This window comes from Struthio camelus, chromosome 3 (genome assembly GCF_040807025.1).
Source record: "Struthio camelus isolate bStrCam1 chromosome 3, bStrCam1.hap1, whole genome shotgun sequence".
NCBI lineage: Eukaryota > Metazoa > Chordata > Aves > Struthioniformes > Struthionidae > Struthio > Struthio camelus.
In genome coordinates, this window is record NC_090944.1 from 66,315,435 (window position 1) to 66,459,613 (window position 144,179).

General features: G+C 36.8%; 1 protein-coding gene across 7 annotated transcripts; it reads right to left on the reverse strand.

Moving 5' to 3' along the window:
• Positions 1–15,853: 15,853 nt before the first annotated feature.
• On the reverse strand, positions 15,854–104,490 carry TBC1D32 (TBC1 domain family member 32). Of its 7 annotated transcripts, none has more exons than XR_011140184.1 (35): positions 104,356–104,490; positions 102,066–102,220; positions 98,310–98,471; positions 92,902–93,079; positions 92,183–92,254; positions 90,844–90,969; positions 89,831–89,909; positions 89,591–89,691; positions 89,433–89,494; positions 88,574–88,718; positions 87,780–87,839; positions 86,277–86,376; positions 85,852–85,989; positions 84,369–84,461; positions 83,969–84,111; positions 79,796–79,920; positions 78,506–78,707; positions 75,625–75,707; positions 74,813–74,951; positions 74,004–74,091; positions 72,445–72,563; positions 71,606–71,722; positions 67,653–67,741; positions 59,265–59,387; positions 57,953–58,061; positions 57,036–57,129; positions 46,529–46,654; positions 40,006–40,089; positions 29,427–29,496; positions 28,467–28,582; positions 27,315–27,469; positions 25,526–25,666; positions 24,781–24,903; positions 23,401–23,589; positions 15,854–17,429 (listed from the first exon to the last, which is right to left on the reverse strand). XR_011140184.1 is itself a non-coding variant. In XM_068938159.1 (34 exons), the coding sequence occupies exons 2-34, from the start codon at positions 102,218–102,220 to the stop codon at positions 17,310–17,312; spliced, it is 3,903 nt and encodes a 1,300-aa protein (XP_068794260.1). In that variant the 5' UTR covers positions 104,356–104,490; the 3' UTR covers positions 15,854–17,309. The 7 variants fall into 7 exon arrangements, 5 of the variants coding, with proteins under 5 accessions (XP_068794260.1, XP_068794261.1, XP_068794259.1 ...); XR_011140183.1 differs by having other exon boundaries at positions 74,004–74,094; XM_068938159.1 differs by lacking the exon at positions 24,781–24,903.
• Positions 104,491–144,179: the final 39,689 nt, after the last annotated feature.

Genomic DNA, 144,179 nt, shown 5'->3' on the forward strand with positions numbered 1-144,179 from the left:
ATGTCAAATGAAAAACCTGGGATGATAATAAAAACAGAGGCCTTGAGACTATAAATACAGATAAATACTTATTGATCCTTCTGAATGCAACCTGGAGAGGGACTGGTTTTAGAGCATAACAAAAATATACTTGGCTTATTTGTGCTAATGAAGGCTAGTAATTAGTGATACTGAGGTGTGTATCCTGAGGAGAGTGTTAGCCTCCTGCTGCAGGAAACTATATATTGTGAAAAATGGTAAAGGAAAACAGCAACCTTCTGTTAAATCCTTTGCCAAGCACTGTATGAAGGGTTAACATAATATAATCATTAATAGAATTGTATGTCAGACTATAAAAACTGACTATAACTCATTATATAGGTGGAGGTGTCTTTAGATTCTGTTTGTACATCTGCAAACCAAATCATGACGTTCGCTGGTACAATACTTCAGAAATGAGTATCCAGAACTGATCACTGATCTCCTGTACTTTACTGCTACGTGCAAGTATCATTTTATCATTTTATTTAATGTATCTTGACATTTGGTTAAGATTTTGTTTATTGAGTTTTGACTGGTATTTACCTGCCCTTGAGGATTCGGTATTAAATCTGAATGCAATGGGACTTTAGGAACCTCTTCAAGGTTTAATATTTCAGCATTTGTCAAGCAGTCTGTATACACTATCATAGCTATATTTTTTTCTCTATAGCTTTGGAAACAATACCTTCTTAATACAGGCACTGTGGTAAATCCTGATAGCTACCTGTTCAGCTGACCGCATATTACAATTTGGTTTATCTTTTCAAATGGAATAGAAAAAATGAAATTTCCACTGTTGAATTCTTAGATTGTCTTAAGCTGAATATGGCTACAGATTGTCCTTTGATGATGCTGTATTGATGGTGAAAGTTGCATCACGCTACTCATCAGTATACCAGGAAAGTGACTATCTAAAAGAATGGGAATGAGGTAAATATTACTTGTGGAAAAAAATAAATAAATTCTTTACTCCAGTGTTAGGTAAATTGAGAAAAAATGCTAGAAATAGTTGCTTATTTCCCCGGTGGAAGAAGAGCAAAGAAGCTGTAACACTTGAAGAGGAAGTCAGTATTTGATTTCTTCCTGAAGTATGGAAAAAAGATGACTAGCAATATCAGAAAAAACACATAAAAGGGATGTTAGAAGTAAAAAACAAGTAGAAGTAACAACTTTTAGCAGGTGCTGCAGAAGAGAAGAGGAAAAAATAAGCTGAAAGAAACTAATATTTATTTATACAGATATCTGGAAGGGATTTCCAAAATATTGTCACTAATTCGTTCTTGGCGTGATTTGCATAGGAGGTTGTCGGAGTAGCCCTCGTAGAACTGGTCTCGTTCTACCTGTTAAATCCTCAGTTGTAGCTTTCCTCTGAGGAGACATGAATCTTTCCTAGCTGCTTTTGAATTTTTAAAATCTTCATTTGAATGCAATACCACTTTAGTTTTGGCAAAAGTACAAAAAAGTACAAAATTTTTTTATGGAAAAGCTAAGGCCTTTTATGTGTTAAATAATCTATTGGAAATTTGGCAGAATTGAGCCCATATTGGAAGCTGCATATGCCATCGTGGAGCCCCTGACAAATTAGGGCCTCACACAGCCTATACCACCACACATAGGGCTGCCCAGCTCCTAGAAACTAAGCAGAAAATGCGAATTGAATAAGTATTTACTTAAGTGCTAATATAGTTTTGGGTGGGTCACTAGGTGTAAAGTTTGTGTGGGAGATCTCTGTGGTGTAATGAATGAATTTCTATTGCTTAAACCAGTTATTCCTGAGCCTGCTGCAGCCCTTATGTTACTGACCTTGAGAGAAACTGAAGCAATATAAAACAGGCTCAGTGTGATGCGCACAGGTAATATGAAAACAGAGGTAAAGTTGTGAGATTAACCATCATAAAAAACAAGGAGAGTGCTATCAGTGATCCTAGAGAAGTCGCAAAAAACAGACCCTTCCTTAGAGTTTCTTTAAAAATATTATATGGGTAGCAATAGTAGGTGGCATAAATTTCTTTAATGACTGCTGTTGTCCACAGGGAGGCAGACTGAGATTATACCCAGAATTTAGGGTGTAATGTGGTATAGGTTTAGGAGTTATGGGAGAACCAAGTATAACTTTTAGAATTTTAATAAGGTCTTGACTGCAGCTTGCATCTCTTGGCTTGAACAAGGATTCAAAATTGGGTGGGATTCAGCTTGGGCATCCCTTTACCAGAAATTTAGGAAACTGAGGTGTTTCCCTAGTCAGATCAGAGGTCAGCAGTGATTCTGAAGATACTAGAAGCAGACTGACCAAAAGGTTCATAGATAGCTGCGTCCTAATTCCTTAGGTATTGTGGGAAACTGCTTCTATTTTATATTATCACAGTTAGAAAGCATAAACAGCTTTTTCTTAATGTCATTAGAATGAGGTGTGGAACAGACACTCAAACATCCTTATCCAAAAGGAATGAGGAAAACGTTACTATCCATCCCCCAAATACTCATGGCACCCATATGTGTTGTCAGTGGATTGTACAAATAACAGTTTTAAAGTCTTAGGACCTTCTGAAGGTGTGAAAAACCTCAAGTGTGTATGGCAGTTTAAGTACCTGCATAGAGAACTGGATGTGGAGTTATTAGGTGACTAAACTTTGGTATGTTTCTTTAAGCTGGTTTCCAGGATTCATTTTCTGTTGTAGTGCTGCTGGAATACCTTTACCTATAGAGATTTATAGACCTGGGACTTCTGGTTGATTTTTTTTTAATTGTTTTTTCTCATTCCAACACCAGGAATTATGTAAGCGCTTACAGAATATAAGAAGGTGTTCAGAGCCTGCCGTTTCTCAGTCAGACTGATACCAGCTCAGTTGACATGGTGATATGCAATTATCCGCTAGCTGAAAGCTGCTCAGTTTTGTCTGGAAGTGGCATGGGCATGGCACGTGCATATGTGCACTCACGTGTCTACAAGGCTTCCTGAGCTGGGCTGAGTCATGCCTGGCTGGCTTACAGCCTTGGGCAACACTGATGTTATTAGATGCATCTTTCCTTACCTGCTCTTGATGAGATTGCCAGCACTTCCACAGCAGCCAGGGAGGGAGGTTGGAAAGAGCTTAATCTCAGGCACATGAAGGAGGCTTTTTTAATACCTGCCTTGGGCTTGTGGAAGACTCTTCAACTGTGAGAGATCTCAAAAGGGGTGCCTGAGGCTTAACATACCGGTAGTTTTAACGAAATGATGTTCGGTCAGCAAATTGTCAGCTGCATAAACATAGGACAACATTGCACAGAAGATACTATTCTACAGTAGGGTGAGAGCACTGCTGATTTCATATACCCCTTGGGGTTGATTTCTGTTGCAAGCGGACAATACTTTCATATCCATTGGAACTGCAAATTTAAATTCTGACTGTCTCTGCTGTGCTCTGATTATTTTATGATGGGCCTTGCTTTCCAACTCCATGCTGGCATACTAATTTGATAGTTATTTCTTTTCTAATTTCCTAGCCGCAGACCTAATGTTTACACTCCCTCTAACTGTTTTTTTATTATTACATTGTCTGTTTTAAATTCTGGTTTCTCTCTGTACCTTAAGTAGCTTGCTGCCAGTGCAGCATCTTTGCTACACCACTGTGCGCACAGTGTTCACTGTCTCTATTTGCATAATGAGCTAATCTTTGTTGGCTGATTACTTTATGGAAAGAATTGAACATTTAACTGGTAATAATTGCAGTCTATCAAACTACATATTCACCTCACAAGCGATCACAGTATGTTTGCTAAAACCTTTGCCGAATTTTATGAGCTCTCCCTCTCCACGTTGACACCTGACTGGAAACTTTACCTAACGTTCAGTGCTCTCAGAAGAAAGCCTGGGATCTTAAGAGATCAGTTACTCTGGATTTAATAAAAGTAAGATATTTCTCCTGTGAATCAGGATTTCTCCTGATTTCACCTCTCAAAATGTTTGCCTTTGCATAGAAATATGTGTAATTCTATTCTGCATCTTCATTCAAAGTATTGATGTATCTTAATAAAATGTCAGTTTGAGGCCAACAGAGAACAGTATGTATTTTTCCAAGCTACTGTTTTAAATCATCTGTCCTGCCTTGTTGTTCATCAGGCTCATAATTTGAAGATTTTCTTTGCAAGCAGAACAGCTGAAGCTTAATTTTTTTGGCTAGATTAAATAATTCTAAAGTTAAGTATTGACTTAAGTACCATATCTATTCCTCAATCTACCTTTTTGTAGTCAAGACTCAGCAGGTTTTTATCACGATGTTTTGTATTCACTGATGATACTTTTGAAGCTGAGTTTGCAAAAACTATAATCTATAACTAGTGAAATTGTTACAAAGATTAAACAAACAGGTGTCTCTACTTTTGTCTGCAGTTAGATGGCAAAGTGGCATGTTTTTCTGAAGTGTTAAAGTGCAGCTAGGTCCCTTGGCCTTCACGAGCAGCATATTATTTTTGTGACTGTAACTTTTTCATAAACACAAGCCATGAAACATCTACTGTAATTTAAGGAATTCTTCACACCTTCCTGTCCCTGTCCTTAAATATTTTGTAACTGTAATAGGCATTGCTAGAGTCAGTGTGACGCAAGTGGTGAGAGCACTTAACATGGGAGCAGGGGGAGTATGGGAGGGAGCAAGTTATTAGGTTGTCTTAGCATGTAAGAATGTGTCTTTGGAGGTCTTTGCTATTGTCTTGCTCCAAGGAGTGCATTTTGAATCTCCTTTGAATCAGACTAGAAGATAGTATCAGAGTGCAGAAATGAGCAATATGAAAGAAGCTCCATGATATGAAAGATATCCCACTATCTTTTAAAAAATACCTTGTTATTTTGTTGGGGTGGGGTTATGGGGAGTGGTTTTTTTTTTTTTTTGTGTGAGACATGTAAGAGGTTTTCCCTGACTGAAAGCAATCACTGAGCTTTTGGAAAACAATTGGTGAAAATCTGATGTCCAAAACTTGTTGCAGCAAACAGTGCTACTATCATTCACAATGGAGTGTGGGATAGCAGCTTGCAGGAGAAAGATGATATCGTTTTCTTTAGCATGGCATGTTAATGTTGCATTACATTGTCAACAGCTATTTGAAACTCTGAGCTAAGAGATGAAAAGCAGCTGGCCTGAAGAATAACCATAGTGGTAATCTGTGGCAGGTTTGCATGTTTAAGCTCTCTATTTGCATTTGTTCAGCTATTTACAGGAAACTCCATTTAAGCTTAAGAAAACATTTTTTTTTTTTTTTTACTGGGAAGGTGCTCAAGTATATGTTCAAAATAGTATTCATTCAAGATAAAACATAATCCAATCTACATGTACTATTTTGCAGCACCTGTAGTATGCGATTTTCTGTCTTACAGAACAACAGAACACTTTGACCTTGGTCATGTTTTCAGTAGAGCTGAGCCTCTGGTGCTATTTTTCCCATGACAATATTTTGTCATTGTTTCCTCGTAGAGTAGTCTATAGATTCTGCTTTTTAAAAGAATGCGATAAAAGATATTTCAGTAAAGTTGGAATTGCTTTTAAAGGATAAGCTAGCATGGGAGACTGAAGATTTGGATGTGTACCTCAAATGCACTGTGGGTAAACAAATTGCAAACTTTTGCTTATTTTTGTCAAATACTCTATTCTTAGCTAAATATTTAACTGTTGCTGGCTATTGTATAAGACCTGTGGCAAATCCCCTAAGATGCAGGAAGTTACCCAGACGCTTTCAACTACTACCTTGTGGAGTCTTGGGGTGATTGTTTTGCTTGTTTGCTTGTTTTAGATAAGTTTTTCCAATGGAGTATGTAAGGTCATGGAGATCATTGTTATGAGCAGTTTGGAGAAGTTGGTTCTCTGGCTCCAAGATGAGATTGTTCTTTGAATTGTCTTCTGTGTCACAGGATGCTAAATGTAGTAGGGCCTTTCTGAAGTGAACGCATTTGGAGTATTTATCCCATATTTTCAGCAAAAAAAACTGGAAGGAGATTGCCTTATGTGGGGAAGGAGAAAAATTAACAGCCAGGAACTACAACTCATAAGATTATGTGAGGTAGTAAATCAGTAAAGGACCAGCAGAACAGAGAAATTGTCATTACCAGCTTGGAAACTATTTGATGAGACTTTTGGTAATATCTCCTCTTCAACATCCCCATAACAGCTAAAGAGAGCATTTTAACATCTGGTCCTTCTGAAAAAGGAAGAGTAAGTAAGTGAAAGTTCTATTAATTTTGGACAAAGTAATAATGTAGCCTGTTTTTACAGAACAGTAGATTCCAGTAGATTCTCTGTAGATTCCAGTTCTGAAATGAAATTGTTTCTATCACTTGATTCATTTATATTTTGACTTAGAAATTCCCAGTGAACTTTTAAAAGACTAAGCAACAGTAGCCTGCTGTTCTACACAGGGGAATAAATCCAAATTGTGGTTGTCGAGTGCTGTGCTGAGATTCCACCACTCCTGCAGTGCAAGATGTTTTGGAAGCTTCAAGTCTACTGCATGATGAAGGTGAAGATAATTACTCAGTATATAAGGTTAATTTCTCTAAGGGAGAAATTTTTTTAGCTCCTAGTGATCTGGCTGAAGCTTCATTAAATTTAATTTTCTTGGGAATCTGAAAAGGTTTGGGTATCTAGAGGCCGTGGTTTCCCCTCACCTTCATAGTCTGCACAAAATGAATTTCCTAACAGTAATTGAATGACTCTGAAGTGATTTAGACAGATGGTCTCTCTAACTTGTTTCATGGGTGCATAATTTCCTTTGGAAGGAATTCCTCGCCAAAATTGTTGTACTGGTTCCAAACTTTGGTTTCCTATTTTCTAGTAGGATGCTTTTCTTCATTTAGAGAAGGACAAAAATAATATTTAGCTAAACATCAGCCTGAATCAAAATGGGGAATAGTTTCTTCTCGACCTGAAGGAGCTGTATCTAAAAGGCCCATGCTGATAATATTCTGGGTTGTTCACAACACTGGACTTCAGGGTAATATGCCTTCTAAGTGAAAACTGTGCTGCAGGAGGTAGTCTTGTCAACTCTAGAAAAGGTACCTTATCTAAAACATCCAGAATTTTGAGGAGAAAGAAGTCCAAATAAGATGCAAATATGACAAAAATGAGCACAATTAGTTAAAGATTACATTCTCAACGGATTTTTTTCATCACTTATACTGCTTTACTGGAAAATCTCATATTCTACTCTTGAAAGCAGTTGACAAATGGGTTTTGTTACAAGGCTTCTTCCCCTTTCAATTAACCTTCATTTTATCAGCGTGGTAAGACCCTCTGTCTCCTGGTTTTAATATCAATATTGCTTCTCTTCAGCAATGACCTCAACTGCAGCTGTGGTGCACAGGAATGCTGTAATGTAAACACATTGTTGGGTTGACTTATTAATATCTGTGTTAATTTAAAGCACAAATTTCTAAAGCAGAATATATTTTAAAAGCAGGTAATTCCAACATCATGGATTAATTTGACATTATGATAGGCTTTGAGTTAGAGCACAGGAAACACCAAGAGCAGATGAAATCTTATGAGTAAACACCAGTTTCTCTCAAATGATTGACTTACCTTGGAGTTTTAGGTTTTGTTGTGTTTATTTCTTTAAAAATCCACCAGAAGTGCCTGCTTTCACCATTCATCATTCTAAGTGAATTTCATGTACACTCCTTGTCTCATTCTATTTCTGAATAGGAAAATAACCTGATGAATTATTAGTCAAATGTCAACTCCAAATTTAACCCCATCTAAACTCATTTTTCAAACCATGGTAATACCTGCCTATGCATCGATGCATTTGTACATTAAGCTTTAAGATAGCTTTTTTTGATTCTGTTTCAGTACAAACAGCATTATGCTCTGGTGCTGTTGGGCTTTTTTAATTTATTGGTTGTTTGGGATCAGAGTAACAGGGAAGCAGGGTTTTTTTTTTTTTTTTTTTTTCTGACAGTCTGCTGAACCAAAATATCTTAAGCTTATGAAACTTTTTGAACCAGCTCTTGTTAGCTGAAGCTATAAAAGCAGTACCTTACTCATGGTCTGAAATTAAAAAGCTCTTTCTATGTTAGCTTAGAATTTGAATAAAAGTGCAGTCTGAAAGGACATGGTCTATATGTCTGGAAACAGCATTTTAAATCTTTTGGAACTAAGTTGAATAATACAGCTTTGAAGTTAGAACCATACCTCTGTCTATTTATGAGTAATTAGTTAATAAATAAAAGGCCAGTAGGGGTGTCATGAATACGCTCCACACATTTGCAGAAACAAGACAAATATTGAAGCTCTCCAAATGACTTCATTACAAGAAATAAATGCTAGTTACTCCTTATGACACTAATATAATGATGTTATGTTTCAAGCAAGTTTTGATTTTTCTATCTGCTCAGACTGGTTACAATTGTGTCTGCAGTATTATAACACAAAATGGAAAATATGTGCTGTCATTATCACCTACTGTAAATTCTTTACATAATCTTTTCATGTTCTACCTCAGATTAGTCCTAGTCTAACACTTACATTTTTTATGATTTGATTAAAATGCATCAAAGAGTACTGGAAATGATCATATCCCGTTAATACAAACTAATTTTTTTTTAAATGTGCTTTAAGGATAGAAAGATCAGGTATCACAGAGTTAACCCTAACCTGGGCTGTGAAACTTTATACTAGAATAAATTATATATTTTAGAATGGTATGTATTCTAGAATTATTCTTTAAATATAAAACCTTGACTGAAAATACTGATTTGACAAAGTATCCACTATCTTAGCAGTTAACTTTGCACAATCGGGTAGTCATCTTCACAGTAAAAACGAGCTTTCAGTCTGTTTTCATAGCTTCTTATTGCTAGATCTCATGCATTCTTGGTGCCAATGTGTTTTTGTTGTGTTTGGGAATTTTTTGGGGGGTAGATTAGTGATGTTGTCAGAAATCTCTTACCTACATAAACAGTTACAGACCATGACCAAATAATCTTTTAACCTTCTCTTGAATGGACTAAATAGATCATGCTTCATAGGTCCCTAACTATATGACAGGTTTACCCTTATTTAATCCATCTTGTAACTCCTTTCTCAACTTGATTTTTCACACGTGCTTCCTGGAAGTGTGAGGACTGGAACAGGACATTGTAGAGCAATGGGCAAGCAGGAAAGGATAATATTCATGCTAGAGGTGGTGAAACGCACAGGGATTGGAAATGAACGCTTGAGTCACCAGTTTGCATTATAACACACCACAGCATTGCCTGTAGTCCGGCATATTCCTTCTGAACGTCAGCTCAGCTCTGCCTCTGCTTTTATTCTCAGTTGTAATCTCTTCTCATTAATGATAACATAACATAATGAAATCCAGCCTATTTAGAAATATCCTGGAATCTTTGCTGATCCTAACTTAGCTCCTTTTGAAATCAATAGAATGTGAAGAGAAGCTGAGATTGTTCATCTGTTGACCTAGTGGCTGTTTGAGTTGTACATCTTAAACACACCAAGTTTAGAATTTAACTATCTAACCCTGATCTATTTTTTCCCTACCAAAACTAAGAGGTTTCTTCAATCTTCTTGTTGCTTCCGCTTTCAATATTTCTCTCATCATATGAACAGAATATACGGTAAGGAGGAAACAGTGTTAATTTAACTGCTTCCACGTGCAGATCTATCATTTTACAAAAGCAAGTAAGGATTACTTGAATTTTTTAGATAGGTACTCAAAGTTATCAGAAATAAAATAAATAGGCAGAAGATGACAGGGCAAATATTAACAGGTGAAAATAATTTTTGCATATTACTGATTTTATCCCAAACAGTTGAGTCATGCTGCAGAGGTGGAGAAAGAGGTGACCTGGAAAATACATGTCTCTTAGGCGTAACACAGATGTTTCTATTCAGCTTGGCATCCAAGCTGATGGTTATTGGGATGTGCTAGAGGCAGTGGTAGTTAGCCCCCTACAGTAGGAGATAGGGTCAGGACCACTGACAGCTTGTTTGGGGGGTGGTGTCTCCCTACAGTTGACTACTCAATTTTTCCATGTTGGTATTTTATTTTGTCTTTTTTTTCCCCACCCATAATATTTATTTTAAATCATGTTTAGTTACACCTGCTAGTCACAAGCAAGGAAACACTTCTTATCTTTTAGTGCTTAGATTTGGGGACTGTGGACAATGAGAAATAGATGGAAATAAGAGGGAGAGAAATCCTGAGGGAGGAAGAAAGAGTAAACATGAGAATCAAAATGAAAAACAGGGAAAAAGCAGTACGAAGAGGTAACTAAAAAAGTACATATAGCTTCAGATAGAAAACTTCTAGAGCTCAGCAGAGGGACTTAGGCTTAGTTTTCATAAGTTTAATTATTTCCCTCAAAGAGGGAAGTTGAGTGAAGGGAGAAATTTATTTATAAGCCAGCAAGGCTGGATGAGGGAGTCCTCAAACCAGAGGTAACATGGCATGTCAGCATGCCTTCAGGTACCTGTTGCTAAGCTGGTGGTTTGTTTTCAGGCTGTCCTTGACCTAAAGGAGTTACTATTGGTTTCTCTTGCTACCATCACTTCGAGCTCTGTTTCAGTCTACCTGTGATGTGCGTGCTGATATTCTATTTCTGTCATAGGGAACAATGGGATTTTATATTAATATCAGTTATTAATACATAGCATTTACATAGAATTTTCATACACTAAATGCTTTACAAATATTATCTAATCAATCATCCCAGCACCTTCACCGACTCTATTTTACTGTAGCTGTTTTGCAGATGAGGAAACTGCAGCGGGCAGAATTGCTGGAGGCAATGGAAAAGTAGCCTTTGTCAGTGGCAGCGTTTGGTACTCAGGCTATTGCCTCTATATTTGTATTTGGCTCATCTCTCTGATTACTGTGCACTGTACCTCTTCGCATTGATTTGATATAATATTGGTGGAAGTCGTTGGTATTAAGGGTCATCTCTGCAGCGCCTATCTCTTTTTTTGTTAAAGGATGACGAATACAAAGTGCCAGCTATTTAGCTGGTAAGAGTCCCTGGTTTACCCAAATACCTAGCATAAGAGCTAGTTTTCCCGCTGCTGATAAAGGAATTGATGGCTTTATAACTGGGAGCTTAAATGCCATCCACCATAGTCTCTCTCAAAATCTATAGGTTTTTGAAAAACACATATATAAGCTTTCTAGTGTTTATTAACCATCTGGATGTTTGTCATTTGGGTATGTTTTGAGAAATATCTCCCCCAAAAGTTATGATACTCAAAAAAAGAGTGCTATTACAGTTCAAAATACAGATTTTATGAGAGTCTTAACTTTCTTTGACCCTGGTTTCAGGCAAACACTCGGTTCCATCAACTGTTGTCATAATTCTTTCCTTGTACTTGCTAGCCTCTTTTACCAATGTAGGTAAGCCAACACAGTTCACAGAAGTCCAGAAATATTTAAACCATTTCTTTTCTCAACAGTAAACTATACCCATGAACTTTTGAAACTCAGAGTCAGGAAAATAGAAATCAATGGTAAAACCTCTGTCAGTACTGCTTGCTCTTAGGTTACATATAATTACAAAAAATTTAGTGCAGGTACTTTATAATTTGAATATGTGTATGTGTTCACACTTCATTTTATCTAGTGGAGTTATTTTTCAAGAACTCTGCAGTAATGTTTAGTTTTTTTCACAGCAAAGTGTGGCAATGATACTGGATACATTTAAATTCAACATCTGTGGGTTTTGTTGAATTTATTTAAATGCTTGTTTTGTTGTATCAAAAATTCTAATTAAAATATTTTGAGAATCCAAACATTTTGTAAAGATATTATTATTGCAGGTGTTGATAAGATCACATATTTTTCCTAATTCTTTAACCAAATAAATTGCTTAATGCTTAACTTTTCCTATGTAATATTGCCTAGTAATGTTGCCTACATAACTGGGATCTGTTTTGGGAATTTATACTGCTTAGTTATTAAACTATCTACAGAAGGCACTTGAACAATTATGCTGGCTACTTACACTTTACAGAATAAAGACCTACAAGAAACAGACGATAAGTAACCTTTTTGGTAGAGCAACTGAATCTTGTATCACTTGATTTAAGAAGCAATAATGTCATCAGAAACGTCAAGGTACTGAAAGTCTGATAGTACAAGGTACAGGACAATTTACCAACTTTCTGTGTTACCAAGATGAAAAATCTCTTCAAAGAGACTTACAGAGTAGGGTATTTGGTTTTTAAATTGAAACAGTGCAACTATTACTTTGGGTGAAACTAAACTGAAGTCCATAGAACGACAGATCTCCTAATAAAACAACAGATTCAGTATTTACCTTTTAGGTACTCCATGGCTGTGGAGGAGGAAGGGGCAAGAATTTCAAGAAACTTCAGAATGGTTGATGCAAATGTACACAGGAAAAATGAGTATCTCAGAGTGGGAACAAGTTTATTGCCAAAGATTAAATCAAAAAGAGTTTTGCATTTTGAAAAGCTATTTAGGCACTTAATACTGATGATACTAAAGAATCTTTTATACCTTCATATGTAGCAATAACCTAACACTTTCTGTTGTTTATGGAGTAGCACTTTTACTTCATTCAATTGCAACGTCTTTTTAGATGCCAGCCACTGAACATGCTGCTAGATAGAGAGTGACCACAAGTTGTAATGCAGGAACTTAAGATCTTAAATGAAAGTTAAGGCATTTTTCTTGGAAAGACTTTGTAAACTCAAGTACAGGATTAGCCTTGATCAAGGCAAGGCTAGATGAGAGCATGCTTCTGTTATGTTTGAATTTCTGAATGACTATTTTAAAGCATGCATTGCAGAAATGCATTAAAAAAGTCTGTGCATGGGCGTGAGGAGTCTAGAGATGACATTATAGTACAAGTCTCTATGCATAATCTCCACAAAAGCCAACACTTGCTTTATTCCATTAACTCAACTTTCAGCTAACATATCCCTACTCATTGTGATACTTCTGGAAGCAGACTGCTTCTCACCTCTAATACACAAAGAGAAAATGATAGTCATTGAACAACTAGCTGCTAGCAAGCCAGCTGACCACATGAGAGTAGAATTCCTTAGTGACTTTCTTCACAACTCCCAAGAGTCTGGAACCTATCCAGATTACCTCTGAGCCTTTTTAGGTCCTGCTCTAGCTCCTGATATAAAATTGTTAATAGATAATCTGGAAAATGTTATCCAGTTGTAGTCCAGGACACCTAACTACTCTTCCACTAGTTTTACTGGCTAAGTCTGCTGCAAGAGCTTTACACATGATGGGCGCAAACAAATTTTTTGCAAAATAATTTTAAAACATGCTAAAATGAACATAGCATTTAAAACCAACTCTACATCTACTACAACACATTCTGAATCCCCCTGTGTGACTCCTTTGAACAACATTTGGTTTGTTGACAGCTCGCTTTAGTATGACAGTTCTCACCTATTTCTTCCTTCATCTCCCTCAATATTTCAGATGTGAGATTTGGGTACTCCAGAAACCATTATAGCAGAAATTTCCTCACAGAGCAACCTCTGTACCTGCTTCTTCCCATTTGCCACCAGCATGAAGATGATCCCCTGAATCGGATGTTACCTTTGAACAACCCCAGAAAGAAGAAAATGACCAGGTAAGAAGTGGCACTGCATGAAAACTTTAGAGAAATGTTGAGTAGTAAAATATGCTGGTATTTATAGAGCATAATGACTAAAGCAGAGCAAATTGTCAGAAGACCAGCTCTGTCAAATAATTACAAAAGAAAAACCCAGCCTTCAGACCAAAGTCAGAGATGACCAGCCAAAGCTACCTGTAGGGATGAATGAGTATTTTCAGCACATCATTACTGCTGCTCTGAGGGAAAGGCTGTGAGCACCAGCACGCAACACACGCCACTTCTGCACCCAGCGCAGTCCAGGATGTCTGGTTCAAAATATCTATTTGTATTTCTGTCTTAGACAGCTCTGCTCTATAGAATTTAAACACTAAAATCCTCAGTAAAATGGTACAGGAATATAACATTTTTTTAGATTGTTAAAAATGCTGCAGGATAAACTACAAACTTGTAATTTTAATGTTACCTGTTACTCCTGGATGCTGCAGATTGGAGATTAGAGAGGCAGAACAGGTGAGTGTGTCTTAATCATGAATGGACAATATTGCTTTGTGATGCTCCTAAAAGTTTCTAAGCCAATGTCCTAGCCTTGTAGACTGAGCTAATCCCTCTAACATGGACATGAAGAGAGTCTAAACTTTTTTCTGTAGCCTGATCCATGTGTAGGAACAAGCTTTGCCAGTGAATGTGGGAAAGTGAATATGGTATGCTTGTAAGGCAGAGCTTGAAATCAGAAGATTCTACTGTGCAAAAAGCAGATGAAAGTCCGCATCACCATAATGCCTCTTTTAATACAGAAGAAACAATATTGTAGAATGGAGGTTGTGAGAAATGGAAATTAGCTTGTCTACTGAGCGAATACCTGGAAGCATAGATGAAAAGTCCTGAATAGAAAAGAGGCCAAAACTAGGCTACAAAATGTAGCAGAAATGAGCAGATTTAAAAAAAAAAAAAAAAAAAAGGAAAGTAAAGAAAATATGCAGTCTACAAACACTGAGGGGAGGAGAGGGGGAGAGGCAGCTTCAACTTGGTTGGCAATGGATAGGAAGTGCTTTACCCACTTTTGCTCTGGTGGAGGCAGTATGAAGAGAAGGGGGACATGAAAGAATGTCCATAGTGAATGCTAAGATAAAAGACCTCTGGCTTAAGTACTTGCAAAGAAAACTTGCTCCGTCTTATACACATTTTCTCTTTACTGGAGAAGAAATCCATTATCAGAGCTATATACCAAACAGACCACACTGTCCCTCCCTCCCTCCCCCCCAGCCCCACCCTCTTTCAAGATATTATTATAACAAATTTGAGGAATAAATTTAAACTACTGTTCTACTTTCAGGCTATTTTAAATGCAATTATGAAGTTCTGCAGTTAGTTAATAAACTATTATCTTAAATGTCTACCTTTCATCTAAACTCATCCAGTCACTGTAAAGGTTAGATTTCTACTTGGCATTTTCTTTTTGAAATTCTGACATAGATCTGATGGACTGTATGAAAAATGTTGAAAGATTTCAGGAATGATACCTTGTTGTTGTCCACCTACATACAGCCTTTGATTACTTTGAAATGCTGAAGGAAGCCCTCCTGCTTGCTAATAACTACCATTTTACAGGCCATCATTTCAATCAATCAAATGCAATCCTACTAATTCCTATCATGTCAACCATAGTATTTATTTTAGGAAAATAATATAACTAAATTGAGTATAACTTACTTATTGACCCAACATCTTGGTTGGTGTTTTGAAACTGGATCCAGGAAGACAACTATAAATTTGTGCACAAATGTATTATTAATTTTTAAAATAATATTCATTTTAGTGAAATTTATTTTTATTCTTTTAGGGAAATTTTGGTGTGGAAATTTTACCTACACTGCAATGGTGTTAGAATATATCTAGCAGCCTTAACTCTTGCATTTCATTGATGATGAAAGGCAAGCACAGAAAGAGCTTCTTATCCGCTTCCCTGTCTGCTATGAAGGAAAACAGACTCTTTAAAAAGCATCATTTTTTTCTGAGATATAAAACAATAAAAATAACTGTGAATATGAGAGGTGGAGATGGAAGTCTTCACAACTTTTTTTTCCCCACTGTCCAACTGCTCTCAAGAACAAGGAATTTTATTTTGTTTTTATTAATTTAAAGATCTAATATTTTGGGGTGGGGGGGAGGAGAATGTTCTAAACAGCTACAAAATGTATTTTCTCATTCATAACGCTTTAGCTTAGAAAAAAGTGACTCAAGTACATAATTATTACTGACTACTAGTAGTTTTAGGGATATCTTTAATGAAAAAGAAAAAAACGGCAAGTATTAAAAATTACAGTGCACAAATAAATAGTTAAGGCCGAAATCCCAAATGTCTTCAGTCTTCTCTGTAAGGAAGGAAGGAATTTTCAGTGTTAGCAGTAAGTTTAAAGAGGAAAAAATGACATGATCTCAAACCAGAAAACTAACAGCTGCTCTAGAAAGAAGAAAACACAAACAAGATACAAATAACTGAAAGTGCAAAGTAAATTCAAATTACTTTAGAAATGTAAATGATATAAAAATTGTACTAATATTTGGAAGTAATATTTTTCTTCATCTGTTAATTAATTTACTTATCTATCTTCTCTATATGCAAATGAATGTGTACATACTTGCGTAGCCTCTGAGCAGGCAACATGCATGCTGCTAGACCAGTTTGCAAGTATAGAGAGAATCTTTTTGTAGTTACCTTAATGAGAGAAAACCCAAACCAGCTACCCACGTTGCAGCCCATATAAACACATACAGTGAAAATAAGATTTCAGTTAGACCCAGTCTTGTCTCAGAGTGTTAGGGAAAAAAAAAAAAAAAACACCTAACTTTGTCTTTCAAATGTGCCAGTGCAGAACAGAAGGAAAAACAGGAGATGAATCTCAGGCAAACTAGGAATACAAGCTCCTCCGAGTAGGTTTGCACAGCAAACCAAAGGTGATGATAATTATCCTAACTTTAATCAAGCACAGGTAAGTAAAAAGCATGAACAGTAACAGCTTTTGTTATTTTACAGTCATAGACCCATGTAGGATGAACAGCAGCTCCATAGGTCTTCTAGTCCAACCTCCTGCTCAAAGCAGGTCTAGTTAGACCAGGCTGCTCAGGGCCTTGTCTTTCACTTCCACATATTGAGAGCGTAAGTTACAAATAGCTGCTTACGACAAACTGATTTATTTAAAAAAAGGAGTGGGGACATTTCATTACATGTAGCTGGTCACCTCATTTTCTCAACTTTATCCACAAATCAGAACTGCTGCATACAGGGTGTTTGTTTTGCATTTGTTCACTTCTCCTGCACAAACCTAGAGTTGCTTCTAAGAAAAAAATCACTTTGTCAGGTTTTTACAAAATATGAAGGAAGACTGTGCTCCAAGCACATGAAAATAATGCACTGCTTTGGAAGCAGGCTCCAGCCATAATAAACAAGACACTTTAGCAATCTACAGCTAAGTTCTGAAGCTGTTTTCTGCCAAATGAAAACAAGGCTGTGGATACAGAGTATCTGGGAGAATATGCTGTTTCAGGTCATCCAATTTAGATGAAGTCCTCTTGCAGAACATATATTTTTGACAGTATGTATTTATTTTACAGTAGTAGAACATAGCTGGACTTATTTTTATGAAGCTCAATATATCAAACAATCAGCATCCTTTTAAAGAAAGTAACCAAAACTGGAAAGTAACATGCTTGTTTGCTTTATCTATGCATTCTGTACTCTGATGTTCCTCATGTCTGTCAGCAGCACTGGCCTGTAGATTGGCTCCAAGCTTTTCATGTATTCTAAATAATCACTCACTCGAAATCCATGGAGGGCTTCTTCCTGCACAAATACACACAGAAAACATTTCTTAGCTAGGAAAAAAAGATGCATGACTCAAACTTAATGAATTCCAGGCTGCTGAAGATAGTTCATTTTGTTTTGCTTGTCACTGCCTGAGTGTTTAAAATATACACATATTACTACATTCCATTTCGAAATAAAGAATTGGTATACCTACTTCCAGACAGTTCTTCCTATTTACACTCTGGGTAACAAATAGCCTTTTCAGATGGAATTTGTTCATCTCCTTTTTGGAGAATATGCCATATGAAGATTTTTTAAGGAAAACAAAGTAAGCTTTAAAAAGGCAAACTCAGATATTAAGATAAAGGGTTTTTTTTATACTAGCACATGGCCTTTTAAAGTTCGCTAGTGTGGCTTTTATATCCAATTAGTTTCTCAATAAAACCAGGACAGCAGCAGTAGATATTTATTTTTAAAACCTGTGGTGAAGAAAGACCTCTACAAAGTGCTTAGAGACAAACATGATAAACACTTCTGCATCATCACAAAAGAGTAATTCTTACTGATTCCAAAACCTTGAGTAGAAGAAGGTGGTCCAGGGCACAAAATGGACAGGATACTTTCTTCCTTGTGGCTGATATATCAGAGGATGGAAGAAGGGATTCTGGTGGATGCACAACAGAAAGCAGAATCCTGAAAAGAGCCTAGCTAAAACTGTGGTGTATTTAGTTGCTGCTTTGAACAGGAAAAATGTGTGTGCCCACCATCTACTAAGCGGCATTACCACTGCTGGTCGCATGTGCTGCAAAAAGCCCCTAAGAGGGAGAAACTCCTTGTTGGCACAGTGTATGTGCTGCTGTATGAGCTGTGCCATCTCTCTAAGTAGCATTCTCTTAAGAACATCAGTTTCCTCTTGGAAGCCTGCACCTCAGTTTCTGAACAGGAATTTGAGAATGGCTTTATATTTTTCCTGCTTTACGCACAAGTGCAAGCAAGGGCATGATTTTACTTTCTAAGTTGCACTGTGGGCACTGTGAGACAGATGACAGCACTGGAGAAGAACACTGACTGAGGATTGCAGTAGATTTGTGTGGGTGTGTGGCAGTCAATTCCTGTATTAAGCATGTGCATAGATTATATCATCGGTCAACAATTTAGTTGGTAATAATATGGCCTATATCCACAGAAAGTAAAGTGAAAAGTAGTTAAATTATTCCCAGGGGAGACTGATATACTGTGGTGGCACGTGCTATTACAAATAGTCTCTTTTGTCCAAACCAGCAACAGTAAACCAAAGAAGTCAAGACAGTCAAGATGGGTTTACTTAGGCAGTAGGTTACAGTATTCCTGGTTTCTATGTGGCAATGCTAAAGCTTTATCCTTCCATAGAAGGATCAATAAAAGACCTCAGCAATAAAGTAGCACTCAGTTAATACTGAAATGTCAAGATATCTCAAAGGGATCAGAACTGATGCTATCCCATCCTGGCTCCTAGAAAGAGCCTGACAAAGGGAGGAAACGAAAAAATTCATTGACAATTCATTACTTCTACTTTCCTCTTGATATATAGGAAAGGCAAATTATAGAGTAATACAAAATCTCTTTTACTGTTTGTTTTCTAATTTTTGCCTCTAGGAGGACAGGATGAAAGGGTGACTGTTTTACCCATTTTAAGTGTTAGGCATAATATCATCTGAATTTAAAGTAAAGTTGTCTCCAGCTTCTTTTTTCATGTGCAAATGACATGATACTTACATTTTAAGAGGAAAATATTTCTTTTTAAATTTTAATAGCTATCTATAACTACTCATTATAGAACAGCATTAAAGATGAAATGCTGTCAAATCATCACTTTTTCATGAAGGATATAATACGTGTTGGGATCTTTTAAATAGAAACAATCATCAGTGCTTGGAAAGAAAATAGGGAGCAGGACTTTTGTTCATTCAGCAAATGACCACTGCTAGTAAGTTCAAGATACATTAAAAAATGAATATTCAAGGTTCCTTTTTTAACATTGATTTTGTTTTCAACATAGTTTAGACATCCATGTTTGAGAGAACTGCTTCATTACAGTAATCAGCACTTGTGAATATTGTGCTGAGAAATTATAGCCTAAAACTCAACTCTGAATTTGTGTATTTCAACAAAATAGTAGCTGACCAATGGCACTGCAGGCATTAAAACCAAGTAACCACCTATGAAACCCATAATATAGCTAAAATAATGAATAAAATGACAGATTTTTTTTTTCTTCTTTAGATGAATTAAGAGCTATGAACAGCAAGGGTACTCTTCAAGTGTGTCATTAACTCCTCCAGGTATGGCAGTTACTTAATGAATTGTAACTACTCCAGTAATGTACTAATGTATAATATATTATTTTATTAATTTTAACAGTATCATGCCAAATCTTCGGCCTGTTTATACTATGCACGCACAAATTCTGTCTTCTATAAAGTAATTCACATCAACTATCCTGATAATGCCATCAAGATTAAGTAGTTTTTAAGCTACACTGACCACAACCAGGTCAAACAAAATTATGTTCTCATTAGACTGCATACCAAACGTTTTCAAGCAAAGTGACTGAGCTGATATATTAGCTACATTTAAGAATACAGAGGTCTGACACAAACTAGTCAGAAAACTAGTGTTGTTAAGAGAGACTAAGATACACAGATGTGTTTTCAAAATAATTTTGACTGGAGGAAAAAAAAAAACACTGGAGGAAAAAAATACCCAAAATATCCCGTGAAGGAAGATTCAAATATTTGCATCTATTCACAACTTCATGTACAGCTAAATAGTATTCTGAAAAAAGAAACCAATAATTGAATATAACTCATAAAACAGTAAAGAATATGAATTATCTTGTGAGGGAAAGAAAATGTCTTGAATGTTATAGAAACAATCCCTCACTTCATTAGAAGCTTTAAACAGATATTAACTGCACAATCCTTAGATGTAAAAAAATATTAAAATGTTGAAACTGCCTGCAATTCAGTCAAAATATTTTGCAATTGTGGACATTCTAGTAACATTGATCACAGTGCCACCATAATCTGGATCTTTTTGATATGTGTGTATTAATGTTCGGTGTATATGAATCTTGGATACTAAGTTACAAGCATGCTTGATAGTGTAATTCATAATATTACCATCTTTGCTGGTCCCCATGTAATATATGGCGTACTTTGTCTTAGCTTGTGTTTTCTTCACATCTAGCTATTATTTTCACTCAAAACATTCAATAAAAGGCTCCTCTTTAAGTGTTAACTGAAATTAGATTTCCAGAATACAAATTTACTTCCACAACATCATTAGTAGGTATCTAGTACAATGTAATAGTTCAAGGACAAAGGTGACGGGTCAACAGAGCAAAACTGGGAACAAAGGGCTTAATCCTCACTTCCAAAAAACCAAAAATTCTAATTGTACATAGCGATAAATGTTTTGATAGTTCAAAAGAGAAAAATGTATCCTTCTTAGAAACATTTTTGTATCATGTTAAGGGTATTAGTCTGAGAAATAATGAGTAAAATAGCCATACTTCACACTGTGGTGTTTTTTGTCAATGGAGATTCCTCACTGTTTACTGCTTTTGTCAATCCAGAGTTGTATCAAAGAGAAACAAACTGCTTAGCTCTCCAACTTCTTCATACTATGTAGTAAATATTTATTGTCACTATTAAGCTTCTGACCTAATTTTCTCCTCTATTTGAATTTGTCACTGTATTTAAAAATGAGACTATGAGACTTCTACACACAATAATCAAAGGGTGAATTTAAAATTTTATAAGAAGGGTTTCATAGTTTAATAAAAGCACAAGTCATCCCCAGCCACTTCATCATCACAGGACAGGAGGTGGACCAAAATTGTTGATACATTCGCTCAACTATGCTGATATACTGGGGAGCACAGGTCAATTCATAATATAGTTATAGTGTGTGTGTCCTGTCTAAGTCAGTAGCAGGACCAGCAGGAGAGCGGGACTCAAGAGCTACTCCAGAACAGTGCAGAGATCGTCCACAAAGCAGGCTCTGTCAACAATAATCATCTGCTGCTTACGTAGATATTTTTAAATTATCCCATAGCTTCTTCCAGCCAACCATGCTCAAAGTCCAAACAAAACAGAACTTCTGAGAGCTTGCTGTGTGGAAATTCATTTTTTTAAAAAATGAATCATTTTGCCATACTGCACAGTATCCGATAATGGAGTGCATCACGTACTTTCTCTACTTCTGATAAGGAAGTAGAGCATGTTATTCAGAGATTTTAATTTTTTTACAACGGTAAATATGAGCCCCCTTCCTCTCCCCCCCCACACACGCACACTCACATCCGCCAGTCAAAATGTGCTTTTTGTAGTCAACAGTTTTTTGTGATAATTAACAACAGCTTCCACTCAATTGAACTGCTGCTATATCAGCCTCAACACCTGACTTTTGTCATTTGCTACAATGATGGCCAATAAAAGCAAAAATCCAAACCACACTAATTATAATGGTGAAGATATTAACTTTATGAATTATTGGATGAACCAATAGCATAAGCCATACTGTTCACAGGAGATGGAGACTCCTCCTCCTCTGAGGAATTAGTTACCTGTTCAGAACTAGCACCAGCCAGGAGATGAGCAATTTCATATATTATATTGCACAGTTCCTCTGGTGAATCTATAGCTGGTGTTCAAAAAACAGAATGGAAATCACACTGGTATATTCATCTTTCTTCTCTTTTTACAACTGCTTTCACAAATGCAACTTAGCTGATCTTGATTCAATCAATATTATTTATGCATTACGAAGAAAGGTATAGCAAGATAATACTGTTATTAGGCCATGTTTACTCACTTCATTGAACAGTTCTGTGCACTTGGGTATGGTAAATGCAATGACAAAAACAAAGAAGAAAAGCCTCAAACAAACGAGCCACAACAACAGAGTTTTTATGATGTCCATTTTCCTAAGCTATAGGAAAATTAAAAAGTCAGTATTAATTTATCACATCCTTTATATATATATACTCACCTGTTGCACAAACATACCTACCCACAGTAATCCCATAAAGTACCATAAAAGGAAAATAAGCAAAACCGGATATGCACACAATCTGGAGGGTGAAATAACTCGGAGGTTGAGTATTAGTGAGTCAGAAGAATTATATCAACAGCCTTCAAAATGCAGGGCTGCCATAAATTTCAGAATTCAATCTCAAGTCTACCATGATGCAGTGGATTCAAAGTGGATGCAATGATGCCCAAAATAATAAATCCCTTAATGCACCATAATTAAATTAGAGATCAAATCACAGATTTTGCTGTGAACTGCTGTAACTGTTGACTTCATTTTGATATAAAGGTGTGTGGGATCAAATACATTATGCCAAGAACATGAACATCAAAGAAACGCATGTTAGTCTCAGCCCAACTTGCTTTTATATATTGAGCACAATACAGAGAAAAACAACATATAAAAACATACATTTTAACAATCTGAATCAGATTCTAAGTTGAGAGTTCACCTTCTTTTCAGTTGGTGTGTCACAGTTTTATTGTACTAGCAGAATACAATTGCCTATTAGCTAAGAAAGGCTAGCAGTATAGTATGTGGTACCTGGTCAAAACAATCTAGATGCTTTGTGCTTCATCTCTTCAAGTCTCTGTAGGAGACCACTTTGTAAACCCATCTCTCTGGAGAACACCTAATTTAATATGATGGGGGGCCACACAGAGAGAATTGAATCGATCTCCCTGGGGACTTAATGTGACTATTTATATTGATTACAAAGGGTGCTGATCAGGTCAATACGTAGAAATACTATTCTCTGCAAAATACTATACTACAGCTTCCTGCCAGGAAGTAAATAAACTTAAAGTATTAGCTCACTCACTTAAAATCAATAAGTGAAATCCAATCTGTGCTTCAGATTAAGTAATATATTTCCAGTTCAGAGAGTTTTGCTCCCCTTCAGCAATTGAAAGATTAAAAGATAAAGCCTTACTTTGAGAAAAACCTGAAGATCTTGGGCTTCAGTGTGCTTCAGAATGTCTTGCTGTAGGTGTCTGAATACAGCTATACACATATATATCTGATAATCAGGACCAAGAAAAATACATGTAGCAATGTAATGACAGATCTCACTCCAGTCCATATAATTCCAGAAACACTGAGTTATCCATTGTAAACAGATCTAGATGAGAATGAAATTATATACATTTAAATTGCTGTAGACTTTCAGTCATAATTTAACTGCATTATATCTTAACTTTTTATACTGCAGTCCCTTTTTCTATGAAATGACCACTGCTTATGAAAATAAAAGGGATAGAAGTACAACAGAAGCCAAAAAAAAAATCACCATTTTAATAATCACAGACTCTGAAGAGAATGCCAATGAGTTCTGCTAAATTGAAGAGCCTGCATCTGTGCATCTCACTCACCAGAGTATACTCTGGCAACTCGAAGCTGAAACGTAAAACTCAAAGTCCAATGAAAGAGAAAGCAGTCATTCTTCATGTGCTGAGTTTTCTCAACTTTTTTTTTTAATGTGGTCTAGAGGGTAATGACGGTGATGAAGGTGGGTTTAATGTAGACTTTCCTTTAAATTAAAGCAGTTATTTGCATTATAAATGAATGCTAGGCCCTTCCCTAAGGCACTTTTGCATTTAATGAAATGGGGATGGAACACATTTAGCAACTCTTTTTCCCAGTTCTAACTCATAATGTATGAAGAAGTGTATAGCACATTTCATTTAGTTGTAGACCACAAATCTTTTGCTAATCAGTCCTTAAAATGTTTAAAAATATGCAGCGGCAGAAAGTACCCAGATTCTAATTAGATGACAGTAGCCATACTCTGCAATGAAATCTGCATTCATTTATTTATTCATGTACACAGGCACTTAAACACATTAGAGCCATTTTCACTGTTCGGGGCTTGTTTGTTCCCCTCCCAATAAAACTGGAAAATCACATAGATAGAGCTGAGTGCTTATCACAGTGGCTCCCACTAGTGGCACTTCAGTAACATGTTCAATAATAAAACTTTGTTAGCAGTTCAGAACGGTAAACAGTTTACTATGAAGTGAGCGCAAAGTTAACAGCACACAGGATAACTTAACACAAGACTACCTAAGAAAGGAAACGGCTGTCCCCCTTTCCCATCCCAAACCAGAAGCCTTGTAAATATCTCATTATTCCTATGCTGAGATAAAACCCCTCATTTATTGCTCTTCTTTCCTGAAAGCACAAATCCCAAACTGACTTTTTAAGCCATGTAAACAACATGCTGGTATCCATCCCCACTACGAACACTCTTAAGCTGCAAACCCTGTGACAAAATGTTATTTTGCAGGCATAAAATGAAAAATATTTTTCTTGCCTTGGAACAGTAATTTAATAGAGCCATAAGCTTTCTTATTGTGGTGATGAAGCTGTTCATGCTTCACCATGACTAGTCTTTACAAGCAATGCTCCATACACAGCATTCTGTATTTCCAAAACACTGTAATAAAAAGGGAAAATGAAAGCTAACATTATGGTGAAATACTCTTCTCTAGTAAAATTTTTTCATATATTTTTTCAAACTGATTGCAATAGTTGTGGTAGCCAATAGAAAACAACTTTTCCTCATCAACTGAACTACTTCTTACTATACAACTATCCCAACTACTCATTTCCATTCCATGAAAAATTTTGCAAATTATTCCAGAGAATGAGACATTTTAATTATTTTTCTCTATAACCATCAATTTTTAGTATCTAGCATTTTTTATCAAGTTCTCGTATGAACATGTAATGGAAGATCATCAGCTGCAGTACACTGCCATTACTCTAATGAAATCAACTGATTTCTCTTTTTAAATGCTCTGAGTCACTCTGCATGCAGTATTATCTCTTACTCCCAGTTTCATAACCACCACACAAACACCACTGATAACTAATAACAATTTGTTTGCTGTGGAAGAAGGTTAAAACATCATTCATAAATCATTTCACTCTGACCAAATTTTTTTGCTTGCTGTATAGAAAAAGCACAGTAGTGTCATTTTTAACTCTGAACATCCTTGATTTTGTGGATTTAAGTCTAACAGTTAATGTTACTTTGATATGCTTTAATCAGTTACCTGGGATGGAGTGAAACCAGACATGTGGAAGGCAGCAAAGACAAGCGGCAACTCAGCTTTCAGCAACATCTCAATGTAGTGAGCACTGCAAAAATAGACTGGGTGGATACCGGATTCCACTGCGGTAATAGGCAGGTGCATCTGATTAACAAAAAAAAAAATACCAGTGAAAAGGATTGCAGAATACAATCCTTTTATTTTAAAGGTATTATTTTAAAATACCTTTCTGAGGCTAATAAAAATATAAAAATACACATTTACTAGTAAGATAAAATATCCCCTGTACTTATTATTTATACATGAATAAATAAAATAAGCAAATATATAAAAAGCTGGTACTACCATCAGGAAAAAACGTGTAGTTAATTTAAGAAAAATCCATAGTTAGAAAGTGTTAGAAAATATACTCCAGCTGTTCCTTTCCATTAGCAATCTAATGCATGTATGCTTTAGTTGTCAAAGCAGGGATGCAGAAACTGTTGGTATACTTTAACCCAAAAAAATAGAATCTTTTGCCCTTTTACTGGTGAGTGAAGAGTGGAACTTCTGTAGTATCTAAAGCTATATTCTGTGTGAAAGCTTCTCGGTGGTATGCATGGCTGGATTAAGTAAAATTCCATTTTGTGCAGCAAACGAAAAAAAGGTTTATCAGTGTGGAAAGTCATGGATGTCAGTGTCTGGTTTCTACATAATGAATCTTTGAATTATGTACACTCTTTGGAAATCCTCCTTCCTCTTTCCCAGGTAGGCAGCATTACAGTCTAACGTCTGGATAACTGCTCGTTCATGTTTTGACATTTTATTTTATTTTATTTCACATTGTGGAAATAGAGTGAATAGGCTGATTATGCAATTTTCTCTTAATGTTTTCAAGATATACTATAAAAGACAAACCGTATAGGTATTGAGAATGAACTGCAATAACCTGTCTGCCATGCTAACTAGTTTTAGTAAGGAAGATGACGCTGGAGTTCTCAGCACCAATGATGTTCAGCACAACTGTATTCACACAATGGAGCAAAATTTCATTGTGCTGGAACAGTCTCAGAACTGGACTCCGTGCTCTAAGTGGATCCAATACAGTCACTTCTGGTGAAAAGATAAACCAGTCAGAATTAATATAGAGGTTTTCATGAAGAAGAGGTATAGAATCTAATCTGGACTTTTTATAATCCCAGAACTCTCTAGTAAAGACTATAGTTGGTAGTCTAAATCCAAAACAATTAGATAGCATGCCAAATTTAAACCGAAAGGTTATTATTTTAAATAGATGGTATCAGGTCTAACAAAAGATGGAATGATTTGTTTACACTATAAACTTGACTGAAAACACTAACCACTTAAAACTGCAAAGCATTCCAGAATTTGGGCAGTAACAATTTTCAAAATTATTAAATACATTTAAATATTTTTATCCACAAAACTGATAGCTTTACTGCTAAAAAGATAAACTTCCACATTGTAATGAAAATAAAAAGGCCATTTAACAGTATTGCAGCTTTCACACAGAATTTAATGCCACTAACAAAGTTTATTTTATTGCCAGCTTTAAAATGCAGTAACACTGCCATTACCACCAGTTCACCTGTTCTTTCTCTACTTTTAAATAACCACTTAGGCAAATGTCAAACCTATATTTTTCTGAGAGAATTTTTCTGGAACATGCATGGACTTAGAGAGCTTTAATGAAAAGCTAATGCATAACAAAAAAAACCTGAGGAAATTGATAAACTGTCCTTTAAAAATATTCCAAGTTGCTTTTCAGAAAGAACAGCTTCTAAATGCTTACAGATATATGCAGTCTTGGTAGCCAGAGAAATGCTGAAATGAGGAGACGTGAAAATTGCTGAAGAAATGTAAATGTCTTCTCCCTGTCTCCTGACATTATGAGGAACACAGAAGATGCAAACCAATCGTAGCCAGCATAAGCTCCCTGCAAGCAACCTGCAGGTGTTAATGATATGTTAAGGAACCGAAGCAAAGAACTACCTTTGACTGCTATGCAAGAAATATAGCCCTCCTCCCTCCCTGGGTCAAAATGTAGAGAGCGAAGGTTTGTCAGAGATGAGACATGGGGAACACAGTTGCACAGAAGATAGCTTTCTGAATAAAAAGTCTGGAGGTACACCTGCCTCTAAACCTGAATTAACAGAAGTGATTTAAGGTGTTTTCCCCATATTCTTTACTTTTTTTCCAGTCATCCCTAAATTATCAAACCAAATCAAGAAAACAAAACCCAAAAATCTGTAAATACACAAATAAACCAAAAACATACACCAAAACAAGAATCCTTATAATAAAAGGAAGGAAAATGGTAGAAAAGGAGGAAAGCAGGAGTTGTGATAATTAAGGAAAAAACAATAAGAATGTAAAAGAAAAGCTTTAAAAGGTGAAGTATATTTTGACTAATATGCTTGAAATGTGTTTTAGTAGTAGTAATTTTAATGCATAAAAATGTAGTAAAACTTGTTGCAAAGGGCTATTTCTATTTTTAAAGAGTTCCACAGTAAATGTAAAAAGTCAAAACTCAAAAAACATTCTTGCTGATCAAATTGCAATCACCGATTTTATTACATGGATCATTATAGATCATTAACACTGTCAGCATTGTGGGAATACCACAAATACTCATTAATGCTCAAAGCTGCATTGTTCTAGACTCTTTGCTACATACAGAAAGACTTGATCCTACCCTAAACGGTTTACGATAAAAATCAATGAGACATACAAGATATTTTAACAAAGAATAGGAACCAAGGATGAAGATCTTTATGAGTGCATTTGGTGTGCATTTTAACTTTACAAAGTTTCACACTAGAAGTGCATTTTTTTCATTCAAAATATATTATACGTCTATACCACCATCAAAAACACACAATGAGAGTTCAAACTCCACTGGCATTTTTCAGGCAATATAATTCATGCCATCAAGAAAGGATACAAAGTGAGGATACCACAGTTGCTTGTTGCTGTTTCAGAAATTTCTCACAATTCGTTAACACCAAGGACAGCTCATTCTCAGCATGTTCTTTTAGCAAGTTTAAGTATTTGCCATATCTAACACAAAAAATAAAAAAAAATTGTTTAAAGGCTGAATGTATTTTTTAAAATTCTTAAAAAGCAGAAACTCATATTTAATGGCCTGTGAAAGTAAAGCAGTCATAGCACTGTTCTTAACAAATAGTACACTGCAATATACGAGTAAATTTGTAGTAGTTTACTTGCAACTTTTTTTTTTTTTTATTTAGAAGGGATACATACTGAACATTTACTACTCTGTTTTACAATTTCACCACCTTAAAAGTTACTCTGGTTAAATTTCCCCAGTTAAAATTTTTAGAGATTGGAGGGGGATGTAGTGGTGGGCTGAGTAACAATACATGATTCATTTTCTTCATGCATATTATTTAGAAGTCCATCTGAAGGCATTTTTTGTTAAGTGTAATTACTAGCATCAGAATTCAAATATTAATGCTAAAGATAACAATCTGCAGAACTACCGACACATTAACTTCTCCTTCATCATAGCTCTGCAAATCACCAGTCAGATAAAATGTGTAAACGGCTTATAACTAAGCTTAACTAAACAGAGCGATTAAGAGAAGTAATGTGAGCAGAAAAAGATATGTAACTCAGGATAATGTAATTTTAGCAGTAGATCTTACTAACAAGTTGCAATTAGCTCTTACTACAATAATAACCTATATAATTTGTAAAGATAATTTAATTATGTACTAATACCTTTTTCATTTTGAGACTTAGAATTCATTTTCTCAGAGATGATCTTTAGATTTAAATGGTGTAAAGCACTGAGTTGATGGATTAAATATTGTTAAAGTCATTCCAAGAAAATTAAATAAATTCTACAAATACACCAGGGAATTATTTTAATACTGTCTACCTGACTGTCATTTCAACACCAAGCTGTTGCACAGATGAAAGGCTTTCATTCTTCATATTTACATCAATAGCTAAAACAAAAGAAAAAAAATCAAAAAGTATTATTATGAATATGATTTTGATTGAAAACTAATGTGAAGCTTTTAATTTATGTATTAATATCAATTTTGAAGAACTGTTTTCTATTTAACATGAGTTTAGTGGTGTTTGCAAAGGATGCAACAATAACTTACATATAACTGCATTCTTCTTTCTTTACATACAAGCACTTTCTTTATAAGAAAACGTTCATTTTTTACATGGTTATCTATAGCTTTACAACACATTGAGAACAACAGGCAACTCTTTTAGATCACTTTCTTAGTATAACTTCATCCCTTCTGACATGGAATTCAGATAAAGCATTATTTTCTGATCTACTTTCTTCCGTTCCAGTGGCCTTAAAGTCTCCAAGTGGTAAAGTCAATCTTGTTAACAAAAGTTCTATTTTGTTATGAATCTCTCAGAATACATTACAAATGCTGAATTAAAAAAAAAAAATCCTGCAAGTACTTCTGTGCGTTGTTCTTTCAGACAGCAGTATATACCCCATTTCGTGCTCTTATTGAATATAAAAACTCTAAGCTAGACGAACAAATTAAAAAATCATGAATTAAAGCAACCTCTCTTAGTAGTATTTTCACAAAATTTTCCATTCTAAATGCCAAGGCAAGGTATTCTCTCTCTCTCTCTCTCTCTCTCTCTCTCTCTCATGTACATGTCTCAGTGATAACTGTATCTTAGAAAAAAATTACAATACAATAAAGTGTTACGAGTTACAAAGCTGACGGCTTAAACCCTTTAATTTTTCTTGTATCAGACAAAGTGCTAATAAAAAAAACCACACCAAAAATAAAAATAAATAAAAAATCTAAAATCAAAGTTAATCTTTTAAAAAAATCTAAAAACTGACATACTTTATTAAAAATGAAAATAATATACATGGCAGCAGAAATCAAAATATATTCATGCAGATAATAAATGTAAAAATAATACTTGGAGGAAGCAGATCACACGTTAATTTGATATGTATTTTTTTCCCTATATCCTTCTCAGATGAAGAAATTAAACTGAAGAATTCCCTACCTACCTAGTCAGGTAAACAGTCTATGCCACTAGTAAGCAAACAAGGGTGACTAAGACATTAAAATGAAATGTTTACTAGGTAAGGGAAGAAATGCCACTGGTCAAGAGAAAAAATTAAAAAAAAAAAAAGGTGTCCTGCTAAGATCAAATGACGTAGACTGAAATTTTCATGAAGAAAATAATACAAAAAAATTACACTTAACAATGAAGCAATAAAATACAGCAACGGGAATATGATAAGAAAAAAACCCTTTCTGTATTATAACTTTAATAAAGTGATCTAAGTGTTAAGAGATATGAGAAACTGACCTTGTCCTTTTGAGAAATAACATCTTCAGGTTAAAAAAAAAAAGAATCAACTGTTCTTTGAGTAAGATTAATTTATTCAGTAACTTAATAGGATCGAATCAGCAATCCCGTATCATTTTTTTTTCCTCAAGAACAGAAAGTCAAATACATTATGCATAGCATACCACAGAGTAAACATATGAGGAAATATATTTAAAAATCACAGGGCATTTCAGCTGCAAAAAAACAAACAAGCAAGCAAATAAAAAAAAAAAACACACACACAAAACAAAAAAACCCATTGAGTTGAGTGGAACAGTTCATATCTTTTTCAGGTACTGATCAAAGCTGTCTGCTTACTCATGCAGTAATTACAATATTAACTCCCGCTTCATTTGTTTCCAGGTTTATTTGCAATTGTGAGCATCAGAGGGGTACTATATCGTAGAGCACATGATGGACGTCAAAGCAGGGGGAGTTCGAATGACTAGTAGTTAACTCAGTTCTGGCAATGTCATACTTAATGGCAGGAGAGAGGGAAAAGGCACAACAATCTCTAAACCACAAGGAATCCCGGTGCCCGTTGTGAGGTTGATCACCTCATCCTCCCACAGCTGGTGAGGCTGGAGCTGGTACCGGAGTCTGAGAGCGGTGTTCTGAGGAACAGCCGCAGCACAACCCATGATCTGGGCCACTGGTTTTATTTCGTTAACAGCTTACAGCAAGTGCTGAATGCTTATTTCCCATTAACGTTAAGAGAACACAACTGCTTTCTTCAATTTTCGCTGCCTATCCTTCTCCGTTGTAGTAATTTCTTAGTTGCTGAAAAAGGTTTTCCCCTTATCAGTTTTCCCTCTGATATTTTCTTCTGTGTTGTGAAGGAAGATAAAATTAACCTGGAGTTTGGACTGAATAACAATGCAAGATTATACCGTACCTCCTCCTCAAGGCAAAACCTCTTGCTTTTGTACATCAGTATATTTGATATAATCACAGCTCTGCACACCAGACAGTTGAGTTACTGCCAATCCACAGCTTGCAATGGGAACATACAAATCGTAGTCCTTTGTCCTGTGTCAAAAGACTTGATTTTCCATTTTGTTTTCCAATTAATAGACTAGAAATAGTAGGCTTTAGAAAATTATAAAGTCATTTAAAACACACAAAGGACTACATCCCACTGATTAAAAATTGGACTTAGAAACCGTAAGTGCTCTTTTAAGCTTAGAAAATTATTCTTAATAAGTGGGACACTGAAATAGTGCAGATTACAATCCACGAATAACAAGCTGACTAGTATGCTTGCAGGAATATGATGAATATACTATTGGAATGATGCACATAATAGCTCTGAGCTCATTTTTCTGCAAAACTCATCTGACAGATATTTATCAGTAAACCTGAAATAACTCCTGCCTTGAAACACAACAGGTTCCAAAACAAAGGTATCAAAAGATCAATTTTCTAAATAAGAATGCCATTTATCCTCAAAGGACAAAGCACAGGTCTGAACTTTGAATTAGATGAAGACATGATACAGCATTGTGGTTTTTATTAAATGGAATGAACATCGTGCTTTGACAAATTCTTCTTTATTTATCTAATGCATGCAAAGCATTAATAAAATATGGAATAGCTTTCCATTTATAGTTCATAGGTAACAACAATTCTACGTTGAACAAATGTTTTAAATTTCTTATTTTGAAAGAGTGAAGTATTATAAAATGGAAGTTAATCCAACCCAAAACTAGTGACTAGAAGAATGTCAGAATTCCACATACTTCTTTAGAAGCTCTAAAGGTTTATAATAAAAAATTATATTAGAAAGTAGATGTTGCCTTTCATTCTAAAATGCATAAAACAACACAGCAGCAGGGGTGGACCATTTTTAAACGTGAATGATACATTTTAGCCTTGCAATCACGCTTTTCATTAGCGACCTACAAAGCACCTTTCAGATAAGATAATCATAAGAAATATCAGTACGCCTTCTCTCAATTCTTTTAAAAATATCCACTATTTAATACAATCTTGCTCATTCAAAGCAGAAAACGGTTGCTTTGAAACACCTTTAAGAGCCAAGGATTGCCAACTATTAATTGCCAGGGATAACTTTAAACAGAGAAAGAAATGAACACTGTAAGTGAAAACTGTAGCCAACTTTATCTTGTTCTTCACTAACTTATTTATTTATTACAACTTGGATAGCTTCTTGTTTCTAACACTTGCCTCTTTCTTTCATCACAAACTCCTTTCCCTTGTTTTCAGATCTTCTCAAAAGAACGGGAATTCTGATTTCTTTGTCTTATTTTCTAAGTGATTGCAATTTGTCTTTCCTATAACGATTGGTATTCCCTTTTCCCTTTGCCCTTACTCTAAGATTTTATTCAATTTACCTCTAAATTAAACTCAGTGTTCCAAATGAAGCCCAAAAGAGCTAGAATTAGGAGTCCTGTTGCTTGAGTAGGGGAAATAGCAAAGTAGTTCTGTGCACCCTGGACAGCTGTATGAGTCCTTTAGTTTTCCAGCTGCAAATCAGGAGACCTCGGGAGAAGTGAGAATTAAATTATGCTTACAAATCCTTTTCCTTTGTTTTGTTTTTGGATGCAAAATAAAATCCAGGGACGGAAAGGAATTTGAAGGTTTTCAGCTTTTATCAATAGGAAACGATGGTCCCATTGAGTACCGAGGTCTCTCTGTTTCAGGTTTTCCTGTGAAAACCCTCAGGGAGGGTAAAGGTCACAAGGGATTAGAAGAAAGTGGAAGAAGATGAACGGAAGACAAGGGAATCATCTTTAAAACAATCTCAGGGTTGTTTTGCTTTCCCATCTTTGAGGTCATGGGATTAGACTGATCATTAGCACTAACCCTTACTACGCCTATTTCAACTGTCTCAGCCGGCAGTACTTCTCAAAAAGTTTTGTAGCATTCAGGAGCACAACAAGAGCCATCCCACAAGGAATGATATGCAAAGGCAATTAAAATCTACAGCTACAGACGCTTCAGAGTAAGTTACTGAAGTAGCAAACAATTCAGGCATATTCTTCCTGTTTAGCCCAGGCTTCAAAACATCAACTTATTTTACTTTACAATTCATTTGAAAGATTCTTTTCTTATCCATTTTCCCCTCTTCCCTTGAAGCAGCTTTTGTATAGTTAAGTCAGCAGATGGACAACATTATATTCATACTGAAATAATCGGATGAAGAGCTCAAATAGTTCTAACATTAAAAGTTAATTTCCAAATGTCATGGCATATTTCACAAAACATGCACAGTCTCTAGGTAATAACTTATTTCCCTGTTTAACTGCTGTTATCCCAAAGAAACTATCGGCTTCCCTTTCATATTAAGTGGAAAAAAATGACTGACGCTGTTGCTGACATTATTATTTTTTTCCAACTTCTTGGTACCTGAACCAAATATCTTTATGGCTGTATAAATAACCTTTGCACAAATGTTAACATTTTAACTTTAATTATGGTAAAAAAGATTAATTTTCTTCCTATGGATGGAAATTACTTTCAGTTCAAAAGGAACCGTGTAAACGATCATACAAACAGTAGTTGGTGAAAATCCAGTGATGGTCAGAGGTATATGCATAATTGTTGCAGGTGCTTCAAAACTCTTACGATATGTAGTTATTTTTGCTATCATATCTCTAATCATAGGCTTTGCCTATATAAACTGAAATCGTGAAACTGAAAAATTTAACTGAAAGACAGCTTTTTAAAAACAAAAACAAAAACAAAAAACTTAGAGCTTTTCCTCTTCTAAAGGTGTCTAAACATTGACCCTGTAGGTAGGCAGGTGCCTAAGCAGTTACCATAAGCCTTTATGTTTCCTCAAAACCTATCATCTCTCCTTCTGATGTCCTTATAAAGGGTTTCTATTTTTAAACGTTATTTGGCATTGAGGCAGAGCAGCAGTCATACATTTCTCAGTTTTCTCTTCTGCCATTTTACTGTTGTTCTTTGATAGTGTCATCAGGCTGAATCTCATACATTGCTTGGATTGTCTTTAAAAAAAATCCCCTTTCAAAAAAAAAATTCTTATTGTTGGAATTAAACTGTGAACAAAAAGAGACAATGTATACAAGATCCAAGAATATCTGCTGGAGAAGACTGTTTGCTACTCAGGAGAGCTAGGTAATCTCAAGTGCAATTCCATCTTGACTATTAAAAGCATCTGCTATGTCATCGGAAAGATTTCTTCTCCTACAAGTAAAAGACCAAAATATTCATATCTAGAATTTCCTCTCTGAGCAGTAGTCATCTCAAATATTCAAACTGTCTTTGGAAGCCACATCCCTAAGAAAGAATCACATTTTCAATGCAATTATATTTTTTATTAAAAAATATAAACTGGTAAAATGCAAAATGACTTTTGTTAATAGTAGCTTTAAAGTGGGTACCTGTCTTTAAAGACTCATCAAATAATGCAAGAAGGGAACAATACCCTTCTTTCTCCTTCAGCGCACTAAATTTGGGGTGTAGTCCTGCATTTCTCATCTGTTACTTCCTCTGAGAAGTCCTATACTGAGAGCTTTCCATTGATACTTTTAAAATTTCTCAGTTCATTGCTGATCATTAGAAGACCATCTTCATTAAATAGTAGAAAGTTCCTATGAAATTTTGCTCAGCCTGAGAACTTAGCCTCATCCGGAGAAGGAACACTTTCCAAGATTTGGGTTTTATGGCCAAGACTGAAAAGCCCTGAGGTTCTGTGCAGCACACAACAGAACTGTTTCAAAAACATCATTAGAGTGGAAACAGAGAACTCAGCTGCAAGGTCATCTGCACAACCAGAGCTACCAAAAAAACCAGTTGATCCTGAAAGGTCTTAGCATTCCTGAATTTGGGCCATCTGCAACATATGGCATAGACCAGTTAAAAAGTCTAGCCACTCACATATTAGATGAATCTGCAAGTCAAATGCTTTCAGAACTTGGTCTTTTGGAACCATGTGAAAACTATTACATCTCCACAAAACATTTCTGTTTCAATGAACTGGAATTTTCTAATAATAGGAAGAGGAATTGCTTATTTTAAGACCTTCATACCCCTAGTGTACAATGACTATTTTACTACTACAGCAAATTTCAGTTCCTTGCCATCCTATTCCCTATTGTAGTGGCATCCATGATTTGGCTTTCAATGATTATGGCTTATTTTTAAGGCAAAAGAAAAATAAAACCAAACTGGAAAGTATCAACTGTGGGAAAGGGAGTTCATTAATATTTAATGTCCACATTAGATATGTTTTTACTCTCATCTGAATCCACATCGGACTAATATGATTGCTGCTAGCAGAAAGTAACCGTCAAGTAAGATTTGTGTTACTGTTTATAATTAAACATTGCAACTGCATCGTGGCTTATCAGTTATTTTTCCTTATTCCTTATCTTGCAAATGATAATAACCCAAACTAATTTGATTTTTCCATATTTGCAAATTTTATAATAGACCAAAATCCTGAGGGATTCCACAGCAGACAGATGACTGTGTTATTCTAATTACAACTACCTACAGGTTTAGAAAGCTGTCATATTTTAAGATAATCAATTTCTCATTTCAAGAAATGTGATAAACACTGAATATCTATGCATTGTACTGAATCTACTTTCATGAAAATTGTGGCTTCTCTTCATTAATATTAAACAGCTGTTAGGAACTCTTGTTCAGTCCCTCAGATCTCAAATTTATTCAAGAGAAAGAATGGTGGACACATGCGCTTGTCAAGTGTGTGTTTGGCTTACTTGGATCTTGGGCTAGGAGACACATCTAGAATATGGCTTACCTTCTAACAACTCATTAGCCACTACCTAAAACAGAAAGGTATCTCTACTGTAAGAGCAGTTTTAGGAGTTAGCTTAGGTAACACTTATAAGGGAAAGATGCTATAAAATAACATGGCATTCAGGAATTAATTGCGGTGCTTGGAGAAATTCCTACCTTTAGAAATCCTGGAAAAAGTCCTGGGAAACATATATAAATCTACTCAATCATTATTTAATCAGTGAGAAGGAGAAACCTAATTTTAAAGAAAAAAAAATCTCATAAAAGTTTGAGCATATTTTATTTGTCCCTTCTGTACAAACACAGGAGGTGCGAGTATAGATTTTTGAGTCTCAAAGCATATTTCTTTATAGAAACATCTTTATAGCAATGCTACACTGCATGTTTTATGATGTAAAAAGGAACTTGCAATGAGCGTAATTCAGCTATACAACCGACTCTTACAGTCAAGCCCTTTAACTCTTCCAGAGTGAAGTACAATCATTATAGCCAAATTTTTGTTTCACTTTAGTGTTAATCAGCATGACTTCATTGGTTTAAACTAGTCTTCATGGACAAAACTCATCTCGATACCTGCGTGAAAAACGTGCTGAGAAATTTTAATTACTCTTTGCCTATAAAACTTGAAATAGAATCAAGTTGAAACATATGCTGTTTGACTGAACAACACTCTTTTCTGTACTAGAGAACTCTTCTTCAAAATAATCTCTGACAATGGTGTTCCTGACACGGAAAGAAAACTTAAAAGGAACACCTGCCCCTTATCTACTTTTCACAGCAGTGTTTTGCCCATCAGGTTACTGGTTATCTTAGAGAAGGCCTCTCTCTCTCCCATTTCCAAATCTGTCTTCATTAAAACACATGGTACATCAAAAGCGTCAACTAATCTTACATATTTTGCATTGTGAGGAAGAAAGTAATATCTTTAACTTCTCTTCTTAAATGTATTTGCTCTAGCCTCAAATTCCTGTTATTTTATTTTTGGTCACATCAGCACCCAAAGCTAAGTTTCTCATAGTCATAGCAAACAAACATATATTTAGAGAGCGCGTGAAATCTGACAGCACCAATCATTCCCATAGAAGAAAATGAAGTTTTTAAAGATTACTGATTTCTGAGATGACCCAGCACTTATTTTTTCATTTTGTAATCAAAGAAGTGTCAATATGATCCATAAGAGAACTTTTATTTAAGAACTGAACACTTTAACTTATTTTCAAAATTCATGTCAAATACTGCCTGTGTAAGACTAGATGAAACAAGTATTCAGAAAATACTAAAAGGGATTTCATACAGATAAGGGTGGTTTATTATGGAATGAAAATCTGTCAAGCCCAAGAGAATAAGGAAAAGAGGATTTTATTGTTATCTTTGTTTGGCTTCCCTCTCTATTCTTCGGGATTTTCAGTTCCAAAAAACTAATTTAATTCATGTGATTGTCACAGGATTTCCAAACCTTCCATTTCTTCAAGACTAACAACATATTTTTTATGAACCTCGCCTTCTCACTCTTTTTGTCTCTGTATCTAGGAAGAATAATAATTCCTTCTGATTATTAAAAAAAAAAAAGAGGAGAACATGAACTTCCTCCTGGATAGATACAAGCAACCTTCCCCCCACAATTAACAGCAAACTCACCAAAAAAGGTGGTTTCAGTCATCCAGGAATTAACTGCAAATTCAGGTCAAAACCACAATGTGCAGTGGTTGTTGCCACCCCCATCATATGGTTCATGGTGGAATTACAGATCAATGAAGTAGAAGACCCAGGTTCAACCTTTCTGCACTTGTATTAAATCCTAGCTTGGAAACAGGTTGAGGAGAATCGATTGGAAATAAGGTTCTCCACTTCTAAGTGAACAGAGTATGGAGAACTTCCTCCTTTTATTAGAGCTCTTTAACACTGGAGGAAGCAGTTAGTTTTTGCCTATTTATAAAAGGCAGAAGAGCTCTACTGTGAAAGAATAAGATAACCTCAAAAAGCTAGGTCTGTTGGGTTCTCCAAGGAAATGGGAAATGTGCATCCTCCAAGAAAGGAAAAGAAACAATCTGGGCCCTTCATATTGCTGGAGAGTGGGTGATACCTAAAAAGAGAGATGCATCGAAGGGAGCAAGAGGGGCACTCTAGGTGTCAACCAATGTCATGAAGACATTATGCGGGCTTTTAAAGGAATCATCTGAGTCATTACTTGAATTGAGAAATGTTAGAAATATATAAATATCAAGTTTTATGAGGCCATGAAAAGATTTTTGTTGCTTGTTACGCTTCCTGAGAAGTTGAACCCTAAATGACAAACTGATGCAGATCACAAAAGAACTCCTCATGTGTATGGTTAGAAGAATGCTGGGAATCAATTTTACAAGAACTGATCTTTCGAGGAGAAAGTACATAGTGGCAGAAGAACCGTTCAGCAACTCTATTAAGCAAAGGGACAGATTCTCAAATAAAAGTAAGAGTATTCCATTAGCGAGCTTTCAGCAGGTAGACGGCTAAAGGCAAGGCCACTACATAAAAGGAAAAAGTCATCTAAATCACTAAAGGGGTTTATGCTTTGAAACTTCAAAGGCAAGTCTGAAGTCTCCAAGGACACCACGTTTGCATCCTGTGGATGTGCCAATAAAATAATAGTATAAATGCCAGTCTTTCCTAAAGCAGGTCTGATTCTCCAGCATTAGTGGGGGAACAAATACGCTAAAGGAATGAACCACAACCTTGGAGAATAGTCCTGGACAGACAGTAAGGACCAAAACTACATTTTTGGGTAGATAATAACATTGTATCCAAATCTTTCAATTTTTTAAGATTTTTCAAATATTAAAGTTTATTACTTTACACTCAGAATAAATTAACTTACCATTCATGCTTTACTCTTGACTGTAAGCAGGACCTCTATGAGAAACTTATTACTCTGTTCCTTCAACAACAGTGATTCTTTAATGCATTATTTTTAATATATACCCAATATAACTGGCATACTTTTGGGGTGATCATACATTATGAGGCTTTCAGTAGATAAGCCCGATTGCTGACACCATCTTAAATATTTATGCCCTACACGATACAGATCATTCTATAACAGGTGTCAACAAATACCTCAAATCACACCCTCACCTATATTGGATCTTTGTCTCTTCATTGCCCATACAGAAATATGAAAACACATCACAAACATCACTAATAATTCTCTGTACTATTTCCTCAAGTACATCATCTTTTCCTCCAAAGCAAGGTGTTTCCTATCAGTTAAGTAATGTATTTCTGAGCTGTTAAAGAACATTTTCAAGAACCTAAAAAATGCTACAGATATATTTAAAACAGAAGTAATTGAAATATGAAGAGGCTGCAAGGTAATGAATTATTAGGAAACTGACCTTTATAGTCTCCTGTGCTGAAATAACACTCCAATGGGCTTTCAGAAAGATGTGACACGAACTTTTCAATTAATTCTGCCAAAACTACAAAAAGCAAAAACCCATTGAAACATTAGATGTAATGAACAAAATATAAAACTACATCACCTAACAAGATGACAATATGAGAGTAAATAAAGCTATCTGAATAGCTGCATGTTTATTCATGTTTTTACGGGGGAACAATTTAAAGAATGCGTTGTGCTTTTGCATTCCTAACGTCATTCCTAAATTAAATCAAATTTTAATAGCTTTACCGAGAACATATTCAGTGTAAGCTCAGAGAGAATCACATTATCTTTATATCCTCCAGTAATTACATCAGAATTTGTTACATAGTATCAATATAAAATGAAAATTAACTATAATTAAGCTACAGTATCGTATCCCATTTGTATATGTGTGTGTGCAGACAGGAAAGCAAAAAAAAACTCTATATCAATCAAATTTAATGAACTTCTAAGAGCTGTTTCCAATAAACAATATAAAATCGCCTATGCTATCACAAGATAAAAATTACACACTTAAAATTAAGTGATTGCAGAACTTCCTTTGGGAAAGTCTATGTTTTATGATGACCATAAAGTTCTTGATCAGTTCTTGCCAAGTGGAAGCTCCAAGTCTGCAGTTACTGCATAGATAAGCTCTGGCTATCCTGAGATCTGGTCACTATATAAGAAATCATATCTTACACTTTAAAAGAATATTAACTAGAAAATCAGTGACGATTCTCAGTGAAAAATCATTAGCAAAGACCGTTCCCGAACCTCGATTCTGTAAGCTTGATACTCCTCAATTGAACATAGTATCTTTACAGATTCAAACAACAGGATCCAAGCAACTCTTTATATATATTCCATGGAGAAAGCCTGTACTGAGGTGACCCATAGTAAGAATTCAAGATGGCAACAATTAATATTTTTTATAAGCAAATGCTATCCCAAGACAGCTGCACTATAAACTGACTTCAAAGATTAGCAGTACAACTTGCTTTTTACAATAACCCAAAGCAAGGAAGTGGATTTAGAGAGTAACAAGAGCAGTTATCTTGAGGATTTCCTGTCTTAAGCCTGCATGCTATAATTTTCTTGGCAGCACCTCAGTAGAACAGGTCTCGAGCTGTACTGTGTCAGTCTCTGCCTGCCTGTTTCCTGCACACAATCTCCATGCACCCACAGATAGCTTTGTTGTTTTTAAGCTAGATAATTTCACTAAACCATTTTAGATGTACAAATGGTTGTAGCAGCACAAGCAAGACACAGCAACCTGTGGTGGAGGTGGCAATGGAAAAAGACAGAAAATTCCTCAGTTAGCCTTCCTGACAGGAAAATTAACACAGGAGACTGCAGTGCAAGCTATTTTGTGCATGAGGAAGAGGAAGACAAGATCATTTCTGCCCACAGTTTGATGCTTGTTATGCCAGAAAAATAATGAAGAAAAATCTCATAAAGACTAATTAAGTCTTCCTCCAGTCATTTTAAGATAATGTACTGACATTAAATCATGACTTTCCTTGATTAGTTACCTAAAACATTTACAGGAATATAGTATTTGTCTAACTGTAGGAATAAACTCACACAGTCATTTCATTTATGCTGAATTAGTTCAAAAAAGTTTTTAAAAGCTTGAATTTTGGTGTTACTGTGTTGATGGTGGGAAAAAGTTTCACTACAACAGTGAAACATAGTTTAGTGTTAAAGCAGCCAACTCCAATAGCAACAAAATTAATTTTGCATTGCAAAAGATGATTTTATAAATACAAGAAGCCATCTCTTGGCAAATCAAAACAAAGAAATTATGCATATGAATTTTGTTCTTTCACTTTCTTTACGGGCAGAAGAAACTGCTAAGTAAACATTATATAACTTTTTTTAAATGTGTCTCTAATAAACCAAATGGATAAGCAAAAATCAATTTATTTTAAAGAATAACAGTTTATTCATTTTGTGAGTACCAGAATAGTCTCTTTACAGCCTCCAAAATTAATTAAAAAAAAAAAAAAGGTTTTACACTTGGAAAGGTAAACTGCACTAAAGAGTTACTTGCAGAGACCCCCCCCTTTGAAAAATGGTATCATTTTCTATATGACTATGAGAAAGTTACCACTGTCGCTATGATATTTTAGTTACTGTGCAAACATAACATATGTCTTTGAAATCATGCTGCATCAAAAGCTTCCCCCACCCCTCTGTCTTCTAAGGATGCCAAAGAAATTTACCAGTGCAGATTAACATTTTAATTAATTTTTATGGAACAGCACAGATAGATATATGCCTTTTTTTTTTCATTCTGGAAATAACTTAACTAATATGCTTAGTAGAATTTGGTCCACAAGCAACATAATAAATAGTTATGTAAGTAAAACATGAAAAACCCACTGAGCTAGAGCTACAGAGAGCAAAAAGTAGAAGTTAAGCTTAAACTTTGTAAGTAGATATATATTTAGTGCATGACTGTTCATACTGAGATTACTGAAATACGCAATGTCGTAATAACAAATAGGAGCAATGTTACAAGAATACAATATTGCATAATTCACAAAAATTAAAATCAGGACAGAACACTGCACATTTGTTCCCTTTTTGTTGGAAGGCATCCACATGCTTGACCTAACACTCAAATATTTCAGTTCAGTGTTTGAGTTAACGGGAGAAGTGACAGCTCAACTGCTAAACAGTTTTTTGAAATTCAAGCACAAAATTGATTTCTACCATTTGAAAGTATTTATTTAAGTGCCTGTCAGGATCTTTGAAAGCTTTTAATCAAGTTTGAGAGAGGAAAAGACACGTAAGTGGAGCGTATCAAAACAAATTTGGTTAATACACAAACAGAGGGTTTTCACAAGACATATAGTCTTTTCCAAGAGAATGTTCACGTGAAACGATAAGTAGTCATTCTAGATTATTTTTCATGTTTTAATACTAAGTCAATTAACCGCTATTTATATACTTTCTGGAAATGTTTATGAAGATGGAGCCTCATTCAGTGATTTTTCATTCAACTGAGAAAGTATACAAACCAAATTTAGGAAAGTTCATTGTACAGTAAAATCAGGATTGTTTTAACAGCACTCATTTGAAGTCTTTCACAAAGAACTAATGCACAAAAGGCAGGTAATCTAAATAGCTTTTAAATAGCACACGAGTACTGATTAAAAAATTCATGTGATTCAAACTGTTAATAAGTAGCCACCAGGTTAGGCTACCTAGTACCTACTCTGAAGGGTTTAGGGTTTAAGCCAAAAAGGTCAAAAAAACAAAACAAAACAAAACAAAACTGCACCCTGTGTTTTCCAGCAACATTTCAAGTGCAATTTCAAGAGCCTCTCACTACGTTTTTCAAGTTTTTAAAGTCACCACTACTAGTTGCGACTAAAGAATAACTGCCTGAAGATTATCATAAGAAAGATGTTGCTTTTTTTCTCCTTTGAGAGAGAGAACATTTTGGAGGTAAGTTAACAGATCCTAAAGAATACTGGTGATCTAAGTCCAAATTTCTGAGGAAGAACGTGCCACCCACAGAAACTCTAAATGCCTCCATGTAGCAGGTTATTGTAGCTGGGTTCACTATCCCTATTCCTATCCCCATATGGATATAAGGTTATAAGGCTTCAGGAAAAAAATTAGGGTTTTGAGACTGATTATCTCCCATGATGGATGGGAAGAATGTTAGCACATAGTTCCATGATTTCTGCAACACCCTCAGTTTTTCTCATTTAGGGTTTAAAGTCTCCTAAAAGAGGAGAGGATTAAAGTTATTTTATCAGCCCAGATCAGAGAGAGACCAGCTGCTGATATGACATTATTAACTGGGAACTAATAAAAAAGGGTTGCTGGGACTGCAAACAACAAACATGCCTTCTGTCTCACCTGAAGGATAAGAATAAGGAGACAATTGAAAAGGCATGGATGAGACAGTCAAGCAGAGACCACTGGTTCAAAAAGATGAAGAAGAAGAGTCTTTCACTTTAAGTCCTGCCACATTAAAAGATATACATGCTGTGAAAGGTTCATATCTCCTTTTAACAGCTCAAGAAAAGACTCAAAATTGGATCTTGACGCGTGTCTGCAGAAATAACTTAGAAGCCACAGTCAGTTAATGCCAGGACAGTGAATGATGGGTATTGATGCTATACAGCTTGCTTAAGTATGTGCTGATGGAATTTTAGCAGGTTCTATAGATTCAGCATCTGATAATGCTGGCACCAGATCCCAAAAGTTTTTACATAAATATGTGCTACACTATACAGTCATTGCCTTCAATATTGTCTTTGCTGGTCATGTTCTGTTCCATTTCGGTTAATCTTTCTTGTCCTAGAAAAAGAGCTCAGAACAAGGCCTTTCAGTCCTCTGAAAGCTGTCTCTCATAAAATAGTTTCAGTGAACATAGTATTGTCTCAAACCACACAGCTAGCAGAAATATTGCTGCTTCTGAAATATCTGCATGCAGGTCTGCCTCATACGAGCAACAGCTTTAAGTTCACCTTAGAGTAACAGTACTTTCACCTAGTTATCACTATTCTTCAGTAGAATTTTTTAATTTAGTATTTCACTAAGGCATTCTGTTTCCATTTTCACACTTCATTTTTTTGGGGTGGTTTGTGAACGCACTTGCGGAAGCTGCTGTGAGGCATAAAAATATTTTCTTGCTTACTTTTACTCCCAACTGCTCCACCTCAGCTGGAAATAGTTATTCAGAAGAAACCCTAATCTCTTCCTTTTGGGTTAACAAATTCTAATAATTCCCTTTAAATTCCTAATTCTAGCTTCTGGTACCTCCAGTAAAGTTAAAAAAAAAAAACCCTACACAGGCTTTGAGGCTGTGTATAGCCAACTATAAAGCCTAAAAGAATAGAATTCTATTTTCTTTTTCTTTGTAAGTCAACTATTCTAAATATATGCTCCATTTTTACATAAAAATATGTTTTGCCAGCAAATAATTCCTTTTACATGCAGAAAGACAGACTAACAGTCTTCCAAGAAGAGATCTGTCTAGAAAATATGCTGCATTCAAATAAATCGGTTTTGTAGAGAATAAATTATTTTTGTTTCACAATATGTAACATTAAAAAAACCGCTCTGCGGATTACTAGACCTATAAGAAACATGCAAAAAAAGTAAACATACCTTTCTCCTAGAAATATCTAAGTTTTCTTAATTGCTCTCCTCAATTTACTTTTCTTACAGTAGCAGAAGTTCATATAAAGTATATTCACTGTTTCAGCTTCTGCATCTCTTATTTGTTCACTCTTTTACAGGGCTCTCTTTCTCTATGAATACATGCATTTGTGGATGTGTACAATATAACGTACACAAATCTACGCATATATTACAAATAAATACATGCGTATTCTGTCTACACACACACATATTCCTCCAAATGGAAGGTTAAAGCTCTGACTAAATTATAATAACCTGACTATAAACACAAACTCATTTTAAACAAGCAACGAGAACAGAAAGCTCAGAGAATTTTGACAATTTCAATAATTACGGACTTTAATCACACTTACACAAGTGACAAGTTTCTTATTAATTATTTTTACACTGAATCAGTTCCTTTATAAATGACTTCCTTAGGCCCTCAAAATTTCATATGGCTCTGTAAGTTAAGACAAAATTCAGGTCTCTTATATAAAACACATATGCTAGGTTACTTTGGTCTCACATATAATATATTTCTTCTGTCTTGACTGTCAGTTGTATTGATTGGTTTTCTAGAGAATTTAAAGAGAAGTCTTTGGAATACTTAAGCAGAAGATCAGACTTTGTATTGAGCATTTCCGTAATCAGAATTCTTAGAGAACGGCAAGTCAGCATTTTCTGAAAGCACCTAGTTTCTTCATTGCTATTCAAGTTTATATTTCATTACTAGTTGATTATCAAGTCTGTTTGCCAGTGATTTTTTCATATGGGTAACTGTTGGTTTTCTTTGGGTTGGTTTGCTGTTTTAACTGATTCATACCAATGCTGGAGCATGAGCTCACCATTCACTAGGAAATACAGAAAGAATGGAAGAAAAACCTCAATTAGTGGATGCTTTGATGTTCAGTAAGCTTTAATTCTGAAAACTTCTACCAAAACTGGCTATTCATATCATTTATTTTTCCCCTTAAAGCAATTCACTGGTGTCTGCTAAGTGCTTATCTTTTCCCTTAAGCTCTCCTTTCCATTTTCTGAACACCACAATCATGGACCTTTCAAAGACCTGAAGCAAGGACTTTGAGCCCTCTTCCTCTGTCAGATTTTGCACAAAACAAACCAGTGAGTTTAAAAGTTATACACAGGGATGATGGGCATAGACAGATACATAAGGCATAAATCTTGTTTTCATAGGAAAATCACATTGAAATAATTCTCATAATCAATAAAAAATTGACTACTTATAAAGATAATATAACTCCCAATGAAATTAAAAAAAACCCTGTTGCATATTAATGGCATTTTGCTTGCTTGCTTTGTTTAAATCAGTAAGCAATACTCACTTGTTCCACTGATGATATCAGGTTTGGCTTTCATGACTTTGCAGAACTGTTTTCTACAGTTTTCTGCCCAATCAGTTTGTTTATCTGGATTTTTTAGAAGTGATAAGAGCTTATCCAGATCATTATCTAGAATAAAAGAAGAATGAGCATCATTCTGTAATGACAATGTTGTTTTTTTTTTTTAATTATGCTAAGTAATAAAAAGCTGTAAGCTACAAACTACCATAGGGATGTAGCAGATGCATTCAGAAACCAGAAACCATTTCAGACAACAGGAGAGCCAGATGCAAGCCTTGTCATTGCCTAGTATTTTGGCAACCCCCAGACAACAGGAAGAAAAGGTCACTAAAGTATCCCTTATCCTATGACAATTACACTGGAAAAGTAGTTAGTCCTAAAGCTGACAACATTCTGCTTTATATAGAACATAAATTTTCATTCTATTTACTTGTACAGTTTTGAACAGTTAAGATGTTCCTGAGGCACATCTTACATCTCCCCTACATTTTATAACCTCCCAATAAGAGGTGGAAACTTACTTTAAATAAAGAAGTTTGATATTTCCATGTCATTTCATGACTCTGAGAATTAAAAAAGGGGGAAAGGAAGGGAGAAATCAGAGCTCCACCATATATCATCAAATTCATAAGAAAACTGAGGTGGCAGCACTACTTTGTTGAACACAAAATGAAACATGATTGATAGCAGGGTAACAGTGCTCCATGGAAAATTCCTGCATCTTTCTATGAGTACGTTTCCTTCAGATGCCTCTAGAATGGACAGATGTTAGGCCTTCAGGTTGCTAGGCATATACATCAAGTAAATTTTGGGAAAATATACTGGCTTGCCCATGCTATGAGAATTTTTGTATTATTAGCTTCATTGATGATCTCCACAATTTCCCAGCTTTAACCCAGGGACTCAAAATGGACTGAAATGAACCTTAATAGTCACCTTAAGAGGTTGTTTTTTCATATTCATAGTATTCATAGGAACACCATAGAATTTCACACTTCATTCTCCGAAGATTCTAGGGGCACCCAACATGCTCCCACTGAGGGCCACAGGCCCTTATTTGCTGTTGCCAGAAACTAAAACAATTTAATGCAGGCATTTTCTAACTTAGGAACATTTGACTTTGTACCTAAGCTCTATTAAAACAGAGTCTTTTGGTATAACGCTGTTACATATGAGGCACAAATATATCAGAAAACATCTTTCATTATGAGTTCAGTTTGGATATAAAACAAATCTGTGCAACCGTTTACAAAAATTTCTTTATGAAAGAATCCTTTAAAACATGAAGCGTTTCAAAGATTGCTCCTTCTTGTTACTCTCAACTTGTTATTAAAATCATATTCTCTTTTCCTATACAATAGGGAGATATGCCTTCAAAATTAAAACCAGCACTGATGTAATAACAAAAGGAGAATAACTGTGTTCTCTTCTCTCTTAGCTATAAAATGCTTTTTCCTCCCCTCTATTTTCTACAAAGCTACAGGAAATTACACATATTTTACCACTTTTCTAGAATATAATATCACAGGCTGAGGCAGTAAGTTTCACAACTAGTTAAGTCCAATAATAGGAGTTTGAAAACAGAAGAACCATAGTGACAAATACAAAATCAGCATGTAATCATCATAGACAAAAATGTTAGGCTGGCTTTCAGTGTTCGTACTTTGAGTCACAAGAATTCTCTCTTTAAATTAAACATCTTCTGCAAGTAAAATTTCTGTCTGGGAATTCAGATTGAACAATAAATATAAACAAGATAGCTTGACACATGATGACATAGCATACTGGGTAATGCAAAGTAGTAATTAAAAGAATGTTGCATACATATGCGTGGTCAAAAAAGAGAAAATCATTTCTTCTCATATGCACAATTTGTTAAAAAATTCTGATATAATGGAAAGGGGTGACTGTTCAGTTTTGTTTTTAACCAAAGGTAGAACAAATTTCAGGTTCAAATACATAAAGTTAATTTATAAAATTATTTGCTAAGATAAAACTGATCAAAAATAGTTTTCTAACAAAATACTGATCCTACAAAACGCAAACAATCAATAGGAATGTTTCTTCTCAGGCTACCTGGTTCCTAGAATACTTAATGCTGCTAGGATTCCTGCATCATTGATAACTGCCCTGGTGAGAAAGTTCCAGGACAACCATGAAAGACGCCAAAAACTTTTTGTTTCTCTAATAAAACTGAATCTGAGAATTTCTTACTTGCACTCTTACTTCTTCGGGCACAATACAGAACATTTTTTCTGCCTGGCAACTTTTAATTTTTTCTAGCAAGGAAAATTCTTCTGATCAGCTCTATAAATAATGTTGCCACAGTTGTTACAAGCTGATCTTTGAGGGAAAAGTTAAAAGCAGCATCCAGTAATAAGGTAAATGCACATGTATGCACTCCAACAACTGTGTGCACTCCATATTTGCTGTGAGATGATCCATTTCCTATCATTATTAAAGGATCACACCTTGAACTTCTAATTACCATTCACTAAGATAACGAAGAATTCTTCACACCTTGCAAACTTACCTTTGTTCAATTTCTATGTTTTGAAATAAATCATTATGAAAATTTATATCCTGTTCATGAAGGGGACTTCTAATTTAAGATTTAACAAGCATGTTAGCCAATCTATGACACTTTGCAATATTTGCTGTCATTTTTACTTCTTCATAGTCTTCCAATTCATTTTTCCAGTAAATCACACAATCAAAAAGCTATTTGCAAATGATCTTGCTCTTTTAAGATGATTAAAATAATTAACAGAATTACTATACTGCATATAATTTATCTTAAACTGGTCCAAAGATTTTAACACTTTGCATCAGCAGATTGTTTCCCCATCATTGGAATTTATTAAAACAATACATAGTATTTCAGAAAAGCTCATTATAGTAATTTAATAATTAACAGTAACAATTCTTCCAAATTAATTAACATGAAATTCCTTTGTTATCTTCAAATAACTAAATCTTCAGTCAGTATCTTGCCAGATTACATGCACTGACACTAAGAATGGCTTCCGTGAGTAAAAAAACTTCATGTGAAAAAGGATTTACGCTTGTAATATCAATAGGATTTCTAGTTCTTTCTCTTCCCTGCACTGCTTTTTTTTTTTTTTTTTGTTTAAGGTGATGGTTGATGAAAATCTTAGAATTGTAAAATAATACTCCTCTACAAGTTAAGCAGTTATTTTACTTCTCAGAGGACTGCAGCAATTCAGTTTGGCAGCTGAGGATCAGAAAATTAGAAGCTGAGATTTGGGTAGTCAACGGTGAAATTTTAACTTATCTGAACAAAATACTACTACTACAAAAATTCTCCAATAATTTCAACAGCAGCAGTATTTTAAGACCATCACCCTTCCATCTCTGCTGCTTCCTCCTGGTTTCTTCATCCGACCACCGGTCTTCTTTACAAAGTTACCCTCAAAAGCTGTTTCTATGTTTGTCTTTACAATACTCTTCCTCTACTGCAGCCATTACAAAATAAAATCTTTATTTTGCCTATACTACAATTTGCAAGGCTTTAGCTACACTATATAACCGCTTCATTCAACACATTTTGAAGTCCGAGACTTCCCCAAACTTTCTTTCCTACACAACTCCATGTTTGTCCAAATACCTGTTACCTGGCTCACGCGCATCCCTGATCGCTGAAAAGTGTACATGCTAGTAGCTAGCAGAGTCAATGGATCCAAAACTTCTTTAAAGTTGTAGCCTTTTGCAATGCTAATACATGTTCCATTGCTAGGATAAGGAAATAAACACCACCCTATTACAATCTTTTCCTGAAATTTTGCTAAAGACTAGAGACCACTGCATTTGTTTTAAGGCTCTTCTGGGAAGGTAATTTTTAGCAAAGAAAATAAACTTAAGACACCCGAAATGTGTACCAAATATGGTTGATGTAGATACGTACGTATGAGTGTGCAAAAAGTCTGGAGAGGTGAAAAAAATCCAGGAGTAAATACTCTCAGTAAAATATTAACTAACCACTCATCACAACTGCTAAGTCAGCACTTAATTTTCATTTCTGTTATCAAAATAATGACAGGCAAGCAACTGACTGAAAACAAGACCTCATTTTTCTTGAGGAGTGGCACTTACATTACCAATAGATTTTTCTCCTCAGTCAAGGAGGACTCAAGATTTAGGATCCTTACAAAACTGACAAACGTTCAAACTCAAATGTTAGTGAGACAAGCTTTAGATCCATGCAATCAAGTTCCTGCAGCATAACATTCAATATATTCATTACCTACTGTAACTGGTATCACATTATGGCAATTTATGGCATGTTATCTTATTTTCTTCCAGCGAGACCACTGCTTCTCCTAAAGGTTTGCCATTAAGCATGGACTATCACTTCCTCCAGCAGATCATCACAATAAAACATACATCTAAGAGCATCTTGATTTTATTTCTGAGTGAAAATTGTTTCCAAAAAAACTCATGACATGTATTAAGTGACATGTGACATTAGCTGACATTAAGTGACAGCTAACTTTCACAAGTTAGTAGGTAAATGTAACTTTCCTTACGACGTTATCACATGGTTAGAACTTCAATTATCTCACAGTCCTGGCCTCTGCTTATAGCTTGTTACTAAGGGTGTGCTTTCATGTTATGGCTGGAGGTGTTTGAAAAATTTATTAATGCTTGCTCCTCTTTTACCTCTTTTCTGGTACGTCACTAAATGGGTTCACTAGTTTTGCTAGATTAATGACTTGAATTGGCTTATTTTGCACAAAATGCCAGAACTGGCATTGTGTGGTGAGGGGACAGAAGAATTAAAAAACAGCAATAGGAAGAAAAAAAAGAAAGGAACAGGTGAGGAGGGAAATGAGGAAGACCTCCTCCTCTTCTGAGGTCAGTGAGCTATTAAATAGGCTCACCCACAACAAGAAATCATGCCCTAACTGTGCAGCTAGAGAACCTTATGGCACTTCAAGTCATCGGCTGCAGTCCATACTTTCTCCCTGTATGTGGCTATATTTTCCCAACCCCCTCCTCAGTGCTAGTACTGATTACTTTGTGTAGCATGGTCAAAAAGTTAACCACTTTATTATCTTAGCCATGAAACTGCACTATAACCATCCTAGAGCGTATCTGTGTGTATAAAATCTTAGCTACCACACTATAAGTTTCTGTAAGTTTAAACTGATCTTATAAGGAGACTGCTTCAAACTATTCTTCAGTTAGCTTTTGTGCCTATAGTGAGCAAGATTTAGGAAAATTCATAAATGCTATAGCATACATCAAAAATGCCACATGTCCTTTCTCATCTGCTTGTGTTTCATGAGAACAAGAGTTTTCTGTGACTAACAGATTAAGATCTATAAATCTATGTGTATCTTACTCAAGATCTTAAGTAACAGATAATGATAACCTGACTACACTATACTTGAATATTATTGAAAATAAATCCATATAAGGATATATATTTTTCAAAGCCAGCATTCATTTCAAATAGACTTCTCCACCTATTTATCTTTTATCTTTCACTAATTGAGTGCAATTTCTTAAGAGAGTAGAACACAACAAGCCCATACATGAAGGCTGAGTCAAAATAGAAAGGAAGACAAGTCACAGAAGTGCAAGTGATGGAGATATTTGTGTTAAATTAAAAAGGATAACAGGAAAGTAGGAAAGCTGACGTAGTTTGTTCTTCAACAGATGAATGTAACAGTAGAGATTGCTAATTTCACAGAATCACAGAATCAAGAACAGTTAAGGTTGGAAGGGACCTCTGGAGATCATCTAGTCCCAACTCCCTGCTCAAGCAGGGTCATCTAGAGCATGTTGCCCAGGACTGTGTCCAGACGGGTTACTCACTACCTCTCTGGACAGCCAGTTCCAGTGCTCAGTCACCCTCACAGCAAAGAAGTTTTTCCTCAGGTTCAGACAGAGCTGCCTGTGTTTTTCAGTTTGCGTCTACTGCCTCTCGTCCTGTCGCTGGGCACCACTGAGAAGAGTCTGGCCCCATCCTCTGGACACCCTCCCTTCTCATACACATTGATCAAATCCCCCCTGAGCCTTCTCTTCTGTAGGCTGAACAGGCCCAGCTCTCGCAGCCTCTCCTCATAGGAGGGATGCTGCAGGCCCTGCATTATCTTAGTAGCCCTTCGCTGAAACTCACTCTAGTAGCTCCATGTCTCTCTTGCACTGGGGAGCCCAGAACTGGACACAGGACTCCAGATGTGGCCTCACCAGGGCTGAGGAAAGGGGGAGGATCACCTCCCTCGACCTAATGCTCTTCCTAGGCAGCTTAGGATACCATTGGCCTAAAGGGCACATTCCTGGCTCACGGTTAACTTGTTGTCCGCCAGGACTCCCGGGTCCTTCTCTGCAGAGCTGATTTCCAGCAGGTCAACCCCCAGCCCGTACTGGTGCCTGGGGTTACTGCTCCCTAGGTGCGTGTTCCCATTCAATCAGAGTGTAAAGCACAGGTAGGACTCAGAGAACAATAGCTGGGATAAAACATTAAAACGCTTTTAGAATATTACACAAAGGATTTTTGGTAGCAATTCTGGACTGCACAAGTCAGGAAGAGAGTAAGCTTAAGGAATGGAGTGTCTATATATAAAGAAAGTGCTCAGCATCACTGTAGGAAACTTATGGGCTGTAGTGTTCAAGCACTCTGAAGAACAACTGTCAATGCAGAGCTAGAAGAAGGAAATCACAGATCTTTGAGATCTTTGAGCAAATAGAAGAGTAAATATTACTGTTATTTAACTTTAACCTACACTAAATATTACAAGTAAAAATATCTACTATTTTTAATAGCTTTACTCTGAATAACAAAAAACTGTATTACTCTTTGAAAAGCACTTAACAATTCCTTCTCAAATTATGTTACTGAAATAATGGCACAATTAAGACAAAAGAAAAGCAATACGGTATCTTGCTGCAGTGCAAACAAGTGGAAATAGCATAATTTGTACATGTAAATAATGATCTCCATAAATCATTTGAAGCTTCACTATGAATTATGTTTGACAGAAGTGAAGAAGTGAACACTGCTTTTCAATAGTTTTCCAACTCTAAATACTGGCTGAAATAATTAATGCAAATTAAATTGCAACTCAGCAAATTTATTTTTCCATATACCCTTTCCTAAGGCGACATATACCATTCAGACAAATGCCTAACACCTGCAAAAAGAGGGTAGATATTTATTAAGAGTGAATCACTACAGATTTTCCTTAAATACAAATATACCCTTTGGGTGACTCTACCCATTTAAAGTACCATTATAAAATTGACTAATTTTGCCTGCATAAATGATGATAGCTTCATTTTCAATTCAGTGAGGCAAAATATCCAGTTGCCAGTGTGTTTGCAAGCACCACAGCAGGACATAGTACATAGTAAGAGTGCTCTCCAAGATGCAGGCTTCAGGCTTTGCTACTGGGAAACAGGTGTTCCAGTCACTCTGCAGAGTCAGCACTGCTCTGCTTGTTCTTACAGCTAGCTAATCTTCCCCTCTACCCAAACAGTTCAACCAGAAAGGTGCCACTGCTCATATTTACTACTGTCGTTCAAAAGAGTTAAGAGATGGAAGAAAATACTAGTTCTTGGATTTTCTTGGTAGAAAATTCAATGTGAATAAGCCTTTTTCAACGACCACCCATCACATGTTACTTTTTTATTTTTAGTTTTATTTCTAGTTTATGTAGAAGTTTTATCTATGGCTTCTGTTAACTAGTTACAACCTTAAGCTACATGAGGTCTGCGACCATGGAAAGGAAACTCTCTGCTCCCGGACCTCAGTAGTCCTCTTCAGAGAGCAACACCCAGTCTGGATCCAAAATATTCACTGAGTAATTTTGGCTTGCACTCAAAAAGGCCACTTGCATTTGTCCTAAGAGAGAAACCTGGGAAATAAAGGTTCTGTTATTGCATCCGTCCTTCAACACCATCTGAAGGAAGGGTCAGAAGAAAAACATATTCAGAGACTGTAATGTCATTTCTGAGTGCATCTTAATATTTCTTCTTCCTTCCCCAGTAATCTCCAACATCCATTCCATAGATACCACTTACAAAACAAACGACCAAACAAACAAAAAAACACTCAGGTTATATTTTCACAGCTAACAGAACAATAATAGGACAAGGAACCAATTTTGAAAGGAAAAAGAAAAGGTGAGCTTCTCTTCAGGTATCTGTCTCCTGGGTGAGAAGAGAGGACGTAAATAAGAGGTCAGGACAGAGAGAATAAAACCTACAGGTATAACCTTTTCCATTTCAGTCAAAGAAGTGCTACATTCTTACACAGTGCCAAGAATCCAACAGCTTTAGTTATTCATATAATATAAACTACACAAATAGAGGACAGAAATTACACCACACAGGTTACATTAAAAAGATTCCATGGTATGAAATTCGAACACAGATATCCTCAGGAAACTACAGAAATTTTGTGTGACCTTAGCTTATTAGTGATATATATAACAATGCAGTCATCCATTCCCACTTACACAAAGTAAAAGCGTTCGCATGCATGCAGAACTCTTGCCATTCAGATGAGGTCTGTGCGAGCCCTGTCCATCTCCTTGCACTGAAGCAGAATTAAAATCTAGGAACTACTTGTCTAAGCTGTTCTTAAAACCTCCAAGCAAGATGCCTAAGTAACACCACAACATGAATTCTAAGTATTCACAACTTCAGAAAAGTTGTTCTTAAAACTTCCAACAAATATTTCATGATTTCCAGATGCATCCTGTTAGAATTTTTTTTTATTAATCTGTGACAAATTTTACTGCCAATTCAACTAACTATTCATTTTTCTGCACAGGCATATTAAAAATAAATCCATCTGCCCTCTTTACAACCCCTTTAATATAGTTAGAGACTTGCATCACCTCTGTCTTCAAAGCATCAGCCACTTCCAATTATTCCAATTGGTACTCATATATAACATTTCAGAGTCACTTATGATTCTTGTCACTGTGCTCTAGAATCTCTCAAATACATGTTTTCCTCAAACTGTGGTGCCCATGGTAGCCTAGAGTAAACCACCCAAGGACTCATCAGCTTCAACTGACTGGCAGAATTATCTCTTGTCTTTTATAGATGTAACCAAAAAATCTTTTTTTTTGTAGTTTGATGAAGGAACTAGGGTTTTTTAAATGGTACTCAACTGAATGAATGCATTTGTTTACGTTACATTTAACTATGAAACTAAATATTTTGTTCATTTTCAAGTTACACAAACTTTTACTTGTTACCTTTAACACCAAAAAATGCCATTTCAAATAAAAGTATTTCAATACTTCATCAAACTTATTTGCAAACCCTTGAAACTTCTTTTTAGCAGATTTAGCATTACTTGATAAGATTTCACCAAGCTCTACTTCCAGTTGGTTCTCATCCCCAAAAGCGACAAATACAATCCTTATTCCATTATCTAGCTTGTTACTGATGAGTGACAGAGTTACTCCAAACAAGAGAACTGAGACAGATCCTGTGGCATACACCAAAACATGCTTTTCCAATTTGACAGCAGCAGTAACTGCTCCTTAAAGACATTTCTTTAAACAAATGGGCATCCATTTTATGGTGATTCGATCTAGAACTTTTTTTTTTTAATTCTTGGCTTATGAAAACTGCCTTGAGAACCATGTAACAGTATTACTAAGGTAAAGATACAGAAAACGTTCTCTTCTTCTTCTATAATTACACGGCCTTTTGTCTTGTCAGAGAAGGAAGTCAGACTGATATATTCTTCATAAATTTGACAGCTCTTTCAATAATATTATTTGTCTCGATAGCTATAAATAGAACATTTTATATTTGTTCCACTCTTAATGCATACTCTTAATTTCTATTACTTTTTGAAAATCTGCATCTGCTAAAGAAATTCACAAGTAATTTCTAATAAATACCTCTGAAGGATATAGTGAACATGAACAAACACGAAGAACGATTTACTTATTATGAAAAACTTAGCACATTCTTTTGCATTGTCTATACAAATTAAAATCTGAAAATAGATTCTTTATATGAATTAAACTGCTTTGCCTACGTAGCTCTTCAAAGGGGTTCTTCAGTCGGTCCACATTCCAAATTGATGTTCAATGTGGAAAGCAACTATCCTAAACACCACCAAGTTTTGTAAACACAGGGATCTGAATACAAAAAATAGTGCACCAAAAAAAATTATAGTTTAATTGTACTGTCTTGCTTCAGTTACTAGAGAGATAATATCAATATATCTCACGAGTCACCCACCTAAGACCTGCCAAAAGGTTAATCTTGAAGTTTGCATAAGAATTAGATTACTAAACAGAGCTTTGCAGATTGACAACTATACAAGTTAAGACAAGCAAAAACAAACCAACTTCTTTAGCTACAAATGCAACCAACAACATGCAGCCAAAAACGATCCTGAAGCATTTATGAGATTATAATCTGAGAAAGGAACAAAAATAAATCAACAAAGACGCTTGTTTGAGATCTACACTATTTGCATGCCCTGTACCTTGTCTGAAATCAGCTTTCCTAGGAATTTTCAAAAGATAGCACTTTGGCAAAGGGAACGATGAAAACATTGGCCAAGGATATGGATCACTGCCCTAGAAACATAACCAGAAAGAAATTAAGTTAGGAGATGAATTAATAGCATTTGCTTAATTAATACTGAGGTAAAGTTCACAGAACTATCGCCTATGCACCAAAACTATGCTTGATACTAGAACTTAAGATGAGATATTCCACAATTAAAATGAAAGTAAAAGGATACAAAAATCCAAAAAGCATTTGAACCAGAATCTGTGCTGGTAAACACCACTGACAGTTTTTAGCATTTTTTCCAACCAAAAGGGAAATTGCTGTTCTCAAAAAAAACAAAATAAAAACTGTATTTCCATTTTTATACATTGATCTAGCTGTCTTTGCTGTGCTGACAGTAATTTGCATCTCATCTTTATGAGAGTGACAGCCAGTGAGAAAGAGAATACTTAAAGGAACTGCTTGACAAACACTGCACCGTTAGAACGCCAATGAAAGCTACAGGTATTAGATACTGCAGATGAAAATGTAGGTAAGGAAAAACCATCACATAAAAGGAAGGCATAACAGATGGAAAGCTAATAAAGAAAATATAGGAATATAAAAATAAAAATTAGGTGAACTGTATTCTTTCTCATGGTGGGAGAAGCAGCATTTAAATACACCAGAAAAAAATCTCATTTTAACATGGCATGTTCTAGGCACATGCCAAACCCCAAACGCCAGGAACAATACATTTTTTTTCAGTATATCTCCTCTTACAAATGTCAGCTCTTTATAAAACTAAAGGTGAGCTCTGCTTCCTAATGTTAAATAATATTCACATATTGAATTATCAAGAAAAAATTTCAATTAATAAAGGCAGCAGTTAAAATTTTTCACTCTAACCTTATCTAGTACTCTTAAAGGCAAAATCCTTTCCTGTGGTCCTCCAATAAGATTTATCCTAACAAGAACATGGTTTCTCTCAATTGACAGACCATCAATTATAAAATCTCTGGTGAAGAAAAAAAATGAAAAACAAAATCAGAATCACTTTGATTTACCATCATTTAATTCAGAAAATATTAAAGAACAAAAATAACTTTAGAGACACACCGGAGTTAAACTAAGACTCTGACAACACATAAGCATGAAGAAATAAACAGAAACATGGACTATTCTGAGAGGTCTGAAAGCACTGTCCTAACTTTTTACTCCCCCTATCTACTACTCATTGGAAACACCTATGCAATTAGTGGTCACGAGTAGAAAACTTTAGAACTGTTTTTATGCTCACATGCTCAGTCAGGGCAGAAGACTGCTAATGGAGCGTCAAATTTAGCTCCTAATTTGGCCAACCAGCAAATTTCTGCTTCCTTGAAAAAGCAGTTATTCAGAACTAAAGGCAAGCTCTACTTGTTGTCTGAAATCACTGTGTAGCTCAAGGTACAGAAGTTTTTAAAAGGAATAAAAATTAGCTTTTATATACCAAGTTTCTAAACCTCCGTTTAAGGAGTAGGTCTCATACTCAAGGGACATGTAACAGTGATTTATGTGTGCTGACATATAGCTCATATTGTTTGATTTAAGCTCTGTACCTGTCCCATACAGCAAGCAAGTGAAAAGTTCTTAACATTCAACATGCTGAGAAACAGCAAATAAACTATCTGTGAATGAATGCCTGCCACTGCCCTGCAAATACACTTTTCCTTTGAAAGCATGCATTGTGCAATTTTATTTAAAAGTCAACAGTGAAAAGGTACATAAATTGGAGAGTTGATTAAGTCATAAATACTAGAAACAAGATTTTGATGATACTTTTAATATGTGATTATACATTATTATTATATATAATATGTATAAAAGAATATGTAATACAATTTGAAAATCGTATTTAGAAGAATAGCAAGTAGAACATTTGTGGCTCTTTTTTTTTTTTTTTTTTTTAGCAAATAACTCTTAAGATTTGTGACCACAAAAATGAGAAAAACATTTGCTTTTCTGTTTCTTACACTATTGAAGTGGAAGAAGAAGGAAGAACAACATTGTTATATCTTTTCATAATTTAAGATCGATGACAAACATGCATGTAAACTCACATACATTAGAAGCTAATTTCAGTGAGAGCGTTTGTATAAACATAGCCCGTAAAGTATAAAAATGTTTTCAGGAAAAATGTTTTACAGTTGAAATAACATTTCTATTTGTCACTTCTTACCCTGGTCCTTCAGAATTTTCTATGACATTTTCCTCCTGGGCCGTTAGTAAAACTTGTGACACTTTATACTGAGTCTCTAAAAGTAACAGGGTATTGAGATCACAGCACAGCACATTTAACAACCTGTAGAAGGACACATTGAAATGATAGCACATCAGTCAAGAACCCAGAAACGCAGAGTAAGACAAAGGTGAACATGTTTATGAGATCTCAAAATGGAAAAAAAAAATAAATAAATGCCTGAAAACATCCAGACGGAACTGGGTCAGGTGTACTCTTTTATATCCTTTTTAGCCACTCAAGTGGCACAGTCCTGAGTAAATAGGGAGTGGTTCCCAACAGATTTTCCCTGTGCACTAAACAAGCAGATAAAACATTCACTAGTCAGTCTGCTTTGTGTTTATATCACAAAAAACAAACATGACACAGACTTAATAAGACATTCTATGTGAAACGTGAAGAAATTATACAATAATATACAACAATAGGCTTGTAAGGCAACTTAGAATCAAGTTATCCTTGAGGAAAATAAAATCAAGATAAAAATACGTATTTCCATTAGAAAATAGTCTTTTAAGCACTTCTCTATAATCAAATTTAACACAGACTAAAAGTAAAAAAAAGATTTAACACGTAACAAAAACAATGCATCTGTTCGGGGGATATTTTTTAATGCTAGAGAAATGAATAGGATGGTAAATGAAGTTATTAATAATCACAAAAACACATGACAGCACATTAAATATAATTTTCTTTTACAACTTCAGGCCAAATTAACAGTGACAGTGCTCTACTTCAATATATTTCATGAAAATCTGAGCCAGGGTAATCCAAATTATATTACCTACTTTTTTAATAAAAAAAACCTAATCTATTCACTCTAATACAGCAACAGAATAATTTCATTGGAGGCTTCCATTCATGGAAAAAGATATGACTAAACGTCGTTGCTCTTCTTATTTACTGTTTGTCACAGTCACAGAACACATCATAAATTAAGCCTTAGTATTATATGTTGCATTCACATGTATTCTCTGGTTCCTATCAAGTCTTATATTGTGTGAAGTTTCTGGACTGTTAGTCAACGCCAATTTTCTTCCACATAATTTTCAATATGCTTCTACCGACAACAGTAAAAATTTGCAAGCCATTCTGTGCGTAGTTTAATACCTGAAAATTCACAAAATTGTAACCAAGGAATAAATAGCCAAGACTATGGGGTTTTGTTTTGTTTTGTTTTTAATAACATTGATCTGCTCAGTTTCATTTCTCTTCAAGATCTATTTATTTTCTATTAACTATTTCCTGACATTGGATCATTCTCAGTATTCCTCTAAAGTGAAAAAGAAAAAAAATGACAGTTCAGCAATAACATTTATTATTGCATACAAGAAAGTAAAATATATACAAAGAGCATTGGAATTATTATGAAGATACACAATTACTTCTGTTAACCGTCATGACTTTTAAAGGCAAAGAACGTGAGGGAGGTTTCCAGCTGCGGAAAACTTCTTGGGAAACACTGTGATGGCTCAGAATGTTTACAGCATCTCCTCTAGTACAGAAGGCAGAGCAAAAAACTCAAAACAAACCATAGAGAGTTAGGTAGGAAGGGACAGTGGTAGAATAAATGACAAAATATACCTAACATTCCTAATGTAAGCAGTAAGAATGCTGGAGCATTCTACTGAAATTTTAATGTACACTGAAAAATGCAACTAAAAATGCAATCCTTAAAGTAGAGGTATTTGATAAAAGGTAATACTCTCTTCTTCTACGTTCCAAAGTAATAAATGTATATACTAAAAATTGAAATCAAAAAAATAAAATCACATTTTATAGTCTGCATATTTCTGAGCATGCCTGAATATGGCTGCTGGGTTTTGTTTTGCTTTTTTTCATGTTTGGGACATAAGAATTGGAGCAGACCACTGAGCCCAATCCTACCTATAAGGAGTGTATGATTATGAAAAGGGTATAAAACTTGACCAAATATATACAATGACATTAAAGCATATCTTCCAACTTTCAGCAATGTTTTGTTTGAGAATTCTACCTTCTACTTAAAAAAAAAATTCTAAAATATATTTAAAAAAACTTTCCTCCTTCCAGCCAAATTCAGAACCAAATTAATTGTTTTTCTTCAAATGTTCAAATACTGTTTGCATTGAACTATGATCAGATACAAAAAGCTCAAAAGAGAAAAGAGAAATTTGCTTCTGAAATACAAACGTATGGAGAGGACAAAAGTTCAGAGCAGAGAAAGACTGTTATAGCAGTACACTTCTGTATTTTCTTGCTATTTCACTGGAAGTGTGTCCACAGGAAGTGCCTATACACGAATGCATGCAGTAAGAGGAATAAACAGGAGGATTTAGAAATCTGTGTGCATCACAGCCTCGTCAAAGAGACATGGCGGGATAATTCATACAACTGGAATGCAGCCATGGGTGGATATAGGCTCTTTAGGAAGGACAGGCAGGGATGGTGAGGAGGAGGAGTTGCCCTATATGTGAGAGGGCAAGGGGAGTGCCTGGAGTGCAACATGGGCAGCACTGGGGTGGGTGTCTGCAATAGATTGCCCGATCAAGAAGGAGAGGTAGATCAAACCTTCTTCAGATAACTGGAGGAAATCTCACATTCACAGGCCCTGGTCTTCACAGGAGACTTGAACAGCCTGTGGTCTGCTGTTCTGTATCTGCTGGACAGACAACATAGCAGGGCACAAGCAATCTAGGAGGTTTCTGGAGTGTGCTGCTGATGAATTCCTAATACAGATGATTGAGTTGCTGACAAGGAGAGATGCTCTGCTGGATCTCATACTTATAAACAAGGTACTTATAAACAAGGAAGGACTAGTCCGGGATGTGAAAGTCAGGGGCAGCCTTAGCTGAAGCAACCATGAGACGGTAGAGAGGTCAAGGATCCTGCAAGGAGAGAGCAGGGCATAAAGTAGAATCATAACCCCAGACTTCAGGAAAGCAAACTTTGGCCTCTGCAGGGATCTGCCAGAAGAATCCAATGGGATACGGCCCTGAGAGAAGAGGGGCCCAAAACCAGTTGATTTTCAAGGATCACCTCCTCCAAGCTCAAGAATGGTCCATCCCAACAAGCAGGAAATCAAGTAAAGGTGACAGAATGCCAGCATGGATGAATAAGAAGCTAAGAAGCTCCTGACTAAACTTAAACCTAAAAAGCAAGTGTACAAGAGGCAGAAGCAGGGACAGGTGACCAAAGACGAATGCAGAGACACTGTTTGAGCATGCAGGGATGGAGTTGGGAAAGCCAAAGGCCAGGTGGAATGGATCTGGGCAGAGATATGAAGGGCTTCTACAGGTACATCAGGGCAAAAAACAATTAGTGAAAATATGGGGTCACGGCTGAATGGGGAAGGGGTACCTATGAATTTCTCTGATTTATTAAAAAGCACCCATTATGAAGATGGCTTATTACACTATTTCTCAAATTTATTTAAGCTCCTTTTATGAACACAAAATAATTTGGTGTTCCTTATACTCTCATTTCCTCAGTTACCTGCTTTTCTTCCAAGCTCAAACCACACCTCTCTCAGCCATCATCTCTTATTATGGTAACTCCAATTCTGGTTTTCCACAGCTCCTACTATACCCCATAACACATTCTTCCTTACTGTCATAACTTATCTCCTTTCCAACCTTAATCTCAAAGTCTGTCCACATCCTCACTTCACGGATGCCTGTAAATGCTCTCCTGGACGTGAAAGATGCAAAGAACCCTTCTTGGATACAGTAGTTTTAATAGCCCCACCAAAAGAAGATAAAACAAAATTTCATAAGTGGAACAAGTCCATCCATCGCAGGAATAAAAAAAAAAAAACAGCACCAGGTTTCTTTGCAGTAGCAGGAGACCTGCTTGCTAAATGAATATGGATACGAACAGAAAATTCCAAAACAAAATTTTTCTTAAATGATTCCAGTGTCATCCCCACGGGGGACAACCTCTACATGTTTAACATCAGAGTCTACATCACCAATTTGATTTACTCTTTATTATACTCCAAAAAACTGCCTGAGCGCCAATGAGAATACAGATCTAAAGAGTCAAGTGTGCCAGACCAGTAGACAAAGGACAATGGCTAGTAAAAAGAAGAAGCCAAAAGCTGCCCAGTCAGGTTTAAACCACAAGGTGCACTGGGAAGCCCTGCATGGTGTCTCTGCTGATAGAACAAAGGTCATTAATAACGAGCAGAGAAAACAGGCCTCTGAAGTGGTCTTCTAAAGCATCAAGGCTTTTTACTGACCCACAGAAGGAAAAGGTCATTCATATGAGTTTGGAAAAGAGATGAGAGCTTCTGGATACAGAGTATTTATCACTACCTTGAGTTACACCTCTGATACTGCAGTACTGGGAGATACTTACTACTTTAGGGCTCATGCTCCTCCCAGCAAGAAAACTGAGGGACTGATATATTCCTTATGATGTTTTCCACATGAAAAAGATTTTATAAAGAGTACCTACAGGACTTTAGCTACTGGATGTATTTACAAAACACATGCAACATGATTGCCAATGGTAAGAGATTCTCCGTAGCTAAACAAAAATGCTTTCATGAGCATCTCTTGCCAGCACAAGTGGGACTCAGAAGTGAAATATATTTTAAATTGCAGGAAGTGAAGCATTTTAATTTCCCTCAGTATGAAGTAAATAATTAAAAAAAAAGCCATCAATAAATAAGTGATGTAATCCTACCACAGGATCTGCTGAGCCTATTTTATTTAAACTGTTCTAAATTAATAAACCTGACAAACTTGTATTAACATATAAACTAACTATAAACCACATTAACTATACTACAACATAATGTGGAAACAGATGAACACCATCCTGTTGCAACTCCGCATCCCTGCTAATAATGGAAGGTTTTATCTTCTTTTATGCTTGGATTATTAATCAGGAGACCAACATTTACAGGACAAACGTGCACTCCCCAACGATTACTACTGCACAAGTCCTTTCCCTCACACACATCGAGAATGCACGCTTAGAGGAACTAGGCTAGTTTCTAAAGAAATGTATATCTTTTGAAAAACAAAAAACAGTTAAAATAACAGAGAATGGCTCAGTTAATTGTTAGCTCAATCTTTTCTGCTTATTTAAATAAATAAGGCTTGACAGAAAATAACTGGAGGACTACACAGTCTTTCAGCCTTCCAAGGTCTGACAAGTCAAATCTGGTACATTTGGAGGAAGGGAGAAATACTGTCAGACTTGATTCTTTCCTTGTCTCACCATATTCTTCCCTCCTCTAACCTTAAGGCACAAGGCAGGACAAACTACTGTTCATGGCTTGCTTTCATTCACAAAGACATAACTGCATCTAAGAGAATGCCACATCATTAGTATGAGAAGGACTTCTTGAGTACATCTAGCCAATAGCATCACAGATTTTGTTGCAGAATTAGACGTATTGGCCCTGTCATTCAAAAGCTGGTGATGAAAAGATCCATCAGACACACCAGACAGTCATGTCATCAGCTATGTCAGTATATTTAAAATAAAGATATATTTTGAAGACAAGAGGTATAGCCTCTTTTCTGGCTGCACAAGCAGAAGATGGAGAAGAAAACATGAAACTCATAAAATAATGTCATGTTTTCTTAAGGGAAAATTTAACTTGATTAAATTAAAGATAAAAGTCATAGAGAAAAAATACTTTTATATGAAAAGTCTCACTTCAATTTATAATGAACGAACTTTTAAAGAATTATATGAGAACTCCTTTAAAAAGCACCTGTTAATCATGATGCTGGAGACATTCTGTTAAAGAGAAAAGGGGTAACTCTGAACAGCATATTGAACCAAGGAAAACAAAGCTAAGGATTCATACCTTCTGTCTTTATACACCAAGATAATTAATGCTCTTTTCATTGGGTTGCAATCACACATTCTGTTAATCAGCAGTATAAATAAAGTAAGCGCAATTAAGAGAAAAAATTATTTCATATGCTGAAATTACCTCATTATTAAAATACAATTATATATAAGAGGGTGTGTTTACAATGAAGATGGAAAAACAATAGAAAAGAATGCAAGTGTTTATTATATGGATTTTCTATACCCATGTAGTTATCTTTTGCCTAACAATCATATACCTGTAAGTTTTAATACAGACACAGATGTCTGCAGTCAGCAGTGCACACAAAAAAGCTTCAACAACTTAGTTTCAAAAGGTATTTTAAATAAACTACATACCTTTCTCGTTAAAATAATACAGGTAAGAGCTTCTTGCAAGTTTTAGTAGTGTAAACAACATGGTACATGCAACAATAAGCCAGAATTCCAAGATCATTTCAGTAGGGAACTCTGAATAACTATGTAATAGTACGAGTTCTCTTTGTGCAGGCAGTTGATTTAGTCATAATCAAAGGGTAACGGTGCCTATTCTCTATTATTTGCAAAAAATATTTGTATAGAAAGCCCCACACGCTCTTAAAAAGCCATTTAATCACTAAGAAAATAAGCACTTACGTTATTTCTGGTATACACAGGCCTGTTTCATAATCCCTAAATTGTATCTTATTTTCTTTTATACAAAAGACAATAAAAGGGGCAGTGGGGGGGAGGGCTCTTAAACAGCACAGTGAAGACTGAATCTGCTAAATATGAGGTTAAGTATGAAGTCCTGGTATTACTGGGATTCCAAAAGCCTCTGTAGAAGAAAAAGCCTCTACTGAAAATGACATTTAAACCTTTTAAGAATCTTTCCCTCATTTACTTACAACTTAATTATTAAGATGTCTACCACTTTCATGAACGGGAAGTTTCCACACTAAAAATAAAATATTACTTAATCTTTTCTTGAAGCTTGGCAGTTTGACTTTACATATGAACTGAAAAAGAGGAACAACAGCCATCCTCTGGTTTTTCACTTGTTTTTTGACTTGGTCAGGGATCAGTGAAAATTTTCACTTCTGAACTGTAAAGCTTATCTTATCTGCTTAAATATACGGCTTCTTTTATGTGACTATAGATGGACTAGTTATTTTGCTCATATGAGCAGTTATGGGTAGTTCAGTTGCTTCACAGGATATAGGCCTTGTTAAAAATACTATAAACATTCAACACAACTTCAACACAGGATTCATGTACTTGCCTAACACTGTCTTACATTACAGGAATTAACTGCTTCTGCGTTCAGACAGAGTAATTCATTTCCGCTTACAACCTACAAGGGTTCCTAATATCACAGCACAAGTCTCTTCTTTTACCTCTTTTAGGCAGCATCGGATAAAGGTAGAAAACAATATCAAAGCAAACGAGTATTTTAAACTTCAGAACATTTCACTTTCCCATATCCCTAATTAAATCAGTGGGAGTTCTGTCAAGTCTATGGAGTCAGGATAATCCTGAATACCTAATAACATCTTTATTTTCTAACTCCATTTTAGGACTTCTCACTCCTATCCAGCTAGCGACTTCTTCCAAAACAGTATTTGTAACTCCTGACTCTGTTACTGTTCATCACCTCCATGCTCATCCTTATCAGTAATTTATACTATAATTTATGGCTATTCATTCCATAGTATATAGTCATGTTATTGTGATACTATAGTATAAATACGGCTAAAGAGAGCTAACTTTGCAGTACATAATCCACTGACCCTTAAACCTGCCCAAGCAAGGTTATCAAAATCTTCTATACTAGGAGGCACAAATCCAACAGAGATTTTATTTTAACTGTTCTGTACATACTGTAGATACTACTAACAAAAATGTAAACTAATAAATTTATGTATTCTTCAGCTTTAGAAAAACAAAATAGAGAAACTGTGATTTCTATGTCAAAATACTATAACACATTTAAATGAGCATGACAGCACATTTGAAACGTTCCTTCAGGTTCTAGAAATATTTGGGATCCAATGATACTGTGCTTCTCAAAATGAGTATTGGTGAAAATAGTGATAATTTAACTGATACATTAAAAAAAAAACAAAAAAAAATAATAAAAACACTGCAGGGATACTATACAAACCAAAGCCTGATAGGAGCATGATTTAAAATACTTTGTTTATTTTATATTTTGGTATAATTTTGGTACACTATGATGGATGTACCACATTTCTTTTTCAATCAACTAGACAAAATAACAATAAGCAATTCCTATTACTGCTTATCATATTACAATATAACCATTTGCTGTAATAAGATTAGATTCATTGCTATTCTCATTTTGTAGGATGTATTTTTCATTCACTCTTCCTATGTTCAAACAAACAAAAAAAAGTGATTTTAACCTTCATGCATAATAAAAACCAAGCAACATTAGCTCATCAGAAGTAATGCATAAAAACACATTGTATACTATTTAGTTATTGTGACCAAAGAATAAAAAAAAGAGCATCTTACCTCAGACCAAACATATGTGATTGTTCATAACTGAATAAGGAATGAATTTTAGCTTCTGAATTCAAAATTATAAGCCTGTCAATGATATCCTGCCAAAAGAAGATAAGTGAAAAAAGCTCATGTATGTCTTCAGATTTTGTATATCAAAATATATATTTGTATATCAAATATATTTTGTTTTTCATAGGGATGTTTACTACAAAATGAAACCTATAATTAAAAAAAAAAAAAAATTATTTTTCTAACAAGACGTGCTCTCCACCCTTAAAGTCAAAGGCTAGAAGAACCAGTACGGAAGGTCAGGAAACAAAAGAACTTAGAACGTAGGAAAAAAAATCACTAAACATACAAAAAGATCCTAGCATATCAAGTATTCTACTTCATATTTAATTAATATTAATTCACACTAAAACTGTTTATTATATATTTGAAATGTGCATACATCTAACTATTTTGATGAAATGAACACAGGAGTATGATTAATTAAGGCATACCAGACTGAAAGAGCAATACCTTTAGTGTAATAGCCTCTCTAACACTAGATAGTACTAAATGATTTGAAGTATGGCTATCAATCCTATGTGCAGCAAGGTTTGGCTTGGATGTTGAGTCTTATTTCCTTCATCATACAGAGTCTAACATAATAGACAATGACCTATGGCTGCTTCCTATTTCTTCCATAAATCTCCTCTGGTTTACTGCCTATCCAAATGGCTTTTAAAGTAATAACTTCATTAAAAAAAAAGAGCAAGAACTGCACAAAAACATCCACTGATGTTATCTTCTTAGAAACCGATTGCTACATTATACAGAAAAACAAACTGGAAAGTCTTTACGGGCTGTTTGAAATCTGGATTAAATCCAAACTTTCATTTTATTTCTGTTTAATAAGTATGGCCTCACAGGGAATTATTATTCAAGTGTTCAGATCAATAAGTCATTTCAATATCATATTAGAAAAAATTTAGGATCCATACTTTCAGGAAATCAACCAAAGCTGATATTTCAATATATACAGTGAAGTAAATACCAGAAGTAAAATTCACAGTTGGAGAAAAAACTTTTAAGTTTGCCAAAGCAAACTATCGTCTTAAAATGTATTCTTAGTTAAAATAAAGTGAAACCATATTTCCCCTATTAGATTCTGGGGTGCGGGGGTGGGGGGGGGGGCTGGGGGATAGGGCTGTAAAGAATGTGCTTTCTCCACACAGTGGAAAAAATTCACGTTAAAATTCACAATAAAACAATTCAACTTTGACCTCAAATCTGTTGATACATGATCAAACAATCAGTAGCTGGCAATAAAATCAGTAATACATGCAATTGATTCATTTCAGGTTTTAGGGCTTTTTATATATTTGCAAGTACAAAGAGTCAGATGCCAAGGGCTATTTCTTTGGCAAAAACTTCCTTCTCTCAACTATGCATCCAAGCTTGGAGCCTGTAAAACAGTAGAAAGAGGAGGCACTGGTATAGGTGTACTAAGAAAACAATTCAAGCTTTGATTTGGGATATCAGGAAGGAAGAGAGTGAACAAGGTTCAACAGAGGGCCTGATCAGAACAACGTTGCAGATCAATCTGCACCACCGACCACAACGCTCTGAGCTCTGCCATCCAGCCAGTTCTCAAGCCACCTCCCTCTGTCCACTCACCCAGCCAGCACTTCCGGAGCTTGACTGTGAGGATGTGATGGGAGACAGTGTCAAAAGCCTTGCTGAAGTCCAGGCAGACAGCATCCACTGCTCTCCCCTCATCTACCCAGCCAGTTGTCCCATCATAGGGGGCTATCAGATTGGTCAAGCATGATTCCCCTTGGGTGAAGCCATGTTGACTACTCCTGATCACCTTCTTGTCCTCCACGTGCTTTGAGATGGCATCTAGGAGGAGCTGTTCCATCACCTTTCCAGGGATGGACGTGAGGCTGACTGGCCCTGGGTCCTCCTTCCTGCCCTTTTTGAAGGCTGGAGTGTCGCTTGCTTTCTTCCAGTCCTCAGGCACCTCTCCTGATCTCCATGTCCTTTCCAAGATGATGGAGAGTGGCCTAGCAATGACATCTACCAGCTCCCTCAGCACTCATTGGGGCACCCCATCAGGGCCCATGAACTTGTGGATGTCAGGCTTGGATAAATGATCTCTAACCCGATCCTCCTCAACCAAGGGAAGTCTTCCTTTCTCCATACTTTCTCCTTGGTGTCCAGAGCCCAGGATTCCTGAGGGCTGGCCTTAGCAGTGAAGACTAAAGCAAAGAAGGCAGTCAGTATCCCCGCCTTCTCAGTATCTCTGCCTTCTCTGTATCCTTCATCACCAAGGCCTCTGCCCCATTCAGTAGTGAGCCCACGTTTTCCCTAGTATTCCTTTTGTTACTGAGGTATTTAAAGAATCTCTTCTTGTTCTCCTTGGTATCCCTTGCCAGATTTTAAACTCCAAACGGGCCTTGGCCTTCCTAGTCCCATTCCTGCCTACGTGGATGGTAACTGACAGATTTTATTCCAAATCTACCAGTGGCACTGAAATTGCTTTTACTTTCCTTTATAACCATAGCTCTATCTAGTTAAATACTTTACTTATTTGTAATCAGGGACCATATATAAGGTTGCAACAAACCTCTGTGTCTGCCTAACCCCCAAAGTTTTCTGAGTACTTAGACTTACCCATTAGATATAAATTAAGGTTAGATGAACATCCCTTTAAACAACCTGTTTTCTTTCTGTTAACTACTTCATCTTGGATCTATCTTAGACTTATACAATTGCCTTTTGGACGGCAGATAAGCGAAACAAACCCCATCCAAAACACCTGTATCTACAACTGTTCAGGAAACTTTCAACAATAGTACCAGTATTACTATTTTGGGAAAATTAAAAAATTCCACCAAACTGCTGAAGTTGCTAAAATGTCAAAGGGACATAAGCCTTCAAAAGCCATACAATTATTACTTCAGATCTACCTCAATCTGATAGCTCTCAAATATACACTACCTTCAGCGCACATCTAACCTGCTTCCAGTGCCTCAGAAAACCTTACTACTGAACAAAACTATCCATTAGTGGACATAACAACACTGAGTAGGTTGGATAAACTATACCTATCACCACATTTCCTCCTGAAAACACCTAAACAGTGTTACAGAACAACAACAAAAATCCTTTCAAAGACAGCAAACACTATTACAATACACACTGTCTAAACAACTCAGTTCACTGTGAATCCAGAGTTTACACTGAACTTTTCCATGCAACGCCAATTCAAATTGCTGACTCATTAGCAAAGATCTAATTTTAAGTGCAACTCAAGGTCACAGATCAAATTTTCTTGCGATATGTAGATAAGAAAAAAAGAAGTGCATTATGGTTGGATACAGGGTAACACTAGCTACTAAATAACAAAGGATATGTTGACATACAAGATATGTAGACATACAGGATATGCAGATAATACAGGATAATTTTAACTACCAAAATAGTAATACTATTTTACTTAAGATTGAAATATCCCTTAATCAATAATTTTACAATTAGTGATTTTATGCTTGTACGAATGGTCTGCACTATTAAGAAGGATTGACTTTTTAAGATTTTGTTTGAATTCACAGTGTGTGATAAAACAAGATTATATAAAACATATGTGTAGGCATGCAATTATATGAACATCTGGGTATGTGCATATAAGTTACTTTTCCTGGAAAAACACATTTCAAATACAAGCCAGGAAAGATCTTTAAATTGGACAACAAATTTCGTATTATCTTTAGGACTTCAAAACGAAAATTTAGGTTAACATGAAGTGATATGTGCATATACTGCCCTCATGCTGTATAAAATACAAAATACAGAAAACTTCAACATCTTTCAGTAATAATAAGAAAGAATTTGTATTATTTTTAATTATTTTCTCAGGAAAAATATCTTTATAGGAGTATTTATTTTTCTTTCAAAAGAAAAAGTATACTTACAATTATATCTATAGGGACTTCACGGTGTGAATACACTGGTTTATTTGGTATGTCTTGTCTACTCAGGAATTCAAAAACTGCAGGATAGGTGAGTAAGTTTATCAGAGACAGAAAAGACTAGCGAAGGAAAAAAGTAAAAAAGAAGAACAGGTGGAGGAAAGAGGTTATTAATCAAGTAAGTATAACCAAACATATTTATAAAATTACTTGGCATTTAATTCAAGTTTCTTATCTTGTACGTAGGCTGAACTTGATATGCATTGAGCTGCCCAAAATAAGGCTGCAAACCTGGCAGGTGTATCTACAGTCTAAAAGGGCGGCAATATCTGTGAAATACGTATAAACTGTCAAGTTACACAAGCAGATGGCTTAGTAAAAGCTGAGGTTTTTTCCACTGGTGTAAATGAAATAGAATTCTAGAAATAACTTCGGAATTCTTTTGAAAGCTATACTACTTTATTTATTATCTAATTGCAAAATTCAGAGGCACAAAGCCTATTCTAAAACACAGGGATAACAATCCCTGATCTTTCTACAATACTCAGAGACTTGAACTCATGGACAGGATTTTAAGATTTTCACTATTGTCATGATTGTTATTTATTATTTTACACTGACTTTAATGGATCTTTGGCATTGTGACTCTCCATGCAATACAAGGACTCTTTCAATATGTCATTACTTGACTAGTGTATTTCTTGTCTAGAAGCAAGAATAGTCATGATAAAAAAAAATCAGAAAGGTACGTAAACATCCTAGGTAGAATATAATGCTGTTTTCTATGCCAATATATACAAATATTACCAAATTATTCTCTCCTCACTCAAGTAACTTCTCACCTTTTGACAGCTTTGGTCAATAGGATCAACTGGAGTAGATCTGGGTTCAGTTATCCTCACATCATCTTTTCCACACTCCAGAAGAGCCCACAGTTCAGTTACAAGTGCGTTTATAAAGCCTAAAAAAATTTTTGTTCTAATTATGAGAATGGTATGAATGCAAGAAAAAAAAAATGTTCAAAAACATTTTATTCACCCTATGCACAATCCTTCAGTCAACCTACCTTTCTACAGTGTGCTGCTTATATTCAGCCTAAAATCTACAGTAGCAGCTTGCAAAGAATATTTTATAGGAGTAGGATGATATTTATATATATTGCATCTTTCAATGTAAATGAGCTGCTGGTCTTCCTTAGTAAGTTAATTCCTATAGATCAGCGCTTCTGTAGTGGTGGCCCCATGGCTTTAAAAATAGGAAATTTACTTTAACTCACCAATAAAGGAAAACATATCATTATGATAAAAAGATTTTTCAGTGCTGTGAAACTTACCAAAATACTATTAACCAAATCTAAAATGCTAAATATTAAATAAAAAAGAAGGAGAAAGATAGCCCTCTAACTCTAAAATCTCCAAATGTAAATCACTATTTGTAACAACTTTACAGACACTATACAACCTCCTCTCAGGGTTGAAAAATCAATGTTGAACTTGCCATTGATTATTTCTGGTCTACCACTTGCTTTTGACACCAAGGGCCACAACAAGTGACTTGGCCAAGAACCTTAAACAGGACAGATGGAGTTACTCAAGTACATCTGCTCTTTAATTTCAGAAAGATCCCAGAAGTGTAAATAACAAACAATTAACAACCAATTTCCTTGACTGGCAGAATTTGCCTGCCTTTGTGACGGTCTTTCAGTCAAGCATTTTAACTACATGCCAATGACTTCTAGATACTGATAGACAACATTTACAACTTATGTACCTCATGGACTTCCTTAACAACTTCAGATGTTACTACTCTACTTTATTGATAAGATTCTTGTTAACATACTGACTACGTAGGCCCCTGTATGGTATAACAACAGTTGAGTTATCTGAGAATGAACCTGAAGGGGCTTTCTCGCATGAGTTGGCATATGAGAACTCAGAAAATCTCAATTCCATCTAACTAGTGTATACAAGAGCCAATGACATTTGGGTCTGTGCATTCTCTCGCTCTTTGAGAAGTCAGTAGCCATGGAAAACCATACACCAGTTACAGAAATCAACACTTATTAATTCTCATCTGTAGATCAACGATCACTTGAAACTTGTTAGCAGCTTATTCTTAAGAGTCATAAATGCATTTATGCACAAATAGAAAATTTCTGGAAATCCAAACCATGAAATAAAGATTGAGTGCAACGTAAGAAAAAAAATTACTGCATCAGGACAAGTGAATGACTTAAGAATTTGAAAGAATAAATTCCCAGCAAGAAGAAATCAAGACATTTCCTAATATTACATAGCTATTCCCATCAGTTCATCTTTTTTAACATTGTTCTCACAATCTTCTTCTAACGTGTGTGACTACAGCAAGTCACTATTCATAATAAAATTGTTCTTCTAATTACCTGAACTCTGTAGAGCTACTGCACCTTTTGGTGTTGTTGCCATTTGTGTAAAAATCACTCCGTTATCAAACTCCTCACATTCATTTGTCTGCTAGTAACAAATACAAAGAGTGAAGTGTTAGTTGTATCAGAGTTCGTGGAACCCTTAAATAATCTCTCACATATTGATCTTTCCTGTACTCGTTTACAGCATCTAACCCACTTTGTCATTATATTTGAACAGTTCATAAATATTACCCTCTACAGATTTGCCATGGTCAGTTTACAACCCAAACATCTTTATCAAGTAAACTATTTCATCAAAATAAAAATGACAAATACTTTGTTATTTGGGAAATGTAGCATCAATAAAGAATAAACATTTTAATACTGTAATATTCATTCCACCGTTCAGTAGGACCTCCATATCATTATCTGCTTTTCCTCCTTAAAATATATATTCTTGATGTTTTACATGTTAACACTTTAAATACTGCATATTGTATCTAATTTCATCATCACCTACCATCCTGGTTTAGAAAACCTTGAACTTAGAAAAATAAAAAAAGAAATCTTTTGTTTTTCATTTGAAACTTAACAGGAAAAAGTCAGCATAGCTGAATATATGTCTGGCATTCTGAAGATGAATGATATGCAACAAAATTAAATCTATCTGGTAAGCATCAAGGATGATGAGCTACATATTATATTAATTTTTGCAAAAATTAAATAAAAATGGTTCATGGTTTTATATGCTCCTTGTTTTCCTTGTTCTCTTATTACAATAATTTACCAAAAAAACCCTATTGCACATAGTCTGTAGTGCTTACCTGTTTTTTTTTTGATATTCTGCTGAACATAAAAGTCACACAGTCACTCAAGGCCTCTGTACTATGAAGCAGAAATAGTCCTTTTGGTGTGGTAGAAAAATGTAATAAGGCATCTAACAAAGTCTCTTCCGACAACAAACTGTAAGAGTAGCAAAACAATCATTACAAGATTTGAAAAAAGCAAGGAGAAACAACTGAAACACTACAATTTGTAGCTTTAAAACACAAAAATGTCTGGACTATGCTTATGTTATGTTAGTAAAAGAAGTATTTGACAAAGTTACAATATATATTAGACAATTCTGTACAAACATCCAAACCCAACCTGGCAGAACTAAGGTTCAATGATGAGAGAGAAGCACAGAATATATAGATGATTCCTTCAGGAACCAAAAGACTTTTATCACAATTAAATGACTTATTAACTGAGTCTGGACAAATCTTCTAAAGTATTAATGTGGAAGTTACAAATTGGCAAAGCAGGTACAGGATTTCTCACCAATGGAAAAAACACTGTGAGCAACTAATAAAAACTCACAAATTATTAGAACTTTTTTTACGTGTGCTTGAGGACAAAAAGGCTTCTGCTAGAAAATGGTCTAGAATTTCTGAGAATGAGGTGCTGAAAGGTCAAGAACAATTTTGCAACTTGGTGGACCCCTATGCTAGGATGACACCGCTCCATTTACCTACCAGAATGTTTTTGGCAAAAGCCTAACAAAACACAGGGTTATGAGATGCCTCAAACGTCAGTAAAGTATCAGTGCACGCTCATACTTGTGCATGTGCCTAAGTTAAATATCAATACTTACATGTTTTTTGACTCTTGACTTATTGACAAGGTGGAGTTTACACCAGTCACAGGAGTGGGAATTCTTTCTGAAAGCAAACTTGTCTGTGAAATTAAAAACAAACAAACAAACAAAAACCCAAAAAAACAACCACACTTACAGTTCATTTACATCATTTTTAAACGCCAGACCTCTCTAGCTCTTGTTAAAAAAAAAGAGGGGGGGGGGTGACCAGGTTCTAATCTAGCCTTTGGTAGAGAATATATCATTCCATTACATTCTTTATCCAGAAAAAAATTATTTTCCACTTTTTCCTCAGGTATAAAACATGATAAAGCTGACTACATTTTTAAAGTATTTCTTAAAATTCTTTTTTAAAAAAATTTTAATTAGAGACTCCTAAAGTCACAAAATGTCATGCAAAAAAGTATGTATGCATGTTTGTATGTATATTTATATACATATATAACCATACACATATATTGATATTTATACTTGATAAGACCAGCAATTTATATAATATCTGAAAATAATGTTGGAGAAAACATTTAATATTTAAGATCAATGATTTAAGCTTGTTAGGTTTCTAGGGATGAGAAGCATATTGCACTATTCGTTCAAATGAAAGTAGCAGTACACATTATATAATACAGATGTTAATTTCAGTGAAGACAGGGAAGTTACACTGTTATAAACACATTATCTAATTTGTCCATAAAAGATTCCTCTATTAAAGTAATTAGTGGTCCCAGATCTGCCAAGTTCCCTTTTATCTGTGCGCTAATGCCACTGTTTGTCCCAGAATTCTACGAGGATCTGTCCTGAAAGAAAATTGTTTGTCCATCAGTCTTAAATCTCCAAGAGGCATGTAAAATAGGATGAAACAAACCACTAGTCTATCCATTAAACCTCATAGCAGGTGCTTATACAGAACTTTTATTTTAAATCAAAGTCTAATCTTTTAGCTACATTATAAATGGCAGAATATTTTATAAACTATAGCTGTTTTAAAGCAGGCCAATGATAGGAAACTATTAAAAATAATCAAAATGGCAGAGTTGAAAACGTGACTTTGGTGTACTAGCTTGTTGGTTCCTGAAGTCCTGAATACAGAGACTGCACTTCAGTCTCAACTTGACCTCCAAAATGAAGTGAAGAAATGGCATTTTGTCCGTTAAGTGTTTGATGATTTTTTAATTCTACAAATTCATTCTATTTATCTTGTATGTGTCAAAACAATTTGTCTAAATGATGTTCTATACTATAGCAAAGGATTTTAATGCTCATAGAAGTCTTCTCTGCATAAGTACGTTATGGTGCTTTAGAGCAAATAACTGGAAAAGCTCATATGAGAGCCTGCATGGGATAAACATTAAATAGAAAAAACAAGTTATTTCAGGTAAGACTGACTAGTAACATAACAGAAAAGCATAAAAAGACAGACTCTTATGTAAATTACAGCATGATTCAATTGAACTAAACTCAGTAAAATTCTAGGGTTCACAATGTAACATTAGTTTCAAAAAGAATCTTTGATGAGAAATTGAGTTTACTGCAATATAGTTATGATTCTAAGTAATAATACATTTTATTTTCAACCAAAAATTTATGCTTTCATAGTAATATTCGTATGTGAAAGCAGTGAGAAATATCCACAACAAGTTGATGATTTAAAGTCTCTCTTCTATTCAGGTTATATATTTCTGATATTTTCTGCCTCAGCATACATTGTGACTTCTAAAATTTCTAATTATAATAAAAGCATATAGCATTAGACAGGAAGAATAATTGTTCTATTCTGCTCCTCTTGTATTCAAATCTCTCTCCCTCTTTCTTTAGTCGTTTACTCAATTTTTTTTCCAGCTTGGTCAGATCCTTTGCCTCTAAGCAAATACATTACAGTCACTGGAGGAAAAAAAAGATGATTCCATTTTTTAGCATAAAAATAAACAAGTTTATTTTGTTTTTCCATTAAAACTTTTAATGTCTATACTTCAAATACACTTTCAGTTAAGCTGGAAGTCAAAGCTGAAGTTTTGTATGCTATCCTTAACTAATGCTAACGATTCAAAGGTTTGTTTGAATTTTACTTCACTGTGAACTTACTGAAAACTGCTACTGCTGCATCCAAAGACATTTTTCCATGTCAACTATATGGTTATAATTACGGGCAAGAATTTTCACGCTGCATATGGCTATCAGAACAACAAAATTAGAAAAGTTTAGTGAATGAAGTATGTTCAGTACAAGCACAATATGCAGAACTGCTGAGCTCAAGTTCCCTCAGGTAGAAAAATAATTATACTAGCAATCAGACTGAAGCTGAAGTACTGTCTCTACACTTTGGTAAGATATCCAAGTATACAGGTAAGAGAAGATCTCCTGTCTGCGCACCACATAAGGTCTCTTGAAAATGTTTCAATGGCATCTAATCAAATTAATCAAACATTTGGAAATTCCTTTTTCCTCTTATTTCCCCATAAAACTAATTAGCTTATCTTAAATATTACTAAGACATCTCAGAAGTTCTTTCTTTCTATATATCCAAAAAGGAGAGTGAAAATCAGATGTCTGGTGGATACTGGCTATTATGATATCAGATGACCTCTATCAAGGACAATTGTTAGAAGTTAATCTATGAATGACAGGTCTGCCTATACCACTTCAAAGTTCCTGGTTTAATCTTAAAACACAGAAGTCTCAAACTAAGCACCTGCCAGGTTCACATACAGAAGGAAAAATTGAAAAAGTAGAATTTTATTTTTAGAACAAGAATGAATTTCCAAGCATTCTTATCTCAGCATTCTAAACATAAACAATCCAAATCACAGAACAACTACCACATAAACCAAACTCTTACAGTAAGGTTTTGCTAATCTTCCCAATCCCGGATGAGATTTACCTTTTTCCACGCCTCTGCAATAGATTCATGCAAGCTATAAGGAATAAGCACCTGCAGGCCTTCACAGGTTCTGTACATTTGACGACATACAAAAATGAAAGCTCCTTTAACAACTGGCAAAAGCTCGGATCCAGGTAAAAGAGAAATGTCGTCATGAAGAAGTTTCTTTGTAAACTCAACAATTACATGAACAGCTGTAGGACTAGAAATAAAATAACACTTTTAAAATGCAGTTTTGTAGTCACCAATTAAGCTTGAAACAAATCCTTTGCATAAGCTTCTTTAAATTCGCATAAAGGTAATGGAAATAAACTCTGGCCCCCTCTGTTAATCTCTGTAACACCATTCAGTAGAGAAGAATACGTATAGCAAGTGATTTTACTCTGCCTACAGGTCCACATGAAACAAAAACAGATGGATTGCTTTTCATCTAGCCCACATGGCCACCAGCTACATAGGGTCTGTCTTTCTAGAAAGAGTCTAGTCGGGAAGAAGATGACAGTCATTTTAGCTTTTGCTTAATCAGTACTACTCTTCTTGACATAAGGAGGCAAAATTTGTCCTTGTTCTTCTCTTTCCCCACCGAGATCTGCTTCTGAAGTCTTCTAGGTTAGTAACACAAAGGATAACTTTTTCTTCAAAACGTTATCTTTTATTTTCAACACCCCACCTTCCTCCACTCAGAGGGCACATATTCCAAATAACTGACAGCTACGGCTTTTCAGCTTATTTCATGGCCTGCAGCTTAGTTACTTTTAAAGGCTACACTCAATTTTACTGCCCTGTTTAGCATCATCTAACAATATGCTAGCCACTGGATGACACAAGCTCCGAAGTTAGACATGCTGCTATGTATGACAGCTTCTGATGAGCGATCTCTCTCTCCTTCTGTCTTAAAAAGTATGTCTCTTAACTGCCGATCCAAATGCTACATTAAATCTATTCTTCCAATAAAAAGATTGATTTTTAATATTCATTTCAAAGGAAACATACAGAAGAGAGGCCTTTGGCCTGAATATTGGAATTACATTCAGAAAGGAAAGCTCTCTCACATGAATAAGAAAAATATGTAAACCATGTTTTCCCCTTTAACAAATAGTATTTCTTAAAAGTGCCATTTCCCTGGCGAGTCTCCATAATATATTCTCTAAAACACTTCCTATCTTACCTGATCATCAGATAGTGTTACTCAAAGCATAAACAAAACATATGGTGTGCTACAAACAAATGAAAAAATGGAAAGTAAGTCTCATTTTATATGACTAATATAATTAATTAATGTAGTCTTACCTGTCTTTGGCAGAGTTTTCATTTCCTCCATAAATAAGAAGAGAAAGGCCATCTTCTGCAGCAGCAATCCTTGCCAAAATATCTGCTACATGAATTAAAGTCGTTTCAAGACAATTTATATACATCTGTTTGTAAAATAAAAAAATAAAAATAAAATTCAATGCTTTTGTGAAATCTGTATTCAAGTCTGGCTTATGTATGCAGAATCCAAAGGTCACTTTTCTAATGACTGTTTAATGGTTCATCAAAATAAGTAAGTGGGCTATGTTCAAATCTTCATGACAAATGGCAACAATTGCCACTTTTAATGATCATGGCACAAGCCCCCAGACTGCACAGATATGGAAAACAGACATTTCTTAACAACTTTTTCCCCCACAATCAATGTGGAAAGAGACTCTTGATAACCCTACTGGGAGTATAAAAACAGTACCTTAATTAAGGTGGGAAACATGGCAACTCCCTTTCTGCTGCGCAGGAATTACTAACCCTTCAGCTAGAAATGGAAAACTACTTTCACAGGATCTTGTTGGCCCACCTCAGTTAGATTCTCTTTTCAAAATCTTGCTCTTTCTTACTTCTCCCTCCTTTTCCAAAGTCACAGCACAAGCATGTTTCTTTCTAGGATGAGGTAGGCCTGAACAGTCATTTGCTTTGGTATCAAGAGGGAGGTCTTCCCCTCTGGACCAAATCAGTAGTCTTCTGGCAACTCCTTACCTGCATCAGACACCATGTAGACACAACTGGGCTGTAATCAACAGGGCCTGAACATTTAACATTGGGATTCAGACTGCTCTGTCTGGGGCACTCTCTGGTGAATGTCCTATCTGCATAAATGCTGAATTGGCCATTGCTCATTAGTAAGTGAGCCGGGAATGCCAAGAGTGGGCAAGCAGAGCACAGTGCTCTACGAAGAACCTGTCACAGAGCAGTGAGGGCAGGCTGCTCTGCAGGGGGAAGGGAGCCAGGAGTGACATAAGGCAGACAGATAGATGCAGAGGCCTCCCCAACAAACAGGTGAGCAGTCCCACACGACCCAAGCAAGGCACGCAGACCCAGTTCAGTCATGCTATTAGGTTCAGACAATAGTCCAAATCCCCAGACAAGTCTGTGGACGTGAGACAGCTACAAGGTCAAGCCAAAAAGCTGATTCAGGATCAGGTGCAGACATAGTAATTAGGGTCAGATACAGCCCAGCGATTGCCTTGGCTGCACACCAGTACCGTAACCTAAGCTGGCCCTGAGTCCAGGCAGCCAAACCCTGGGGGAGCAGAAGAATGGCAAAGATGTGCCCAGGGCCAGTATTCAACAGTTGTAGTTCTGCAGGCCTTGTTCCAAGTGTCCTAAAAATGCTCAGTGAAATTCTGTTCCTGTCCACATGCCTCAGAAAATAGTGTAGATTCAGCTCTTTTCTCAGTATATGATTGTGAGACAACTAGAGTGTACCATAACACCCAGGAACTGGGAAACACTCTCAATTCCCAGGACTTATACATAAACGATGTACTTACAAAAAAGAATTACACAGTTATCAAAGGGAGAAATTCCCTTTGGTAACTTCCATCTATTCAATGCCAGGGAAAATAGAGAGGAGTCAACAGCGAGATGAATTTTTGGGAAGTTTCTGAAGAGAGCTGAGCTAAGTGGGATTACTGTTTCCCGGTAATGCTTGTTAAACAGCTAGTATGTCAAAGTGGGGAATAAGTACCACCATCCTAAAACTAAAGTCCGCTACTTAAATCTTTCCCATTCATCCATCAAAGGCAGCAGGATTCATGGCAGAGAGGATTTTAAAGGAGCCATACAACTCAGCTCCTGTTTCTTCTCTTATAGGTAGCTCTATACGGCGTGCTGAGGAAAAATAAATGGTCTTACTACTTTAAAACTCAAGGCATTTACTATTAATACCCGTGGACTAAGTAACTTAAAAGAGAAACAGGATTTTGTTTTTCATTTAAAAATTTCAGTAACACAGAGGGTTAAAAAGCTCTCTTTGAACTTTTATTTTTAGGTTACTGGGAGACATTGTTCAGGATTCCAAGAAACGAGTGTACTGTGCTGTCACTGTTTCTTCATACAGTACTTTTTATTTTACTCTCTGTGTACAAGACAAAAAAATAGATCGTACTTTGTTTATTTAAAATGTGAATAAAATGTTCCACATCAGCTATGTTTGAGCAGCAATTCAGAGGCTACAGAGCCCAAAAGGTCACTACTGCTGTCCATAAAATCTTTCTGACAACTCCTGCTTACTGCCACCAAGTTTCCCCATCCCTTTATAGAAGAGATTAGCAATACTACTCTGCTTAAAAGGCAAGTAAGCCCTGCACTTCTTTGGAGTGGATTTACAGCCCAAATAACAGCACTGTGCTTGCTCATTAGACCCACCGTGCAACTGAGGACAGACCACTGCATGCAGCTCCAATGTGTTCCTTTCCTCCTCCTAAAATTAATAAGGGTGTGTGGCCAGACGATCAAAAGTTTCAGCACCACTATTTCTTACCATATTTCAATCCAGTCTTCCATTTGAGATAAATCACATAGGTTCAGTCCAGCATTATAGAGACAAACACCATATTCTACATGAGGCTGCAGGATTTCAGGGTGTTTAAGAAATGCCAATGGCCTGGTTGGGAAGCAGATAAACGATCCCAATTCTTGTAAAGGGAGAAGAGGGTCACCCTGACTTTGACTACCTTTTCTGAGTATCCATTTGCCAGACGCAACATAAATCAATTTGCACTTGTGCAGCAGCTTCACTAGAACAAATAGGACACATTCCACATTTACAACCCATATACAGATCCGGAACTACTACTGCCATTGTGCAGCCGTAACAGGTTTTCATGCATGCATTAAATATTCCTGAATACGACCTGTTTTTTTCCAAACAAGCCTACACTACACTAAGGTGTAGGAAGGCTTTCAGTTCATAAGAGCTCAGCTACCTGAGCGACAGCTGGGAACAGTAGAAAGAGAAAAAGAAAAGGGAGGAACTGTTAAAGATTGAGATAATTTTTTTTTAACTAATGATAATTTACTAATGTACAATAAAGAGCAGAGACAGTTATACAGACTTTATAATACAATGTGACTATGAGGGACTACAGAGGCCTCAGTCACAGTAAATCAATGAAGTACTGATTTAGTACTATTTTTAAATTCACCTATCAGTGTCCAAAATATGTACAGGCTCAGCCTTTTTTGTCATTTAAAATATCTGCATTAAATCTTTGCAGCGTAAAATAATAACAAGACAATTTGAAGCGTTGATCTTGCAAATATGTGTGCATATATCCTTCTAATATGTATACTGTACAAGTAATGCTACCGTACTCAGCGCAGGTACTCAAAAAAGATCTAAATTATTGACGTGATCAAGTCTGGCATGACCATGGTTTTCAGCATAAAAAAGACATATGTTTTCAAATGTTTTTTGGAAACCAATTGTTTACACTTAAAAAATATTTTTTTTAAAAAAGTATAGATAAAAATATTTACAAGAATCAATATGAAGAATATAGTCTTTTCTGGGAAAAAAAAAACCCAAATCATTGTAAAAGAAATAATTAGGAAGGCATTAACATAATTTAACTTTAAAAATCGAAATAAGGTGCATAAGCTGGGATCCTAGGCTGCCTTTATAATCTCAGGAGGTAAATTCAAAGCATATCAGCCATTAATTTCTCTCAAAGACTCCCTATATAGGACAGCTCAGCTTCCTAATGTACTCCATGTGCATTTAGGACCCTCATCCTCATGTCTCTGTCCAGAGACTTACTGTTTGAAACTTAAAACACTTTGCCACACAAGTATAATAAGGCTTTAAGTATTTAAGGGTAGAGAATACTTCCCAGAGTTTTTATATATCCCAGGGATGTTGAAAAAAAATCCTCTCTCCCTTTTTCTAATTTAAAAAACAATAACTTCCTATGAGGTATTACGTGTTTTACCTTTTCTGTGTATTGAGAACACTTAACTTCAAGTTTCAAACTGAATTTAAAAATGAATAAAAGTATGTTTCAAGTAACAAGCAGAGCAGATAAAAGAAAATATCCTATGTTTTTGATTTAAAAAACAAAAAAAGGACGTGATACCACATAATTATATACATCTTCTATAACATGATGATCTTACACAGGTTTAGATATTACTTGAAAGACTACTACAAACCTCTGTGCCACTCAGTAAATTTTGAATAGGATGAAGTAGGGCATCCATCACTGCCTCAGTATATAAACATTCAGCAGCACATCCTGTTTGGTCACAAAAAACTTGCAGAATCTCTGTAACAAGACTTGCTGGAGAATAATTGTCTGGCAAACACAAGAAGTATTTATCTGTATTTTTAACTTACATACATATTAACATATCTACAGCTTATGTAAATACTTCTGAACCATAACTTCATTAAGCACCTATTTAATACAGTTTGAGGAAGGACAGAAAAAGGAGACAGGAAGAAAAAATTTGCACAAACAGCACACCCAAATTAAAAATTATAAAATGTAAAAGTTATCAAATGACTTATTATTATTGAACATATTAGTATGTATTACATAAAAAAACATACCTGTGTGCACTGTCAAAGCTGTCTTTGGGTAACTTGGAGAGTAATAAATAAGCTGAGCAAATAATACCAACAGATCTGTTAGTGATACGCAATCTATAATAAAAAAAAAAGTCAGAAGAGCATAATCCGGAAATTAACATGTGACTTTAATCTTACAAATAAAGTAGATTTTGTAAATATATATATAAGCAATGTTTTCTTTTACTGAGAACATCAGCATTATATACAACTGATAAAGTAAAGGACATGCATCTCCCAGGGATTCTACCACAGTACTTCATGTTCAATTTATAAAACTTGATCTTGCTCCTAATTTAGCCAACCGCAGTCTTATTATGTCTTCCACTGAAACAGATGACAGCCAAAGTTTGAGAATGCTGGATATGTGGTTGTAGGAAAACGCATTACCTTTCTATTAGATTAAGTGATACAGCTGGAAAAGAGACAAACTGTCAGACACACAAACTCTTCTTCAGGTCTGAAACAAAACAACAAAGGTTTAGCTAAAGGCAGCTTAGGAACTACTTCTGAGTTTAATGTAATTATGTTAATAAATCAGGCAATTTGTGAGTAAAGGGTTGGCATCCTTGAAGCTGAGAAGGACACTATTAAGAGAACAGATGGTAAGATCATTAGCTTTTGTAGGGGAGAGGAAAAAGGTAAACATCATCAATGGATCGCTGCTTGAGTGGACTATACAGCCAATCTACACGTGACAAAAAGACTCAATGGGTAGTGAATGGTTTCTTCCTGACAAGACAACCACTTCATACTGGACCTTTTAAGTCTTGATCCTCAAACAAGAGGTACAAAATTCTTCAAAAGACAAGTCTCAGAAATAGCATCCAGAAACGCTATGCAATCTATACTGAACTAATACAGACATTAATGTCTGCACACTACCATTTTCCTCATACACCTCTATTTGCTAACCTTGCACAATGCACCACGGCATGCAGATTTCACTGAGCTTCAGAGAGCTTTCCATCTCATCTCTTCTCTCCTTACTAATATCTCTCCTCCACGGGTACCAATCTTTTCCTCTACAATGGTTTAACAATTACATTAATAAGTTAAACTCAGAGCAATTTTTTTCCATCTGTATTTAGCCTGAAATAGTGGTTTTGTTTCACATCTGAAAAATAGTTTTGATCCTGAACTTCTGTCTCTTTTTCAACTGATTACAAGAACCGATTTAATAAAAGACATTATCCATACCTAGAACACTGAATCACTTATAAACTAACGCAATTCTCCTTCAACATGAAATTCATGCACGAAATGTAAGGACAAGAGTGAACTATTCAATCACTTCTATCAAAGATTTAAAAAATGGTGTTAATGCTTAAGATCACCTAATGCCATCTTCTAACAAAGCTTTCAAGGTAAAGAACTGCTGAACAGAGTATTGTCCTACAAATTCGCAATATTGACAGATACACTGTTACTCAACAGGTTACATTTTTCTCAGCCCTCCCCTTACCTTTTCTATTTTTCAGCTGTACCGGAAAAAGATTTCGGCCTTGCTTATAGATCAACAGTCTTCCTAAAAGGCACAGTGAATGTACAAAATAGATGTACTGTAATTCTGGTCCAGTGTAAGAAAACTTCTGCTTATCACCTTGAACAATAAAACCAAAAAATTAGAACTTGACTCTATCTGCTTATTTCACAGTACCTACCTGCTATGTAAACCCCTTTGAACAATTACTACAATATACATGGATCATTTTGTGTACAAAGACATACAGCATAATTAAGTGACCACTGCTGGTACAGCTCTCTCAAAAGACTTCCATAAAACATGTTCTGGTAAAAAACAACAGATAGCTTGTCTTCCTTTTGATAGAGCGCGCTCAAAGACCTAGAGAATGTACATGCACATGCAATACGTGGAAAGCTACTTACTACAGCACTGCTGGGAAAAAACACTGACTCTAGGAATTCTGTCAACTGCTGACTTGCAAAATTCAAAGTATTCAAGACATTGCTGAACAGCTGCATTAATCTGTGGAAAAAAAACCAAAATAATAAAATGTCTGTCATTTTACAATCAGTTCATTTTCTTTCGTATCCAAGTACTACCCCTTAATGTAAGAATCTAAATATTCACACCACTGTAACAACTGTTCCTGTTTCACTGTTTTGGATGAAGAGGCAAACCAAAAGGAGGCAAAATTTTATGGGGCTACTAAAACGCATTATCAGAAACTTCAATTCTATAAGCATTAAGACAATTAATCGGTGAAAAAGAGTAGAAAGAACATGCAAGTATTTTGAGAAATTAATGATAATCAATATTTGGTTGCTATATGATCATTAATACAGAAACCTGTCCGTATCCACACGTGAAAACTTTTGTCCAGAATATATCTATATTTGGAAACTGTGTAAGTTTGGTTTTTGGGTGCTGCCAGTGCTATTATTGGTTTTGCAAAAATGACCAAGAAGTATGCTTACAATTATTATATTTTGGAGCTGCTAAGATATTTTTCACATATGTTCAGAGTAATATGTGCACGTTGAAAAAGTTAAATAAACAAAGGTAGGTACTAAAATAAAAAAAAAACAAACCTTAATTGTAAGTTTACCCCATGCTTATAAATTATATTAGACTGCCTTGTGATAATGGACTTCCCATTTATGCTTTTTGCTGCATGGACCATGCCTTATTCCATGCTCTGGGCTATGCATACAGATAAACAAATCATGAAAACCTGTCTTTTATACTTTCCCATCCTTCTTTCCCATCTTACAGTTTTATCACTCATAATTATTTTACATTTATTAATTTGTATAAGATTTTACAAAGTCCTGTTCTATAATAAATGGACTACATATCTATATTAGTTTCCCTGAAATCAATGAAATTTCCATCCTAGTGGAGAGATCTTCCCATACAGAACATATGATAGCATTAGCGTCTACATTATCACACATTTTCCAATTTGATACATTTTGTTGTCACTTTGAATCCTTAATGCTTCATATCACAACTTAAAGAATATGACTTGTTTTGAGACTCTTCCCAACAAAAATGTAAATTCAACATATAGCTTTTATGTCAAGTTTTTACCCATCTTTTGCTATGTTTTCACACATTTATAGAAATAATTTTAAATATGAATGTAATATGAATGCAACATAGAGAATTAATAAATAATAAACACCTGCTATAAGGCATACAATTTTCCCCTCACTCAGATCAGGTCACATACCTTTCTTTGTATTTAACAATGATTTAGTTAATGAAAACAAAAATTAAATAAAAATTAAATAAAAAAGACTAATCTAGGTAAAGAACATGGAACAGCTCTGACAAAAAGGAAAAAGGGGGAAAAGTTCAAACTACAATGTACACAGCAAAAATAAGTTCCAGGAAGAATATGACAACCATAATTGTAGACTTACCAAAGACTTATACTTCTTTTCCAAAAGTTTAAGCACGACTGTTCTGCTGTAATATGCATGCTAAAATTACAAAGAATAACTATTACAAACTTCAAAAATAGTTTGACTTTTGAACATAAAAATTAAAGTTATCTCCAGTTCTGTTCCATTAGGGATCCTATGCACAGCAACATGCTTGATGAATTAAACTCCAGCTAGCCTAAACCAGTATTACACTGATTTGGACCTTTTGTCTGTCCTATAGTAAGATGACAATTTAAAAAAAAATACATATTCTATTAGGAAAACGTCTGCGCAATGTGTAGTAGAACATGCAGTAAAACAGCAAAATCAATAACCATGCTAAAATTTTAGACTACATGTTTATACGATGTTACATAAATCATGAATTATAATGTTATACATGGTAGGCTGCAGAATGCCCTAATGTCCACTGGAAATTAACAAGTTGTGTATATTCTATCATGTATACCTGTACTTTCATGCCTCTCTTGCTCATCAGTTATTACACAGAACCATTTGCACCTTTTGGTGGAGCTCAGTCAAATACGACAAAGGCATTTAAGTCTTAAAGAGCATAAACTTCCCAGAAATTTTATAAAAACTGGTAACTGAACAAAAACGGAAGGAGAGAGTAGGGTTAAAGGGCAAAGGACATAATAAGAAACCAGACCTTCGCAACTGCAGTGCTCATTACATGTCCTTATCAGGTCACTGTAGGTCTATGATGCTAATAGTCATAAATCAACTCTCCAAGATGCATGTCAGACATCAATTTTTTTTTTTCTGCTTACCGTCCATTTTTTGAACCAAACAGCTTTGATATCTAGCAGAGCGAAGAAATAGACTGGACTCAAAAACTCTGGAGATGCAGGATGACTAGGCTTACATTTTACTGACAACAGTGACAAGGTACACTCCACTATTTCTTCCATATATCTTATGACACAAATAGGAAAAAAATGAAAAAAAAAAAAACAGTTAAAGCTTTCCAATAGTAACATTCAGAAGCAAATTTACTGTAAACCTCTTATTGTTTGGATAAATAGTAAATTTACTAAAGTAAACAGAGTAAACAGAGCATTGGAACAGGTTGCCCAGAGAGGTAGTGGAGTCTCCTTCCCTGGAGATCTTCAAAACCCGTCTGGATGTGATCCTGGACAATATGCTCCAGAGGACCCTGCTTGAGCAGGGAGGTTGGACTAGATGATCTCCAGAGGTCCCTTCCAACCTAAACGATTCTGTGATTCTGTAAATATCAACCATATTATCTTTAATTTGACCTTACAAGGTTATTAATACTTGTAGTGTTACAAGGAATAAACTTAATAGCAACATGCTACTATTCTCCAAAATGATTGCATATTTTAAGTGCAAAATATTATACTTAATACTTTGTAAAATATCTGAATTATTTTTTGTTACCATGCATTCAAAACACTTTAAAAGCTAGCTAGGCAGCTTAATCTGACCTATGACTATTCCTGTGCAAATTCCCTATTCCACTTTCCCCCATATTTCTATTTTTCTCCTTATTACCGACCAGTCATCTATGCACCCTGGCACCACTCTTTTGTTAATTATATGTCTCTAGTTATATGTTAAAAATCATTAAATTTAGAAACAGTAATACATTATTGAATGATGACATACTTTTCAGGATGACGAATCCAGAAAGATGGAGCTTCCTTTTGGTATTCATTTAAAAGGCGCACCTGTTAATGTAAGGGTTATAATTAAAACATAAATAATGCATGGTGTTTCAGTTAATAAAAAAATAATGACAGAAGGTATGGAAAGCTCATTTATACCTTTTTTAGTAAACGATTTATGTCTGTGTTAGATACATCCAGACCAGCAGAAATAGGAAGATAATATTCTCCAGAAAGAAAGTACAACTCCAAGTGTTTTGCTAAAAAAGAAGAAAAAACAATCACTTCCGTGACAAGAGTGGCAAAACAGACTCTATTAGACTGTTTCATAGTAAGATGTAACCGATTTTCAGGAAGATCAAGAATCAGGAAATCTTAAACATAATTTAGTGCACCTACCTAAACTTGTATAGACTTCTCTTGTCATATTAAATGGAGATGAAGAAAAAGTTTTTGCATAGAACCTCAAAATTTTCTCCTGAGGGAGAAAAAGAGTCAGCAAGCAATGTATTACATAAACACATACATAATGCACATACATGTGCAGTGTATTGCAAAATCACTGATATGTAGTGATGTTACTCTTAATATTACATATTGCTCAGATATCTCTACTGATGTGAAGCATATTTTAAGAAAATGCAGAGTTTACGACCATGGAAACGTACAGTCCCAAGGAAATTTTACTTCAATACTACAATTGATAGCACCAACACAGAGCCTCACTGATCTACAAAGCAGGAGGTCAGGAATACTACTGCACTTTTTTATTAATGCTATTTTTTCATGTTACTAAACATACCAATGACTTATAAACTAGCATTGTTTTGAAACCAACGGTAGACCTAATAAACTATGAAAAAGAAATACATGACAGCAGTTGAGGCAGCTCTTATATTTATTTCAGAAGTACTTTAAAACTGAAAGTAGAAAACAAATAAAAAAGGCTTAATTTGCAGAATAAACAGTTTAAAAGTAGTTTTAAGAGCTACTGTATTTTTCCCTCATCAGCATCTGTGCAACATTATTAGCATCACTTTTTCACTGCCCTGAAGTACATACCTGACTTAAACAGGAAATATTAACATGACATGTTTTACAGAACAGTTTGTTGACTGTTTTTACATTTTGCTTTGTTAAAAGATATTCAAACCTCTTAATTCCCCATTAAAAATACATAAAGGAGTACTCGTGCCTCTAAAATCCTGTGGCAGCCACCTTTAAGTCAAGATTTATTAGGATGGAATAGTTCTTTTCCTTTAAAACCAGTTCGTCTGATATGTACGCAAATAGCAACAAATGACTTAGGACACTGTTGGACTACTTGTAATATACATGTAACTTTATATTCCTCTTCAGTACTCTTTATTATAGCTAAATGTCTGATGACTGAATACAGAGCATTAGCTTACACTGAAAGTTGCATCAGGATCTGACAGAGACATCGTTAGATGCTTACGCAGATTGGGCCAACTCTCAGAGTTCAGTATATCAGAGGGAGGGGCAGAGCACAGTGTCTGCAAAGCTTCTTGACGCACCTGAAGCAGTCAAAAAGATAAACAACACAACTCTGTCAACTGCAACCTCTCAAATAAGTAACTTACAATATATTTTGGAGGAAGGAAGGAACAGGCCTTGGCTGTAGAACAGATAAGGAGTTCCAAAATATCTCCATGCTCTTATGGTGATTTGGACAAAACACTATGTCAGTGAGAAGAACAAAAAGCACATATTTTTAAGAAGTAACAAAACTATTTTATACAATTAGGTTTTCAGTACTGGATGGAAGGATTATGTTTATTTCTGTTTTACCTTCTTATAAGAACCATTTTCTTTTATCATTCAAAGGCCACAACTGACTCTAGCTGTTTTGTAAAAAGTCAGTAAGGAAGAGAGGAAAAATGAGTACCAGACACTTTTCATGTTCTACTGTTGAATTTTCATAAGCTTTTTAACCTAAATAACTTAAATATCTGTTTTGGTTCTATTTATAGAGAAATGTAGTATCTGGTCTTTTATTTCATATTACTCAAATCAACTGTAGGGAAGTAAAAATGATATTTCATAGCATCAGATTTTTACATGGTTCTCTAGGAAAGCAAGGTCTATTTGTTCACAATTTTCAACCAGTTCCCATCTGTCATGACTTCTTCAATTGCTGCACAATTGCAAATAAATTTCACTGAGAGAAAGTTCTCAAAATAATGATTGCAAGCAAATCTCACTAAAAGCGAGAGCTCTCAAAATAATCACGTTTCTGCAAGCTTCAAAAGTATCAGCAGTTGAGCAGCGGTCAGAGAGCTAGATTAGTACCGCCAGAAAAGCAAACCTAACCTAGACATTGTATATTCCATTTGGCAGCAGTTTGCTGGCAAATCAATAGGCATATCTCTTTTCCGATAAGGGTATCACAAAGGACAACATGAAGTTATGCAGAAGGGCAAAGGGCATGTATATAAGAAACCAAGCATCAGCAATTTTATTTTTCATATAACCTTTTCTAAAGTAAAGAATGCTCATTTTCTATTACGAAATCATGTACTATAGATACTTGTTGCAACAAATTGCTTTTGAGCCAGACAGATGCGAATAATGAAATACCGCACTGAAGCCAAGACATGTGAGCCAACAGAGGCAAGCTTTCACTCATATACATAAGCGTAAGATGGTTATGTACCTGCAATCTTTTTTTCAAAATATCATAAACATTTGTTTGCATTAATAAATTTTTATTTTTTCCTTTAAACTTACTTCCTTAGGCTGAATAGGGTCAAGCCTTTCTACAAGTAGCTGCAATTGTTCTTGATTCATGAATGTGTAGCTCTGTAATATGCATTTAAAATTATGATTAGTATATCTTATTAAAATGAACAGCAGAAGATTAAAATCATCAGTCTTGTTGATTTCTAATTTACTTTTAATAATTAGTATTTTAACATTTATCCTAACTTAACATCAAAGTCAACATTCTAAATGTTTTCTGAGGTTTGGTCAAATTTAAATTTACAGTTACAGAATTGCTTTATACATTTTGCTTATGTTTTATTTAGAAGCTTGCTCTATCTTATAAATTACCTTAAAATAATTCATTCAGTAAATAGTATAGTGCAATATAATATAGTGCAAATAATATAGTATAGTCAAGAATGAACTGCATATTACTTCACTCCTACAGTAAAATCACAATCACTACTTTGTCTTTTTCTTTTATAATACTTGAATAGGTACTCTAGATTATAGGGAAGGATTCTCACCCAGCATACACTGTCTAAAGGTTAGGCATCTAGTATAAACTCAGTACTCAAGGGTGGAAGAATATCAATCCATTCATTTTAGGATAGGTATCAAAGACAGGGAGGATGAATCACTTCTTAGGGCTGCCTCTCAGTCTCCACCCACTACACAGGAGGAGTGTAACACATTTTCAGTTTAATGCTTATTGTGTAACATAGACAGATAACACATTGTACTTGGTTGAAGGAGGAGTCGCTGTCAGAGCAGTTGTCCGTATAATAACCACTTTGACATTCTTTCTTTGTTTTACTATCCAGCTCCTTATTATGCATTTGATCTTCTTCAAACTTGTTAATCAAAGATTCTACCACAACCATCATGACATTCTTCAAGGCATGCATCATTTCTCTGTACCTTCAAAGTAAAGATGATTTTAATATTAAATAGCACAGAAAAAAAAATCACAAATGAAATCATGAATAACTGAGCATGGTATAACGCTACTTAGAATCAAACTCACTGAAAGACTAGGAAGGAACAAACAACAAATACAAATCCAAAATCAGCAACAAAACACACGTATATCTTAGATATTTTAGATAACTGTATTTTACAATTATAATAGAACTCCTTTATGCCTTTCTAAAACCACTCAGTGAAACTACTATTAACATAAAATAGGAACAATATAGGTTCTTAGCACTTTAACAGGTTCTTAAAAAGGAACAATATGAACGCACCTAACCTGTCCCTAAGAAAACAAAAGATCAGCTCTGATCCTTGCTACTGTTTATGCCTCTTCAAGTTCTACATACAACTTTTCTTCTGATATAAACCTCGAGCAGAACTAACATAAGAGAATACAACCTTCTGATTCAAAGTTCTGTGTACAGATCATGCGCACAAAACAACAAAACCAGGATTTTTTTCAGTTGCATAGATTGAGTAATAATTTCCACATGGAAATAATTCAAAATAAAAGTTGCCTCCGAAAAAGATGTCATTGTAAGATTTTGGTATTTTATTCCAAATTAGTTTTTTTTAAAAGATTATTGTTATTTATTTTACAGAATCACAGAATCGTTTAGGTTGGAAGGGACCTCTGGAGATCATCTAGTCCAATCTCCCTGCTCAAGCAGGGTCACCTAGAGCATATTGCCCAGGATCACATCCAGACGGCTTTTGAATATCTCCAGCGAAGGAGACTCCACCACCTCTCTGGGCAACCTGTTCCAATGCTCCGTCACCCTCACAGTGAAGAAGTTTTTCCTCAGGTTCAGAGGGAACTGCCTGTGGTTCAGTTTCTGCCCATTGCCTCTTGTCCTGTCGCTGGGCACCACGGAGAAGAGGCTGGCCTCATCCTCTTGACACACCCCCTTCAGATACTTGTACACATTTATGAGATCACCTCTCAATCTTCTCTTCTCCAGGCTCAACAGGCCCAGCTCTTGCAGTCTTTCTTCAGAGGAGAGGTGCCGCAGCCCTCTAATCATCTTGGTGGCCCTCCGCTGGACTCTCTCCAGGAGTGCCATGTCTCTCTTGTTCTGGGGAGCCCAGAACTGGACACAGGACTCCAGGTGAGGCCTCCCCAGGGCTGAGGAGAGGGGCAGGATCACCTCCCTCCACCTGCTGGCAACACTCTGCCTCATGCACCCCAGAATCCCCTTGGCCTTCTTGGCCACAAGGGCACACTGCTGCCTCATGCTTAACTGGTTGTCCACCAGCACTTCCAGGTCCTTCTCGGCAGAGCTACTTTGCAGCAGGTCAACCCCCAGCCTGTCCTGGTGCAGGGGATTATTTCTCCCCAGGGGCAGGACCCTGCAATTGCCTTTGTTGAATTTCATGAGGTTCCTCTCCGCCCACCTCTCCAGCCTGTCCAGGTCCCTCTGAACAGCAGCACAGCCTTCTGGTGTGTCAGCCACTGCCCCCAGTTTAGTATCATCAGCAAACTTGCTGAGGGTGCTCTCTGTGCCTTCCTCCAGGTCATGGATGAATACATTGAACAAGACTGGACCCAGGACTGACCCCTGGGGGACACTGCTAGCTACACGTCTCCAACTACACTCTGCACCACTGACCACAACCCTCTGAGCTCGGCCATCCAGCCAGTTCTCAAGCCACCTCCCTCTGTCCACTCGTCTAGCCCACACTTCCTGAGCTTACCTAGGAGGATGTGATGGGAGACAGTGTCCAAAGCCTTGCTGAAGTCCAGGTAGACAACATCCACTGCTCTGCCCTCATCTACCCAGCCAGTCCTTCCATCAGAGAAGGCTATCAGGTTGGTCAAGCATGATTTGCCTTTGGGTGAATCCATGCTGACTACTCCTGATCACCTTCTTGTCCTCCATGTGCTTAGTGAGGACCTCCAGGAGGAGCTGTTCCATCACCTTTCCAGGGATGGAGGTGAGGCTGACAGGCCTGTAGTTCCCTGGCTCCTCCTCCTTGCCCTTTTCGGAGACTGCAGTGACATTGGCTTTCTTCCAGTCCTCAGGCACCTCTCCTGATCTCCAGGACCTTCCCAAGATGATGGAGAGTGGCCTAGCAATAACATCCGCCAGCTCCCTCAGCACTCGTGGGTGCATCCCATCGGGGCCCATGGATTTATGGATGTCAAGTTTGGACAAAAGATCTCTAACCCGATCCTCCTCAACCAAGGGAGAGTCTGCCTTTCTCCAGCCTTCCTCTCTTGTCCCCAGGGTCTGGAATTCCTGAGGACTGGCCATAGCAATAAAGACTGAAGCAAAGAAGGCATTCAATAACTCTGCCTTCTCTTCGTCACCAGGGCACCCACCCCATTCAGCAGCGGGCCCACGTTTTCCCTAGTCTTCCTTTTGCTCTTGATGCATTTGAAGAACCCCTTCTTGTTGTCTTTGACATCCCTTGCCAGATTTAATTCCAACTGGGCCTTAGCCTTCCTAAAGTCAGCCAAAGATAACATAAGTTATTGTATTGCGCTCCTTCGACTCTAATTAAAGACTCAATACGTTGAAACATATTTAGTTCATTGGAGCTTCTACTATCAACTTTAATGAGCACAGGAACCATAAGGTCCTGACCATCAAAACACAAAGACATAGAGAACATAATTTGAAAAACAGTCATCTTAAAAGCTATTGTGAAGGTGAAAATAAAAATCAAGTGTGACTGATTATCAACTATTTTCTAAACATAAGTGACTGTACAAAAAAAATAATTTCCCTAAGGAGTCAACCTCCATAATGCATTTTTTTACATAAGCACCTTTATACATCCTAACCACCAGAAAACAATTACAAAGAATAAAAACTGAACCTTGAATGATACTGAAATAACATCAACATTATCACAGCAAGACCTCATGAGATTCAATCAGGGAGGTGATCCTCCCCCTCTACTCAGCCCTGGTGAGGCCACATCTGGAGTACTGTCTTCAGTTACAAGCTCCCCAATGCAAGAGAGACATGGAGCTACTGGAGCGAGTCCAGTGAAGGGCTACTAAGATAACAAAGGGCCTGCAGCATCCCTCCTATGAGGAGAGGCTGAGAGAGGCGGGCCTGTTCACCTTGGACAAGAGAAGATTGAAGGGGCATCTGATCAATGTGTCTAAGTATGTGAAGGGAGGGTGTCCAGAGGATGAGGCCAGACTCTTCTCAGTGGTGCCCAGCAACAGGACGAGAGGCAGCAGACACAAACTCAAACACAGGCAGCTCTGTCTGAACCTGAGGAAAAACTTCTTTGCTGGGAGGGTGACTGAGCACCAGAATAGGTGTCCCAGAGAGGTAGTGAGTCTCCATTCTTGGACATACTCAAAAGCCATCTGGACACAGTCCTGTGCAGTGTGTTCTAGATGACCCTGCTTGAGCGGGGAGTTGGGACTAGATGGTCTCCAGAGGTCCCTTCCAACCCCAACCATTCTGTGATTCAGAACGTTTGGGACCAGGCGACAAGAAAAGGCCCTATAAAAGCATGTTTCATTTAAGTTCTTTTTATTATTTTTTGTATCCCAGATATGAAATCTTCTGGAAACAAACAGAAAATAAAATCTTATGAAATAGACATATACCATTATTTTTTTAATTCCTTTCTTATTAAGAATATATAATAAACAATAGACATCACAGTAAAATCTGAGCTCGACTACAAAGAGAGACTGAGATGAATTTTAGACTGTGCAGTAAAAACGAGTGAAGAAAAAACAGTTTAACTTTAGTACTGTATAAAATTACTTTAGGGCTAAAACAAGTGAAAGACATGAATTTTCTCTGTTTCTTCCTCTACAACACATTAACATGAATGCTGACTCTAATACAGTTTGTTTGTTTGTTTCTCTGATTGGAATCACAGCAGCTGTGACAAAGCACATTTCTGTTTCAGATTGGAGAAAAATAAGTTGTTTGAAGTAGCAAGAGCCACTATTTCTGAACCAGTTTTTAACTTCAGATTGACAGATTTATTGAGAGAGAATTCCGTCATTTTTACAATTTAATGTTATTCCCTTCACCTGCTTTGAAACAGAAACTTCAAAAGCAATGTGATACATAGAATAAAGTTCCACATACTTTCTGGAAATAAAAGCTTTACCTAATAAAAGCCATTTTTTTAGTACTACCTACGAAAGCATTAAAGAACGATAACAACTATCTGCATATGTAAAACTGAAATCTCAAGCATGAGAGTTCAGTAGAAAAGCTACCAGCCTCAATATTCCAAGGAAAAGTTATTTTAACCCCCACAGGAAGAGAAGAGAGTTTGTAAGAACCAGATGACTAAGCAAATTTTAGGAACTGAATTGGAGTTCCCAAAGGTTTTCTATATAAGACTTCTTTACTACCTAAGGTGTCCCAAGCCTATGAATCTGGAGTGCAGGCACTTGGTAATGTGCTGACATATTGCTCTCCACATTAACCTTGATTTTTGGACATCTGACTGCGAGTCAGGCATTCAGAAAACCTTGAACAATTATACACGGTTGGTTCACCTATCAGTTCTACAGGTAGCACTGCCAAAGTCTCATTGTATGTACACTAAAATCCAAAGCAAGATGGTTCGAATTACAATATACTTATTGTAGTATTGACAATACTCATCAATAACAGCAGATCTGACTAAACATACTCTTCTCACAAGATACTTGAGTAAATCTCAAAGAAAGGATTTTAGAAAAAATATATTCTAAAAAATGTATTCTAATACTTTTTTAATTTTTTTTAAAATCAGTACTGTCATGCATAATATCCATTCATATCTAAGGAAATAATCATACCATAACACTTGAGAAAAAATTTCTCCTTTAGGCCAACTTACACATCACAACTCAATTTAATACACAGCTAGTGAAGTACCACCAAGCAGTGACTCCTCTCTCTCAAATCGTACCCCTACCACTCCAATCCCAGATATCGCAATATCTTGACAGATTTGCTATCAATCTTTTTATTCAATAGTTCATACTCTTATTTCTAGTGTGAGCACAAGCATGATGAATTGCAACCTAAGAAGTGGGAAAATCTGAAATGCTTAACACTGACATTTAAAAGAAAAGAACCACTTTTGTTACCCTTACAGTTCAGAATTTGTATTTTCAAAATAAGTTCTAAAAAAGAAAAAATGAAAAAGACCAAAGACCAAAAAGAAACAAAAATGTGACTTATGTGTATATACTCACTCTTTTGATTCACGGGTCTTCTTAGTAACATGTTGGACAAGAGTGTCATAGCCAGACACTTCACCCTGATTTTGAGCAGAAGTACATTTTTCTGCTTCTTCTTCAATCACAGATCCCAGAGTATCATTTATATATTGTCTAAGGTATTTCACAAATTCATAGCTGCAACAAACATCCCAAATTAAAATGGAACTCATTTCCTTGAGCTCACCTTCAAACATTTTCAACATTATATTTCCCTATTTTTCCCTCCCAGATCTCTTACCGTAACATAAGCATTCACAACTTAGAGGAAAACAAACTTCAGCTGTGCAAAAAACACAATCAACTATTATTTTCTTTAATACATTCCTGATCAGCATATTCTATGAAGGAATATTACCAAATAGTTTCTAATTTCCCTTTATGTTTCTTCTAAATGTAAAAATCTGCCCAAACACAACTTAAGATTTTGTGGGCAATTATTATAAAATATCACTAAATATAAAATTTAAAATTCTAAAATAAAAATTTATTGAAGGATGCTGACATAGTGTTGTCTTAAGGCATACTCACTTGTTTGGAAGTATCATTTGTGCAGTTTACATACAAAAATGAAAAGAAACACAGAAAATTCCCTTTACAAATTACTCTAACAGACGAACGCATCTAAGGCCTATGAAAGTCTGTGTGTCACGATAGTATGCCAAAGGTCTTACTGAATCAAGCTGATAAACTAGCTAGCTATGATTACAAACACATGTTTAAAGGTTAAAAATAGCATTTTGTATTCTTACTATTAAATATTTATATAAACATAACAGTTTTTAAAAAGAATAATAGGGGAGAATTTCAAATAAAGAACATCTCTCACTGGGCATTACTCTTCAGACAATATCTTAACAGCAAAAATTGCTTTAAAATACTGTCCAGAACATCTAAACAGGTTTTTTGTTAATATTCCAAATTGTATAAGGGATTAAGCACGCAGCAATCCACAGAAAAATGTAATCATATTAAAATAGTTGATGCATCATTATATTTTCATTATACTAAATGCATATGTGCAAGTACTTTACTTGAATTAGCATCAATACACAGCGAGTACACTTAGATAAAAAACAGAAACAGTTCATTCTGTACACACAAAGTTCAAAACTATAAAATGTAAATGTAATAAAAACAACTGGTATAACAGCTAGCAGCTTTTTCCCTTCACAGATATTTACAAAAAAATAAACTACACTCAAAATAAAAGACAACTTTTATGGTTTTTTTTTTTGTGTCATGATACATAATTTTTCACTGGATTGCCTACACCACGTTCTATCAGATAAAACAGCCCTAATTCTTTTTTTTTTTTTTTCATTTCCCATGCATTTCCCTTCTTATATCATTTCTGTTCTTAATAAAGGTAGTAGAAACATATCTCAAAAAAGATGCAACTCTTCTGCTTATGTTTATTTTTTTTGTGTTTTCATTTGTGTTCAAGGCCAGCTTTTGCAATGAAATTGCACATTATTCCTTGCTGAATGAAAGATTTCGTGAAACTTTCTCTCATACGTTTTATGACAGTAACATTTTCAGGACATGTATTTTTACAGTGACTGCCCTCATTCTGAAATACACAGCAAACACATCATCAGCCCTACATGGACTGTATCACTTAGCTTGCCGCTACGTTTATGTCTGCTCACTGTTATAGTGTTGATCTTTAATTATTCTACCACCATTAAAACGGTTTGTAATAAAATAAAATACGGGTTTCAGCATTCACAGAACTACTACGTTACATGAAGAAGCAAATCAAACTCAGCTGGTACAACTTACAAAGGAAGCACCAGGAAAAAAGTGCTAAGAAAACTTTAAGTATTTAAGAAAATAAACAAACAGAAAAACAAAACACAAGCCATGCCACTTACACAGTAAAAGTTCTGATTTCTAGCACTGCACCTAAATTTTGAACTTGATTCAACTCACCTTTTTATTAGCTTTCTGAGGACCCCATGTTCCTCCTTCTTCCACATCAAGGCAGGAAGAAAGATTAAAGGCCTCAAAATCTGATAAAATTTCTGCCCCATGGTTATTGTGCTTCAGTAATACTGCTGATGAAAACGCAGAGCTGCACCAGTATATTGTGCAAAGCAAAAGCACATTCTGCTAATAAAGGAGCTCGCAATCTGGAGGGCTGGGGTGAGAGTCAAGCAGAAAGTTTCCTAACGGCATCACTAACAAATCTCCATTTGACCTCTCTGAGCTTCCGTGAAAAAAATCTATATTGCGGCAGATCATGAATATGCTAAGACTAGAATGCCTCCAAAAATATTCCAACACCAGACAGTGATGCTCCCTTTCGGTATTTGAAGCATCACTGACCTTAATTTATACATAAGATAAAACTTCTCTCATGAAGACTAAATATCCCTGTAATCCCCGATGTCGTAATATACTGGAGAGAATAATGGACGCCATGGTTTCACTGTTCTACATGGAGAAGCTATGCATTTTTACACCAGTTGTGGAAACAGAGAACCCTCATATTGGGTATTTTTGTAGTAGCTGTTCAGAAGACATACTGACAAACCTGATATTTTTTACTAGGTACGTCTTCGCGTGAATGAAAATGTGTTACTTTCAAAAAAATACATGTCATTTTTAATTTGGATGTATTTTCAACCAGCTTTTTTTATGCTTTTATTTGTCACCTAGTAACCCAGTACTCGAATTCTGAATGATTGCCAAAATATTAAAAGTGTTATCTGCTGCAATATGCAAAACAAATTTAAAATGAACTAAAATATAAAGCATTTATCATCTGAAGATACAAATACAAGAGAGTTAAAATGACAGAACTAGGGTTTATCCAAAATTTAACTATTTCACTTGTTCACTTTTGCCTAACTTCCACTACTGACAGAGCTATGCTAAAACTAGACAAATTTAAGAGAGGATAGCTAATGCCACTCCTCTGAAATAATTGGCAGATAGTCAGCTTTTCCAGAAGAAATCAGGTCACAGAACTCTGTCCTTATTAAAATGTCTTTAAGGTCATTTAAGCTTGAAATTCTCTTGATACACCTTATATTTGTCCTAAAAATCCCTTGTGTAGTAAAAAAATATTGTATGTCTTGTAGCTTAGGAACATATTAGACTACTGCGGAAAGGAAAGAGGATTGTAGGTTCAGGACAGTCTAGATAGCATCTAAGTGGGATCACACTGCCAAGCTTGGTTTAATAAAAATGTAAAGGGGCTATATTTCTGCTTTATCACAACGTGCATTAAAAATAACAACTATCTGGTAAGATATAAAAGGATTGAATAGTATTGGCCACAGAGAACAATTAAAGCTGGCAGCCAAGCAGCCTTTTGAAAATTTATTTTACTCTAACAAGCAAAACTGTATTGCCTAACAGATGTTAAAAATATTGACTGACATTCTTCAGTTAGGATTTCTTCTAGCTTCTGTTTGCCTGTGCATTTCGTACGTTCGAGTTGGCCAAGTTAGCTAGTTTTTGTGAGTTTCTCTCTCATAAATGAATTGTCATTACTGTCAAAATAACATATTACCGAGAGGAAAAAAATTTTGAAAAATAGCAAAATTCACTTTACCCTCTAAATTAACATCTTTGCATACGTATTTTCATACTTAGTTTCCTGTGGTTGATCAATTCTGCATTCACACACATCAATAAGAATTGTAACTATTTCCTGTTAATAATATAGTTAAACACATTTAACCCCTTTCAAAGCACTGAAAATAGCAAAAATATTTTTACTTGTGAAAATTTTCATCGGTCTCCTCCAAATGCAAGAGGATCTCTTCTGCACATTCTACCGATGGGGCTCCTGTGATTTTTTCCTTCACACTCTGCAGCAATTGTCTAAGCATAGACTGTAACAGAGCTTCATCTTCATTTGTAAAGTGAGACATCTGTATGAAGTAAATATAAGAATAATATGCTTTCATATTTCTCAGAAGGTTTTTTCTTCCTCTCCTTAAAATTTTAAGAAAAGTATCAAAGCCTAACTTATCACTTTTTTCCTGTTATGAACAGTATGAGACTGTATTCTCTATCAAATACTTTCTGTCTGTGGTCCTCTTTTCTGACGGGGCCTATCTTCAGACAAACTAGATTCAAACTAATCAAATCAGTTTTAATGAATCTCCTGTTCCCACAGTACAATATTCTCAACCCACATATTGCATTAAGAAAATCCTGACTATTTTGGACATGTTCATCTAACAGGCACAAGACTCCACTGTAATTACCAAACAAAGAAAACAAGTTTTAAAGGAGGTTGCACTGATGGAACCACTATATCTTGGTAAGAAACCCCTAAACAACTTCTTATATTCTCTTACTACCCAGTTCTGATTTCTGGATCCCCCCACTCAGGGCTGCTGCAGTGTCCATGGTGGAAGGGGCCAAGCAAAATCATCAAAGCCGTTTAATTTCCCTGTGGTAATCAACAGCAGAGTGCCCTGACAGAGACCTGCCAATTCAACACTACCATTACCGGGAAAAAATGGGAGCATCAGCAGATAGAAACTGGAAGTATCAGTCAAGTCCAGAAGATGGTGTCTTATCAGTTCAATTTTCTACAGTTAAAAAAAAAAAAGCTCAATTTCTATATTAATTATTTAATTTAAGTTAATAGCTTTAACTTTTTTTAATACATCAAGAAATACTTCCAACTCCGGGGCAGTTACATCGTCTATATTTCTAACCTATTTGAGGTTGAATGATTTAGAGACCTTTTTTTAAAAAATAAGATCAATCAAAACCTTCTGAACACCTGCGAATAAATGATATGCACACTTGGAAGAGACAACATAATACATCACTTATTCAGACTTAAATACTGTTAACTAACAGAAAAATAACCAAAGCCATATAGCACCAATGGGAGGAGTTGCCCTTTATTGAACATTAACGGGTGGCTGATTTAGCAGTTCTCCACAGTAAGCAGCACAGTTGCTGAACATTTTATTTTGATCAAATATAATTCAGAATTAACTTAATCATCTTACCAGAAATAGTATTAAAATAAAAAATTAAGTCTCTTGAGACATTCTCCCAATTCCCTGGTTTGCAGTCCCTCTTTCTTATAAATTCTAGTCTCTAGACATTTAATCAAAGTCAGTGTACTTTTAGGTCTAAATAAATCACTCTCATAAATCTTGCATTTTGACTTTGCTATCGTATTACCCTGCAAAAAACTTCACTTAGGGTTTTGGTGTAGCTAGACATTTTAAAACGCGTAAGTATCTGGCTATGGGCTAGCGAGCAACGCGAAGCACTGTTCCCAGTTGTTTACAGACAGAAATCCTGAGCGCAGCAGCTTCATCTCTAGCTTGCTCTGAAAAGCGTTATTCGACCTACATAATCACCAGCACAGATACTTCTCTTACAGCTCATTTGCAAAGGTCATTTGTGCTGTGTTTTTTCCGCGGGCACGTTCCCCAGGCAGTTTCCCAGAAAATTTAAATCGCCGTTTCTTCCCTCTAAGAAGCATTATACCAAGTCTCGTTTGGTGCAACTTGAGCCCCCCCCTTTTTTTTTTAATTCAAGCTTATTTTACAGAAACTGTCCCAGAACATCAAAGGGAAAGACTGCCCTAAAAACGACAGGCTGATGGCAAAAGTTTCCTGTCGGAGGAGGGTATTTCTCCTCCCGACACGGCCCTGAACACCCGCGTCATGCCCGAGGCGAGGTTCCCAACAGCAAGGTGTTAATTTCAGCCACGAGCTATTGACTCCAGCTCAAACACGACCGCTTAAAGGCCGCTACTTCTCCCAGGTTTCATCGCCGATCGTTTCACCCGCTTTCCCAGGCCGGGCCCCGTCCCCCTCGCCAGCCCCGAGCCCCCGCACCCGCCGCGCACCGCCCTGCTTCCCGGCACCCCGCCACCAGCCCGCCCGGCCCCGCGGGGAGGGGCGAGGGGCGCCGCCCGAGCGCGGCTCTCGCTGCGGCAGCGCCGGGCCACATCCATCCCCCCGCTCCCCCCGCAGCCCGCGCGGAGCCCGCCGCGGCCGGAGACGGCGGGGGGGGGGGGGGGAATCACCTTGCGGCGGTGCCTGCCCTCCTCGCCGGGGCTCCCGCCGCCTCGCCCTGCGCCGCGGCCCGTAGCAACCGCCGGCGCCCGCCGCCGAGTCTCGCAGGGCCCCTAGCAACATCGCGAGAGGCCGGCGGCGTGGCGGGGAGGGAGGGCCGCACGCTGCCGGGCGGGCGGGCTGCGGCCGGCCGCGGCTTGCGGGCCGCCCCCTCCCTGGTCCGCATCCCCGTCGTCCCGAGCCCGCTGAGGCCGGGCAGGGGTCCCCGCCGTCCCTGCGCACCCGGAGGCAGCAGGCCCGCGGTGGGTGCGCTGCGTGAAACCGCCGCCTGGGCCTCGCCAGGGCTGTTCAACTCCTTCTCGGCGTGCCTGGTCCTTCTCTTGGTTGCAGCGCGTTGGGGTGTTTTCTGCGTTGCCGGCTGAACTACGTAAATGAGAGGAACGGCGCAGACACCGAATAAGCGGGGATCTGCCCTTTCTGCCTCTTTTCCAGCCAGACGAAGCACCCTGCTCTCCGCGCCCAGGCGACAGTGAGGGGAAAGCCGTGGCCTGGGGAGCTGGCACGCGTTTGTCAAGAAACGTGGTGTTCATGAAACGTTCAGGCACAGCTAATTTTACGTATCTTCAGTTTGGCCCATAAGGACTCAAGGCCTGTCCCAGCCTCATTCCCATGGGAAACCAGGTGCCCCGATGCTTTAGTATGGCGTAGGTTTTCCGCTGAAACCAAAGGAATACGCTAGCGTAGTTGCTCTCGATTCACATCAACAGGGGAGCAGAATGTCTTAAAAATAAGCATGGCAAGATGTTGTTCTGTGATCCTCCTATCCTGGGAAAGAGGAAATACTATAAAACACCAAAGGAGAATTTTTCCATTCTACATACAAATTAATGCACAACAGAGAACTGTGAAAACGTTTGGTTTTGAAATCATTTTCCAGTAGCTTAGCTGTAACAAGCCAGAGATGTGTTGTAGCTGACATACATACTGGACAGATTATGGTTTACAGTGCCTGCATGTAAGGTGATACTTAAATGTCAATTTTCAACCTTTACTCTTATTTTTCTAGTGATTTTGATAGTGTCAGTAATGGTGATCTGTAATGAAATATTTCTGTAAGTGGATCAGTAGTCCCTTCAGTTAATAGAGCTCTACTTAGATACAGGTATCCGCTCTCGCACAGTAGAACTATTACCGAGTTGTGGTCAAACACGTGAAATGCAATACTTGTGTTAAACAGTGATGATTCAGGAGCTGAAACACACAACCAATCTTATTGTTAGTTCCTCAGAAACAAGATTTTCCACTGCCATGGAGCGTGTCTGGTATCTCTAACACTGTTCTCTAAAGCTCTTGCAAGTGGCCAGTGCCCTCAGGCACCCACAAAACAGTTGTCTGTTTCATTGCTACGCTCATTGCAGCTTGCAAAGAAAAAGGATCTTCAGTAAACTAACCGGAGTCTTATTGGCTCTGCCTTGCAATCTCCAGGTCTTCCAAGTGCACTGTCTGGCGCTAGTTACAAGCAGCAGCAGCTTATTCTTGGCCTATGCCAGGCCCCTCTTTCAAGGGCAACAGAGAAGCTCGCTTTCTCTCCAGGTACCAACTGATAAGTGCTACACTGTGGTACAACATTTCTAATTCTTCTCTTTGTACCTATTATTTTACTACAAGTGCTGATCGAAGTGACAGCATCTCAATTTTTTGGCCAGTATGGAATAAATAGGCCTAGTAACATAACAGTCAGGGTCCCTCATCCTTAATGTCCTTCATGTTAGCATACCTTTCCTATCTCATAAAGTGCTGTAAAGAATTATGATTGTAGTGGCATCATAGCAAGATGTTTTCATGGTACCTGTGGTGCTTCTGAAATCCTTCAGTTTCTTTCTACCCTCTTCCACCTCCTGCGTTTCATCCAGCTGCTTTTGCAGCATATTTAATGACTACCAGGGACCTGGAGCGCTTCTTCAGCAGAGCTGGCAGATCGAAGGTGCCATTTGGCAAGATCATTAGGGAGCATAAAGGCAGGTGTCTTATGAGGGTGCTACTACAGAGCAAGCAACACTACTCTAAAGTGCATTATTTTTACATGCGTGTCAGTCACATGAGGGAAGTTGCAGTCGCTGTGAAGTTGCTCGTGTGGATTTCGTACGGGTGCAATTTAGTTGTCTTCTATAGCCAGCCGTCCATCTCAATGACAAAAATATTCCAGGTGTTCTCCCTAGTTGTCCAGACAGGAAAACTCCTGGCTCCTAACCCTAGCTCAGAAAGACATGATATACGAACAAGTTCTCTCAGGATTTCAGACTTCTTAGAACATCACAGTGCTGACTTCTGCCGCTGTTATTTAGATAGAGGAGTTAGAGGATAATTAAAGGAAGAACAAATGTGCCAATTCATGAAATGTCTACTGTTTGTACCTTGTAGCATATAAGGTAGACATAAGTTTCAAACTGTGAAATATTACAGGGATGTCAGTCATTTCAATATTACAGAGAATTTCTGTACTTGATGATTAATAAGAAGATTCTCTCTTCCTACCTTGAACATGTCCCAGATTTTGAATTGCCAACCTTGGGACCAGTTTCTTCCAAATTTCTATAAGAATAAAATATTCCTCCAATGTAAGAGTTCACAGAGGAGAAATCCATGAACAACGGAGAAATCTTCATTACAGCTAATAGTAGGAGTAAATCCTCCTTCTTGCCCTTCTTGACTATAGGCGTGACATTTGCTCTCTTACAGTCCTCAGGAGCCTCTTCCAGTCGCCATGACCTTTTGAAGAGAACTGAGAGTGGCTTCACAGTGACACTGGCCGGCTCCGTCAGCACTCGTGCGTGCATCCCATCAGGTCTCTGTTTCAGCGCTCCCTAACCCGATCCCCCTCCAGCAAGGGCTAAGTCTTCATTGCTCCAGACTTCCCCTCTGGTCTCAGGGACCTGCGACTGCTGACGGCTGGTCTCGCCAGTAAAGACTGAGGCAAAGAAGGCATTCCGCGTCTCTGCCTTTTCTATGTCCTTTGTCACCCGGTCCTCTGCCCCATTTAGCAGCACGCTCACGTTTTCCCTAGCCTGCCTTGTGTTGCTTAGGTCCTTGTAGAAGCCTTTCTTACTGGCCTTCATGCCCCTCACCAGATTCAACTCCAGGTAGCTTTGGCTTTCCTAACCCCGTCCCTGCATGCTTGGACCGTGTCTCTATAACCCTGCTCACTCACCTGTTGCTCCTTCCACCGCTTGTACACTTCCTCTTTATGTCTGAGTTTTGCCAAGAGCTCCTTGTTCATCCATGCAGGCCTCCTGCCACCTTTGCTTGATTTCCTGCTTGCAGAGATGGATCATTCTTGAGCTTGGAGAGGTGATCCTTGAATATCACCCAGCTGTCCTGGACCCCTCTTCTCTCCAGGGCTATCTCCCATTGGATTCTTCCAAGCAGATCCCTGAACAAGCCTGCTCTCCTGAAGTCCAGGGTTGTGATCCTGCTTTTTGTCTTGTTCCTTCCTCGCAGGATCCTGAACTCCACCGTCTCGTGGCTGCTTCAGCTAAGGCTTCCCTGACTTTCACATCCCTGACCAGTCTTCGCTTGTTTATAAGTATGAGATCCAGCAGAGCATCTCCCCTTTTTACCGCCTTGATCACCTATGTTAGGAATTTGCCATCAATGCATGGACAAACCTCCTGGATTGCTTGTGCCCTGCTATGATACCAAAACAGACCATAGGCTGCTCAAGTCCCCTGTGAGGATCAAGGCCTGTGAATGTGAGGCTTCTTCTAATTGTCTGAGGAAGGTTCATGTACTTCTCCTTCCTGATTAGGTGATCTGTAACAGATACCCAACATAATGTTGCTGACATTGGTCTGCTTGCTAGTGCTGACCCATAATTCTCAGTTGGCCTCTCACCCATCCCCAGGCAGCGCTCCAGGCGCTCCCCCTGCTCTCTCACGTGCAGGACAACTCCCCCTCCTCACCATTCCAGCCTGCCCTTTATAAAGATCCTGTATCCATCCTTGGCAGCATTCCAGCCATATGAACTATCCCGCCCCATCTCCATGATCCCAGTATGATGGTAGCCCTGTAACTGTACACAGACTTCTGATTCCTCCTGTTTGTTCCCCTTGCTGTGCACGTTACTGTACAGGCCCTTCAGGGAGGCACCCCAGCATGCTGATTTCCCAGAAAGAGCATGAAAGCTTTCCTCAAAATGCTGTCCCCTAGGCACTTCTTTATTTGCATGCATATGCTTGGGATGATTCCACTTCTGCCCTGTTTTGTTGATTATGATATCCCTTTTAAGTTTCCCAAATTTAGAGAAACAATGAGCACATTTTGATCGCTCATTAGATCCTAATCTAGTCATAAGAATCAAAGGAAACTGCTTAAAATCTTACTGCTGATGGAAAAGTCCTTTTAAATAATCTCCAAGGGAAATTTTCCATTTCAGAGTCCCTGCATTTGTCCCTGTGCACTCTAGGGAAATACTAATCCATTGCTACACGTTTTCTTTAATAAAAAAAAAAAAAATTGAGGAAATTGTTGGTGAATGCACATGAGAGTGTCAGGTTGGATCACTTAGTACTTTCAGCTCCACTTACAAGGCCTGTGTTAAAACATGTACATAGAATTTACATGTGTTCAGTTAAAAAAATCTTAAACAACCATGACTTTAGTCTAAAGCTACATCAGATGAGTTTGTACCTTACCAGTGAGACCTAAGCCAAGATAAGTCACAGGCAAGCTCTTACAAGAAACAAAAAATAAAAGTTGGGTCAATTTCTGTATTTGATGCAGAATTATACTTTTACTTATGCTAATACTTCATAAAGAGTGAAGATCTTACATTGCTATTCCTGATTTCTTACTTCTGAGGAAAACAATTGACTGGAAACTGGCAGGAAATCAGTAGCACTCTCGCATAACATTGTAAAGCATCAACTCAGAACCATCCTGTACAATAACAATTAGGAATTTTATTGGTGAAAAAATTTCACATAGTGGACTTACAGACTGATTTTTCTACATATATTTTATGAAGAAGTTTGCAATAGATACTCTGTACATTATTGGAAAAGGAAAAAAGCAAGGCTTGAGCAACCTACATTTTCCTTATAGGAGTAACTAGTAGAACGGAGGTCCAGTACAGCAGATAAAATCTACATTGAAATGCTGAATAACTGCCTCAATGAATCAAAGACAAAATAAGCTTCAATGAAAATATGAATTTCCAAATTACAGTCAAAAGATTTGCTTGTGCCCACATTTTTCTAGGTGAAGCTTCAAGGAGCAAAAGACATATGTGTCACTGACTCTTAATGGCCTTAGGCAAATCTCTTAACATTGGAAACTTACTTTCTTATTGGCAGATGAGAATAATAAAATTAGCTTTATATGCCATTATGAAAATTAATATCTCTATTTGAAGTAAAACATAACAACCAAGCATCATCACAAATCTCTGATCTATTTCCCTTTACTCTTCTAATTAATGTGTTGGGGGCTTTTTTATCATGAGTTTCCTGAAGGTGGCAGCAATACTCAACAGTTATGTGCAGGTCTGACTTTTGAACCTATTGACATGAAATATTGCATTTGCTTAAATGTAAATGTATGGAAGAGCAGTCTAATAGGAGCTTTTCGTATTATCTGAATTAATATATAAGAAAAACAACATATAATAAGATATTTATTTTTTGGTATTTATAGTATACTAAAAATTTGATGAAACAGATAATATAGATGTACAGATACAATGTGCAATATCAGCACAGAACATGAAGAAAATATGTTGACTTGGGTGGTAGTGTTGCTTGTTTTTTGTCTGGTAAAAAAATCAGGCTAAAGGAATATTCCTAAAGTATTAAATATTTTCAGTGAACATTTTGTTCTTGCTTGCAATTAAAATTACACATTCCATTGACTTCAGTGAACTTTGGATCATGTACATTTTTCTAAAGTGAGTTGTTCAGCTAATGCATGGGCACTACTTTAGCACTTCAAAACACTGCAAAATTATTCAGTATCACTGAGGGAAGATAACAGCCTTGCTATAGGATTCCTTTCAGTTCCATTCCTCCATTTGATCTGAATCATTTCTAACCACTGTTAGGGTCACTCAAGCCACCTGTATCTCACAGCAACCTCACAGTATTTTAATTCAAAAATCATTGTTAACAGTTTCCCTACTTCTCCTTTTGCTTTAGGCTTAATGTGCTTTGCATTACTGTAATATATATATGTTTTTTAAACAGAGGCAAGTCAATTATATCCACATTAAAAATACTAAACAACTGTATTTCCCATCTAGAGAAGTTTGTTCTCCTTTGTTTCTGCTAAGAGTGGCCTGATCTGGGACTTGCAGATTCCAGCCGGAGTCAGAGCAGAGAATCACAGAGGCCAGCAGCAACATCTCTGCAGCATAGCTCTCCTCTGTCTCCATCTTTCACCTCACAACAGCATAATGTTAGATAGCTCTCAAAGTTTTATGCCTCCAAGCCGGCTTTCAGCTCTAGATCTGCTCTCAGAATGCACCCAGCATAGGTGCTACTAGTTTTGGTACTGTTGACCTAGCAAGTCTGCTTCTGCGGAAGGGAACTGCGTGGCCTCCAATGGCTGTGTTGCCAAAAGAGGTGCGGAAGAGGTGCAGAGGCTTTCTTGTGGGTCTTCATGGGTTCAAGTGGATTTCTGAAATCCTCTTTTACTTTAGGAGCTGAATGTTTTATCCTGAGGGAAAAGTAAGGAGGAACTCCTTTGGTTTTAAATGTAAGTTCCTGTGTGAGTGATTTCCTGCATAAAGGTGCATGAAACAGGAAAGCTACAATTTAAAATATGTTTTTATTACACTGTGCTTCATAAGGAGTCTACTCTGCAAACCCGGTGGCCTTTTGTTAAATGTTTACATAAGGGCTCTCATGCGTTGGAATCATCTGTCTTGTGTCTTGTCCTCCCCTATTAGTGTCCGTATTGCCTTGAGATATGGTACTTCCAATATCATCCTGAAGCTGAATGTTTTTATAATTGTCTGATTTTATGTTAATCTGTTTTACAATATTTCTGATCAATAGAAACTTGCTTCAGATTTTCTCCAAGGCTCAGCGTTAATTCCTGCACCTGCCACACTGATGTTTCAGCACTCATTTATCAGCTCTTCTCAGCTGCTGATGGAGTGTTCTGCTGCAGATGCCTACAGTTAGTCCTCTTTGGATTTCTATCTGTCTTCAGTTTACCTAAAAAGTGTCCTTGCTATCACTTTCTTTATTAGCCTATTAACTCATCTGTACTCTAAAGCCTCTATAAATGATTTGCTGTAGAGTAACCACACTTTCTGTATCCTGTGCTTGCCATCCTTCATATCAAAATTTTATCCATCAAGAAATACTAGAACTTTACTTGCCTCTGCTGCAGTTCTGAATACCAGTAGCAAACAAAATGTGATCTCCTCCCTGGAGCACCCCACAGAGCACTTTTCGTAATCCTGATATTTGCAGAGCCAAAACTTCAGACATTTGCTGGTTAACATTTATTTTATATTAGATTGTTAATATAAACGAAGTTATAGTCTTACTTTTAAGGGTTTTGTTCTAGGAAAACAAATTAATCTAACCAGATCTGGTGCTTAGAAAACTTTGTTCTCTTTGCTTCTGATATGCTTTAAAATGGTTGAAAAATAATGAAACTCTGCTCTCAGAGTGTTTTAATAACTCTCTCAGAGCGTTTTAGTAATGTTTATCTAGGAGGACAAGATTTGGCCCTTAGTTTGCCACGCTGTGTTCCTCCGTGTGCATAGAGCAACGTGTGCTTTATATTTCAAGTATTCTGCATCATAGCAAACTGTGACCTCTTCACCCATCAAAGTGATGTTTTAAATCACAATTAAAAGCATTGCTTGGTAACAACATTTTATTTAAATTCAGGAAAACACTACTTTTACTTTTTTTTAACTCTTTCTTTCTTTCAATTAGGTTATTTCTGGGGTTCTAACATAATATTACATCTGGAAAAAGTTTTTGGAACTTCCCTAAACAAATGCAGTGGCTGAAGTAAAGAAAGATGGATGAAGAAAAACACAGTCCTGAATGCCTTCGCACAAAAAAATTCTGGTCTTGTAATGAAAACTGATTTTAAGATTGTTGTTAACAGAATCTATTGGTTGACAGAATCTAACACACAGACATCCATTAATGTAATAAATCCTATTTCCTTAGAGAAGTAAAAAATTATGTGTTGTAGTTTTATATTTGTTCCTGCTAACAGGGCACACTCATCTATGTTGTAATATCAGTGAATTTTTGTGGAATTATGTTAAGGATGAATTTGATTCAGTAAGTCTGCAAATATCTCCAAGTAACAAACAGAATACTTAATATTATCATTGGCATTTATTCTAGTGCTCTTATAGCAAGAGTAAAAGTCCAAAGAGACATGGTTTTATCAGTCAAACTCATTTCAGCAAGGAATAAAGTGAACTTTCATCTCTTGATACACCTTCTCAGCAACTTACAGATTTTTTAGTGCATACGTTATCCCATACTAAATCATTGTTCCCAAAAGGTATTAGCAAGGAAATAAAGTAAAATACAGCTAATATTTTATTTTAGTAATCTGAGGAAAAGTGTAATTTTCATGGAAGCTATGTGGCTTTGAGCAAAATGAAGTAATCTATCTACAGAGCAGGCATAGGAGATGTTAGTAGTGCTTTCTGCCAGTGATTTAGGATGGAAAACGGTGCAAATGTACATTCAGGTAGACAGGTCTTGCCTCTTGCCAACTAGGACATTGAATGTTCAAGCCAGTCTGACATAAAACCTCTTTTTTTTTTAACCCTCCATCTCTCAGCTAAGAAATTGGATACCCTTCAAATAATATCTATATCTCCCCTCTGCTTCCTATTCAGGGCAGAAAACTCATCTTTTCGGTTCAATTAAAGGAACCACCTCCTCCATTTAGGAAATTTATTTGCACATACCTCTTGGAGGCAACTACCTGAAAAAACATACACCTACTCCTGGCTCAGAAATTGATTTAAATCCACCGGGTGGGAATCAGATCCCTTGATTCAGGAAGTATCTTTTTCCAGACTTATGAGTGTTCTTGTTTACTGCACCAGACTTGCAGTGTACAAATCAGTAGCACTGAGGAGAAAGAGTGCTGTGATTTTGGGATGGGAAAAGTCAGGGAATGGTGAGGGTCAGGAACTTCATAACCTGTCTTTACAGTCAAAGGAAATATAAACACATTTTGATTTGATATGGATAAATCTAATCTGCAGTTCTTTCACATAATGAGAATCTCATCTTTAAAATGGGTTTTGTGAACTTATGACCTGATTTAAGATAGATTAATCTGTTTGGAATTCTTGGTCAAGAGCTATGATAGCAATGCAAAGTATGCTCATAATGTGTCAATTAATATTTTTAAGTCTTTTTCCCCTTTCAGAGTGCTCTTTCTGCTCAGCACTGTTTCCTTGGCTTGCAGCAGAAAATAATGAGATCCCTGAAAGGAAGAATCTGTGTGGACATAGATTATAAACTGGTGTATATTGATTAACTTGAGTGATGCTGATAGAGCTATGGCAGTTTTCACCAGTGGAAATCCACCCTCATTTTTAAGGAGGAAGTACTTACTACTGAGTAGTTCTTGGCAAAGTTCTCAAAAAGCTTTAAAAAAAATCCTGCTTAATTTTCAGCATAATTTCGCTAGCTTCTTTGATGCTTTATAGTGTTTATAGCACTAAATAATTGTAATGCCATTGTGTTTCATGTTCTTTATTTTACTGTTTATGCACCATATGGTATTGATGTATATTATATTGCGTATAACTCAATACCATAAGCATAACAGTGCAAAATCAGAGTTTCTGCGCTTTGTTTTATTACAGATAGGTAGCCTACTGTGATGAAAATAATATAAATATATAGGCAAATTATTATTCCCTTTCTTCCTACTTTTTATTCAAGAAATAACCCATGGTAAATTAGGTACAATTTTTGTGAAATTTTATACAAACATAGATCTTGGTATAAAGTAGGAAATAAGCTCTGCTAGAATTTTATGGCTTTTACACCTGATTTTTAAAATTAGCTTATCCTTGTAATGCTCTGCCTCAGAGGTTAGTTGGAGATCAGTCCTTACTGTTACTGCACATTCTCAGTTGTTTTTTAAGGTAATGAATGCCAATAATTGCCTTTTGCAGGACTGAACCATTAATTTTATTCTTTCTCTTATTTACCCATATATAAAATTTGTGCAATTTAACCAGAACATTCCGATTCCCATCTCACAGAGATTCAAATACCTAGCTGAGTTTACTGAGGTGAGTTGTCCTCTGCAATTATTCGCAGTGTTGGACCAATAAAAAAATAAGCTGCAAGGCTCTCATTTTATGCAACTGATTGCAAAATGGGACCTGATACCAAAAAAGGGACCATGAAATAGCGTATCTTAGGCAGTGTATGGGAAGGTTCAGTGACCCAAGGCCCTCGGCTCATTCCTGTTTGCTCTTTTGTCTTCCCCCAGCCTGCTGAGCGAGCAAGCTGCAGGAACAAAATCGAAAGTGAGGTAGTATTCCTGAAATCCTGCTCCACTGTGGAGAGGGGTGACATATTTAGGGCCGCAGGCATTTGCCTCTTTCTGCTCAGTGTACAGAGTCTACTTTCCCTCCTAAGGCTAAGTGCCCATGAAGATTGCTTGAATAAACTTGGCAAAGCTCCTTTCAGATTGTACCCTAGCTCTATATGAGGAGAGATTGTCAGTGGAAGATCTGTTATAAATCCTCTAACTTGAGGGACCCCAAACCTTCTTCTCCCAGCAGAATGTCTTTATCAGCAGTCTTTAATCTCAGCATGACAGGGAGGGGAAGGTACTCGGTACCCAGCTCGGTACTGTTAAGTGCAGTAGGGTATAAATAACCTGAAGCTGAAGAAGGCTTTGTCACAGTTTGTTTGGATCTCTCAAATTTACAGGACGCAGCAGTGCGTGAATGAAACTTTATTTCATGAGCTCATTAGGTAGGAAGCAAACAAGGCTCAATCCCTTTTCAATAGACTAACCTAAATTCTTAATTCTGTAATTCGTTATTTCATTAATTCACTAATTCACGCACTTATGAGCAAGACGGTTATCTAGCATATGGCAAGAGGCCTCATCCTTCCTCCTGTGTCACAATGCGGGCATCCTCTGAACTACACCAGGAAGCACGAGAGCCTCAGCAGTCCAGCTGCTGATGCATCCACTTCAATGGCTGTTCAGGTGAGCTGACGTATTTGCACCTTCCAGCTCGGACATTTGGTCTGTACCATTCCTATTGGTCGTTGCAGTTACTGGGCAAAATCTTGCTTAATTCTGAAGAGTTTCAGTCTTTTGAGGAGTTAAAAAGTGGTTACTTGCAAAACTACAAGGATAGTAGGCCTTGTTCTTTCTGTCCTTGGGTGTTTGGCTTATGTGTTGCTCTTCCTTTAGCCTAATGGCACTGCTCCCAGCATACCCTAGGCCGTGGCGTGAGCCACACGTTACGCCCAAAGCCTGAGCAGGCGCTGAGTAAATAGCCACCGGCATAAAAGGATCGAGCTTGATTTTGTAGCATAGAGGTTAACTACTGATGTGGGGGTGTAGAAACAGTAAAAATAACTGACTAAAATGCAGTTACTATTTAATATAAAATGCGTAATAGATCCTAACACTAGACTAGGTGATCTAGTTTGGTCTAGAGACTAGGTCCCATCACTTCACTCCTAGGGAAATATCCTAGTGATTCTGTAGAGTCAAGCTCCCTCTTGTTGGTTTTCCCTTCCTTCTTGGGGGTATTGGCAAAATCTCAGCAGGAAAAGAAGTGCTGCTCAGCCGAGCAAACTCCTCACCAATCAGAGCACCCTCCTGGAAGCATGTTTGTTTGTACTGGATTCCCAGTTTGCAGGACTGAGGTGAATAATAGCAGTGAGCACTGTGGGACTGATGCAGAAAGAGATGTGCGGCATTTGGGATCTTTATAGTCAAAGAGGAGGGTGCATCCTAACTTTTAATTTGGAGTAAAAGTTCACCTAGTCCTGTTTATACTAGAGTTCCTTTTTAAATGTTGTCCTACATATTTTCCATTTTGCACATGTGCTTGTTTCTCTACTGAAGGTCAATAGTAGTTCTTACACCATGTTCTGATACCAAGGATATTATAATAGGGATAGGATGTTAAGGATGTATCATATCTTTATATGAGCACAGTGCTCTTTTTCAAGTTGCCACTTATTTTGCATAAATGAAAGGCTCTTCATCAGACAGATGTTGTAGCAAATTACAGCCCACATGGTGTACAGAAGGGAGTGAAAGGCAAACTGGATCAAATGTATAAGAAACTGCTTATATGTGCTGTATTTTAGAAGTTTTATCTGAAAGAGGCTGCGTGATGGAAAATTTCAGCCAGCCTTTTATATCATCTGTCTGTCAAGGATGATTTGTGTGTTATTTAAGAAGTTAGCGGAACCTGTCATCTCCATTGCTTGTATCAAGCACAAAAGCTTTGGTTTGTAATACATTATGCAAATTCACTTGTCCTGGATAATTTTTCCAATATCAGTAACCCTAGCTTTGTCTTGACAGTCATGATTTAACAGCAACATGAGACAAATGGAGCTCCTTCACCTAAATTCACTTTTTCTCTGGGTTTATGCTAGCATAACTCAACTATCAGAAAGAAATCACATCTGTCTACCTTGGTGTTAGAGACATAATCATGTTTGGTACTTTAAAAGCGAGTGTGGGGCAGGCTGCATGAAGGGAAGGCCAGCAGAAGCACTCTGCAATCATTACTATTCAGCCTGCTGCAATTGTGATCCCCACAGAATTTTAAATAGAGCGACTGCAGCAGCTCATTGGGAGCAAGTGAAGCTGTTCAGGTGCTGATTATTTCAGCACAGCCTGAGCAAATTAACTAATGATTAGGTGTGAAATTAATGTACACCTTCTGTTTTCCTCTAGTACTTTCCCCATGTTGCTAATTTGCTTCAGGACCACCAAGGATAAAGCAGTTTAAAAAAAAAAAAACAAAAAAAACACCACATGGGAATAAATTAAACCTCTCCCCAGATAAACCTTGCTACACTTACTAGCCTTTTTAGTGTTGTATAGAACTTATCTTAATTTTTTAAAATATCTGAGTCTTTGATACTTAAATACTGTTAGTGTCTCTTAAACAAGACTTGATTTCATGCTGAGAAAAAGAAAATAATGCTTTGTCTATGTGTTTTAGCACTGTATTATTCCACTATGTCTTTTTCTGTGTGTTTGCATTTAAAAAATGCGTTGCTTGCAGGTTTTTGCACAGGATGTGCTAACAGGAAAAGGTGTGAGTTGATGCTAGGGCATTATACTGTGTATAATGTAAAAATGTGTTGCTGCAGGGGTTGTATATTTTTCTGCATGCTAGGCAGATGTTTTTCCTCAGTAGGAGTGTCTTGTGAATTCTTGCTGTGAGCAATCCATAAATGAAGCTGACTTTACCTGACATCTTCAATATGAGCAAAGAAGTGCTTAATTAGACCACACCAAAAGACAATATGGATGTTGCAGATATTTCCGTCAATAATAGCTTTGACCGTTACCAGCCATCCAGGGTGTGGAAAGACATCCTGGAAGTCTGAAGCAACACAAACTAGAGTTTCAATCCCTATTCTTCTTAAAAGGTGATCACAAGGACTTTTCACTCTAACTGGCTGTTTAATATGTGTAAGGCTATAGCCATGCTTAGTTCTTATCTCACTCCATTAACTTGGACTGTAAGTTTACATTTCCATAGTCTTACTGACCTTTTGGATCATTCAAGGCTACTGGACAGGGGTGAAGGTATCCTTTGCACAAGAGCACTTGCGCAAGTCTGGAAACTTGCACTAGAGTAAGCAAAAACCGGTCTCAATGTAAGTTGAGGTTTAAAAAACATCAATTACTTCAGAAGTAGCTTATAGTATGTAAGAGGATGGAAGGTTCTTTGCCCTTATCTAGGACAGAAGACAATAGGAAATCATTCTTTTATAAGCAGATGAATGCCCGCAGTCCCTTTCCCAGTTTTATGTTTTTTTCCTGAACGTATTTGGCCTGGTAGAGAAGCTTAACAGGTCTTTATGAGATTGATTTTTTTTTTTTTTTTTTTTTACTCATTTTGAACTTGATGTGATTCAGAAATTTCACTTCAATTCCAGTCTCAAGAGTGCCACTTTTCTTCTGGGAATCTCCAGAATAACTAGTAGATTCTATAAGTCTGCTTTCGATGCAGCTAGAGAAAAAACTTCCATTCTGGTCAACTAGGAACATCAAAAGGGGAAATGACTTTTGAAAGCAACTCATTTATATTATAAATAATTGTCCAATCTGTTCTTATTGCATATACTAAGTGAATAATCTGAATAAAGTCAACCTAACTAATCTTGTTTATATTAGCCTTCTTGCCCACGTGTTAAGCTTGGGGACCACAAAGGTCCCTCTGCTGTTTATTTTACTGAAGTACTAAAAGGTACATCATTTGGTACCTTTCCTTACTTTGGATGCTATTTACCATCAAAAGATACATGAAGAATCGGAAAGGTACTTAGGCCACTTGTAAACTGTACTAAATATCAACAAGGAGTGGTAAGAATATATTCCATGATTTACAAAGGGTAGTATTTGCATATAAATCCAAAGTACAGTTTACATAAAGATTTTTAAAAGGCTGATTCATCAAAAATGAGTTACAAAAATAGTTTAAGATTAAATAGAATCCAAATGTTATGGCTAGATTTAAGTGGCTTGATTATACTTTTAAATGTCTGGCACTATGCTTCTACAGTCCTAATAAAGCAAATTTCTATTTCTTCCAAAAATTGTTTCTACTATTTATCCCATTTGAGTAAATATTTGTACAGAAACAGCTGGCAGTGGGAGGCAGACAAAAACCTTCCACTAAAGCCACTACTGGCTAAATGCAATGCATATCCTGATAAGGGACAGTCCCCTCAGCAGTGGTTACACAGTTAGTCTGTGACTGCCAAGCCATGCAGCCTCCTAGAAGAAATTTTAAGGGAGCTTTTGTAAAGTGGAGGAGAGATGCTGATTAACTCTTAGGTTAAAACGCTGTTAACACAAGCTCCAGCTCGGAAATAGAGCTGTCAATACATTCCATACTGTAGACAACATGTTAGTGGAGTGCATGGAAGATGATTTTTTTTTTTGGGGGGGGGGGGGAGAAGGAGGGGAATGCATTAATAGTCATTCTTACTTTTAAGAACTTTCTAACTACAGAGTACTCTGACTTTTCCCTAAGGATTTCTAAGCCTGATATAGATGGATAGTTTCAGAGATATATATGGCTTCCTCTGCTGAAGGAAGTGTTGAGACATTTGGCACAGCTGCAGCTAATCACAGTCTGATAGATTCCTTGCTGGTTTTGTAATAAAATCAATACGTTAGGCCACTTTCTCTCTAACAGTTTCTATCAAATATAACTGAACAGAACATGAGTAATAAAAGGGATCTGAGATACAATGGATTATTTGTAGTTATGCCATTTCCCTTGGTTATTCTTCAGTTTATAACTGTAGTGTAGATTCATGTTAGCTCCATGAGCTGAAGAATCTACAATATGAATCTAGCCATGTATTATGCTGTTTCCTTTATGTGACTACATTATTATTATTATTGATATCAACAGATTTCTGATGTATATGTTCTGTTTCTTCCCATCTCTTCTCGTGATCCCTTTCTAAGACTAGCCATTCTGCTCCACACAGTAATATAGCCCTGTATTCAAAGGAGCCATTTACCCCATGCCATATTTAATCAGCTTTTCTTATTATGTATCTTCAACTGCAAAGGTTTTCTGAGCAGAAACCTTCTCTCCCATGTTAAGCTGTAAGTATTTACAGGTACAGTTGCTGCGTAGAATAACTATTAATAAATATAGCAATATTTTCTAATTTCATCAAGCTCTAGCAAAATTGTCTTTGCTATTTGCTTTCTGCTGGATAAGTTTATTTGGTAGAGGAATGGCAAGTATCCACCTACTTTGTTTCTCATTTAATCTAGTAGATAAGTAGGTAGATAGATTAAACTGGGAAAAGAAATTTAGCTTATAAACATCTGCATCCCACAGAAGGGGAAGAATAAATTTTACTGAGCTAACTAGCTTTGCCTGTAGTTTGTGGTTGCTTTATGCCTTTACATTATGTTGGGGGGCATGCTATACAATATGTTTGAGGGCATGTGTCATGTCATATGTGATATTTCCATGGCAAAATCAGTTACAGGCTTCTATTTCCACTTATACTGAGCACAAGCCCCTTGCCAGGGAGCTATATTATGATCTCTAAATTTAATACAGGGATAGAAGCTATGACACATGCTTCAAATTTTAGTTTCCACTGCTTGAAGTTGGCGGCAAGTGTTGAGACACAACAAAGCTGCTGTTCTGAGGTGGGACCCTTCTGGATGGTTATATGCCACTGAGTATGTGTCACTTGAGCTAGTGACGAAAGGAGTGAGCAAACTGTCATCCTTTTGATTCTTCACGGTAAATTTCCACTGTTTGCACAAAACTTTCCATTTATTTCTTATTCTTGATATTCGGATTCAGTAGCTCTGAGATTAAGCAGCATTCTGATGTTCTTGCAGTGCCCCTGAGCTGACAGTCCATCTATCCCCCAATGAAGGCTTCTTAGAGGAAACTTACAGCACTGCCTCATGCACCAAATATTCCCTATGCAGCTTTCTTTATTCTTCCTCTAGAAAAACAGAAAGCATCTCATTCTCACCTTTTTCCTGGTATTTAGCCAATTTTTTCCGTCATTACTTTATATCCATGTCATATTGAGGTTAACATTTTTGAAATATTTGTGACTGTGGTAACATTACCCCTTAATCAGCCCTTTGCTGAGCTCAATATAGTCAGCACTTTCAGTTCTTGTTAATAATTAGTTCTAGCCCTCTCACCCTTCGTGTTACTCTTTACTGAATCTCTTCTTCATTCAGTAATGCTCTTTAAATTATTTTTAAAACTCTAAACCTATTAGCCAAGTTGTCCCATTCAAATTTCAATATTTGACTGATATCAGATGTCCACATTGTTGCATTAATTTATTTGTGTTTTTAATGAACTATTGAATAAATTACTTTGCAAACCTTAGAGCTCCTAATTTTCTTCTTGGCATGTATCTCCTATGTTCACCTGTATATTCATAAGTTTTAACTTAACTTTTAGAAAAAGCTCTTTCCTCTGCAAATGTGTTTTGCCAGTTACTTTTCACCTCAAGATGCAATTTTGCAATTTTTCCAGGCTTTAAGACTAAAGCAGAAAAATCTCTTGGTGTTTTTTTTTTTTTTTTTCTTTCTAAAAACTAGAATCTGCTATGTTTTTAAATTCTTGGGTGTGTGATGTGCTGGGTCTCTGCTTTAAAGTTATATCAGATGAATAATGTATAAAAGCTATGCAAGCTGATCCACAGATGATGTTTTGATGGTTGATATTTATAATCTTTTACTCTTTCTTGTTTTGTTATGATTTCTTGACTCTGGAATTTTTCTTCTTCTACATCTCTGTCAACTGATATGTTAAAAAGAATCAGATTTAGAAAAAAAAAACCAAAACCCAGCATCATCCTTCATAAGGAGAAAAAGAGTGGCTGCAACAATGATAATTTTGAAATTTTAGACAGCTGGAAGACATACAAAGAATCATAATGTGAGTCAGATAAGCAATTTGTTCAATGCTAACTGTGAATTGAAGCCAGGAGAGAAGACAAAACTATTCATGTCAAAACCAAGTCCTCAAACAATTTATCATATCTGATTTACAGTCCAAGAGAATTGGAAAGAGAATGAAACTAAGAAGATAATCAGACATTCAGGCAAGCAAATGGTGAATTGTCCCATATGCTTCTCAGTTTCAGGCTTGGATGGGATTTTTGTAGGTCTTACATATTTAAAAAAAAAAAAAAAAAAAAACTAAAAAACTATCAGACCTGTGCCATGGGAAGTTGAGATAGTCATATCTCAACTATGGACAACCTCTGTGATTGTTATCATATACCATGTAAGAAACCAACAGTATGGAATCTAATAGAAAAGAGACCACGTGTTCCACTGACTGCAGCTGCATTTCTCTGCAAGAGAGTTTGACCTCTTTAGTCTCATGAGGAGAAGCCATTGACATGATGCTTTATTTGGAGGCTGCTATGTGTGAATAACAAGATTGTTCATTTGGGTGTCTCTTGAGCAAGACTGCCCTTCTAAATGTCGGCAAACATTCTTACTGTAGCTTAGATCAGATTATCAGGGTAAGAAGTGACTCCCTAAAATCTTTCTACTATCACCCTTTTTTATAGGAGTCATGAAAAAAAAGTCAAGGGCTCAGTTCCTGAGAAAGTATTTCCTCATTTGTGTTGGTTAATGGCACAGTTACAGGTAGCCTTCAGAAACATATTTAAGATTGATAATTATTTTACTCCTGTTTTCCTACATTGACACTTAATTTAATCTTCCTAGCTCCAGAGTACTAAAGTTTTGGCCCTCTTATCATTGGGAGGAAACACAGGGAAGTGGGATTGTATATCTTGGTTTCTTAAGACTTTCCGTTATTAACATTCTTGCAGCTCTTTCAATGAGACATTTTGATTTCATTTTATTTGCAGAAGGATTTTAAGGGGAAGGAGTGGTTAAAGAAGTATCTCTTCTTTGTTCTGTTAAATTCTATCTTGCTTCTGCTGAGGTATAAATGTTTGATATTGCGTTTCCATTCTTTCACCCATGGTCCACAGGAAAAGATTATGGCAGCAAGCCAGATATTCACAAACCACAAAGCTCCATAGCTGGGCTGATGCAGAAATAGTTTTTCTTTCTAATGCAATCCACGTGTGATGCCAAAATACACTGTTGAAACAATGGAGGGAGTTCTGTCTCCAGATCTGCTGCAGGACACCTCCCCCGAGAACCCCTGCGGTATGACGTAGAGAGGGAGGAGGAGAAGAAAATCCAACTTTTTCTTAACTATCTCCAGACCCCTGTTTGGGCAGAAGAGATAATTACTATCCCTATTTTCATCATAGGGAGCTATGTGGGTATGTGGAAAGGAAGGAAGGAAGGAAGGAAAGTTATGGCCAGATCAGTTTGGGCTGTGACACTGAATCTAGGAGTAAAACTTAGAAGCTATATATCTGCTCCCTATCCTCCCCTTTTGCTACTGCTAGGAGCCTCAGACATTCACAAGGACTGTATTGCTCTAGGTGTTGTTTAAACACTGAACAGAAAGACGGTCCCTGTCAAAGTCTACAATTAGAGCATACAAATAATAATTGCAAGGAACAAGGCATATACTGGGAAAAATATTTTCTGAGTTGAAATGGAACCTTTGAAATTTGGAAATGTCAAATGAATATTGCCTGTAAAATCATCTTTCAGACGTCTCGGCAGACATGAATGCATACGACGATTGGCCATATACTCCAAACACAGGCTTAATACACAAATGGGTGCATGAGGAATTGTAAGCATAGTATTTCTGAACTCTTTCAAGTTTAATATTTCAGATCATAGACCAGGCTGGTTTAATACAGAAAGTTAAGGGCACCCAAATAAATACATTTGTACAACACTAATAATAAATGAAATTAAAGGCTATATTTTGATAGTGATTTCAAATGACCCTATATCTTCTGGAAAAAATGTTGCTCTCGGATATATTCATATATTTCATCGGCTTTGGCAGGATTGTGTAGCCCAAGATTGAAATTCCGCTGTCATGCAATGGAGAAAAAAAGCTCATGAAAGAAGTGGAATTTAATGAACGGAATACCTAGAGGCATCAACTTATAACGAAGTTGGGTGGTTAACTAAATGTTGTAACTACTGTCAGATTTCAGATCTATTTAGTATACAATACAAAATATTTTAATGCAATATTGGAATGATCTCTACCAGTCTGGAGTCTGTAGGAGACTCCAATGTCTAGGAAAATCATGGAGCCTCTCCTCTTGGAGCGCGTTTCTGGGCATATGAAGGAGGAGGATGTGACTGAGAATAGCCAGATCGGTAAATGGACTAATCATGCCTAAGCAACCTAATTGCCTTCTATGTCAGAATGACTAGTTTTGTGGGCAACGTGATTGTCACTTACCTTGACTTCAGCAAGGCTTTCAGCAGTGTCTCCAACAATATTTTTGTAAGTAAGTTGAGAGGTTGCTGTCTAGATGGGTGGACAGCGAGATATGTTTTTAAAAAAAAAAAAAAAAAAAGTTGGATGGTCAGGCTCAAAGGACAGTGGTTAGTGGATTGCGCTCTGCCTGAGGGTTAAAAGAGTGGAGTACCATAGGGGTCTACCTGGGGATCTGTTCTGTTTAGTATCATTATCAGTGAGCTGGAGGGGGCAATGAGTTGCACTTTCATCAAGCTTGGAGATGACAGCAAAGTGGAGAGACCAGTCAATGGGCTCAAGGATGGAACAGCTTTATGGGAAGCCCGGCGGCCCCGGTACCCAGTGAGCTGCGCAGGAACCAGTAGCACCTGGGCAGCAGAGAGGGCCACCAGCACCTGGGGCTGTACAGGCTGGGGCACAGCCAGGCCCTTGAGGGAAGGGAGCATCCCATATGCAGCAGCACTTGTTAAACCACATCTCAGTCCTGCATCCAGTTTCAGACCCCCCTGCTCCAGTGAAGTTGCTGATAAACTGGAGTGAGCCCGGCAAGGGCCACTGTGCTGGTCGGGGCTAAAGCCCTGACCGCATGTGAGGAAACCGAGGGACTTTGGCTGGGTTAGCTGAGGGGAGAAACATCCATGGAGGCACTGTGCGCCTGGAGCCACATGGAAGCATCAGGACAGCAGAGCTGGGGGGACAGCAGGCAGGAGCTGAGACGAGAGGAGAGGATGTACTGACAAGTCTTTTCCCCATGAGGACAGGCCAGCAGTGGATCCCAGTGCCCTGAGAGGTTGTGCCAGCGCCATCCTTGGAGGTTTTCCGGACCTGACTGGACACAGCCCTGAGCAGCCGGGTCTAACCATGCAGCTGAGCCAGCTTGAGCAGGGGCTGCACCAGAGATCTTCTGAGCTCACTTCCGGCCTGAACTGTGTATGATTGTGATTCTGTATTATTTTTGTTGAGGTGTCTAATGAAATACTGGGTCTATGGCTAGTTCTGAACTGCATATAAGATGTCGCAATCCACAGAACTTGACTGCTTTTTCCTGATCCAGTCTTTGGTGATTTTTTTGAAGCATTTTTCTGGTATATCCTTGGCAATGGCTGCATTCTGAAATGGAAATGTTTAGAAATGATGCTAGTTGTTTGATTCAAAAGGCCTTTCTTATCATGTAAATAACTCTTAAACTACTCACCTGAGGTATCAGGCATCACTGAAATCTACTAAGGCTGAGCAATATTTGTTAGTTCACCTGAAAATTTAATCTATCATGGGCTCTGAACTGTTTTAGAAATGAGGCTTTGATTTTATTTTTTTTTTTTTTACCTTAAAACAAAATCAGATTGAAGTGGGAATAGATCTGTTTACTAATAAAAACTGCTAAATGTCAGTACTACTTATTAAAAAATACATTCATTTCCCAGAATGTGCACTGAGTCAGAAAAATTGATTGTGAAACCAGCTGAGCACAAAAACTCAAATTCAGCACTAAAACACATACACACAGCTATCATTGCCTGGGAACAGGATTGGCACAGAGCATGGAAATGAGTAAACCTTCGCCAAGTGAACAGAAACCAAGCCAAATTTCAGAAGCCACATCACAGGGACATTTCCCCGCTGTGCCTGTGGTTGTGGTCTGGTGGTCTGCTAAAGCGAGGGAGAACAGGGAAGCGTGAAATCGGCAAGACGGGTATGTCTGCAAGGCAACAAACAGCAAGAGGGTTGTAGTGTAGAGCCAGGTTGCGTTACTGACTGTTACTCCTTAAAAAGTTGAAAATGCATTAAAAAAAGTTTGGCCATACAGGCTGTGCAAAATAGCGGGGAAAAAAACAAAAACCAACAAAACCTAGATTTGTCCACATCTTTAGGACAAAACAGTAAACATAATCGTCAGTTATTTAGCTAATGAACGTTTGGTTGAGACTTCGGTGGCACAGTGGACAACCTTGAAAGAAATTCTTATTCTTCAAAATACCAAACAACTGATGGACAAGACAGAGTTAACTTCATTCATGTTCCTACAGTTTTTTCTAGGCTATAAAATCTTTTTCAGTTATTTTTAGTTGGACCAGATAGTAATAAAAATCTTCTTTTCTCAGTGTTCCTGAGAAGGTGCAAAGCTGCAGATAGCACTTAGCAAGTCTAACGGAGCGAGGGAGATAGTGCTGCAGTGATAGCTGAGCTCCATTTCAGCACAGGTGACAGTTCAGTACAGGTCCCTTTCCTTGATATTTTTTGTGGGAAAAAATTCAAAGGGTTGACATTGTGAGTCTATCCTAAGCTGCTAAACTTCTTCATTCAAGGAAAAAAAAGATTAACGGAAATGAAGCCATATGCAGTTTAAATCCTGAACATGTTCCCTTCTGAACATAAGATGCCTGTGCAGATCCCTGGGCATCAGGGGCAGGAATCCCACTGAAGGGGAATTTTTGCCTTAGTACTGTGCCTTATTACATGCACAGTACAGCTAACCTCATACAGTCTTCCATGCTCGTACCAGGGCCTGCGTCCCTGACGCAAGCACAAACAGTCGTCACTAGACCCATCTGACTGTGCACGCATTCAGTAGCTTACTAGAGAGAGCAAACAGCAGTTGCTCTCTGTGTATCTGTGTATTTATATATAATGCTGTGATGATGGTAAAAATACTTAGGAGCAAACAAGTGTTTTCATTCCTTTAAGCTTTTCCTTCAGCATGGTATCATACTACTGCCCCGTATTCCTAGTTGCACATTATGTAAGTATACTACAAACATTTTAACTTTCTATTACTTGTATTAGAAATAATGCTTAGGCCATTAATTAACATATGTCCCTTCCCCTCCATGAAATGTTTAGCTTATGCCTGAGCTGGTATGAAGAAAAGAAAACTACAGTCCATTGAAGAAAACAAGTAGGCAGCTGCGTGGGATACAGAGATCAAAATAAACTGCCAGATCAGAGAGAGTGAAAGCATGAGCTGGCCATAAAGCTCCCACTTCTCCCACCAAAGGCAACACTTGGCCAGTGCCACATTCTAGTTTGGTGGATCCAGCAACTGAGTATATTAAGCACTGACTGTAAACTAGCATACTGAGATAAGCTTGCTATGCTTGCTATGTCTTTGTAATGGGTTTTCTAAAAAGTCATGGCGTCTTTGGGCCTCCAGTGAGGCAGCTTTTCTGTCTCATAGTACAACTTTCATCGTTACAATATAAATAGGAGTATGAAAAATTGATGAACTTGTGTGTTTGCTTTTAAAAAACCACTGGGATATTACAGACTTGTTAGGTATAGTAAAACAAATTGTGAGAAAATATTTTTTCTCTGTTAATTCAAAAAAAGCTGTACAGACACTGCATTTACTGTTTGGCCTTCTCCAGCACAGCTGGAGAAGTGGAGATAGTCTTTTCCACACTGACCTCATTTTGCATGTCTCTTCTAACCAAGATTTTCTTTTCATTTTGAATTTTCTACGTTTTTTCAGTGCAATTGCATCCCTTAGGGAGCAGATGGCCCTCGCTGCACACTGACATTGTCTTTGGATGGGAGAACAAAAAATGAATTATGTGTACACAGTGATGTCTCAATACATTTTAATGACAAGACTGGATATGAAGTTCAATCTATGGCCTGAGTGACAGGACAGTGGTGGTTATATCCAAGATAGTGGACAGGCCGAAAGGCTGGACTTGTGTTGAAATTGGGAGATCATTCCTGCCATGCTGATTTTGCAGTGGTTGCTGAAGGAAACCAGAGGTATAAAATAAAACCCCAACTGATCTAGCTTATTTAAAGTGGTAGGGCTGGCCTTTAAAGTGTAGCAAGCCACACTGCGATTCTCCTGCTCCCTTTGATCATGTTATAAATGACCTGATTGATTAAGTTCAGGGAGATCGTGTATGGGATAACCTTCTACTCGGCAGGAGAAAGGGTATTGTAAACTGGCACGGTATGAGGAGAATAAAATGCTAAAGCCAGAGTTTTTCAAAACTATAGTTGATTTTAGGGCTGCTTAAGCATTTTTCAGGAAACTTTGGTGGGCCTGCTTATTAGGAAGTACTATATATTCATGCCCTGCAACTTGATGGGTGTTTCCTTTGCATGCATCACCTCCAATCACTTTTGAAACTCTCAGGCTATATGTTTGCAGTTACTGATACTGGCGTCAGCTCTAAGTGATGAGTGAAGCCTCACAAAAATAAGCAATTAAAAGAGCCATTGCAGCATCACAAGAAAAACATGCTTTATGGCTACAACCCTCCAATTCTTTTTTTTTAATGCCATTCCTCTCCAACTAATGGCATCTGTTCTCTGAGTGTGCCAGTACATCCTGTGGCGCTTGTCCATTACAGCAGGCAATTGAAAATTGAAATTTCTGTTTAAGAAAAGCTGCATAAAGAGTTTTCATTCTTCCATTTTAACTTTCTTGAAAATAAAGCCACAGCTTTAGAGGTGCCAGAAAACAAAGTAAAACCTGCAGCCTCTTGCAGGCTCAGAACAGATGCTTTTTGCTGGAGTAGGAGGGAGGAAAGAGAGAGAGAAAGAGTAGCATGGAGGAAAAGGTTTGGAAAGGCTATGAAGAAAGAGGTAAGATGAAATAAGACAAGGCCATAATGAAATTAAAGTTACCATTATAAATAGTGGGATGTTTTTATCCCTGGTAGTGCACTCAAAGTTGTGAGCCCACTGACAGAGTTCGGAAACAATGAATAAACGTATTGTTTAGTGCCTTCTCCACTTGTTGATGGAAGCTCTGTCTTACTGCATATAGTGTGGAACGTTCTCTCATATATTAAAGTTCTTAAATTGTTCATAGATTAACATATGCTGTCGTAAACCACTTGAATTAGGGAAGGAAATGACCTGTTATACTGCCTTACAAGAGGACATTATACAGATCCAGTGCATGTAAATAAGTGACTCACCCAGCAGTGGTCTGAGAAGATCACAAAATCTTATCTGCAAGCATAGATCTGTTTGTGCCCGCAGACTGCATACTCAATTTACAATCAAAGCCGAAAGCTCTTTGAAAGTTAGCTCTTAAGGTCATATCCGCTGTCCTCATGCCTGTCAAGGATTTTTCCCCTAGGGCATATTTCAGGAAGATTTTCTAGTCTGTGCTTGTTTTGTTTTGTTTTGTTTTGCGATGCGGCAGAAACAACAGCCTTTGGGAGAGGACAGATAATCAGATTTACATTTTGTTTAGCCAGTCACACTGCTCCTGTCTTGAAGAGGACAGGACTCCTAGTAGAGTTATATTCTGCAATTCAATATCATAGTAGCCGATCATCTTTCACGCTAAACGGTAGCAGCACTGAAGTCCCTAGAGGAATTCAAAGAGACTCTAACAGTTTTCTTTTTCATTGTAGATCTTTGCTTGGCCTAAGGTGTGTGATTTTACCTTTTCAGATCCCAATAATTTGTCTTTTTTTTTTTTTTTTTCAGATTCCTGCAAGTGCTTTGTGGGGGGGTAGGGACAGAGATTGATGTTTCTCAGTGCAAAGAGGGGTCCTTCTTAGAGAGAATAGAAAGTCCTCTCTGTTTAAGGTTTTGCTATGTTCCCTAAAGGTCAGATTTTAATCACTTCTGATTTTTTTTCCGCAGCTGGATCCCTCTATGAGGAATTCTTCGTACCCATACTCTTACAGGCTTTGTCCTATGCTTTTTAGCTTGGCACTGCTCTAAAACATGGCTGGTATTTTACCCTTGAAATGTTCACATACACTTAGCACATCTATTCAAAAATGCCATATTGCCAATACTGAGCTTTTTTATTTTAATATTTTCCCACAACTTTCTCAATGCTCAAGGTTCATTAATTTGTCTTTTAACTCTATAAACTCATTGATTTGCATCCTTGCACTTGTTACGATTCTTTCACCCTGCCAGCATGCCATGATTGCTAATTATCCTGCAAAGTAAATCTTAAGGCATTTAGAACAGTAAATCTCAAATCTGATAAAGGCATAAGACTTAACTTATTTAAAAGCATTTGCATTAATGAAAACTGCTAAATGGAAATGGGTTATAGAACTGCTATTTTATGAAATACTGAAGAAGGTTCTTTAAGATGATTTTGGGACTCTGGGAATAAGAAAATGAGGAAAATTACATTCTTTACTGGAGAAACTGGTAACTGGAAGAATAAGCAAAACAGGTTCACAAGGGATTAGATAGGAGAGATTGGTAGTACACAGGTAAATAGATGGAAGGCAAGTGGACAATGTAAAATTATTTAATCCTTCCTTATTTTTGCTTATTTTACACTAGCAAGTTAGTCCTTTGGAAGTCATCCTCCATTTATAATATGGTAGCTGATGGGAGAATCAGGCTAAAATAAACATTCAAAAGTCTCAATGAGTCACATACCTAGGAGCCAAAGGAAAACACAAACTGAATTAACTAGGGTGTGGTCCATGTTAAGTCATGGATTCATAGACTTCATATTATGTAGTTTTTCTGCTAGACTTCTTTTGGTATGTAACTGCTTAGCCCTTTCCCCCCAACAGACTCTCTGGGACACAAATGCACCCACACACTGATGCCTGTCTCAAACAAGAGCTCTATGTCTGTGCATTCAGGAACTATTTTTAATATTCGAGTGACTTCCAGTGGTTTCTCCCAGGATCTTTGCCAAGGAGAAGAAATGAATCCTTACACTGGCAGCCCCCCTCTTCCTATGCACTCTTGGCGCTAGAGCCCGTACCGCTTCTCAGAACCTGCAGCTCTTCCCACGCCACCGCAGAGGCTCTTGCAGCAATCACTAGCCTTCACAGCTCCAACTACATCGGGGTCATTCATTTCCATATTACCAGTGTTGAGAAAGAGAGCACAATTAGCAGTTAATAAAAGTATTCTGTTTAATGACAACTTGGTAGGCATGAGTAGAATCTCATAAAATTGGTTCCAGCCTTACCTGGTCTCTTAGTGATGGAGTATCGGCAAGTGTTAATCCGTTGGCTGTGTGAAACAGTGCTGCGCAGAACTGTGCAATGCGTCTTGCGTGGTTTTTGTGAGTTTTCCTTGGCAATGAGGACTGTAAAGTACCCTGCAGATGTACTGAACATGCTTTGGAACAATATTAAAATAATGATGGGAAAATAATCTGCCTGTTAATAAAATCCAGCTTTTATTCTGGAGCAATTTAACTAAAAATTCCCAGCTGAAGTATAATCTTTTTTTGATATAATGAAATACATTATTGTGGCTAATGGTATTTAAATATTTTTTTTAAGGCAAGAGGGTTTCCATGTACTCTGTAGCCACATACACACACTTTCACACACACACGCACACTGGAGAAAAAAAAGGACATATAGCACCAAACTTTACTGGCATCAATACAGAAAAATTCACAGGAGCCAGAATGTAGATGCTTGGGAATTCTGAATCAAACTGCAAGGTACTTGCTGAGTTTAGGAGTCTACTGCATGGGTATTTTTTCTAATGACAGGTTTGAACTGCAGACTTGTAGCGTTTGATTTGGCTGTACAAACACAGATATCTAGTGCATTTGAAACATGCTGGAGAGCTTGGTACACGCTTGGTACGTGAGATGGGTAGATATGACACAAGATCTGTGTAAGACCCATGCTCTTCTGCAGCAGCACCTGAGCTGAGGTGGGTACCCAAACACAATGTGCAGTTGAATTAAGCTTTAAGGGTGAGTTTCACATTAAGAAATCTGCATTTAGGCGTCTACACGTTGGTGTCTAAATGAATCTTAGGTGTATTAAACTGCTGTATTTGTCCACAATGAGCAAGCCAATACAACCAGTGGTTCCTAGAGAGTAAATGAGCTGACCAGCCAATAAGGGGCAAATTCAGTTGTCTAAAAATGGCATTTAGTGCCATCTGAGATGACCTGGGACAAGTTTGTGGCACCCAGCTGTTCCAGAAAGGGATAGGAATCCTATATGTCCTGTGTTACATTTGTCAGACACATGTGCATGTCTTAAATGCCCTAGGGCATCTCAGATAGCACTGGAAGCCTGTTTGGGGCCTCTGTGTGAAGCAGAGGTTTAAGATGAACTTAAGGAGAACTTAAGGCAAGTCTTGCCAGAGGACTGGGCATCTCTTATAGTTGCAAGATATTCTCCTAGTCCCATGGAGAGGTCTAGGATATCCTAAGTGTTTCAAATGGCACTAGCCACCTATAAATAGAGGTGATTTCACCACCTGCAATTCATGCAGCTAAATTTGCTTCCTTAATATCTACATAATTCCTACTTAGGCACCTAAGTCCCAGGTAAGAAACAGTTCCTGGTCATTTAAGTCTAATATGTTAGTTCAGTCTATTTGCTTTTCACTAATATCTCATCCCCATTAATTTTAAGGCTCTTCGTGCAGAAACGAATTCTAATGTGGGATCAGAGCCATGAACACAGAAGCTAAATGAATAAAAATTAAAAACAATCAACTCCTTTTTTATGTTTAAAACAAAATGCATGAGCTTTATGATTTTAGGACGATGGATTTGGCCTTGGTAGTGTCTTATTTAACATACTTTTTTGGCACAGAAAAGAAAACCTTCTATCATAGATGTTTTTTGCAAAATTACATCTTTACTGGAGTATACTGTTCTTACCAATTTTGAATTTTCTTAGGTAAAGCAACAATTCATCATTTTGAAGTGATGTTATCACACAAATTAGAACCCATAGTTTTTGTTTTCCAGGGAAGCCAAAAAAAGGCAGCTAGTTTTCTATAGCAAGCAAATACTCCTTCATAGATGACAGGAAAAAGAGGCTTAGGTGTTTGGCGTATTAGAAGCTGACTGTAGTTATATTTCAAAGAATGAATGCACAAGGTAGAAATGTGATACTTGTCGGGTTCCTAATACAAAAGCGTATTTCAAAGCTGCACAGTTCAACTCACCTTGAAGAACTCTTTACCTAGCTCTAGAAAGAGCTCTGGTTCAATGCATATCAAAATGGTGGGAGTTTCGTTGTGGAAACACAGAACTTAGTTCAGTCCTCTCAAGGACAAACCTGGGCCAGAGCTTTAGGATGTATCAATGGAAACAGTCTGGTAATATTCTAGTAGCAAATTAGGAATTAATTTAGTTTCATATAGTACATAAGTAAATTTAACAGTCATAACAAATCATGGAGTGACTGGTGCTTAAAAACTGGAAATCGTGCTCCTTCCACTGAGGTGCCTAAGCTATTTCAAGGGTGGGCCACAAGAGGTATTCAATAAGAGCAATGTGCCCATGCCCTGAGGCTGAGGCTGCCGCCTCAGAAGAGGCAGAGTCAATAGGGAAAGGTAATGGTGGCTAGAAGGATGGGACAAGGAAGCAGCTATCTCCACTATGAGACCATACTGCTCTGGCAACAATTTGTCTCGATACAGCTTTACCCTTACTTAAATTCCTGGAGCCCGGGTAGAAATTCTAAATATTCATGATGATGAGTTATAGAACAGACAAAGAAAATTTTATTTTACAAGAATACTATGTTATCCTTTGGTACTTCTCACCTTTTTATTCCAAATTCTGCCAATCTTTTGCAATTGGGCAGTCTCTTACCCTGGAAACTCAGTCCCACTGAAGCTCGTTAGAAGTTCCTGGACAGATCGATGCTATTCATTTTACCAACATCATTTAGAAGATGAAGGGTACTTGTGGAGTAGGATAAGGCTCCATAACTATTATCGAGATGGCAGCATATGCAGCAATTTGACTGTAACATTAAAACCATGTACCCTGCGCACTCAGGCGGGTGATGCTGTTAGACGGATATTGCCTGGCTTCTAACTATTTTCCAGCTTGTGCAGCTGTTGGGAACATATGGGCCTTAATGTTTTGCATTTAGTGATTCTTTCTCTTACTCTTTCTCATACAAACGCTCCACCCTGGCTCTAATGAACACACTGAACATTAAAATAATAGTTTTGCTTTCCGAACAGGATAGTAATAGATTAAACTCACCTTAGTTATCGAATACCTTCATTGCCTTGGGGCAAATATGAATGTATTGCCAGGTCTGTGATCTGCTTCTTTGATACTGATCAAGATTTCCTTTGTGATCTAGACATGTAGGAGAATCAGAAAACTGAACTAAAGCACAACTCGCTTCTTCCTGAACCTACTGAACACTTTTACAGATACTGAGATGCTGCATTTTAGCTGGCTACAGTTATTTAGGTGGAAAAGTAGGCCCTGAAAATTTCAGTGTTAATTGAACAGAATTTTGACAGCAGTAGAAATTGATATGCCCTGTTCTTCCAAACATGGTTTCCATCCAATCTAACTTTTTAGTTGGATTCCAGCAGATTATTAAATGGCTCAAGTAAATAATAGAAATAAACTTCAACTAAAATCTTGCTGAGGGGGAAAAACTGCCCTTTGTTAAAATGATTTCAGTCTGACTTTTTTCTGCACTCTGACAAATACATAGCTATCAATATTCCTTCCTCAGTGTGACAGAAATTGTTCTGATTAGTAGCTGGCTACCTGGGTCTCCATATAAATTTCTATAAAAAATCCTGATAAAATTGCTGTCATGCTTTTAAACTAGTAGACCAAGAAGTACTGCACTACCCTGCAGCATTATTTAATAATTCAGCAACATTCAAAATTATACACTGAAAATATTAGTAATGAAACTCCAAAGTGAAGCACACATGTAAGCCAGCTGATTTCTCATGCCCAGATTCAAGCTAAAAAGACAATTCAACAGTTTTACCCTTTGGCAGATTATGCTGTGGAGGGAAGAACACTAAGGAACAGAAACTAAATGTTAATCTGATAGCCAGGTTTATTCTGAAAACCATCTGAGGGGTATTCATATGCCTCTACTTGTTTTTACAGCTCGGAAAAAAAATTATGAGTAAGGTGACCAGCTCCTACAATCTGGCAGGGACTGACTTAAATCGCTAGGAAAATCTGTCTCCATAAAAAGAGAATTTTACTTACAACTGCTCTTGGAAAGCAAAAAGTTTTTCCTTTTAAACTATTGGAAATAAGGGAATTATACTGTCACCTATTGATCATGAGTGAGCATAGCTAAAAGAAGAAGGACAGTTACTTTTAAGCGACCATGTCTCTTCTTGGCTACATCCAAAGTCATTTGATTGTCCCATAGGTGAGACAAGAATGTCGTCTCTTACTCGGGCAGTTACCTGAAGTTGTCCTAGATCTAATGTCCACATTCATTACCTGCTGAAAGTAAAGTGCATTATGTGCCATGGGACACCTAGTTGCCCACTTTAGCAGTCTCAGGAAATATTCCTGCTGATGAGACAGGACTAGTTTCAGACAGCAGCTCTTTCCCTTCCACAGAGCTTTATCAATATTTGGCAAATATCAAGAGGTTAATGCATTAATCTGTTCAAAGGCTCAGCCTTGGCAGCAATGCCTTGAGTAACAAGCTGAGGGATCGTATGTGAAGGGAAGGACTAGTTTGCAGGAGAAATTAGATCAGGAGATAACTGGAAAAATGATGAACCATGAGCTTTAGGGGAAGACACTGAGACTTATAGGTTCCCTACAGACTTGAATATCCTTCCCTGTTTACTTATAACAATCCATGAGTGGATTTCTCATTCTCCTTTCGCTTCAGTTCGGATAAATGTTTGCACCTTGTTACCAGACGTTAAGTATTCTAATTATTTCAGTTGCAAGTTATATGGCAAGATACCTGCACCAGATACAGAAGATATAGTTTGTGCATGGAAAATTTATGCTGAACAAATTTGAATTTGTCATTTAATTCAGTCACTTTCACATCTGCATCTTTCTTCCATATGTTGTCAGAGATTGTTTATGTAGGATGTAAACCTGTTTGACAACAGGAGAATATTTCCCAAAACCTGTGAACAAAGGCATTTAGATGAGCAAGAATAAGATCTACTAAAACCATTAATAATTGGAACTGCAGAGGTACACTCCATGACTTTGCATAAAATTCATGATGGAGCTACATTTCCCACTGATCACATCCAACCACTAAATCTCACATTAACCAGATGCTTTTAGGAATTATCTTTCAAAGCAAGTGTATACTGGCAAGATAACTCCTGTTTCCTACATCTATCTGCCTTTTCACTCTGAGCTATGATTCAAAGTTCAGGTTGTTTGGATACTCTGCTTGATTTTTAAGAATTAAGTTAATCCAGAAAAGGGGCTAGCACTGAACAACGTAACTTCTGTGATCTTAAAAAGAAACTGGTGAGGTTCAAGTTCTTAAGGCTGAGTAGGGAATACTGCTTATACTCAAAGGAGAGAACAAATCAAAGAGAAAAAAAGTCAAAACCAAAGGCAAATGAAAAATCTAAGTCAATGTGATGACCACAAGGAAGCAAAAACCTCAGTCTGGTTGTAAAGAGCACAAAATCAGACTACAATTGCAGAAGTATAATCCACACTGAACTGTTTGCTACTGTCTGTTTTATCTCATTAACAGGTCATACAAACTTAGGTGTATTTTTAAAGGATCTTCTGTGAAAATCACTCACAAGCCTGTAGGATGCACCATTATTAAGTGTGATTCTATGTTTACAGATCTTTCCAACTACTGAATATTCTGAAATATCATGCCATCTTTTCTGAAAGATAACAGTTTACTAGAAATTTCAATGAAAAGGTGTGCTTTAAATAAGCTTATACATATCCATCATGCAGAGAATGGCTTTCAATAAGGGGTTTTCATCTTTATGTAATATGCTTCTTTTTTGGATTGTTTCATCTTCTTTGTTTTGATGTTTAAAAATCATCCATGACTTAGGAAATATCTCTTTACATTGTTCCCTTCATGGAGATTGATCTCTAGAACCTTCAAAGAGGATGCAAGAAGTAGCCTTATCCAATTTTCTTATGACTATATTTCAGCTTCCCCCACTATAATGAAGAAGCCTTCAGTTGTTGAGCTACAAGCTCAGAAGATTTAGAGCTGTAAAATGCTTTTATTAGGTAGTCTCATCTACGTTTTTGTCATTTAAGAATTGCTATCTTTCAAGGGCTTTGTCTAGTTTAGTCATAAACAGCTCAGGCCATACAAAGACTGATGAGGCAGAGAATAGGAACAACTTACTTCCCTTAGCATGAATTTTTAGTTTGAAATCCCTGATAGTTGCAAAAGATTTTCGTTCATGCCAGAGTATCTTTAGTAGTTTGCCTTCTATTTTTAATTCTTATATTTTCTCTCCTTGACTGCAGAAAACCAAATAATCAAACAAGCAGAAAACAACAACAAACATATTCCCCCCAATACTTCATCCTTTTCCACTTTGTTTTCAATCTATATATTACTGATTTGGATTGTAAATTATACTGATCTGCCTACTGTCTTAGTTTGTCTGTATAATTCAGATGCAGCTAGCATCAGAAGATTTGTTATGGATACAAATAACTTCTACAGGACAAATTCTGTGTCAATGTATTTTTTAATTAAAACCTGTATCTGCTTTGATATCATCAACGGAATCATAAAGCTTATGACCACGAAAGATCATTAGATTATCTTGACCTCGTAGCACTGCAACCTGCTAGGTTACTTTTTTTTGGTTTTGTGTCCTTATACCTTTGTGCTGAGCTGAATAACTCAAATCTGGCTACAGCATATCCACCGTATTCTACAGATTTTTAAGGGCAGTCATGCAGCGTAAACCTTATTTGCAGGGATGCTTGCTGAAAGACAAATATTAGAATCAAGTGAGTGTATTACTGTACATGTCTTTTTATTAGAGGTTACCCAGAGTAGTTCACATTATCTCCTCAGGAGTCCCTTGTAGGTTTAAAATGAAATCAATAGAATAGTAGAGAAAAATACCCTCTTTCCTACAGCACAGCCTGTAGGCTGGAGATAGCTTGCATTAGAAATGAGTTGGAATGGTGAATATCAGGAGCATTCCTGAAACTGAAATACCATGCCATAAACATTTAAGTGGACAATTTTGAATAAGGAGTGCATTTATAATTATCAAACTCCATTTGCAAATAACTTGTGAAGATGGAAAAAGTCTAAATTAATCAAATATTCTATTTACTATCAGTATTGCAATCAACATTGCATGACTGATACAGCACTTACAACTGACGATGTGATAATATTCTTGATTTTTCCTAATCTTTTTCCCTTAACATTAACTTCTATCTACAGTGGAACGGGATAGATGTTTGTGATTTAATTAAATTGTATATAGTTATAAAAAAGAGGTCACATTCCAGCTACCTGCCTCTACCAGTGACTCCACGTATTATCTGTGATTTGTTTACCTTACCCAGTATTTCTTTTGCAGCAGATGAACAGAATCTCCAGACGGAAACATTAAGGCTTGACACACATTTTCTGAAACAATTGTTAAAACAATTGCTCTATAATATTGCCCAGAAGGGGTTGATCAAATCAATTATGAGTAATCATATACATGGTCATTTATATATAGCCCACTGAGACCTTTAATGAAAAATGTCTATGTGTTGTAGGTTTACTGACAAAAGAATATAATATATCACTCATATAAGAGCCAGAACATTTGAACAGAGTAGTGTGAATGATAGTAAAGAACCCGGAGGAAAATTAATGACAATGAATTATTTGAACTAATAGACCTTGAAAGGTCTTGGGTGCAAGCCAAACCACTACATTATGTGCTTTTTATATTTCATATATATATCATGCAGTAGTTCTGGTACAAAATGCAAAATAAAGACAGACCTTCTGAGATACACTCATTCTTGATGAAAGCTGATTGATTTTAAAGATGTTCCAAGCTGACTGATATTAGAGCTAAGTGAATATTCCTGCAACTTATCTTGACTTCCACTGAAAAATTAAAGCTGGTCCTAAACTGTTGTCCAGTTGTCAAAGCTTGAAAATCTTATGGCAAATATATGTTATAGACCATGGTAGAAACGAGCCTGAAAAATACTACAAGAATTATTACTGTTTCAGATAGGAACCCTTCAGAATTCACTAGTTTCAAATTGGCAGATTTTAGTTCCTGAAATAAGAGAAGAATGGCCAGAAGAACTTAAACGCTTGATCTTTGAATGAAATTCTTTAACATAGTTAAAGCTTGCATTTGGTAACCTCTTCATTTTTGTTGGTAGATCCTCAAAAATATTTTTTATTGTAAATATGCATTAGAAGAAGTGCTTATGTGTGTTTGTGTGAGCATACATGGGCATCTAAACAGGTTGATGGAGGTATAAAAATAAGGAGTCAATGAAACTGAAAAATCTGCAGAGGTCTGCTTGCACAGATGCCTTTCTGATGCTGATGCGGATTAAGACTGGGTGGTTTCACTATTTACAGCCATGATGGGTGCATCACTACAGGCTCTACTAATACCAGTCCGCGCCCTTCTTTGACTCACAAGTTTTCTTCACCCCCCATTAAATCGATCCCTTTAATGCCAAGTGTACTCGTTTTTAACTTTCACGTAACAAGCATGTTTACAGCAGTGGTACTGGCATCAGCACAAGTGCCAGCCGTGCCGGCATCCTGGATCACGAAAGAACTCCTTTATGTAACATCTCCCCCTAGTGGGACCTGACGTGAAATTTTAACATCCCTGACTCTTTCGAGAGCCTCGGTTTTGTGTACTTCATGTCTTTTATCAAACCTTTAACTTTTTAAGCCTTATTCTTGAATCAAATCACATAGTGTAGGTAATCCTGTACTGACTCAGTATAATAAGGTCAATGGTAATACTTTTAAAGTAATTAAAAAATTTGATGTTTTTGAACATTTTATTAGTGACTTAAATTCTGTTTTTATCTATTTTCCGAGTATAGAGCTTCTGTTATATGTAGATGTCGTGCAAATCTGAATAAGGACAATACAGAGGTTCATGTATGCTGTCCTTCAGTGTCTTGTAAGTTAATTATTTGCTCTGTTTGCAGTTGATACTTTTTCTAGCCACTAATATTTCAAACCTTTGTTAGGATTAGGATGTTAAACAATGCATCAGGCTTTTTTTCCTAGTAGTAGTTTTTCTTCCAGGCACAATCTGAAAATTGTGACTAATAATCTATCTACAAGTGTGACTAATAACCTATCTGCACAGAAATGCCAACTTGTAGTGATTAACAGTGGCATAAAGAAAGCATAAACGCATAGAATTAAGAGAAAGATTTTTTGCTTAAAGACATGCGGCATTGCTGATGCTGAATTCTATTTCAGGTGTTTAGGTAACACTGTAATAATCTAAAAGCTCCAAGTCACCGGTTGCCTTATCTGGAGGCACCGAATTTTCTGAGAAGTGCCTTTATTACTTCCTTCTAGGAATGCTTGCAAGGAGGTAAATCTTGAGAGCATGGAGCCACCAGATGCCTGGGCATGTGAGGTGTGTGTGCAAGGACAGAATCTTTCCAAATTAGAACAAGAATTTGAACAAGTTATTTTTGCAGTGATCATCAGCGTGATCACATTGATCATCATTACAGGTTAGGATCCTTTTACAGATCTGATCTCCGAAGCTCATTGCTATCCCGCTTATCTGGATATTGTTAGTATCTTCAGGAATGAGACAGGCAATGATGATGCATTTGTTGTTCATTCTTCTGTTGCCTTAGTTTTCTGCCCTAAATTGAAAAGACTGGCAACCAGTCTCAGATGTATGGGAATAAACCTTCCTCAGGACAATTTATAGAATAAAAGAAGCAATATTCTTTTTGACTACGAGTCCTGCTTTGGGGATTTTGCAGAGCAGCCAGAACAAAGTTTCACACATTTTCCAGTGCATAATCTTTTCTTAAATATGTTTCCCCAGATTTCATGAATATTCAGGGTAATTATATGCAATATATATTATTTCTCAATTGCCTATCCTTTGTTAAATGTACACTCACTCACTCACAGTCAGAACAGAACACTTTCTTTTTAAGCTCCTGGGGAATTATTACAGCAGAGACCCATGGAAGAGGTGAGCTGTTTTATGATGCTATATAATACCAGGGCTTCCAACACACATGCCAGCACTTTCCAGACATAGTCTCCACGTCAAACACGTTGCATATCAAGGACTTTGACAATTTCACACTGAGATGTCTTCATTTCCATTTCAAATGCTGGTAGAGACCCTATTTGTTCCTGATGTGGAATTCCTACTGAAATCAAATGGTATTGAAAGCATAGAACAAAAGTTGAATATGTAACAAAGATCTATTTATGTGAATTGGAAAGAAAAGAAAAAAAAAAAACTGCAGGTGCAGCAGTATCCATGAGCCCCACTTGGAACAGGAATTCATAAAATTATCTGTGGTTTGTATAGGAGTTCAGTGAAATAATCCAAAGAGATTTTACTTTTGTTCTAGCATTGTACTTGCAGTTGTTATTGTTTGTTTTCACTTTCCAGTGCCTAAGCTTGGCCTTCATTTTCTAGCTCGCTTGGCTGAACAGCTTGATCTTTTTTCCTTTATCAGTAAATATTTCTGACAGTTTTCTTCTATACTTATCAGCCTAACTGGCTTCATATCTGCAGCTTCTTTCTAGGTTTCAAAAAAGGAACTTACTTAGGGGAGTATAAACAGCAATTAAAAAAGTTAATTTGAAGTGTAGTAAGCACTTATGATTTTCAAAAACTAATACGCAGTGGATGGCAAAAGGCATTCCCAGGATTATGTGGATTGTATTGGCTTTTTCTGTGCCCATCTGAAATTGTCAGAGATAAATATACCTTCTTCAAACATCTTGCTACGAATATTTACCCCGCTTCTACAAGTATTTTTTAAAAAAATACGTTTAAAACATCCAAGTTATCAGTGTTCTGAATTCTAAGCTACTAAAAATTTAAAAACAGCTTTATCATAGAATGTGTTGTGAAAGTCTCTGGAATTCTATATTATATGCTTCAGTCAGTGAAACTGAATATCGTAGAATATATTGCATTTATGGTGCAAATTTTCCCAAACTTGATTGTTCACTATTCATTACATTTATTCAGTGATTTTATATTTATTATTTAAGTATTATTAATAATATTATTAATATTATTATTCACTGAGTTGAGACAATGAACTTATAATAATCTAGTATGTGGAGAAAGGCAGTCCTTGCCTACAATATCAGATGGCTTGGAAAACGTTCATGTTTTTCTCTACAAACAGAGAAATGAACAGTCGGCTTTTATCCTCCAGACCTTTTGTGAAATAGGCAAGAGAAAAAAACTTGCTATTTCACACCTCTTTTTTTTTTATGCATTCTAAAAATATAACATTGAAAGCGATTAACATTTTCCCAAGGTCATAAAACTATATTGGCAAATTATTGCAATGTGAAGTGTATATTGATCAAAAAATAAGTTCCTAATAATAGAACTTCAAAAAACACAAATGAATATATGTATATATAATCTTTTCTTCCTGAAACTGTGAGATTGTGCAGTGAATTTCAGACTTACTGAAAGAACATTGAAAAAAGGAGGTTTGCAAGGTAAAAACCTCACTTTCTACTTTAGAAAGGAGGCAAGCACCTTACCAGTGCTCAGCTGGTAAAGATACTTCAGAGCTCTTGTTTCTTCCGTAAAGATTGTTTCTGTATGTGCTATTAAACCGCTAGTAGCAGTAGTACAGTACCATCCCAGTCATTAGACAGGGTTTCTTTGACTTGTTATTCTCTTTGCATGAAGGAGGGAGCTCAGGTTCCTGCAGGAGAGATGATATTCTCCTCCTAGAATTTCTGGGTACAGTTGAAGAAGATCAGAATTACAGTGGGAGATTTAACTTCACAGCATAGGACTCAAGCTTTGGTTCACATAGAAGCCTGTTAGCATTCTGCAAATGTTCTCACATTCATACCCTTCTGAATTATTTCTCAGGTCAGTGAACTTTTCAATTCTTTCTGCAAAATCATGCAGCCTCCTCTACAGGGATGAAAGGGGCATGCTTTTTTATTTCAGCTCTCCTCCATCCTGCTAATTAAAGCAGTGGATTGGAAAGCTGAAGATACGGTTGTGACACTCATAGTTGCAGCAGGGCTTGCAAGCAGGTTTACTGCTGTGGGGGCAGATCTTCTGATCACCAAATAATTAGCAAAAACATCAGCAACAGCAGGAGCAGAGCCCCAGGTGGTCCCCGCAGAGAAGTGTGTTAGGTGGGAAGCCCGACTGGTCAGCGTACGCTACAAAATCAGGTCTCAGTAGTGAGGGAGGCGAAAGCGTTTCCAGTTTCTAAGTGTTTTTACGTTGTGACCAGACAGAGGATAGGAGGTTGGCTTGGAGCAGCACAAAGTGGAGTAGTTCCAGGCCTACCAAAAGGAAAAGTGTAGGTACTGTGTGAAATTTAAGCGAGTATACACTTTTTTCAGAGTTTGGTAGTCCCTGAGGGAAGGCTGCTGGACCAAAAATTAGGATTCGTGTTCCTCCGTTTTGCAGGTGACTTGTAGTAGGATCTAAATTCTGTATTCTTGGGAGGAATACAGGCACGTTGTCAGAGTGTGCAGGGGTGCGACAAGGAAGGCTAAGGCCCAGTTGGAATTAAATGTGGCAAGGGTTGTCAGGGAAAACAAGAAGGCCTTCTTCAAATACATCAAGAGCAAAAGGAAGACTAGGGAAAACGTGGGCCCGCTGCTGAATGGGGCGGGTGCCCTGGTGACGAAGGATACAGAGAAGGCAGGGTTACTGAATGCTGCCTTTGCTTCAGTCTCCACTGCTAAGGCCAGTCCTGAGGAATTCCAGACCTTGGAGACAAGAGAGGAAGGCTGGAGAGAGGAAGACTCTCCCTTGGTTGAGGAGGATCGGGTTAGAGATCTTTTGTCCAAACTTGACATCCATAAA

What these genes read in the sequence shown, in the direction of transcription:
- TBC1D32 (XM_068938158.1), bottom strand. Translation starts at nt 102,220, where the DNA reads ATGTCTCACTTTACAAATGAAGATGAAGCTCTGTTACAGTCTATGCTT. An exon ending in TAAATCGTTTACTAAAAAAG is followed by an intron (nt 89,495 to 89,590) that starts GTATAAATGAGC and finishes TTACATTAACAG; the next exon opens with GTGCGCCTTTTAAATGAATA. An exon ending in GAAAACTCTGCCAAAGACAG is followed by an intron (nt 78,708 to 79,795) that starts GTAAGACTACAT and finishes TTTTATTTCTAG; the next exon opens with TCCTACAGCTGTTCATGTAA.